The sequence below is a fragment of the Lutra lutra genome, chromosome 13 (genome assembly GCF_902655055.1).
Source record: "Lutra lutra chromosome 13, mLutLut1.2, whole genome shotgun sequence".
Lineage (NCBI taxonomy): Eukaryota > Metazoa > Chordata > Mammalia > Carnivora > Mustelidae > Lutra > Lutra lutra.
The window spans coordinates 41,423,862-41,545,757 of record NC_062290.1 but is presented as its reverse complement, the minus strand read 5'-3'; the positions used below and the strand labels follow the sequence as shown (position 1 = coordinate 41,545,757).

The 121,896-nt window shown below is 38.2% G+C and overlaps 1 protein-coding gene across 3 annotated transcripts; it reads left to right on the top strand.

Moving 5' to 3' along the window:
• The first annotated feature begins 1,253 nt into the window (after positions 1-1,253).
• ZDHHC21 (zinc finger DHHC-type palmitoyltransferase 21) lies at positions 1,254-60,970 on the top strand. Of its 3 annotated transcripts, XM_047700016.1 has the most exons (10): positions 1,254-1,414; positions 6,471-6,603; positions 8,847-8,979; positions 15,111-15,309; positions 16,599-16,697; positions 24,313-24,424; positions 27,425-27,563; positions 49,249-49,365; positions 59,587-59,630; positions 60,178-60,970. In XM_047700016.1, exons 4-10 carry the CDS (start codon positions 15,156-15,158, stop codon positions 60,308-60,310), a joined length of 798 nt encoding a protein of 265 aa, XP_047555972.1. In that variant the 5' UTR covers positions 1,254-1,414; positions 6,471-6,603; positions 8,847-8,979; positions 15,111-15,155; the 3' UTR covers positions 60,311-60,970. The 3 variants fall into 3 exon arrangements, with proteins under 3 accessions (XP_047555972.1, XP_047555971.1, XP_047555973.1); XM_047700015.1 differs by lacking the exon at positions 6,471-6,603; XM_047700017.1 differs by lacking the exons at positions 1,254-1,414; positions 6,471-6,603 and adding an exon at positions 3,641-3,662.
• Positions 60,971-121,896: the final 60,926 nt, after the last annotated feature.

Here is a 121,896-nt window from a genome sequence, read left to right as displayed (position 1 = left end):
TTTGTAATTGAAATACATCAGAACATAACATGTTCAAAAATATCTAGGAATACAAGGTAACATATGGTTTCAAAATAAGCTTCATGGGTGTGATATAAGTACAGTAGGGAGGGGGGAGAGTACTCTGGGCTGGCAGGATTTGAACTGACTCCCAAGTTTGGATAACGATCATTAGGGAGGAAGACGAAGGGCAACCTAGGAAGGCTAAATGAACCAAGTTCATTTGAGCTAAGACTGCACAGGTAAGTAGAGACAAGTTTGTGAAGGACTTTCAATGCCATCCTATAAGAAGTTCAGACTTTATGTATCAAGTAATATTCTTCCATCCATACATGATCTCCTGTGGCATGCAAGCTCAAAGATTTAGCTCTACATTACTACAAATGGTGTAGTACTGTATCCAAAGTACTGCTCGGCTTAGGAGAGGGAAGAGAAGGGAGGTTTTAAAGTAGGTCTCTGGTGTTTGGTAAGATATCCACTTAAACTGGGAGGTGGACTGATTATTTACACTGTTTGGTCAACTTAGTTTTCCTAGGCTGCAGGGATGGGAAAGCTGACAACTTTTGGATGTTTCCTTAAATACCGAGTTAAGCTGGTTTGGGTATGGACTGAGGTGGCCCACGGGAACCGACAACATCTTAGATAGCTGGGGCAACCCTGGCTCCTACTACTGCGTAGAGGGTCTGAAGAGGGCAAGGGCAGGCACTAGAATCCGGTGCCTTTCAGTACTTAAGGTGCACATTTAGGGATCACCTGGAGATCTTGTTAAAATGCAGATACTGATTCAGCAGATCTGAGGTGGTGCATTTCTGACAAGTTCCCAGAGGATGCAGATGCTGCGGGCGCACTTTGAAACAAGGTACCAGGGGACATCCAGAACGCCTTAGCGGAAGACAGAGGCCTCTTGGCCATTGTCCCTGAAGGAAGAGGGCTACTGGGCAATCCTTACACGAAGGCCCCTCTGCGGTCCCCCTTAGAGGGGGACAGTGAGGAGTGTGGGGACAAAGAGAAGGACGGCCCGGGCACAGCTGGGAAGGTGGCAGCAGGGGAGGGCGGAGGCGCCGAGGTGCGTCAGGTACGAGTGTTCCGGTGACGGCGCGGGGACCGCCGCACGCGGCCTGGAGCCGCGGCGCATCTCCCCCCGCCGGCGGCGCGATTTCTGCTCTTTCGGCCCTTGGCGGCTCCCATCGCGGCTCCCGGCAGCTGAGCGCGAACGGCGACGGCGGCGGCCGGTAGCCCCAGCGCGCGGGCGGGCGCACACCCACCTCGCCGGCCCCGGCGCTCCGGCTCCCGGAAGCGGAAGGGGAGCGCGGCCCGGCCTGGGCGACGACGGCGGCGCCGGCGGAGGAGGAGGGGGAAGAGCGGCTGGCGGCCGCGAGAGCAGCGGCGGCGAGAGGCGAGCCCGCCGGCGCCGGTGAGTGTGTGCAGGCGCGGGGCCGACGTGGCCGCCCCCGTCTCCCTCCCCCTTCCCCCCCAGCCCCCGCCCCGCCGGGCCCCCGCCACTGCTGTCGCTGCCCGGTGGCCCGCAGTCCTCACCTGGCCGCGCTCCCGCCCCGCGCCCTGCTCCTCCCCGCACCTGCCCCTCTCGGCACCTGCCCCCGGCACCTGCCCCCTCGCCTGGGCTCCGGCTCCAAATCCCGCTCTCCCGGGCCCCGCGGGTCTCAGAGCAGCTGCAGCCGGAGCCGGAGCCCGAGCCGCAGCCGCCCGCCAGCTCCCCCTCCCAGAGCTGGGGGTGGGGGTGGGGGTGGGGGTGGGGGGGTGGGTTCCTGCTCTAGCCGAGGTGATTTAGGGTTGGGTTTTGTTCCCCCCCCCCCCGCCCGCTTTTGCTTTTTAATTTATTAAATCTGTGCCCGGAGTTTCTCGCCTGTGAACTCCAGTTTCCCTCTCTGCACCCCTGCCGGGAGATCTGCGCAGGGATCCCGGATTTATCTGTGTTGTCGCAGCCTTTCATTCATTTCCAGATCGCTGGTGTGAGGCTGCGGAGGACTAGGCGGGAGCAGAAATAGTTTGCTCCTTTATTTACCTTCTGCCTCCCTCCCTCCAGATCTGAGAATGATTTTGAGAAAATGGCTTATGGGTGGCAGCAGTCTGCACTTGTTACCATTCACGATAATAAATAGGTCGCTGGATTTTAAGTGTAGAGTCCATTTAAAGTTGTGGTTTCTCAAGCTATATTTGGGTCACATTTTAAAATCCCTTGTGAGTCAGTGAAGGATGTCTGTATCTCTAGGGCTCAGAGAACCTGACCGGTTATTACTCGAAAATATTGCAGTTACGGCAGTCCCATAAAAGTACAAGAGGAAAAAAAAATCAAGGTCATTGTGGGTGGGTCATAAATCATAGTATTAAGTTACAGCCTAAAAAGACAACTGAGGATAATTAATCGCAAGTTGAAAAAGATGATGTGTCAGTGGATCCTCAGCCTAGGATGGTAATATGTATGTATCCTTAAAAAAAAAAATTCACTACCTTCCTTGTGGTAAAAATAATAATAATAACGAATGAGAATAGTTATCATTTGATGATTGCTTGGTATGTGCCTTCCTTGGCTTTTTGCGCAATGGCTTGTTAAATCCTTCCATTTCTTTAGATTTTACTTATTTTACAGATAAAATCTAGAGCAGTGTTTTATGTTGCTTTAGTTGTTCGACCTCTTAATGGCAAAAATATTTTTGAGGAAGTGGTGAGGAGAGAAATCAATTGGAAGGAAGAACCAAATGAGATTTAGTGTAGTGGAAAGAAAAACTCGATTCTAGTCCCGTTGCTGTCACAGTCTAGCCGTAGGGTCACGGATAGGTGAGTGACTCACCCTGTTTTCTCATCTATACAACTAAGGAGTTAGGCTGAAGTCTTCAAGGCTCATTTGAGCTTTATATGTTACGTTTGTAATTAATTTAAAACCCTTTAACACGTTAAGAGCACATTTTAAATATACACCTGCAGAAGTATTGGGAAAATTATATAAAAATATAACTAAAGGTATATATATTTCTATACTTTTGGAATAGTATTGGTGTAGAATTCCTCATTTTGGATGTAAACCAACAGGATCATATTAGGTCCCTTCAAACTGTGGTGATTTCTGTTAAATGCAAAATACTTTAGAAGCTGTAGTTGGAATCAGTGAAATAGAACATATTTTAAAGATTTTATTAATTTATTTGATAGTTAGAGAGCACAAGCAGGGGGAGCAGCAGACAGAGGGTGAGGGAAAAGGAGGCTTCCCCGCTAAGCAGGGAGTCTGACTCGGGGCTTGATCCCAGGACTTTGGGATCATGACCTGAGCTGAAGGCAGCCACCTAACCCACTGAGCTACCCAGGTGTCCCAAAATAGAGCATATTTTCAATAAAATGATGGTAACTGTGTCACACTGCCTATCTCTGGGGTGTTTTATTTAATACAAGAAATGTAGGTATTTTAAAATGCACACATGTAACCATCAGCTTAACAGATAGATTCTAAAGAAGAAGTGATCATCATTATGAATTATAAAATTTTTACTACTTATTTGCCCACTGCCTGATTTCTTTAATTCATAGGACCTGATTCAGAACCTGTGGAAAAGTACATGGATAAAATAATGCCATGTATTAGTGAAGAAACTAATTGAGAAGTCTAGTATTGTCTCCATGGAACTTTTTTTCTGGGATTGTAATTGAGTGTGAGTCAATACAATCTTTTTCAGCATAGAAGGCTACATACTGGTAGTATCCATATTAATAGGTGTAACAGGGAAGACAGAGGAAAAGCTATTTTTATTCCCAGGGAGTTTTCCCTAAGCTCAGTTTTACTTTTGTATTAAGGCATGAAGGAATTTTATATTGCTTCAGTAAAACATTAGGGCTCAGAGTCAATTTTTCAAGTGCACTAAGTATAAATGGCATTTTAACACCTAGTAGAATAATCAGTGCACCTATAGCTCTTATTTAATAAGCGCTTTAAGCTGAAAATGTTTGAACTCTTTTGTTATCAGTGAAAAACACAGGTAAGAGACAAGAATAAATGGGGGAAAAAACCCTTTTTTATTGTCAGCATAGTGATTCATTGGTAAATTGAATAAACCTAGTTGTTCACAGATGTAGCACTGCTCTCATTGGTAGCTACCTTGACAAAAATATCTTAGGATGATGGTAGGTTATTTACCTATTTCCTCTTTTGACCTACCCTAGGGAAAAGATGTAACATTTTCCAAGTTTGTCTTCTGCCATTTAGGCCTCCTCTTGCCCTGTGCTTTACCACGCAGATAAATTAACTTCATCCCATTTAAGAGGCCGACTAGGTATCTGCTCCCTTCATCTACCTGTTGCTGCTTCCACAGGGGCAGATTAGGTTAAAAATTAGTATTTTGCCATTCGCTGATGAGTTTTATGTTAGTTCTTTCTAACTTTAACATGCTCATGTGTGATCTCAGCCAGGTTTCTGATTTTAAGCCTTTTATCCATAATTATGGAACAAATAATCTCCTGTAGGATTTTCAGCTTCAAGCAAGTAAGGAGTGATGATTTCTTTTGGTCGTATTGTTCTTGAACTGTGCCTGCTTTGGTAAAGTCTGGTGTGAAGGAAATCTGATTTGTTGTTTTTCAGTTTGTCTTGGTGGAGTGGGTACTAGAGGTAGGTAGCCAGTTTCCCTTCCCGGTTGGAAGAACGTATCAGGTTCATGTCCAGGAAACACCAGAGCCTCTTCATTTCTGGCTTTTACTTTATCTGAAGGTTTTTCCTTGTGCTGTGTTTGAAGCAAAGGTTATCTGTAGCCTTCTGTCCTACTCTACATTCAGCCTTAGTTCTTCTCGCCTTTCCTGACCCTCTCCCACATCCCTATCTTCTAAGTGAAGATTCCCACGTGACATTTTATACTGACTCAAGCAGTATTTGGTATCTTAATTCGTATTATCCCACACCTTTGAAGCTACTTTTACTGTTAGGGAATTCCGATGAAGTGTATCACTGCAGTGCAGTATTTTTAATGGAGGTATTAATTTACATTTATTTTTCACTCATGAAGCAGGCATACAGAGGAGCAATGGCTTATGTTCAGTTTTGCCTAGAATGTAGTGATTAAAGGACTTGTTCTAGAAGTGGGTTCTTGAAACCATTGATGGTGCAAGTATGTTCTGCTTTGACACTTTGCCTACCCACATTTTCACAAAGAATTCCTGGAGAACTCAGCATTGAGTCAAAAGTGTGCATTCTTCATTAGTTTCTAAAAGCTGGTCCTGATTTGCTCCTGTGTTTTAGTCCTTAAATTACCAGCCCTTCTGCTTTTCTGCTTTTCCTTGAAAGACTTTGGTTTGAAGGTTTTAGTTCACTCCATTTTAGATCAAATCTCTATTTTCAGTTTTCTGCTTGAAGAGACCCCATGCCAACATGTGGAAATAAAACTTCCTCTATGCTCCTAGTATGATAACAGCTGAAAGACTGGGCTGTGGGAGGCTTCTCATTCCTGACAAGTGTTCTCAGTCTTTAGTGTTAGAGGAAGTAGAGCTGGGGTATGGTTAAATTGTATCATGACTTTAAAGATAGAGACCCAGAAAGATTGTTTGATTCTGGAGTTTGCAAGACTAGAAGTAAAACTTAATTTGTCTCTCTTCCTCTCCTGTCTCCCACTCCTCTTTAAAGTTACTGTTTTGGGAGTTGCTTTTCATTTGTCAGGCAGTTTCTCATTTAAGCATGACAACAATTCCATGAGTTATTTTTATCACCATTTTACAGATGGCTAAACGGAAGCTTGAAAAGAAACGGCAGCTTGGAGGCTGTGTCATAATTTGAATGTGGCTCTCTTTTTCATATCCCCACAAGATTAATTTCCTACTCTTGAAATAAACTGAATACCTATATGATATTTAAAAAACTGAATTACTCCCTTGGCTAATTATTAGAAACAGCTAGAGCCTGATATGTTTTTTAATTTTTTTAAAAAAGAAATATATATATATATATATATATTTAAATGATGTATTTATTTTAGAGAGAGAGAGAGCAGGAGCAAGGGGAGGGGCAGAGAGTGTGGAGCCTGATTCGGGGCCTGTCCCAGGACCCTGAAATCATTACCTGAACTGAAATCAAGCGTTAGCTGCCTAACCGATTCAGCCACCCAGGGGCCGCTGTAGCTTGATAGTTTAGGTAGAATTATTTATCCTGGCCAATTTTCAGAGTAGACAACCTCAGAAGTTAAATATCTATATAAATATGTTTAAAAGTATATAGTTGTAACTTCATTTTAAGGTGCAGTTTTAAGTTTAAATTTTATATATCCGTATATTAACTGTTTTCTTTTGGGAACTTTCTGTGGGATTTGTTTTGTTTTGTTTTGTTTGTCCTGTGAATTGTTGATTGTATTCTTTCAGACATCACAATGTTAAAAATATCTAATGACCTTATGACCTTTTATAGTTATGAAACTTCGGGATATTATTCGTTATCCCCAAATTACACGGAGTTTTAAGCCTAGCATTGTTTTTGTACCTCATAGGTGAGATTTGATTCCATGAAGTCGGTGATGCTGCTGAATTAGATAAAATGGTCATCCTGTTGGAAATGCTGTGGTGCCGTGTAGCTCTAATAACTGAAAATGTAAAGTAGGAATTTTCCTTGAGCGTAAGCCAGTGAGTGACTGGAGTTTGACTCATAGATGTTTGACTTGGGCTATTACCTAATAATTCTGACAGGAAGTACTGTTTTGCTGAAACTTTAGGAAGCCACCCTAGAGTCATAGCCATAGCAGCGTTATTAACGTTGGCCCTGTCTCAATTAAAAGCAAAGGGTAGGGCGCCTGGGTGGCTCAGTGGGTTAAAAGCAAAGGGTAGGGGCCCCTGGGTGGCTCAGTTGGTTAAGCAACTGCCTTCAGCTCAGGTCATGATCCTGGAGTCCCAGGATTGAGTCCCACATGGGGCTCCCAGCTCCATGGGGGAGTCTGCTTCTCCCTCTGACCTTCTCCCCTCTCCCCTCTAATATTCTCTCTCTCAAATAAACAAATAAAATCTTAAAAAAAAAAAAGTAAAGGGCAGACTGTAGGTTTTTGGTGTAGGGACTACATGAAGGGTAGTACCATTTCCAAGACAGGAAATGAAGGACAAGTTAGGAGTGTCTGAAGTATATTGCTTACCATAGCAGAAGGAAAGTATTACATTCTGAGTATGTGAGATATATATCTAAATCATTAGCATTACATTTCCATTCCCCTTATAGACTTTAACTCTATTTTCTCCCAGCATCAGTTTTTCTATGGCCTTGATTGTTAGATTGATCACCAAGTCCTGTTGATTTTACTCATTAAATTCTTAATCTGCCCATTTCCATCATGTCTCCTGTCCTAAGTATTCGTTCTTTACCCCAGTTGTTCCATACTCCCCTTATAAATCACTACTGTTTTGGTCGTCCCCCTCCCCCTCCTTTCTCACCTGGGTGACCAGTAAGCAGAGCTTATTTTATGTAGTCAGTTTTGGAGCCTTATCCATCCACCCAAGTCCATCCTTCCTAGTGTTGGTGTTCTTCCAAAATGTGAACTTCATCATGGCATTCTTCCCCCTAAAATCCTGCAGTGGTTTCCCACTGTGTTTGGTGCAAAGTCCAAACTCATTAGCATGGTTTAACAGTGTTTTTTGCTCTTAGACCATTCTTTTCTTGTGGGTCATGAAATCCCTTTAGTGGGCTGTGACCAACGTTATATATTTTTATTGGAGTGAACTAGGGTAAAATAGAGTAACAGTGTAGTAAGAGCAAATATTTTATTAAACCTTTTCAATTATGTTTTATTTAATGAGTATAAAACATTCTCATATCATATATTTCTGTGTGTACTGGTAATATTATGAAATATATTTCTTAGAGGTGAGTGTACTCAAAAGGTTAAACATGTTTTACCCCATTCTTCCATATGCAATGACTCTAGTCATTTCGGTTTACTTAGGTCTTCTCTGCCTGCTTCCTTACTTTTTCTTATTTTGCTCTCTTGTTCAGAAGAGCCTCCATTCTTTGACTAGCTAACTCATAGGTTTCACTTTCTCCAGAAACCTTTTCCTGATGGCACCTCACCATAAGAAATACCTTTTGTACTACTACCTAGTATGTGCATAAATATTCCCATAACTGAAAAAAGTTCCACGAGCCAGTACCCTTCCTATATGAGCTGCATTCCTGCCATCTTGCCCTCTAGCTCACCTTGTCTTACAAGCAATTGATCTGGTCTGATACCTAGTCAGTCTGAGGATGGGGCCCATCTCTTTTTTATCTGTATCCTGTGCAAAAGCATAGTATATAGTCAATAGATGCTAATTGAATTAATAAGATACTGAATCTGTGTGTGTATGTTATCTAGAACTCTTTACAGTATTATTGTTTAAACTTGAACTGTAGAAACTAACTTTTATGGTTGATTCTCTTAATGGTTCATTACAGGAGGATAGCTTTTTTCCCTTAAAACATTTTAAACTTAAACTTGCTTCTATTTTAAACTCTTTATGTTTATCAATTGTGATTGGATAGTTCCAGCCTCACATCTTGATAGACATTACAATGCATTTTGTCTCCTCAGTGATCTCAGAATCTGTTGTCATTTTGTGATTTGTGGTCAGGAAGTTTGATGAAGCCCAAATGTTGGACACACAATACTAATTTGATTTTATGGGAACTGGGTGGTTTCAAAAGAGAGAACTTTCCTGTATAATGGTATAATCAAATGCAGATTTGGGGGGGGGGATGGGGTAGGATATGGAAACACAAAATCAGGTGGAGTTGAGTCATCTTATTTTATAATTTAAAACTTCTGTAATTGACATTTTCACAGAATATTTAGCGACTTGCAATTTTTATCTTTGTAAGAGATCATTATTTGTTAAACCATTAATAGATTCTCATGGAGAACTGTTATTGAGGAGAGATCCATTTGTTGGGATGTAATTTAAAAAGGAATGAATCAAGATAAAACCTCTAAATGCAAGCACCAGAAAAATTACAACACATCTTGGTGAATTTGCAAGTTGGTAAGTCCACATTTAATTTTACATGGGAATATGTTTCTGTATTATGTGGCATAGTATCCTTAAAGTCTTATTTTTAGATGCATTAAATGACTTTCGTTTGCAAAAAAAGATAATTGTAGTTACATTATGTTTATTTAAAATTTTTCATATTAAATTTTAACTAGGCATTTTCTTTTTTTTTTTTTTTAAAGATTTTATTTATTTATTAGACAGATAGAGATCACAAGTAGGCAGAGAGGCAGGCAGAGAGAGAGGAGGAAGCAGGCTTCTGGCCGAGCAGAGAGCCCGACGCGGGGCTCGATCCCAGGATCCCGGGATCATGACCTGAGCTGAAGGCAGAGGCTTTAACCCACTGAGCCACCCAGGCACCCCAACTAGGCATTTTCTTGAATAAGATATTTCTTTTTTCATAGAGAAAAGTAAACTGTAAGTAATACAAATTTCAGAAACAAATTTGAAATGGCCTTATAGCTGATGCTTCTACACTGCATTTTAAAAAAAGATTAATTTTAAAAACAATATTAGGGTAATAAATATAATGATAAAGAGAGCTTAAATTAAACATCTTATGTACAAGGTTGTATTGTCTCATCAGAACCCCTAAGCAATCTTTATTTTTCAGCTGGTTGAAAAGAATTTAGAAGTGCATATGTTTATTAATAAACTTAGAAGAACACATAAACCATACATGAAATGTGAAAGCTTTCTTTTCACTGCTCTGTCCTTCAGATAGCCCAGTGATAACCATTAGTGTTAACAGTTTGATGGACATGTTTTCTTCTATACTTCTTTTTCTCTATCCATATATAGAAATTACTAATACATGTTTTTTTTAACAACAACAACAAAAAAGAATCATGTTATACGAACTTTTCTGTAATTTTCTTTCCCCACCAACATTTAATTGTGAAAAATTTTAAACAGAAGAGTTGAAAAAATTTTATGGTATAACACCTGAATACCTACCTCCTAGTTCTTCCACTAATATTTTATTAAACTTCATCACATGCTCGACCATCTCTCTGTCCATCCATCAATCCACTTTATTTTTTTTGGATCCATTTCATAGTAAATTGCAGACATCAGTACATTTCCTCCTTCCGCCCCTCCCTGATACATCAGCCTACTATCATTAGCTAGAGTTCAGTGTTGGTTTATAGGGTTTTTTTAAAGGTAAATTTACATACCATGAAATGCACCATTCTTTTTTTTTTTTTTTAAGATTTTATTTATTTATTTGACAGAGATCACAAGTAGGCAGAGAGGCAGGCAGAGAGAGAGAGGAGGAAGCAGGCTCCCTGCCAAGCAGAGAGCCCGATGTGGGGCTCGACCCCAGGACCCTGGGACCACGACCCGAGCCGAAGGCAGAGGCCTTAACCCACTGAGCCACCCAGGCAATGCACCATTCTTAAGTGTAAATTTGTTGACTTTCGACAAATGCACAACCTGTGTATCTCAAATTCATACCAAGATAGAGATCTTTATGAGGGAACCAGAGTGTTCCCTTATACCTTTTCCTAGTCTCTCATTATCCTCCTCTACTCCAGGAAACCACTGTTAAGCTTTTCTCTCATAACCTCCTTTCTTTCATTCAACACTACGTGTGTGTACCCATATGCAGATCTAAATCTATCTCCTTTTTTCTTTTCTTTTCTTTCTTTCATTTTTAAAATTTCAGTAGCTTGGAAATAATGCTACATCTTGGATGTCTTATAATTTATTTGATCATTCCCCTCCCTCTTCATGAACATTGATGTTGTGCCCAATTTTTATGATTACAATAAGCAGTGGGTGGAGCACCTTGAATGTATCTGTACCTCCTCACTCTAATGAGTACTTTGGTAGCACTTACTAGAGATACAACTGTGGGTCAAAGAGTTTGACTTTTTAATAGATGCTGCTGCATTGCCCTCTAAAGTTGATTGTATCAGTTTACATGCATAGCTGTAATGGATGAGAATATCCTTTTCTCTGTGCTCTCTCGTCATTGAATGATCATCTGTCTTCCCAAAATTTTGTGCATACAAAGGATGAAAAGGCATACCTAGTTATTTCACATTTTCCTAATCAGTAATGATTAGCCATTAAATTTTGTTTTCTTTTGTGAATTGCTTCTCTGTGTATTTACTTTGTATGACTCTTACCAGTCATATGTTGTCCTTTTTTTTTTTTTTTTAAAGGGATACTTTGTCTTTTCACTTTATTTTTGGTACGTTGTAGGCTTCAGAAATTTTAATCTTTATGTGGTCTCTTATGAGGTTCTTCCACATTTCGAGATTACAAAACCACTTGCTATTTTCTTGTACCAGTTTTGCCTTGTGTTGTGGAATTTAGAAGAGGAAAATCACTGTGAGCTGAGGTGGCAGGAAAAATTTTGTCTGGAGAGTGAGATTCAAATTGACCTTGAAGTATGAATTGAATTAAAGTAGAGTAAACAAGATGATAGGGACGTTTCAGATAGGAGGAATGAGAGAGGGAATTTTTTTTTTTTTTCATATTCATGGAACATTTATAAGACCATTGGCTTAAGTTTCTCAAGTTTCGAGAGAACATTTGGCTAGATTTCTTGTAAATTATCTTGGCTAATTTTTATCATTTTCTAAAATCTGCATTTTCATGTTGTAGTTTTCTGTCCTATGATAGTTTTCTATCCCTTTCTTTTCATAGTGATTCGAGTCTTCTTCCTGAAGAAAATACATACTAAAATTTAGTGGCCAAAAAAGACAAAAAAGGAAAGGTCGTTTCCTCCTAGAATAGTTTGGGCATTATAAATATTTATGTAGTCTAGTTTATTAGAGTTGAATTATATCTTTAAAAAAAAAGTTGGTGCTGTAGTAATTTACATCATTAATGAAGTTAGTCACAGCACTCAGGTAGAGTTACCAGATAGCAATCTTAAAAAATGTGGAAGTACCAGTATGTCCACTGGTTACATCAAAGTTTGAGTTATGAACTCACCTTTTAATAGACAGATTAGCATGTCAGGATCTCTAGCTAAGGAAAGTATTTTACAAATGCCACCCTTCAGATCGGATAGCAGCGCTCTGTGTTCGGTCTGGTCATGGCTCAGGATGTATAATAGTTTCTGTTCAGCCATAAGCCACGCCTGGTAGATATTAGCTGAGGGAAGTGATCCTACAGTTCTACCAGGTACGTGTTTCTGGTTGTAATCTGATTTGGAGCTCTTGGAAGACTACTGTTTGCTTCTCTACAGTCTAGCTGTAAAGCTTATGTGACACTAATTTTCACTCATCAGGTATTTAAAAAACAATTCAACATCTTATTTATTCATTGTTATGTTTTTCTTTTCTCTGCTTGCGTTTCCTTGGGGATGCTTGTTCTCTTAGAACTTGTTGTCTGTATATGCTCACACTTAGGAAAATCAGAAACCCTTTACTCTACTTTTCAGTATCTAGTATTTTCAGTTGTCAGGAATCTCCTAAGAAAAACTCGTTATTCTCTGGTAGAGGAGAGTACAAATAGAGTTCAAAAATATGAATGAGTGTTTGAGAATCCTGCTGCTTGTTTTGCTGGCTTGTATGCTTTTCTGCTTGTAATATTAATAAATTTAGAAATAAGTAGTGAAGTTCTCTCTTCTTTGTGATGCTTGGAACTCATGGTCTGTTTCTTAGTCCTGACTGGAACGGAAATATTACAAGGAAGAAGGTACATGAAGTTAATAATGTTGAACATGTTGAGAGACAGAGCCTTCTGTCATTTCTTTTGGCACTTGACGGTTGGCAAGACTGTAAAAATAAACATTCTTTTTAATGTTTCTCATTTTAGCTATGCAAACAGCTTATCATTTGTATTTGAGCTCCTTTAGTTTTTTAAAACCAAGATACCTAGTAAATTAAACAGTATAATTTATCCTCTGTGACTTTCCTCACTTTTAGGATAACTGATAGTTCTTTTAATTTTCTAATTAAAAGGTAATGAAGGTCAAATTTTACTTTTTTTAAAAGCCTAGGTGCTATTCCTATTTTAAAATTTGTTCATAAGGACTAATTTAGACCGTATCTGATTTAAATAGTTGAATAGTGTTGCATTTGAGGTTTTTTTTTTTTTTTTTTCCCCTGCTGCTCCTATATTTGCATGTTCTAAAGATGATAGGATCAGGGTATTACTTTAAAATTAGCTAATCCTAAATCTTTCTTTTTCTCTTTGTCCCTGTAGCTTTGTAGCTTTAAAGAACATTGGCATGACCTCTAAGGGCCAGGACCCTGAGGCTCTCCAACTGATCATAGTGAGGGATAGAAGATGACAATCTGGAAGTCGTTCTTGAGTCTTTCCTCTGTCATCCCTAATATCCAGTCAGTTAGTAAAACATACTGGTTTGATTGTAACTATTTCCTCAGTTGATCTCTTCTCCAAACCTACTTTTGGCTTTTGTCTTTCCTTAGTCTAACCGATCTTTAATTTTATCCTTGACACTAGAGCTTCAATACTTCATTTAAAGTTATAAATCTCATGTTAACTTCCTGCATCAGGAACTTTCCAGTGCCTACGAATAAAGTCTTAGCATTCTAACGTGGCATCTTTGTGTCCTTCATGACGTAGCCCCTTATTTCTCACCCCTCACTCTCCACTATGAGCTTTATGACGTAGGAAGGCAATTTGTAATACCTCCTACAATGTTTACTCTTGTATACCTCCTGTTCTTCCGTCTGTTCGCCATACTGTTGCCACTTTTCTTTGCTTGGATAACTTTTACCCATCTTTAAAAACTGAACTCAGATTTACCACCTGCAGGAAGTCTTGCCCTAACTTAACTAGTCCCCATCCTCCAGGCCTCTAGTGACATCTTGTCCACATCTCTGAAATGTCACGTGTTGTATTAAACCCATTTTTATGACTCTTTTCCCCAGTAGACTGTTAGTTACTTTGGGCAAAGACCACATCTCACTCATCATTGTATCTATAGTAACTGATATGTTGTGGTGGCTCCATGAATAGATTTGTTGAACTGAGTTCAACTCCTTGCCCTAGCATTGAAGTCTGAGGGAAGCTTTTGGATCAGTAGCTTCTAGACACCAGTCTGCTCTATCAGAGACATCTGGGGAACATTTTAAGACATTTTATTGGTTTTTTAGCTTTTATTCCATAAACAGTTATGATTTAGTAGATCTGGAACGGGGCCTGGGAATAAGTATTTTTAAAAAGCTCCTCAGTTGATTCTGGTTTGCTTACAGGTTTGAGAAACACTGTCCTAGTTTATTATTGAATTATTCCATTGTATTTTATGTAAAAGGTGCTCTCTTGACCTTATAGAGTAATTTCCTATTCAAGCCTTATAAATTATATCTACTAAGGTAGACATGTATTTTAAATCACTTGTTCTGATACCATAAACATAGAACTATCAACTTTAAGTGTCTCACTGGGAGGTCGATGAGCATTTTGTTAACACTCGTATGGAAAAAGCCCATTTCTTCTTGAGTTGGTAATAGCAAGATTAGTTGAGCTTCGTTCTGTGAATTTGAATATTTTTGGCAATTTGTGATTAGTTTCTGCTTTTTATTATGATTTTTCAAAAATGATTAGGCATTGTTTTGTGGTTTAAAATAAATCGCACAAATCTTCAGTGTACAGCACTGTGAATTTTTACATATGTGAATACCCATGAAGCACCACCCAGGTCAAGACTCTAGACCTTCAAAGTTTCCCTTATGTCCTTTTGCAGTTAATAAACGCCCCTCCCACCACAGGAGGACCACTATTTTGGATGACCATCAGTTAGTCTAATGATTAGGACTAATGATCATTAGATCTGATCTTATCTAATAATCATTAGATAGATCTAATAATCTTTTGATATGTGTCTCACTTCTCTTGGGTTGACACATGGAATTGCTGGGTTGAGGACAGTCTTGTGTTTAGCTCCAGAAGCTATTGCCAATTTATCCTCTATGGTAGCAGTTCATAGTAAAAGTTGTAATTAAATTACTTGAAGATTTTGATGAAATTTGAATACTCTGAAACTTCTCTTTGTTTTCCAATGTGTTTCATTTTGTCAAAAATATACAAATAAAACTCAGTGTCATTTTATAGTTGCCAGTAATGTAGTTCTGTTTTAGTCGAATGATTTTTTTTCTGTATAAGTAACTTTTTTCTTTGTCACCTCTCCTTAGGATCATCTTTCCTTGTGGGTTGGCACGCAGTTGTAGGACTGCAAAATGGGTCTCCGGATTCACTTTGTTGTTGACCCGCATGGTTGGTGCTGCATGGGTTTGATTGTCTTTGTCTGGTTATACAATATTGTTTTAATTCCCAAAATTGTCCTCTTTCCTCACTATGAAGAAGGACATATTCCAGGCATATTAATAATAAGTAAGTTTCTGATATTTATTTCTTTATATAAGTAGTTTTCTCATTGTGAATATTTTTAGAGTATAGTATCACTATGATAACCTTTTAATATTATTAGTGATATTAATATTGTTACTTACCAAATTATGGAAATTTTAAAGAAGACTGGCTTTTATAGACTTTGCAGGGTTGGATAAATGTGGCATCTCCATATCTAACTGTGAAATTATAAAGGTCAACTTGTTTAAATTGAAACTGGCACAATAGTGCTATTTTATGTGTGTCGTGTGTATTTTTAATGTTTCTATTGTGTACTTATTTCAAATGTGGAAGGAATTTTAAGAATGTAGATGATATACGTTACTGAGAAATGGGAATTTCATGTTACAAAAATTGTTGATTATCATGTTGATTATGATAATACTTTGAACTTCTAGATAATTATTTTCTGCTATAGTTTCATTTGGTGATGGTTTGCTTGTGATTAAAAGAATAAGATTGAAATGATATATTTTACATGTACATGGCATTAGTAGTTTCCTTGTACATTATGTCCTTTTGGCCTCACAAATGCTATGGGAAATATAATCTCTGTTATACAAGTGATAAAACTGACCAGTACCATGTAGTCAGTCCTGGAGTTAGCCCTCAAACTGAATTTCCTACTACTGTTGTGGAGTCTTCCCCCTCCTCTGCCAAATGCCCATTTTTTTATTCATTTAAAAGGTTGAATTATAATGAATGAGTCTCTTTTTCCTTACTGTTATTTTTCTAGGTCTTCTTTTAAAAACTCAAAATTCCTGGAATCTTTATTTTCACATTACATTAATAGCATAGGCTCTATGAAAAGGAGCAATTGAATGTCTCTAACTCAAAATAATTTGGAAGATAACCAATTAGAGGTAATGAAAAAGTTTAATTGTAGGATGGGTTTTAAAATGCTCCTTTGATTCTGTCAAATATATATTTGTACATGTAGTAATTAAAAGGGAGCCCATTCATTTTGCCATTATTGACAAGGAATCTCTGTTAATAAAAAATCTGATTTATAACAAATTTATCATTTATTATGCAAAATAATATTTAAAGTTAATATGTATGAGATAGTCCTGTTGGCAGTATTATTTGATGAATGAAATGAATGTTTAATTATTTTATTTAATCATTTAATTTTTCCATTTTCGTTTTGAAAATTATTCTGATGGCATTAATTAAAACATGCATTTAAACTTTGAATATGTTTCTTGATAAAATGTTTTAAAGAATGAATAACTAATTTCATTTACTTAACTTTCTCATTTATTTCCAAGTATTCTATGGCATTGCCATATTTTGTCTGGTTGCTTTAGTGAGGGCCTCATTTACTGATCCCGGAAGACTCCCTGAGAACCCTAAGATTCCACATGGAGGTATGGCGCTCTTCAGATTGGTCACTTTTGCTCTCTTGGCATTATTACCTTCGTGAATGTACTTTATGGCCTTCAGCACGTATTCATTATATATGTCCTCTAACACCATTCTCAAGTCTCTTCTCTGATGTTTCCTTTCTAGACTTCTTTTCTTTTCTTTTCTTTTTTTTAAGATTTTATTTATTTGACTGAGATCACAAGTAGGCAGAGAGGCAGGCAGAGAGAGAGGGGGAAGCAGGATCCCTGCTGAGCAGAGAGCCTGATGGGGGGCTTGATCCCAGGACCCTGGGATCATGACGTGAGCCGAAGGCAGATGCTTAGCCCAATGAACCACCCAGTCTCCCCTAGACTTCTTTATTTAAAATTGCAAAGCCCAGCTGATCCCCGGTATCCCCCACTCCCTACCTCTTATTTGTAGTTTATTTGTTTTTCTCTTCTCACACCCTAGATCTATGCAGCCTCTGCATAGGATATCGATACTGTTTTGTTTTCTTCATTTGTTCAGTGCTCTATCCTTAGTGCCCATCTCTGTCACTTAGTAGATGCTTGCTTGGTAAATGCTTGTTGAATGATACATAAATACCTGATACATTTTTGTTTAATAAAGGAATCTTTTTGATGGTGCCCCTCTCTTGGTGATATTATAAATAGAATATTGCTTAGCATAAATATTTGTAGTCTAATGATACCGTTGCCTGTATTTTTCCGGGTTCTGACAATTCAGTGAAAAATTGAAAGTTTTTTATTCTAGTGTCAGTTGAAGTTGGTTTGGGGTCACCTTATTGCAAAATAACCATTTGAACCACGAAAATGAATCGAAATGTGTCGCTTGTTTTATTACGTGCCAGGTGTAGTAAACTTCAGGAACCCTCTTTCCTCAGTTTCACTTTTTGATCATTTGGTCTACCAGCTTTGAGAACTGTCTGTACTTTCTTCTAAGGAGACATTTCTATGATTTTGTTGGACACTAGAGAACCAGAATACTTTCTATAGTGTTTCATGCTTTAAGACCTTGCGGACATTAGACATTAGAGTTGCGGGGGGGAGCTTTTAAAAATCTCAGTGTCCTGATCCCGATCCCGTATCAATTAAATCATAACGTATGGAGCTAGGAGCTAGATATCAGCATTTTTCAAAGATTTCAGGTGATTCCAGTGTATAAAAAATTGGGGAGCCTATTAATTCCTTCTGAAATTAGATTAGTGGCAAGTCACTAAGGGAGCCTCCCTTGAGTTCCTGAATGTTGTTTTTTGGAACCCATCATTTAGGGATTTACGTGGCCTTCCAAGTTTAATGATTAAATGGGAGTGATATGACACTAATGTTTATGTGACTATAGAAGTTTCTGGGAGGGACGCCTGGGTGGCTCAGTTGGTTAAGCAGCTGCCTTCGGCTCAGGTCATGATCCCAGCGTCCTGGGATCGAGTCCCACATCAGGCTCCTTGCTTGTCAGGGAACCTGCTTCTCCCTCTGCCTCTGCCTGCCATTCTGTCTGCCTGTGCTCGCTCTCTCTCCCTCTCTCTCTCTGACAGATTAAAAAAAAAAAAAATCTAGAAGTTTCTGGGAACTGTTGGAGTATTTCGTTTCTATTCACTTATAGAAGCCTTATCACTGGCAGTTAGTTTTTGTGTGTGTTTGGGTGCGGACAATGGCAGTCTGCAACTTGTACTGAATCTCTTTTCTCAACTAGCCTAACCCAAAGAAAGGCTCTCTAACATGTTGGTGAATGTATTGCCTCCTTCAACTCTAGAGCCCAGTGTTTCTAGAAAATTAGAAAAGCAACCCTTTTCTAACTCGGGACCGTTTTGTGATGAGCACTGGGTGTTATATGCAACTCATGAATCATTGAACACTACATCAGAAACTAATGATGTGTAATGTGGTGGCCAATTGAACATTAAAGAAAAAAGGACCCATTTCTGATGAAATCTTCAGCGTGCAGTGGTCAAACACTCAAATGCCTATATGGAACAGATATTGCTCGTCAGTGAGAGGGGGCCAAGAAAGAACCGTTTTCATATTGAAAATCTCATATCCAAAAGCAGCAGCTATAGGGAAATTGTCTCATAGGCCCGGTATTCATAGATCTTATAATTTTTAAAGAGAAAACAGAGAATTGGAGGGTTTTTTTGTTTGTTTTTGTTTATGTTTTTGTTTTTGTTTTTAAGGATTTTATTTATTTATTTAAGAGAGATAGAGAGACAGAGTGAGAGAGCATGAGAGGGGAGGTCAGAGGGAGAAGCAGACTCCCCATGTAGCTGGGAGCCTGATGTGGGACTCGATCCCAGGACTTTGGGATCATGACTTGAGCTGAAGGCAGTCGCCCAACCAACTGAGCCACCCAGGCGCCCCAGAATTGCAGTTTTTGAGAGAACTTTTATGATTTAAAAAAAAACCTAACAACTAATTAAAAATTTTACAAACATTGGTTTTAGATGAATACTAAACAAATGATGTCTGTATGCCTAATTGGATCTACAGGAAACCACCCTGTTACCTTTAATTTATAGACCCTGGTGATGGAAGACTCCATGTTACCTTGCTGCTGTTTGTCTGCATTCTCTCTGATCTCAGTTGACATTTGGCCTAGTTTTTTCCACTGAGTCCCAAAGACTTAACTTTTGCCCAGTTGAAGAAAAAAATACATTCATTTATTGTATTTTAATGTCTCCAAAGTCTTTTACTAGTTCCTGTCATTTGATTCTCATGGCAATTGCAAGAGATAGTTTGACTGAATAATCAAGTGTAGATTGTCCTCTCTAGGTCACAGAGCAAGTTGTTATAGAGCTGCTGTGACACTCAAATACTTGTCTCCATCCTCTTTTACCACGTGTCTATATTGAGATTAATAATTTTAGCCCTTTATTCACCTTTGCTTTGATTCTGGGAAAAATTGAAGTCATCATGTGCCTTGTGCTGATTTTCTGATCATTTTGTAAATACGGTTTTAACTTAGTAAAAAATACAAAATTTTAACAGTGAAAAAAATAACATAGCACGACTAGAGAGTTGGGTCTATAAAAAGTGACATTTATCATCATTATTTTAAGGTTGAGCAGTTTCATATAATTGAATTCTTTAGGAAAGGAAACTTAAGCCCTAATACTTTTGATTTTAACCACGTGTTAGTTGAATTACTCTGACATAGTTTACATGACTTTCTTTAAAAAAAAAAAAACAGATTTTAAATAAATTTAGTATCTATGTAACCTGCCAAATATATGAGGCAGTTTGAATATAAGAGGATGTTCCTCTGTCCCACACAAAGATCCCCAGAATTTGATTTTTATAAAGTTCTTGGGATGTAGATGAAATAGTCAAATGAAATAATTAAATGTTTATTTATATTCAATTAATCCCATGCATGTTTGAAATATAGAAATATTACTTTATGTCATTTTCAAGTTTTATGAAATGATTTTATTCAATCTCTTAACCTTAATAAAACAGCTTTATTGAGTATAATTCATACATCATATGATTTACCCATTTTAGATAGACAGTTTAGTGGCTTATGTCCACAGAGTTGTACAACCATTACCACAATCAGTGTTATGTAGTTATCTATGTATGGAAACTCTACATTCAAGGTGGGGCTTGAACTCATAACCCAGAGATAAGAGTTGTGTGCTCTATTTACTGAGCTAGCCAGGGGTCCTACCACAGTCAATTTTAGAACTTTTTTTTTTCAAGATTTTATTTACTTATTAGAGTGAGAGAGCACAAGCAGTGAGATGGGGCAGAGGGAGAAGGAGAAGCAGGCTCCCCGCTGAGCAGAGAGCCCGACATGGGGCTCAATCCCAGGACCCTGAGATCATGACCTGAGCCGAAGGCAGAGGCTTAACCACCTGAGCCAAGCGCCCCTAGAATATCTTCATCAAGCTCTTAACTCACATGTTTGACTTCAATGTTTTTGTCATCATTAGAGCCACTTCAAGTAGTCACCCTATTACAGAGCAAAATCTTCCAAGTTTGAAAAAAAAAAATGTAGCATGTGTAAAATTTGTGTGTTCATGTCCGTTGAAATTTTGCCCCAATGGTAGGGACACTTGTGCTTTAATGCTCAGGGTCATGTTTCCTCCTGTAGTTTTTTGCTCCCCTCCCTATTTCTTATATTGCTTTTTAAAGGAGATCTGTTTTAGAGACTTACTGCTGTTTATTTTCTGTATTGGCAAGTGATTCTGTCAGGGAACCTCTGTGAAGAGCCAAGAGTTGTATTGATTTTCATCGTTTCAGGTTATATTTTCTTCCTAAAACATTACTTTGTGATCTGAAATACAGTAATTGAGAGAGCCTAATATGTAAGGCTTTTAAAAGTCTTAAATAGAAGGTGATTCCTTTCTTTCTGAGGGATAGCTAAACAAAACCAAATCTTGCTTTGTATTTATTCATGCATTTACAGCATTAAGAGCATCCTTGCTACAGAGTGCAATATTGTTTACTTAGGTTACTTATTTAGGTTTACCCAGGCATTTGTGGGGTTTGTCTTTTCTTTGATTTGTCTTATGTTTTGATTTTTTTTTCCCTCTAAAAAAAGTCACTTTTCAGTTTTTCTTTCCTTTAAAAAAAAAAAGGCCCATGAGAGAGAAAATTCAATTGCTAATTTATGGTAGCTACAGAAAAATTGACAACCGACTTTTTTTTAATTTAAAATTTTTATTTTCATCACTTACAGATGGCATTTTGCCTTCTGATTTTTTTCCCCTATAGGCTTTTATTTTATATTAGATGGCTAGTACAAAATTTTTCAGACATCAGAATATATTAGTCACCAAGGTCACATTTGGAATGAATAAACCTAAAGAAGGAAAGGGAGACGAGCAAGAAATGGTTTCTTAGCTATGTGGGGTAGGTTAAAATGGATGGATTTTTTTTTTTTTCTTGCTACATAAGGCAAAAACATAGATGATACTTTAGTTAACTTTCTAGGTATTTAAAAAAGTGATTCTTTTCTTTGTTCTCTGAACAGTTGGGGTATGTATGTGTGAGAAAATGGTGAATTTTCAAAGCCATTTTAGATGCTTGTATAGTATCTTAAGTTTAGCCAGTGGAATGGCTCAAGCTCTTTCTTTAAACAAACTTATGATCCAGACCATAGATTGGCAAACTCTTCCTCACTGTACACATCCAGATAGTATTTTCAGCTTTACAGACTGTACAGTCTCTGTCAGAGCCTCTCAGCTCTGCCGTTGCAGCCCAAAAGCAGCCATAGGGAAAATGTAAATGAATGGGTGTTCATTTGAGCTGTGTTCAGATAAAACTTTATGTGTGGACACTGGAATTTGAATTTCAAGATTTTTACATATCACACATTCTTATTTTCAGTTGTTGAAAATTGTAAAAACCATTCTTAGCCCATGAAAACAGGTGGTGGCCTGGATTTGCCTGTGGACTATAGTTTGCCACCCCATGGTGTAGACTACACAATTACAGGATTTCTCTTGCTATAACCAAATGCTGTCTTCTTTTCTGAGGACACAACATGTCAAGTATGAAATAAAAAATTTTACTCTCTAGAACATCATATGCTGAAATGACCAGTAATGAATATGCCATATTTATATTTTAAGGCACTAGTTTAAAAACTAAAGTTTTTCTGTTGTCTTTTAATGAAAATTGGCTCATCAGAGGGAGTCTGCTTCCTGAATATATTCCTTGCAATATGTGAATTCAGAGTTTTAACACTGGGATGTTTGGGAGCATCTAGCTAAGTGGGAAAAAAGCATCTGCTTATGACACTGTATTGTGCTACATATGAAGTGAGTTTTCATTTCAGTTACAGTTAAATAATACTAGTTTAACTATCTAAATTAAACTTTAATGTTGCTTTCTCATGGAAATTTTTATTAAAATAAGAACGTAAGTAAGAAATGAAAGAGGATCTTTAGGAAATAAATTGAGGGTTGCTGGGGGGGGGTGGTGTGTGGGCAGATGGGGTAACTGGCTGATGGGCATTAAGGAGGGCACATGATGTGTTGAGCATTGGGTGTGATTTGCAACTGACGAATCACCAAATTCTAGCCCTGAAACTAATAATATAATATATGTTAAAGAAATTGAATTTAAATAATTAAAAAAAAGAAATTTTAAATGCAAAAGTTAATTTCTCAACTTTAATATTATTAGAACAATTAATTTGATATTATTGTTATTATTATCATTATTATTGATTTCTTCTATGCAGAATGTTTTCCTAATACTTCACTCTATAAAATTCCAGTATATTGATTTTAATTAAACTAAAACTAATGGAAACATTAAACTAAAATAATGGAATTAAAATAAGGTATCTTTTAGAAAATTGAATACTACCTACTATTATCTTCTTTTACTTACATTTAGAATCTTTCATTTTTAAAAATTCATACTTTAGCAAGCATTTAATGACCACCTACTATGTGCTAGGATCATACTTTGCATATACGAATATTCACTCAAAATGGGAATTAGGTTGATATTACCAAACCCATGCTTTTAACAAGGTTAGAGTGTAGTTTAAATATAAGTGATGGAAGGTTTAAGAATTTTGTAAAAGTAAAGTTCCATTTCAACAACTATGAAATAGATACATTCTGTATAATAAAGCAGTTGTCTTGGTAGATGACTTTCATATAGTTCTTATAGATCTGATTAGAAGGGTTTATAATGGAAATAAATGACTTTTTATGTCTGTAAACTTAATGTTTTTAGCACAAAACTTAAATGTGTGCTCTTTAATTACAAGGTAAAAGAAATTGCTCCTTGGTGGTAAGGAAGAGTTTGGTAAAGAACTCCCTTATTTCCATTAAATAATAACTTTCTTGTAATCTTCTTTACTTCTGAAATCATTCTAATTCCTCCTAAACCTGTCTGAAACCCTTTTCCAACCCTCTCCCATAAACACTCCCAAATGAATTCACTGATATTAAAAAAACATAAAATGGTTAGGGGATGAGAATGCTATCTTTGTTTTTCTAATGAGTTTATGGGATTGATTTTTTTTAAAAAGTTTTTATTCATTTATTTGAGCAAGTAAGCGAGAGAGAGAGAAAGTGAGCACAAGCTGGAAGAGAGGCAGAGAGAGAGGGAGAAGCTAGATTCCCTGCTGGGCAGGGAGCCCAATGCAGGGCTTGATCCTGGGACCCTGAGATCATGATCTGAGCCCAAGGCAGATGCTCAACTGACTGAGCCATGCAGTTGTCTCATAGGATTGATTTTGACTTCTTAGTCAATGAAACTAGGATTCAGTATTATTTCTTCTTTAGAGTCTTTAATAAAATTTTGAGAAATTAATTTGTTTACATAAAATTCTATTTTCATGTAATAATTTGGTTGTACTTTTGGGTTTTGTTATCAAATTTTACTTATAGAAATTATGTCCATAACCCAAATACATTATTTTCTATCCCTCAGTTTAACATTAATGGTGTCTTAACTATTATAGTGTTTAAAATTAGGAATGTATAGAGTAAGACATGCATAGAATAGAGAAGCAATATTTATGGCAAACTCTTCTACAGTGAAGATGTAGAAGAAGAAAAATCTCTTGGACACATATATCGAAGACTTCCTGTAAAAATCTAAACTGTTGTTGCTAAATTTCAACATTACTCATTTGCCTAATTTCCTTCTCTAGAACGGGAGTTCTGGGAATTATGTAACAAATGTAATTTGATGAGACCAAAGCGTTCCCATCACTGTAGCCGCTGTGGCCACTGTGTTAGGAGAATGGATCATCACTGTCCATGGTAAGAAATCTATGATTTACTTTTAGAAAAAGAAATAGTAAAAAAGAAATCTTAGTACTTAGCAGATTTAAATAAAAGTTATGTTAAAGTCATGCAGTTAAAAAAAAAATCCTTCAGTAAGGATAAGTTTATTCTATCAGGTTCTATGAACTGCCAAAGTCATTTTTGCACAGAGATCCTGTCTTTTCTAACAAAGAGGCATTGGAGCAGAAAACTGACATTCAGATGCACCTATATGTACAAGAGACCTAAGATGGTTGTATTCAATGAGGCAATGTATGTAAACCATTGTAGTGAGTATCTGACACATAAAAAGCAAATAATAGCTGTTATTGTCTCTAACTGTAATAAACCATATACATTGCATGGTTTGTATTTCCCTTTCCAGTTGTTTAAATAAAGAATAACACATCTCAGATACCCTGATAACCTCATCTTTACCCCTGTAAGCTTTTTTCAATATTGTGTATTGGACGCAGGTATTAAGGTTACATGTGAGCTCGATCTGTGTCCGTGGTAGTTAAATGATTCCACTGAACCGACATTTTTGGTCAATAGGGGGCTCTCTTGTAATATTTTTAAAAACAGTTCAGTTGAGAAAAAGAATGTTGAAAACAAATGCTGTGAGAATTCTGCATTGTATCTCATTTCAAAGCTGTCACAAAAATCTGTGAACAAGATATTGTATTTAATTCTGTTTTCCTAGCATGGGATCTCTGTATAAATATTTAAACTAGTATAGTGTAGCACTTTGTAAATATATCTAAATACATATATATTTATGTTTGTACACACATACAGGCACATATACAAAGTAAACTGCACAATGGGCTTCTTAAATTTATCACTGCATTTATCTATAGTTGACTCCTTGATGGAGTTTAGCTTTCTCAAATGATGCTGACCAATTTAGAGTTTCCCATGTTTTTGATGACTTCACTCTGCTAGCACAAGTTAATGTTTGCAAGCTTTTCGTGAAAATTTGATTTTTACCGTAAACTGATTATTTAAACAGAAGGTAATTTCCTGAGATTAGGAAAAATAAAAGCATTTTAGATAAAAGCATTTTGTTATTATATAAAAGAAGTTTCAAATTGTTTAAGTCCATCAATGGGATAGTATAGTGTATAATATATAGCTGATGTTTAAGAAATGTGCCTTGAATTTAAACAAATTCTCAAGTGACTTCCTAAACCTCAGTGATCTGTTTACAATTACAATAGTAATACATTAAAAAACAAAAGGCTAGGTAAAACATGTATTATTAGGCAAGTAGTAACCACACTGAAAAACTCAATTGTGTAACCTTTTTTAGAGCAATGTTTCTGATTAAGAATATAATAAATGTTCATGTTATGGTTGGATATTGATACTTCCTTTTAAAAGAATGCTAGAGTTTAAGCTTAAAAAATAATCAACCAAGAGATGTTTTGGTCCTGTAGAGATTAGCGACATCCTTTCTTTATTTTTAAGGAATAGAGCTTAACTTGGTGACAGAAAAATGTGCTGTTAATCTAAATTCCAAGATTCGGGTGAGCTCTCTGTTTGTCCACCTGTTCCGTGGGTTTTCAACTTCTCAGAGTACTTGTGGGAAGAAAAGTGGAAGTAGAAGGAGTTGGAGGTAGGGAAGGAGGGTAGATCAGAGGCCTTGAATAGATTCAAGGGACTTTGGTGATTGAATTCCTTAATAGGGCATTGCCAAGGTAGTCACAGGGTAAGGAAAATGGACAGTGTGAAATGAAAGCAGGGAAAAAATTTTTATATTTTCAGAAACTGCATTTCTTCACTGCCTAACAGCTTTAGATTGGAAGGTCAGTTCTCAGTTCACCTGGAGCTTTTCTCTCTTTCTGGCCCCTTGAATAGCTTGCTACCAAGAGAACTCTTACGTATAGACTGAGTATCTTCATGTTGCTCAGAGCTCTCTGGTTAAGAATGCCATCATTAAAGCAGGTGGGGTCAAGGAGGATGGGACGAGGAGAAGTGTTTGAAGTCACAGCTGTTGGAGAGTATGTTTAAGGGCACACATGAACGTACTTCTGTGAAGACCCCCCCCCTTGCAAGTCACCATACACAGGAACTTTCCTGGTTTACAAAGCATGAGCTCTTAAGTTTAGGAAATGCCTCTTTGGGTTTTGGATTTAGTTCTATATCTGAGTTAAAAAAATATTTTAATGATACACTTTTGAAATAACAGTTTGTTAGCAGTGAACCAGTTATATCTTTTTCCCCCCAAACAATAGCAGTATAATGCTATAATGAAATGAAAACATTTGAGCAAGGTAAGTTATTGTTTTGAACTAGGGTTTTCTGTGGGAATTGTAAAATATTCTGAAAATTTGGAATGGTGCAGTTTTCAACCTGCATTAGACGAAAATTTTAGGATTATCACATTAATTATTTTTCCTAGCTGTGATTCCCTGTTGTCATGGTGGAAGTGTAGCCCTAAGAATTTGTAAATACTTGTGGGTATATACATTTATTTTTAGCGACAAAGGGCAGAATTGAAAAGTAAGAAGGGGATGCTTAGCAGGAAGGTCAGAGTGGCAGGTTTCAGTCCTCTGACTTTGAATCATTCAAATTGCTCTCCGCAGCTGGGATGCTGTAATGGGAGAGCAATATACAGAAGAAGGTTCTTGTTCTCTTGGCTACTTTCGCTTCCTCTGGCAAATGTCTTCACTCTTTTGTTCCTGTTTCCATACCAATGAAACGAGGAGACTGCCATCTGCTCTTCCTGCCACACCGGGTGGTTGTGAGTTGAAGGCAGCCGTATCCATGGACTTCCTTTGTAAAGTAGAGAGTGCTTTGCAAATGCGAGGTGGCATACTTAGAGTCTGTCTGTTGCTGTGTACTGTTTGCTTGTAGGTTTCAGTGGCATTAGTGGATCTCCATAAAGTCAAGCCTATATAAAATTGTTTGTGTTTATTTTCAGTTTTTACTGGTCCTGAGGTAAACATCTTATTAAAGTTTAAAATATTATTTCTGTTTTCCTTTTTTCTTCAGGATTAACAATTGTGTTGGTGAAGATAATCATTGGCTTTTTCTGCAGTTGTGTTTCTACACGGAACTTCTTACTTCCTACGCTCTGATGTTTTCTTTCTGCCACTATTATTACTTTCTTCCAGTAAAAAAGCGTAACTTGGTAAGAAATGTTTATATCCACTAATGTTAGAACGACTGTGGCATACAGTTATTAACATGGGGTTCCTTTAAGTGCAGAAGATTGAAAACAAAAAGCAACAAAAATAAACTCCAAACTTGTTGAATTTTAAAATATATTGGGATTGAGAAAGTAGGCCCTAATCTGCCATTCCCTTTTAACCAGATCCATTTATGATTATTTATTAGGGTTGAGTGACTTTCTTGAAAAAGCAACACATTAGATCTTTCAGTATATATGTTTGGGTTTAAAAATACCTACAACAGGGACGCCTGGGTGGCTCAGTTGGTTGGACGACTGCCTTCGGCTCAGGTCATGATCCCGGAATCCCGGGATTGAGTCCCACATCAGGCTCCCAGCTCCATGGGGAGTCTGCTTCTCCCTCTGACCTTCTCCTAGCTCATGCTCTCTCTCACTGTCTCTCTCTCAAATAAATAAATAAAATCTTTAAAAAAAAAATACCTACAACAATGAGAGAGTAAGTGAAAAATGTTAATTTCTTGATTCCTTTCAGGTATAAAGATAGACTTTAATTTTTTAAAGGCACTCAAAGGAATGTTAAATTTTTGAGAAAAAAGGACTTTCCCCCTCTGACTTTTAATAATAACAAAAAGAAGAATTTGCAAGATCCTTTAAAAAGTTATTGTTATATATACACCATTGGAAACAGTGCTCTTCCCATGTTGTACAGGAATAACAACAGGTCTTAGTAAGGCTTGTCCCAGATTGGTGATGTTGGAGGTGGTGATGGGAGTAAGAGCAGCAGCAAGTTTTGAGTACTTGACTACGTACGTACGTATCAACACCATGCTGTAGGCTTGCCGCTTCCATTCACTTTAATGCCCACAACAACCACGTGAGGTGGGGTATGCTTTTCCCCCATTTTTATAGATGAGCAAACAGATTAATAGAGGTTCAGTAGGTAGTCACTGAAGGCACAAAGCTAGTAAGTAATTATTCAACTGGTTTTAGTGGTAGAGCTGGGATTTGAATTTGTTCATATGTTTTTGAATCTTCTGTGTTTTGTGTGTGCAGTTGTTGTTCAGCCTGATCTTGTGTATTATTTGGACTTAGATTGTGTTTTTGAAATGCACTGCGTGTGTGTGTATATGTGTGTGTGTAAGTCAGAGAAAGGCAGACAGGCAGAACAGAAAGCCAGCGTGCACAAGGGTGCACAAGTGTGTGCGAGGAAGGAAGGTAGGGTAGACAAGGGGAATATTTCTTTCCTATTTATACAATTTTATACCGTTTAAATCTTAAAAATAACAATCTCAGTGATGGCACATATGATTAAATTTTGGAATAAGGGAGTGAAGGGCCTTTCCAAAAAATAAGGTCTTTGAGTTCTGTGTCTTTAGGTCACTTTTGTATATAAGATCATTAAAAAAAAAAAAAAAGATTTATTTATATATTTTAGAGAGATAGGGAATATGTGAGGGGGAGGGGCAGAGAGAGAGGGTGAGAGAGTCCCAATCAGATGCCTTGCTGAGTACAGAGCCTGATGCAAGGTTTGATCTCACAACCTGGAGATCATGACCTGAACTGAAAGTAAGAGTCGGATGCTTAACTGACTGCTCCTTCCAGGCACTCCCATCTATGATCATTTTGTTTAATTAAAAGAGGATATTTGGGGGCGCCTGGGTGGCTCAGTGGGTTAAGCCGCTGCCTTCGGCTCAGGTCATGATCTCAGGGTCCTGGGATCGAGTCCCACATCGGGCTCTCTGCTCGGCAAGAAGCCTGCTTCCCTCTCTCTCTCTCTCTCTCTCTCTGCCTTCCTCTCCGTCTACTTGTGATCTCTCTCTGTCAAATAAATAAATAAAATCTTAAAAAAAAAAAATAAAGAGGATATTTGTTCTTGTTGCTTGGCTGTGTATATTAGTGGAGCCTTGTGGTGATTATGCTTATTAAATATAGATTGAGCAATTAAAATTAGATACTAATAACTGAAAAAAGTTCAAAGGGAGAACTTTAAATACAGATGTTTGACATTTTCACACTGATAAGTTAGTGCATGCAAGTAATATAGTTTTAGAAGTGTTTCATCTTATTTATAGATTAATTTCTGATATAATTGACATTATAGTTAGAATATGTAAAAGACTAAACGTATTCCTCCAAGAGTAACCTGTTTCAAATAATGGAGCCTAATAAGAAAAGCATTAAAATAACATTGCCCAGTAAGATGAAAGTCATAATTTTTTAAGGAGAGAGAGATACAATACAATTTGGTGATGTTAATAAAAACTTAATAGAGGTTCTCTAGGAGGAGATGCATTGTAGTATAGTGGAGGGATTGACAATTTGACTCTCTGTTTTTATTAATAAAGTTTTACTGAAACACAGCTACTTTTGTTTCCATATTGTTTATAGTTGCTTTTGGACTACAACAGCACAGTTAAGTAGCTGTGACAGGGTCATATGGTCTGAAAAACCTAAAATATTAACTCTCTGGCTGTTTTTGAGTTTGCCAACCCTGGTAGTAGAATGATCTTGGCTTTGTTAAACAGACACACCTAGGATCAAAGCCTGGCTTTTGTTATTATACGTATAATCTTTGACACCATGTTTAACCATTCTGAATTACAATGTTCTCTTTTGGAAAAGGTGACTAATAAGAGATTAAATGAGGTAACACATGTAAAAGTATCTTATATATAATAGGTGTTCAGTTTATGTTATGTTTGACTTTTATAAAAGCTCTCGGAAGGAGGAAACAGTTTTCCGTTGGCCTATTGATTTTTTAAAAGATTTATTTATCTATTTGAGAGAGAGAGAGTGAAGGGGGGAGGAGCAGACTCCCTGCTGAATGCAGAGCCTGACATGGGGCTCAGTCTCAGGACCCCGTCATGACTTGAGCCGAAACCAAGAGTCAGGTGCCCAACCAAATGAATCACCGAGGAGCCCCTGGCCTATTAATTTTTATGAAAATTTTACAGACCGTTTGATAGTATTGTTGGGAGACTGATGACAGACTAAAGAAATTTCTGTACCCAAAAATACATATTTTCTGAAGGATTAGCATATTTGAACTTACAAACCGATTTCCCTTTCCAAATGAAAGGTAGAAACTTTGAAAAAATTCTACCAGTTAGAGGAATAATTACTGTTTTTTGCCTGGATAGCATAGTTGGTTAAGTTTCTGCCTTCGTCTCAGGTCATGATTTCAGGGGTCCTGAAATAACAGATACACAACTAATATTTTTATATTGATTTATTATCCTGCAGCTTTACTGAATTAATTCACTAGTTCTAACAGATTTTGGTGGAGTCTTTAGGTTTTCTGTATATATCATGTTATCTGCAAAGAAGGGCAGTTTTACTTCTTTTCTAATTTGGATACTTTCTATTTTTTTTCTTGCCTTATTGCTATGACTAGCAGTACTAAGTTGAATAAAAGTGGTGAAAATGGCCTTTCTTGTCTTGTTCCTGGTCCTGCAGGAAAAGCTTTCAACTTTTTGTTGTTGAGTATGATGTTTCTCTGGGCTTGTCATATATGGCCTTTATTATGTAGAGATATATTCCTTCTTCACCTAATTTAAGACTTTTTATCATGAGTGGATGTTGAATTTTGTAGAATGCTTTTTCTGCATCTATTGAGATGATTTTGATTCTTTTTTCCCCCCATTTCATTAATGTGTATCATGTTGGTTGTTTTGCAGATGTTGAACCATTCTTGTATCCCTGGAATAAATCCTTCTTGGTCATGGTGTATGATTTTTTTTAACATTTTATTGAATTCAGTTTACTAATATTTTGTGGAGGATTTTTACATCTCCTTTCATCAGGGATTTTGTCCTGTGATTTTCTTTTCTTCAAATGTTGTCTGATTTTGATAACTGTTTAATGCAGGTCTTGTAAAATGATTTTGAAAGGATTCCTCCTTCAATTTTTTTAATAGTTTGAGAATGACTTATGTTAATTTGCTAAAGTTTTGTCTGTTTATCTTTTCAAAGAATCTGCTTTTAGTTTCCTTAATCTTTTCTGTTTTCTTTTTAGTCCCTATTTCATTTACTTTTGTTCTTATCTTTGTTATTTCTTTCCTTCTACTAACTTTTGGCTTTGTTCTTCCTGTGTGTGTGTGTGTGTGTGTGTGTCTGTCTGTCTGTCTCCACCCTAGTTCCTTGAGGTATAAAGTTAGGTACTTTGAGACCTCTCTTTTTTCCTCAGGTAGGTATTTGCTGCTGTGAACCTCTCTCAGAATTGCTTTTGGTGCATCTCCTAAATTGTTGTGTGTTTAGTTTCTACTTTCATTTGCCTCAAAATATTTTTTGATTTGTTTTGATTTCTTCTCTGACCCATTTGTTGTTCAGTAATATGTTGTTTAATCTCCACATATTTGTGAATTTTGAATTTTCCAGTTTTTTCTTATAATTGATTTCTAGTTTCCTACCATTCTTAGAAAAGCTGTTTGATACAATTTCAGTCATCTTAAATTTATTAATAAGACTTGTTTTGTGGCCTAAACATATGATCTCTCCTGGAGAGTATTTTATGTATGTTTGAGAAGAGTGTGTATTCTCCTGCTGTTGTATAAGAGGGTCTATAAATGTCTGTCTGATCAAATGTGTAGTTTAAATCCAATGTTTCCTTGTTAATTTTCTATCTAGATGATCTATCCATTGTTGAAACTCAAGTATTAAAGCCCCTGCCATTATTGTTTTGCTCTCTATTTCTCCCTTCAGGTCTGTTAATACTTGCTTTATGTATTTAGGTGGCCCTATATTGTTTGCATAAATATTTATGAATATTAATCTTCTTATTGGACCAATCCCTTTATCATTATGTTGACCTTCCTTGTTTCTTATTATAGTCTTTGACTTTAGTCCATTTTGATTGGTATAAAAGTATAGCTGCTTCTGATTGCTTTTGGTTTCCATTTACATGGAATATCTGTTTCCATCTTTCACTTGCAGTCTGTGTGTCCTTAAAGCCAAAGTGAATCTCTCATAGACACCATATTGTCGAGGGTTTTTTCTTTAATCCATTCAGCCATTCTTTGTTTTTGATTGGAGAATTTAGTCCATTTACATTTAAAGTAATTATTGATAGGCATGCACTTAATATTGCTTTTTTGTTAATTGTTTTCTAGCTATTTTATAATTTTTTGTTCTTCTCTTGCTCTCTTCCTTTGTGATTTGATGATTTTTCTATAGTTCTGTTGTGTAGGAATTGCTCATCTAGTTTCTGGATTTCTTTCAAAGAGAATTGTTCCATATGTAGCAGTAGATTCAGTGTGTCCATGAAAAGAGTTGAGGAGCTTGTATGTCACCACCTTGGACTGCAATTCCTTTTCTTTCTTTCTTTCTTCTTCTTCTTTTTTTTTTTTTTTTTTTTTTTTTTTTTGGTCTTTGTAGTTTAGCAGTTATTCTGTGATGTGCTTCATTGTCTTCTTCGCATTTTTCTCCTATGAGAGAGTTTATATAATTTCTTGAATCTCTGGCTTGATAACATCCTTAAGTTACAAACATATCTTGGCCTATGTTACTTCAAATACTGCTTCTGCCAAACTTTTCTTTTGCATTTCTGATATTCTGATTTTATGTACGTGAGATCTCACTGTACTGCATACCTTTCGGTCTTTTCTGTATTTTCTTTTTTTTCCTCCTTCAGAGTGGGCATTTTCTACTGACCGTTATTCTGACTTACTGATCACCTTTTCTGCACTGTCTAATCTGTCAAACCATTCTACTGAGTTACTAAATCAGTTTTATTTTTCACATTCAAAATTTTCATTGATAACTTTTTCATAGGTAACTCCTTTAGTGTAATTTTCCATTTGTCATCTATACTTTTGAACATTTTAATTAAAGTTATTTTAATGTCTGTGTCAGTTTCAGTATTGAGATCTACTTATGGGTCTGTTTCTGTTAGCTTTTTTTTCTGTCTTAGTTTGCAGATATTCAGTCCTTTCTTCTGACATGTGACATTTTTTTTGGATAGGCAATAAAGAGAAGGCTCATCTTGATCCAACTGAGGGTTTATATGACAAATATTTCTAAGGTTACATAACAGAACATTGATCTTAATACAGCAGTTCCTTTGAACATGACATTTATTACATTTATTGAAGTTTTCTAACAATTTATGATTACAGGACTTTGTCTTGGTGAAGGACTACTTTCAGTTTTCCTTCTCTCTTATGACGTAACCCTTCATGAGACTCAACTGAACAATTTAGGTGTTTACTGTGGATCATGCCTTTTCCTTGTTCTTTTCCCAACTCTGTGAGGTTACAGACAGCTCCGAGCCTCTGCTTATGCTTGACCTTTCATACTGGGGATGAATTGGCAAGTCCCTTATGGTAAAAAGCAATGCAGAATGTAGGACTCACCTTAATGTGTTTCTGTACTCTTGGATCTTGGCCCTGTAAGCCTTGGCTGGTTTGGCTACTTCCCAGTGTCTTCATTCAGTTGTTTATTTATTAATTAATTGGGTTTTATGTGGCTTTTCGTAGTGTTCTTATTGAGGTGAGTCTCATAAAACTGTTTCCCTCACAGATGATGTTGGCAGTAGCATTTTGTTTAAAAAATTATTTCCCAAGAGATTCTTTCCTTTTCTTTCTTTCTTTCTTTCTTTCTTTCTTTTTTTTTTTTTTTTTAAAGATTTACTTATTTGAAAGAGAGCGCACAGGAGAAGGAGTAGAGGGAAAGAATATCCAAACAGACTCCTGCTGAGCTCAGGCTCCATTCTGGGCTCGATCTGAGGAGCCATGAGATCAGGACCTGAGTTGAAACCAAAAAAGTCTGGTGCTTAACTGACTGAGCCACACAGATGCCCCACTTCCCAAGTGATTCTAATCCGTTTTGCTTAACTCTGCAACTCCAGGAGGCAACAGTCATGTCATAGTCTATATAAAAGGTATCCTGTGGAGTTGTATGGAAAGTGAGCTCTAGCCATAGGATTTGAGAACTGTTATGCTATAGGGAATGAGGCCTGGGGTGCACTTTTAGTACAGTAGAGATTAACCAGATAAGGAGATGAAGGAAGTCACTGTTGGTGAAGAGTAGAACTAAAGGCCAGAGGCAATAATTGAAATAATTGCTTTTAAGGTCAAATCTGTTCTAAAATACTGATATACTGTGTAGTAAATATTTCTGAGGTGAAATAATAGAACCTTGTTCTTACTGTATTAGTTCTCTTAATGATGACATTTATTGTATTTTTTAATGATAAGGTAGAAAAATACTACAAGTAATTTCAGTACAGAAGTCACCATTATTACCATTGACATTAAAAAAAAAATATTTGGGGGATGCCTGGGTGGCTCACTGGGTTAAAGCCTTTGCCTTCAGCTCAGGTCATGATCCCAGGGTCCTGGGATTGAGCCCCACATCGCATCGGGCTCTCTGCTCAGCAGAGAGCCTGCCTCCCCCTTTTTCAGTGCCTGCTTCTCTGCCTACTTGTGATTTCTGTCTGTCAAATAAATAAATAAAACCTTAAAAAAATTTTTGTAGTGGAATAGTCTTTAAACAGCCCTGCCCCATCAATTTTTTTTCTAAGTTTTTGCCTGTGTCTTTTTTATTTTTCTGTAAAACAAACAAAGCATAACCATCTCTTCCCTTTGTGTGGAAAGCTGGCCAGATAGTATCAGAAACATGTTAATTCACACTGTTACCCTTTCAGTTATTTGGGGTATGAACTAAAGATCCCCAGATGCCCCTAATTATCTTTGGAGATTGTATTAATGATTACTGTGCATCTTTCTCGTGGCGATATTAGCACAATTAAGGGATGCCCTGGACTTTGACCCTGTATTCTTCTGTCAGTCAAAGGATGTGAGAGCTTTACTCCCTGTTCTTCTTACACCCTCTCAGGTTGGTAGATGGCAGCATAGTATCTTTTCTAGCCAAATTCAAAGGCCCAGAGCTTGCTCTCTGGGTGGGAAAATAAAGTGTTAACAACTCTTCCTCCGGTTTTTGTTTCTTTTGTTTGTTTGTTTGTTTGTTTGGTAAGAGTGTTTTTTCATTAAACAAAAGAAGAAATGGATTGCCATTTAAGCTTTGTTGTAATGGCAGTCAGCCTGTATTCCGTAGAATACTGGTATGTTTTGGTTAAGCTCAAGGAAAAGAGTTGAGAGAGAAAAAGCAAGCTGTTCACAAACTCTGGAAGTGAAGGGCTTTGGGATCCTGATTTTCTTCCATTTCTCTTCTCTTAGCTTCCTCTTGTCAGGGGAGGTCTTTCTGGTCTGAATTGTTTTAACCAGTTTGCAGATGCCCTGTTGTTTTTTTAGAACTTAATACTTCTAACATTTCTTCTTATTCTTTTAAAATACCCACCTATCATGAACTTCCAAGGATTTATAAGTTTTTACTATATGAGGTTTTGAGGAAATATTTCAAATATCCTTTAATGAGAGAAAAGAGTAGTAAGAGGTATAGGAGATAAAGAATTTATTCATTAGGCATGAACACCCAAAATACGGATATATTTTTAAGCTGTAACTATTGATTTGTGTTCTAAGTTTTATACTAAAGAAGGCCTACAAACCTAAAATGAATAATACTTATACCATCTTCTTTGTCAACAGTCACTAATTTCAAAATTCTCTGTATTAGGGGCGCCTGGGTGGCTCAGTGGGTTAAAGCCTCTGCCTTTGGCTCAGGTCATGATCTCAGGATCCTGGGATCTAGCCCAGCATAGCTCTCTGCTCAGCGGGGAGCCTGTTTCCCTCTCACTCTCTGCCTGCCTCTCTGCCTACTTGTGATCTTTCTGTCAAATAAATTAATAAAATCTTTTTAAAAATTCTCAGTATTAAAACAAAAATACATAAATGGGGAAAATGGCAAAAACTTAAGTAGTAGGTATCTTTCTAAATAAATAGGGGTAATGTAAGCATTTTTAGTTAGAGTCACAGAATCCAAAATCAGTAAAGATCATAAGCTTTGAGATATTTGGGTAAGTTTTTCAAATGTTAGATGTTGAATTAGTTTGACCATCATTTGTATTTATCATGCCAATATAATGTTAAATTTAATTTTTAAAACCCCTCTTGAAACAAATGTCTTATTTTAAGTAGTTACTAGGATAAAATTATTTTAAAGATTTTAAGACCTGTAGATTGGCAATGATTTGGCATTTTAAAAATGAATAAAATAAATGGATATTAAAGAAAATTTTCTTTGACCAAGGTCCACATTTGACTATTTTCCACATAGTTATTTTAAGTATTTATAAGCAAATGCTTAGTCATTTGGCATATTATTAAAGTACAATAATGTATTTCATTTTATTGTATGCTAGCTTACAAAAGCAGTATTAGAAAATTATAGTTTTATAATTAAATATGAAGGAAAGTATCACTTTACTTAGTATACTTTTAAAAATTTATTATTCATGGAGTCATGAATATATCATTAGTCATATTTTTCATGAATTTTACATTCTGTTATTCTGGATCTGTAAGCATTTGATTAGTGGAAAATGTCAACTTGTTTAAAATATCTCTGAGAGGATAAGTGGTATGGTTCCCGTTTGTACAGAGAAGGTGACTGAGAGTCAGAGAGATCCAAAACTTGTTAGTCCAAGAGTTACCACTTGGCAGAGGTGTGATTTTGGCCCATTTCTGTCCATCCCTAAGTCAGTGTTCTTTCCATAGTACCAAGATGCTATTGTACTTTTTGTATTTTTCCCTGGAGTGATTTTTTTTTTTAAAACAATATTGTCACATTGTTAATTAAAAAAAAAAAATACAGGCTTAAAAATGCTGAAGTGTCACAAAAATCTATTCTTCAGAGAGAGCTCATTGAATCTCCTGATTGGTGAATTTATAATTTGCTGTTTTCATTTTTCACTGAGGCAACCCATTTTTAGTAGCTTATCTAATATGAGGATTGTCAAAACAGGCCTTATAAAGGCATTATAGTGGTTTAAATATTTTTAAAAATAGTACCTGCTGGCAATCTCATATCGTAGACAATACTGTCTCTCTAGGTGAGAAAATCTGAGGTTGTTTTCTTTTTGAAATAAATAATTCGTAGCTAGTAGTGTAGAGATTTTGTAGCTAACCACTTGTGTCTTACCACATTAGTTCTAAAGTGACGTGTTTTAAATTGTTTTTAGATGAAGTGGATTTAGATAATTTGTAATTGATTCTTTTATACCTGTTTTTTTGTGAAGGCCCAAAACTAATATATTAACTACATTTAAGGCTATGGGGAGAGTGACAGAAGGGGGAAAGAAAGGAGAGAATTTCAAAAGGTACATGCTGCCAATATTCAGAAGAGGAAAATAAATAATGTTTAGCAGTCTGGCAAACTCTTCAGCTAGGAAGATATATCATTATTATTCCAATTAGCTCACTCCAGTAGTGTTGCTAAGGATTTGATGTCAGATATAACAGTGCCACAAAATTAGTTGGCTAACAAAGAATAGAAATAGCCAGAAGATTTGATTGCAGGTAGCTTCGAATGTTGGTAAATATTATCCTTCTATATAATCAATCTTAAAGTGTCCTGAGTACTTCCATTATTTATTACTCTTTAAACAGTATTTTCGGGGGCACCTGGGTGGCTCAGTGGGTTAAGCCGCTGCCTTCGGCTCAGGTCATGATCTCAGGGTCCTGGGATCGAGTCCCACATCGGGCTCTCTGCTCGGCAAGAAGTCTGCTTCCCTCTCTCTCTCTGCCTGCCTCTCCGTCTGCTTGTGATCTCTCTCTGTCAAATAAATAAATAAAATCTTAAAAAAAAAAATAAACAGTATTTTCAACTTTATTCAATAACCTTTGTTTTTTTTTTTTTTTAAAGATTTTTATTTATTTATTTATTTGACAGAGAGAAATCACAAGTAAGCAGAGAGGCAGGCAGAGAGAGAGGAGGAAGCAGGCTCCCCGCCGAGCAGAAAGCCCGATGTGGGGCTCGAACCCAGGACCTGGGATCATGACCTGAGCCAAAGGCAGCGGCTTAAGCCACTGAGCCACCCAGGCGCCCCTCAATAACCTTTGTTTTTTGATATCTATTAAATCATTTATTTATCATGGTCACTTTAGAATGGATAAAAATTACTGATATATTTAACTTTTTGGATTTGGGGAAAAATAGTTGAGAATAGGCAAAAACAGTGTGAAATTAAGAAAAATTTAAGAAGAAATGAAATGTAAATTATTTTTAATGCTAATATGATGGTAATTTGGCATGTCTGTGGATGCATCCTGAAATGGTGGTGGAGATATCATCACTTGGTAGTTTGTTTTTTCTTTTGCTTGAAAGTAATAGTGTCAGATATAATATAATTAGTTTATATTTATGGGGAAAGAAAAACAGCTTAAGAATATTATTATTGGTGCCTGGGTGGCTGAATTGGTTCAGTGTCCCGACTCTTGATTTCAGCTCAGGTCTCCATCTCAGAGTCCTGAGCTCAAAAAAAAACCCAAAAGAATACCCTATTATTCTAACAGTTGTCATTTGAATGTGTCACCATATCTCTTTAGTGATACATAGAACATGGAATCCTCATAAGAAATCTTGACCTTGCTGTGCAGTATCAGGTCTACTGAATATATGTCTTCGTTAAATTTGTTCATATAGCTAATTACTTATAAATATTACAGCATTTAGCATAGAAGACTTAGCAGTTTTTTATTTCTCTCTGAGAATGGTGTCATCACTTTGAGTTTAAATGGTTACAGTCCAGCAGCAATTTTATTGTCTCACTCATCTTTTTTTTTTTCTTCTTTTTAAGATTTATTTATTTTAGAGAAAAAGAAAGAATGTGTGGGGCTGGGGAGGGGCAGAGCAAGAGAGAGAATCTCAAGCAGGCTTCGTACACGGGGCTCGATCTCACAACCCTGAGATCATGATCTGAGCCAAGTTCAAGAGTCGGACACTTAACCAACTGATCCACTCAGGTGCCCATCTCACTCATCTTTGACCAAACATCATATGTTAAATGGTAAATGTAGCAAGAAAATACAGTATTTTTTTCTTTATTATAGTGTCAATTTTTCTAGAGTTTTTACTACTAAAGTATGGGAAGGCAGACAAAATGGTTTTTCTAAAATATTTTAGCCTCCGCCATGAAACTGGCTGTCAGGTACCAGTGCAGTTTGCTCTCTAAGAAAACTGCAATTATATCTGTATCAGAACTTAACGTGTCATCCTGAACCCTCAATGATAGCCATTAGTTAGGTGTGAATAATGATTTTTTTCTCATTTAGATATTAATTTTCATTAGAATTTAACAAAACTGAAAAAGGACATTTTACTTGGGGGCTGGATGTGAAAGAGGGATGTATAGAACAGTCCTGTAACTTCTCTGGGATAGTATGATCAAACTTAAGGCTTATTCCCAAAAGTGCTGATAACCATACAGATATAACAGGATTTTATTTTCTGTAAGAGTAATTGCCACAGGGCTCTAATTTCAGCATGTGTTGTTGGTTTTGAAGCCATTTTGAAAATTCAAATCAGTTTGTGATACAACCTATTTTTATTTTTGAAAAATAAGGAAAATCAGATCCCTTACAGTAATGCGGTGGGGAGAAGAGGGAGATTTTGTCCCCTAATCCCCCAGAGGACATTGGTCATATCAGGAGACATTTTTCGGTTGTCACAGATCTGGGGAATGCTTCAGGCATCTTAGTGGGTAGAGGTGAGGGATGCCGCTAAATATTCTAGAAGGATAGGGTAGTCTGCCCAGCAGAGAGTGATTCAGCCCAAAGTATCCATCATGCTGAGGCTGAAAAACTTTTTAGTAACAGGAAGATCCTAAATATGTCAAATCTTGTTAATTTTCAGATTCATTTCATAAAAACACAGAAAATCACTTAAAAATGGCTTATAAACAAAGATTGCTTCCTACTGGTGCTATAAAAACTTATAGTTTATAATAATGTAAAATTTTATTTGTGAAACATGTTTACTTTAGGAAATTACAAAAATCACTCATTTAGTCATTTAACAAATATTTGTTGAGTGTCTACTGTGTGCATTGGTCCCAGATCTAGGCTCTGAGTATGCAGCAGTGAATAAAATCCAGTTCTTGCATTAAGGAGCTTATATTCTAATTGGAGGAGACAGGCAATAAACAAATACATAACATGCAAAAAAGTACTATTAAGTGTAATACAGTTGGGTAAGGGAGAGAGATTAATGGTTGATAATGCAGCCAGAGAAGGCCTTTCTCAGTAGTGACACTTGAGCAGCGACCTGGAACTCAAGCAAGTCATTGATATTGGGGGGAAGAGCATTCCACGGAGAGGAAAGGACCTGGGCCAAGTCCCCCTGGGGTGGGAGCATACTTGATATTTTCAAGGAGCAGTAAGAAGACCAGTCTGCCTTGAGTGGAGCAAGCTGGGAGAAGGTAAGAGGAGCTGAATTGAGAGCAGTGAGGGATAGAACTGGAGGTTGGAGATGGTTTTTTTTAGGATGTTTGGTGGTTGGGACTCTGGAAACTATTAGAGGGTTTTAAGCACAGTTACACAAACTCATTTACATTTTAGAAAGAAAACTGATGGTTGGGAAATAAATTGAGGGAGAACAAGGATGACAACACTTAAGACTAGTTGTGAGACTATTAAAATGTAGTCCAAACATGAGATGATTATGGGAGTAGTGGAAGTGTTGAGAAGTGAGCCATTATAGTTTGAAGAGCTAAATGATTTAGTGATGATGTGGATGTAGAGTATGAAATAAAATGTGACAGGTCAAAGATGATCACAAGGTTTCATGGCCTGAACAATGGGAAGAATAGACATATCGCCTCCTGAGATGGAGAAGCCTGGAGGAAGTGTTGGTATTAGGAATAAGTTAAAGGTTTTGGTTTTATGTGTTTACTTTGAGGTGCCTCTTCCGTGTCTAAGAAGAGAGGTTGACTGGACAGAGGTAGGCAGCAGTTTCAGTGGAGTGATGTGAGCTTTAAATCTATGAGCTTTCAGCATAAAGATGGTGTTTAAAGTCATGGGATCTGATAGGAGATTTTCTAGGGAGTGAGTACACATTGAGAAGAAAAGAGGTCTGAAGACCAAGCCCAGGGCACTCTTAAAGTTTAGAAGACAGAAAGATGAGGGTGAATCAGAAAGGTGATGAAGAAAGTGCAGCCAGTGAGCCAGGAGGAGAACAGTGGTAACAGAAAGGGTCAAGAAAGTGGATGGTGTACTGAGGAAAGCTATGGCAGTGTACTGTGGAAAGTAAAAAAGCAGGGAGTCCGTGAAAGTGTTGGGGGAAGACAGTAATAAGTCGTAAAATGGTGGCTGGGTCAACAGATTGGACTGTTTGTTAGCATCATCGGCCTACAGGGAGTTAGGCTCCAGAGGTAGGAGGTTGGTATTCAGAGTGTGCTGTGCTTGAACTTGCATTATGGTATGGGTACACTTATAGGAAGCAATATGATACAGGGTTTAATCATAGAATTTGGATCAATACTAGATTAGGATAGAAGATAAAATTGTTGGAAGAGATGAGTTCAAGGAATTCACAGACCCAAGTTATCAGAAGACTTATTTGCTAGATCGTGAGTGGCCAAGTCCAACTCGTGGCTTATTTCATGTAGCTTGCGTCAGGAAGCGCCCCACTGCTCACTAGTTTTGTAACATTTTGGGAGTTTCAATGACAGCATTACAGAAGACGGCCAGATGGGAATGTCGCTGTTTATTCCATGTAAGCGCCCCTCTCTTCCTCTGTCAGTTTGTGCGGCATGCGTGTGTGCATGTCGCCTGTATGTTTCTTCTTCTCTGTTTATCTCTGCTCTCGCTGTGTGCAGCGGTCTCTGTGGGCGCTGCTCTGCATCTCCACATGTTGGGGGAGGAGACTCTGCCATCCGCCTGGCCCGGGAAGAAAGTGGTAGATGAGCTCACGGAGCAGTGGGACTTCCCCTCTCTCCTTTTTTCCTTCTGTCTCATATCCTTTCTTATAACTTACTGGACATTTTTGTCTCTCCTTTCACAGACCATATGTAACCTAATTTTATTTTGCATGTTGCTTATATGTATTTTAAAAGAGTTTTGTTTCTATTTATGAAATTAAAGTATTTTTCTAGTGTATATTTCAAGGTCACAGCTTTCTTCTCAGTGTAATTTCATTTTTTGTACCTTCTATATTATAAAACACACCTACAGAAGAGTGTACAAAAATAAAAACAAACAGTTCAGTGAATTATCACAAATTCTCCTTGAGGAGTCCTTATAAGATTTATTCTTTTTTTTTTTTTTTTTTAAGATTTTATTTATTTATTTGTCAGAGAGAGAGAGGGAGAGAGAGCAAGCACAGGCAGACAGAATGGCAGGCAGAGGCAGAGGGAGAAGCAGGCTCCCTGATGATCAAGGAGCCCGATATGGGACTCGATCCCAGGACACTGGGATCATGACCTGAGCCGAAGGCAGCTGCTTAACCACTGAGCCACCCAGGTGTCCCTATAAGATTTATTCTTTTCATTATTAGACAGTTCTTTTTCATTGCTGTGAGTATTACTGTAAATTTATTCATGGGTGCAGTTGACTCTTGAACAGCACAGGGATTAGGGGACCCAACCCCATGTGCGGTTGAAAATTCACGTATAACTTTGACTCCCCCAAAACTTCACTGTTAATAATCTTACTGTCCACTGGCAGCCTGAACAATAAGATAAACAGTTGGTTAACACATATTTTATATTGGTATCCTATACTGTGTGCTTACAATAAAGTAAACTAGGGAAAAAAAATGTTATTAGTAAAAGTGTAAGGAAAAGAAAATATACGTATAATATAGCGAAAAAATCTGGATATAAGTAGGCTGACTGGTGCACGTCAGACTGATGTTCAGGGGTCAACTGTATTTCATTTAATTTAAAACTATTTATTTATCCATTCTGTTGATGGACATTTGCGTTTCCAGTTTGGGGCTCTTACGGATAATGGCCAGGAAGTAGCCTTGTCTCTCCTGTATGTGTGCAGGTATTTCCCTTGGACTTACAGCTAGAAGTGGATAGTGTTCAAAGGATATATCTGTGTTCCTTTAGACATGTTACCCAGTTTTCCAAAGTGGTCCAATGAATTTAAACCCCCACTAGTAGAGAATATAAGTTCAGAGTGCTTCACAGCCCCACTAATACTCGTCCAGGTCTTCTTCTTCTTCTTTTTTTTTAATATTCTATTTATTTGAGAGAGACAGATAGAGCATGAGCCTGAAGAAAGGAGAGAAGCAGGCTCCCTGCTGAGCAGAGAACCTGACGTGGGGCTCCATCCCGGGACTCTGGGATCATGACCCTAGCCGGAGGCAGATGCTTAGCCGACTGCGCCGCCCAGGCGCCCCTGGTTCAGGTCTTCTTAAAGTTAACCATTTTGCTGGAGATGAGCAGTATTTGATTGTGTTCTCATTTGCATTTCTCCAGGGACTAATGGTATTGAGCCCCCTTTCATATGCTTACTGAACATATGAATAGCCTATTTCATGCAGTGTGCCTGTGGAAGTATTTTGCCTATTTGGTGGTGGTGGTGTGGGGGGGCGGTTATTTGACTTTTTTTGTTTTTTTTTTCTAATTGTAGAGCATTTTAGATTTGAGCTCTGTTTTGAGTATGTGTAATAAGTATTGTCTGCTCTCTAGCTTACCCTTTCTCTGTTGATGGTATTTTTTGATGAACAGGAGTTTTTAATTTTCATGTACTTCAACTTATCAGTCTTTTCCTTTTCAGTTAGTGCTTTTTGGGTTCAATTTAAGAAGTCTTTTTCTATCCCCAAATCATCAATATAATTCTCTTACGTTGTCTTCCAAGTATTATATTTTTTTTACATTTCCACCTGGAATTGATTTTTGTGTTTCCCATGAGGTATGAGTCGGGTTTCATTTTCCCTCTCAGATGGATAGCCAATTGATTTAGCACCATTTATTAAAAAAGATAATTCTTTCCACTCTGCAGTGCCATCTTTGTCAGAAACGCAGCCGTCTATGTGTGTGTCTGTTTCTGGTTCTTTCTAGTCCGTTGGTCTATTTGTCTATCCTTGTGGTTGCACCATGCTGTCATAACCATAGTTTTACAGCAAATCTTATCCAGTGGAGACTCCTCTTTTTTCATTATTTTTGCTCCCTCAGGAGCCTTTTTAGGCCTTTTCTCCCCTCCCCTCTATGAAATTAAATACTAAGGAATAAGATTTTGTCAGGTAGGATTGATTTGTGTATGGCTACAAAACTATTGAAATAGGTGATTTTTTTTCCCCTGGAAGCACCAGTTTTCTCCCTCCTTTGGGGGCCATATTACTTATATTGAGAATGCATGCAATAAACCAAACCCTCTCACCATTTTCTTTTTATATAGGAGTGGTATGGTATTTGTTGTGTTTTGTTTGGTCCCATGAAATTTAGATACAGCTTGCTTAGCAATTTGTACAAAGAAAAGTAACCTAAAGTTTAAAAAAATTAAAAAAAAAAACCGTATAGTTCACCATTAGTAGACTATATGCTCTGCCATTGGGGATTTTTATTGGAATAGTATTAATTTTATCCATCAGTTTGGATAGTTGACATCTTTAACAGTACTGAGCTTCCTGATCGTAAGCATAGCATAGCTCTAAGAAGAAAATTGCTTCAGGAGGAAATTGGAAACAGGAGGAGTTCTGTAACCATGAGTGAGTGGTTAAAACTTGTGCAAGAAATATCCACAGATTTATCAGTGAGTTCTACCTCTGTCCAATATGAAAGGAAACAATAATTCTAGTCTTATACAAACTCTTTTAGAAAGAACAGAAAAAGAGGGAACTCTCCCCAACTCGTTTTAGGTGTTTAGCATATGTTAAATACATAACTTATCAAAGATAATGAAGAAAGAAAGAAAATTATAGACTAGTCCGATTATGAACATAGATAACTTCTACACAAAATATTAGCAAACTGAATCTGGATATATACGTAACCAGCCTTATCCAGTTGTGTTTATCTTAGACATGAAAGGCAGTTTTTACATTAGAAAATCAGTATTTTTATCACATTAACAGATTAGAAAAAAAAATCATGTGTATGCAGACAACTATTTAGACAATAAAATTAATAGCAAACCATTTATAATAGAAACAGGAAGTTCCTGAATTAAATATGGCCAAAAAGTACAAGACCTGTGGGGGAAAAATATGAAGCTTGACAGAGAGAGAGAGAGAGTGTGTGTGTGTGTTTCTGATTGTGTGTGTAACTTGAAAGACTAATGAAATTTTTTCTGAAAATACAGATGGATATCCATATAATAAAAGTAAATTCAGACCCCTATATTGCACTGTGCAGAAAAAGAATAAACATCAGTTCCAGATGGATTAGTGACCTAAATGTGAAAGGCAAAGCTACAGAGCTTTTAAAGGCTTTGGATGATAATGTAGGAGAGTGCTATTAGTACCTCAGGATTAGGAAAGGCTTCTTAAACAAGAAATAAAAAGCACTGAAGGAAAAGATTGATACATTGGTCTACATTAAATTGAAGCCCTTGGAGTTATCAAAATATGCCATAAAGACAGTGAAAAGGTAGACTTAGTATAGAAGGCATCTGCAATATATAACTAAAACTTGGTCGTACCCAAATGGCAGGAACAGTGAGTCAGTAACCTTTACCTTCAGGTAGGGATGAGGGAGAGAATGTGATGGAGAGGGAATGCACAGATGAAAGCTCTGTGTGCTGTCACATGTTCTCATTCTTGAGAGGATGATGTGACTTTTCTCTAAACTGAACTTACATCTTCTGCATTTCCTGGATATAAGCACATCTCTTAACAAAAAGTGGGGAAAATGAAAATGATAAAGGAATACAGTTACAATATCCGTTTGCTAAGGCTGCCATAACAAAATGCTGCAGACTGGAAGGCTTACCCAACAGAAACTCAGTTTCTCGTAGTTCTGGAGGCTGGATATCGAAGAGCCTGAAGTCAGCAGGTTGGGTTTCTTAGGATGCCTCTGTCCTTGGCTTGCATCTGGGCCACCTTGTCGCTGTGTCCTCACATGGTCTTTCCTCTGTGCGTGAGCATCCTGGTGTCTGTGTTTCTTGGTTTCCTCTTATAGGTACACCAGTCAGATTGGATTAGTGCCACCCTAAGGGACTTGTTTTAACTTATTCTCCTCCTTAAAGGCCCTGTCTCCAAAGACGGTCACATTCTGAGGTACTAGGAATTAGGACTTCAACATATGGATTTAGGGGAAGACACATTCAGTCATAACACTGAATATGTAGGAAAGATCTCAAATAGCACACGGGTTCTTGTGATTTAGATAAAGTTTTCCAAGCGAATTTTTAGATCCCAAAAGTGCTACATCAAAAAAAAAAAAAAAAATCTAAAATAAAGTGAAGATGTTATGCTCTGAAGAACTTTGCTAAATGACCAAGATTTGGATTTAGTACTGAACATGTTAATTATGTGTGTGCAATCTTGGAATGCAGTTGTGTTTTGAAAATGTTAAGAGTGATAAAAAGAAATTTCTCAAAGTATTTTACCGTTTTACACGAATACTCTTAAATCCAAATGTGCAACCTGTGAATAAATGTAATATTAGCGTTAGATCTTTTAATCTCATCATCCCCAACATTTATAAATTCTAGCTGGCAAAATTTGTTTAAAAGCTTTTCACTGGGAGAAGAGAAGATGCTTTTTATTTGGTCATATATGGTATTTTTATTACACCAAGCTCTACTGTAACACCATATGTGCATTTCTGAAATTCACCCTACTATGCAAAATTATGCAGTGAAAACCACAGAACTTATGGAAAGAGGGAGGCACAACACTCAGAAACTTTGTCAGTGACACTCAGAAGGGTCAAAACCTAATAAAATCAGCAGCACGGTTTCACACCTGTTAAATAGTTGAGAAATACACAAATACGATACTGAACTTGACACTTTAGAAGAGAGACCTGCTGTGTTGGTGTGGCAGCGGGCATCAGACTGGTTGCAGTAAGTGATGGAAGGAGGGTCATCTGAAACCTGAGGGGAAGTTGCAATAGCAGGTGTGGGTGAGTGCGGCCCCTAACACAGACGGTCAGTTGCGGTGGTCACTAGGTGTTCGGGAGTCTGCATGCGTTTTGTGTATACCCACAGGCCTTCGTTTAGCTGGGTGCAGTCTTCCATGTTCATTTAGGGTTTCTCGTGGATGAAGTCACACACAAGTAACACAGAATTCTCACTGTGGTCAAGTTGTCGTTTCATGTACTGACCACGTTGGAACAAATTTGTGTTTTCAAACAGCGGTAGAGCAGAACTTCCTGCATGGAATTTCTTGTATCCTGCATAGCTCCATCTTTTCATCGTCCATGATTTGTAAGGACTCTGTGTCAGGCTCTTCTCACTGAGCATTTGAAATGACTGCCTGATTTCTGACTGCTGTATGAACTGAGTGGTTTGGGTATAGACTCCGATTTCTGCTTGAGTCTGGTGGGTGGTCATTGTGCTACACCGAAAAGCATCAGTTTTTTTGTTTCAAGCAAGCTCCTTATGTTCGGTGACCTCCCTATTTTTGATGTCGCTACCAGGATACCCATAAGCCTGAACCTGATTCAGTGTTAAAAAGGCATGTGGGTGGTTATGTTTTGGGGGGTCCTTCCGTTCATCTGTTGCTTCTGTCCACTGTGGAAGTATTACTGCACAGCTTAGCAGCGGGAGGTTTCCAGAATTCCCATCTCATTGCTCTGGTCTGTCTGCTTGGTTACAGAGAAAATGAAGTGCTTCTTGTTTTTCTGTCTTTCCACCACTTTCTTGGGTTCACTTTTGAGACACTCATTTTTATGCCGTGAGCCAGAAAATCAGCGTTCCCTCACAGCATTTACATTTCTCCTTCCTGTCTAGGCATTGCTTGGTGTTTCCACAGTCTTCTGCATGCATCCCTGTTAGAGCATAGATCACACTGTTTGGAGTTTCATGAAGTTGGCTTCTCTCTCTAAATAAGCTGCAACTTTTTCAGGGCATGGACCATATCTTTCTCGTTTTTACTTTTTTCTGTTACTTAGCGCCGTGCTTGGCAGTGGTAATTGAGTGGATGGATGGATGGATGGATGAAGTAGGCTTAAAGAGAACTTTTCCACGAGATCCCATCATTAATATTTCCCCCTCGTTTTGACTAAGTGACATAATCTCGGCTATCTTGGTCACCTGAACTTCAATACTATGAATCAGGCTTGTGCATTCAACTCTTTAGAAGTATAATAATAAAATTTCCTTTTGTGTAACCAAAGATTGTATACTGTATGTTTTGTTTGTGTTTTTTGGAGGTTTTTGTTTTCTTTTGGTTTTTGCTACAAACGGTAAATAAGTATGGCTAATTTGCAACTTTAAGATTGAGGTTTTTTGACATGAGAGCAGTAAAAATCCCATTTTTTGGCATGCTACTATAAATTAAAAGCAATTATTTTTGAAATTTTCAAATATATAGTGACTAAGTGGAGCAAACTCAAAAGGGGGAGAGTATGTTTTAAGATAATAAGGAGCAATGTTATGGGTTAATTCTTTTTTTTTTTTTTTTAAGATTTTATTTATTTATTTGACAGACAGAGATCACAAGTAGGCAGAGAGGCAGGCAGAGAGAGAGAGGGAGGAAGCAGGCTCCCCGCTGAGCAGAGTGCCCGATGAGGGACTCGATCCCAGGACCCTGAGATCATGACCTGAGCCAAAGGCAGAGGCTTTAACCCACTGAGCCACCCAGGCGCCCCTTATGGGTTAATTCTTGAATGTTACTGAAATTATAAGTAACTTTTCAATTTGTTTTTAAGTCTTTCTTTTTTCTTCTTCTTATAGGACCTCTTTGTTTTTAGACATGAATTGGCCATAATGAGACTAGCAGCCTTTATGGGCATTACTATGTTAGTTGGGATAACGGGACTTTTTTATACTCAACTAATTGGCATCATCACAGTAAGTATATTTTTTTAATGTAATGTATTTATGAACACATTTCCTAATTATGAACCTAATCCTAAGTGACAGAAAGTTTAGATATTAAAGGAGAAAATTACCACATAGTCATTTATATATTTTCATTCCCATGTGCCTGTGTAATTTTAAAGTAGTGATAATCAGTGTACAGAGTATATATACTGTTTTGTTTCCTGCTTTAAAAAATTTGCATATTCTATATGGCTACAGACTCCATGTTTATAGTTTTTAATATTTGGATATACTGTTTAGTGACTCTACCATATTTTAATTAATAGTTTTCCTGTTGATCAGCATCTAGTTTGTAATCTTTTTTTCTATATTACAAATAAGACTACTTTGAACATCTCTTTTTCCTCTTGAAACTAAGACAATTTAAGATAAATTCCAAAAAATGGAGTTGCTGGTAGAAACATTTTATTAGTAATTGGGTCTTATTGTTATTTTTTTTGCATGCATTTATTAGCAAAGTAGGATTTATCACAACAGAGAAGTTCAAAAAGTGAGAAAAATTACGTTGAGTAAGGATGTGCAAGTTTGGTAATATGCTGCATTATAGAAGATGTAGGTTAAGGTTTTCTCCTACATAGTTGATGGGAATAAATTGGCATAATCTTTTTGAAAGGTGAATTGTCAGTGTGTATCAGACCTTAAAACTCAGTCATTTTGGTCAACCTCTACACATTTGTTTTATAGAAACTATTTGTTGACGTGTGTAAATAAGCATGTATGTTAAAAAAAGATCCCCACTGTTATATTCTGTATAGCATATGTATTGTATATGTAAACATAAGTGTTTATCAGAATATGTTCAGTGAAAACAATGTATAGCAAGAAAAAAGGGTTATCAAAACTTACTATGAAGTAACAGTAATCAAGAAAGTATGCTACTGACACAAGGATACACTTATAGATAAATGACCTAGAATTGAAAGTCCAGAGATGTATGTACAAATAGTCAATTGATTTTCAACATGAGTGCCAAAACTATTCGCCAGGGAAAAGAAAAGTCTTTTCAATAAATGCTGCTGGGATAACGAGATATACACATGCAAAAGAATAAAGTTGGGCCCTTACCTCACACCATATACATAAATTAACTAAAATTGGATTGTGGACCTAAATGTAGCATCTAAATTATAGAACTCTTGGAAGAAAACATAGGAGTAAAATTTGGAGTAGGAAATAGTGTCTTAGATACGACAAGAAAATTACAACCAAGAAAAAATGGATAAATAAAACTATAAACTTTTGTGTTTCAAAGTACACGATCAAAAAGTGAAAAGACAGCTCATGGAATGGGAAAGAATATTTGTAAATCCTCTGTCTGATAAGGGGCTTTTTAAAATCTAGGATAGAGAACTCCTATAACGCAATACTAAAAACCAGCCTAATTAAAACATGGCCAGAGGATCTGAATGCGTATTTCTTCAAAGAGGTTACACCAATGGACAACAAATACATGAAAAGATGCTCAACATCACTGGTTATCAGGGCAATGAAAATCAAAACCAGGATGAGGTGCCACGTCACACACACTAGGATAACTGTAATTAAAAAAAAAAAAAGGTAATAACAAAGATTGGTCCGGACTTAGAGAATCAGAACCCTCACACACTGCTCGTGCGGACAGAAAACAGCCCAGACAGATAACAGTCTGGCAGTTCTTTAAAAAGTTACACATGGAATTATCATTTCATTCAGCAGTGCCTCTCCTAGGTGGATACCCAAGAGAAATGAAACATATGTCCGTGCAAACATTTGTACATGAATATTTATAGCAACATTATTCATACATAATAGCCGCAAACTGAGAGCAGTCCAGGTATCTGTTAGCTGACGAACGGATATACAGAATGTGGGATATCCGTAGAGTGGATCTCACTCTGCCATGGAAAGAAGTGAAGTACTGATACATGCTGGGAACACGGAAGAACCTTGAACAAGTCACAAAAGGCCCTGTATTTGTGGGGTTCCATTTATAGGAAACGTCCAGAATAGGCAAGTCTGTAGAAACAGAAAGGAGGTTAGTGTTTGCCTGGGGGCGGGGAGCTAGCCACAGGTAGTGGTAACTAGCCTTGGGATAAAACTGGAAGAATGCAGTCAGAAACGTACCTCTTGTACAAACCTGTGTTTGCGTACTTTCTACAGTACTCATCATAACCTTTCCTCCCTAGGTTTTATAGGAAAAACACTAAACACTAAACACACAGGAAATTATAAAGAATTTTATAGTGAATATCCAACCACAGTTAACATTAGAATATTTGTTTTATCTCATGTCCGACGGTCTGTCGATCTGTTATATGTTTTGAGACGTATCAAAATAAATTGCAGGCATCAAGTTGTTCACCATGCAGGTCATTAATAGAGCTTAATGCTTATTTCCATTTTTTTCCTTCATGTTCTTATTGGCTGTTCATGATTGCATAATGTCTGTTCAAATTATTTTTATTGTTACTCAGCTTGAAATATTTTCTAGTATCTCGTGACTTCTCTAATGATGATAACATGGCATTAAGAACAGTGGTGAAGATGAGAGTAGGTCTTTGCCTAAAATCTTTTCTCTACTTTTACACTAATTCACAATTACTTTATAGTCTGTCTGTAAGTCATGTCAGAATTACCAGCTTATACTTGGATTTTTTGAATTTTCACTTTTGGATTTACCAAAATCATTGGTATCTATTTATATACCCCAGAATGAGAATTCTCAGATTTCTTTCGCTATCTTACGGATGACTGGAAATGGACATCTGGGATGTTGCTGCTAAGAATACCAGTTACCCATGAGGGCCGTTGGGGTTTGTAGCTGGGGGCAGCAGGTTCTTTCTCACCCAGCAGCCCCAGAAGCTTCAGAGAGAGGGTTTGTTTGGCAGCAAAAGCTTCAAAATCTTTTGAGAATCCCCAGTCTAAAATTTGAGTGTTCACTTCTGAGTTGACCCGAAAGTTATTTATTTAATTTCTTGGTTTGGAAAGATGTGTAATATTGGATTCTATTCTGACTCTATTCCATATTACCAAAGTGTTAATATTTTTCAAATTGCCTGATTTTTTCTTTTGCTATAATGCTGAACAGCATTTCATTATCTTAAGATGAGGAGGTTGGTCCTGATGTTTTGGTATTTCTAAAACTAAGTAGAAACCACATTTGTTATATAATATGCTTTCTTCGAAAGTTTCATTTCTTTCTGTATACATATAGTACCCTCTCAGAATACTCTGTACTAGACAGTTCTGATGTCTGTAGAAATTATACATTTGTGAAACATTCAAAAAAGAATGCAGTGTTAAAGTAGACATTTGTTAGCCCAGTCTCTACTCACCCTACTTCCTCTTGAATCCAGGTATTTTGAACAATTGTAGTCAACTTCAATTCCATTTACCTGGGTTTTCATAGTGACCTTCTAGCATCACTCTTTTTGGATTAAGAAAAATTCTTTTAAGGTTTCCAGTATGCACTCCTCCTCACATTGATTTAAGGCTCTTTAAAGCTTAATTATTTAAGGTTTTAAACCTCAGTATTAATTTTAAATCTAATGAATTACTAGTAGTTAAATAAAATAAAATTTAATATTTAATTAAAGTTAAAAATATAGAGGCTGTGCTTACTTTTTTAAAAAAAAAATACAGTATGCTTGCTGTTTTCATCTTATGAAAAAAAAATTAAGACTGTCCACAGGAAATTTCACACCTGGACATGTTTCTGTCATAATTTGAATCCATGCATCTCTCACAATGTGGAAGAAGTGATGAATATGTTAGGTAGCATAAGAAAGACAAAGAGGAAAAGCAATCACAGTAAATTCAATCCTTCCACTGGAGTCTTCCTCCTCCCCTATTCCTGCTTCCAAAGACCAGGAGGCATTTTGGGAAAACACCAGTAGGAGTATTATTTCATTATATAAACTATGTCATTACGTAACTTGAATATAGTCCTATTAGACAATAAACAGGCAAAACGAATGCTTTTTTAGGTTTAGATTGAGGCTTTGAGGAAGCAGCACATCCGTTTTCAGTAATTTTTCCTCATTATTTGTTCTTAGAATAAATAAGTCATTTCTCTCCACAGAGGGAAGATTCTGTCGTCTTATTGATAGTAGAAGGTAACAGGATAATCACAGTAATGATTATCTGATGTCATTTTAGAGTTAGCAAGAGCAGATTATCTGTGACCCAGATAAAGTAACTAGAAATTAAGTTTAAAAACAGTGGATTTCTAATCTCGTTTCTAAGGTTTAAAGATTGCAACACAACCAGATGCTTCTGTGGAATAGGCTAATCTTCAACCCAGATTTAAAGGATTACCTTTGATTATTTTTAGATTTCATTTTAGACGTAGGTTTAAATATATGTTTGTGCCTTTTTACTAAACTCAGTATTGAAGTTAAAATGTTTTCAAAGCAATCTGCTTTGACACATTCTCTATTTAGGGAACAGATTATTCTAATTACTCCTTACTTTGCCTGTTTAGCCTTTTTCTGTTTCCGAATGAAATGGATAGTGATGTTGTTATTCACGTAATTGATGTTGTCAGAATCTCTTATTGAGCAGTCGTCCACACACAGCCAAGAATGATGTCCGTTCTGATGCGCACTGATACTGGTAGTGCTGGGTGTTGGCATTAGTCATGTTTGCAGTCCCTGGGCTTGGGGAGAGTTCGTCAGGAAGCGCTGTAACAGCTGGTCCAGCGCCTTCTGGTGGAGTTCTGACAGGGAGCCATTGTGTACCATGACACTGCTCTGACAGTTTATCTCAATTTTGTATACAAGCATTTTTGTTTTCTGGGCACCGTGGAGTTGATATAATAGCTTAAGCTTTTGGTGGTGTCTCTCGAGCAGAGAGAGCTTTTCTCAGTTGTGGTGAGGTTGAGGGTAGGGTGTGGCATATTTAGCTGTGGTTTTGTGCTTTAAATTCTCAAAGAAAAAAATGGAACTTTTGCCTTTGCTCTCACAGGTACTATTGTTGAACTCTACTTGAATCACTAAAGATGGCTTAAAGTAAAGCTTTTCAAATTAAAAAGGGAGAAATGTCTCCCCTCCCCCCAACATACTGACTCATGATTACTTAAATAAATACAAAAAGAATCACAAAGGCAGGGGTGACTTAATGTTTACTTGGTTATCTTAGGCAATGAAAAGTATCTTCTGTTCAAAATGTGTTCAATTAGTTTAAATGAGATTGTCTATTAAATAGCATTCTCATTAGTCTGACAATTAGTGGGCTTACCTGCCTTTTACTGTGTACCCAGAAATGTAGTCCTGATATTATTAATCCTTATAATTAAATTTTGCCAAGTATCCCACCGAATCAGTGTGAATTAGCATCTTTCAGTATAGCCTCTGTACAAATTATGTGTGGTTTACTCAACTCCAAATCAGCATTGCAAATATGGAAATCATTGCTAATTATGCTGAGCCCAGCTCACTTAACATTTTTATAAAGGGCGCTCTGTATGGCGTTTTCTTTTCTGAATTATATGTTTTGTTTAAGAAAAACAAAATGTATTTCTAATAGAGTACTCCTAGTTGTAATATTGGATGAAATATAATACTTCTCAGTGGCTCTTAAAAATCTAGAAAAATCATTAAGATTTTAAGTGCCATTTCTTATATGCTTTTAATATTATACACGGATATTTCTTTGAACTTTGAATATGTAGAGAACTTTATAGAACCTAGGGTCTCCCTTTCCAAAGAATTAGTTTAAATACATACTAAGTTACATTGCATGGTAATAAAACAGCATTCTTTTAAAAAATGCCTGCTAGCATCAAAATTATTTTGTGTGGGATTGGATTGCTCTTCAGCATAAACGTGTTCGTTTGTGAAAAATAAATTTATGTTATGTCATCCATCTGGCTCAGGGTCATAACCTCCTTGTATTTCTGATAAAATTACAAGTAATTCAAACTATTTAAATCTATTGTGAGAAGTTCTTCCTTAGGAATACTGCATTTTTATTATCTCAAAGCATTACTAATTGCTCTAGTGATTAAATGGATGCTTTTTTCGGTAAAGAAGCTAAACATTTATGAGTTTTCATTTTACTTGCATTTTTACGCAAACATTCATTTTATTTTCTCATGTTCTGAATCTACATGAATTTTTGATCTGACTTTAAAACATTACTGTAGGATTGGCAAAAACACTAAATCCTGTATTTATAGTTAACTTATGAATCTTTCCCACAATGATTCGTAAGCTTCTCTGTCACATTTTGTCAATACATTAGTTACTCCCTAAGTCTCAGCTAGAGAAGCACATTAAACCATCTTACCAGTACTGGTAACCAAAAATCTTATTGAAAGTATAAGTTTGTATTAAAAATGTAAGAGTAGTTGACCTGGAGTGTTGATTGGGAACATGGTTTCCAGCCGTTTGAAATATTTAGCTTAAGGCTTACTTGTACAATATGTTATTGTATGTAACCATACTCCCTGGCATTCTCTGTGTATTTCTGTACAGTTATCTTGTGTACTTGACTGCTTTCACTAGACTGTAAGCTCCTTGATGCTAAGGACTGTGTCCTTAGTAATAGCAATAGGTCCTTAGTAAATTTTCGATAGGTGGATAAATGACTATTGATCTTGGTTTATATACCTAGTACTTATTTTTTCAACTGTAGTATATGCCCCTTGTGAATATTGGATTTTATCTGTGTATTCTCCTGTAGTCTCTGCATTTTATCTTTCATTATAAAATCCACCTGTAGAAGTTATATTCTGATATAATTGAGATATTGTATCTCTAAGCCCTCTCAAAAGAGGGTATATATAGTAGGAAGCAATATCAATGAAAAGTATAGTAGGCAATATCAGGAAAAAGTAGGACTAACATTTATTGCATTATTAAGGGCTCTAACATATATTAATTCATTTAATGCCTACAAAAATCTATGAGTAAGGAATGATTATTTGAAAATTGAGATATAGACTTTTAGTAACTTTCCTAAGGTTTTATACAGCTGGGAAGTGACTTGATGAAGAGAAGGACAGTAATTATTTTGGAAAGAGATTTTCAGTGACTATATATGTAAGATCTACTGCCTTCTCACTTTGGTTCCATGAGTGATTAAATGTTCGTGTGAACTCCAGATCTCTGATAAAAGATATAGCTCGTTCTCTTTTGGAGATCAGTGCTTAAAGAACAGATTATTTCAAATGAGGACTACAGTGAGTTCTGACTTCAAAGGAGAAGAGTGTGCTATGATTAACAGGAAATAGTCTCTCTTTAACTTACCTTCTTAGATTGAACCTGAAAGATCATTTCTTAGGGTAAGATCAGCCCCAGGAGAAGATAAAGTATTGGTTGATAAACTAGGAAAGGCCCATATAGGTCTTGCTATTTCCATTTTATTCTTTTTTAGAAAATAAACTTTCCATTTTTAAAATAAGAAAGCAGGGCTGCCTGGGTGGCTCAGTTGGTTAAGCGTCCAGCTCTTGACCAGCTGAGGTTATGATCTCAGGGCTCTGAGGCCAAGCTCTGCATTTGGCTCTGCCGTGGGTGTGGAGCCTGCTTCTGAGTCCACTCCCTCTTCTTCTGCACACCCCCTCCCAACTTGCATGTGCTTGCTGGCTCGCTCGCTCTCAAAACAAAATAGGAAAAGATTTTCATGTATCTCTTATTTATGCAGATTGATAGAAGTCTTAGATATTTGGATCATTAAACCCATCATCATGGTGTAAATATTTTTCTGGAGGTAAGATACCCTGATTGTAGACAACATACTATAAAAATATTTGTTTCTTATTCTTTGACAAATGCATTTTTTTCTGGATAGTTGAGTTTTTATGTATAACTAAGTATTTATAAATTACGTTTATACTCCTCAAAGATGGCAAGTATCTTACTGGTCCTTTCTTGATGGTCACTAATGGTATTGACTCTTATGCTGAATGAAATTACTGCACCAAAATCCATTTTAATTATTTGTAGTTTGTTTTTTCTAAAATAGTCCACATTTCCCTGCTTTGCAACACACACACACACACACATAATATATTTAACCTCATTTGGCACTTTTGGCATTAACTTGTGGTTTTCAGTGTTCTGCCATTAGTAACCCTCTCTCCTCCTCTGGTTTACAGATCCTGTTGTGTTTATGAATGTGATAGCATGTTGACTTGTGTTGTTCTGAGCACGTTCTATAAGTGCCAGGGACGTGTTTATGCCATGTTTGGCTATTCGAATACAAATTGCATTTTCTTTTCTTATAACAGTATTCTTGATAGCTGAGTTCCAGAGAGAGATAAGCATTTGCTATTTCTAGAGGGGAAAAAAAAAGCAAGCCTGTTTTTGGCTAGCCTCGAAAATCCTGTTCACAAAGTCATGGTAAACATCACATTCTTTGATAGAATAACCATCTGTTTATGATGACTTAACAGGTACTATTCTACTTATTTCTTGAACCAGATTCTGGAAAGATGTCAAAAGCACTTGGAAATAAAAGCTTTTCCCACATGAAATCTAAATCCAAAGTCTTTGAAGTTGATTCTTTTATTTAAGCCACATATAAGTACCTTAGAGTTTTAATCAAATTGTAAACTTACTCATAGTAAAAATTTACTATAATACTAGGTGTAGTAGTCTGACTCTGTAGTCGCCTTCCTTATCCCGAAACAGTTTGTAAGTATTATCCACAACTGTGATTTGAGGCCATTTACTTACCTGTCCTAAGAGCACTTACAGACCTCTGTCCTGTCTTTTCCTTTGCCTGGTTGCACAAGCTGCCTAGATTGTTCTGGGGCAACGTGTCGCCCATCAGTGCTAAGAACCTGTTCAAATTATTTCACTTACTTTCCGTACAGATGTGGAAGCAGAGGGCCCGCTTTCCACTAAGCCCATAATCAACGTTCTCATGTATTTGCAGACTGTGTTGTCACAAAGTAAAATGTTATTTTGAGGAAATTATGCAACAGAACTGAGGAAAGTTAATTATAAATAGACTTGTCATTGGATACCATGAATTTCAAAGCATGATAGGAAAACTAATGAATATGGAATACGTGGCTAATCTACAATCTTGTCACAAATTCCCAGGGAAGAGGGAAATGAAACACTGCTATTGGTGACTTTGTCATCTAAAAAAATAGATTTATTTTCTCATATGTGGGCTAACTATAGTTATTCAACTGTTCATACATTGAGAACTTAATATTGTGAGCTGTTGATGTAAATGCTATGAAGAGATTTTTAAAGTCAAATGTTTTTTGTTAGTATCATTGGAAGAGAGGTCCACAACCGAAGCAGTTCTTGGGATGGGAGTGGCCGCCCCAGACACTTGCGTGTTTCCTAACAGCGTAGTCCACCTGTCATATGTGAGCGAGCTCCTGAAGTAGAGGATAAGAGGAGGGAAACTTCTCTGACTGTTTTTCATATATTTGAAAGAACATATTTTCTTTTGTAGTACTTTGAAGTCTGTTTAAAATGTAAATAAGTGTCTAAACTAAGATTGTGTCATTTGTGTTTTGGTTATCTGGCTATTACTTACCAGCACAGTTTCTCAGCCTAGCGATGGATTTTTCTCTTAATGTAAATGAAACCAGCATATCTAGAAACTGTCTTCTCTTTGTTGAATTGTTTCACTTACCTATTTGTGTTAGAGCTTTATAGAAAGCACATAAGAAGAAATTGTATTATTATGAAGATACTGCCTTTCTGTTAAATAGTTTCACTTTCCTTTTCAGAGTGATAGATGCTGTAACATGGCAAATGCATAGATTGCCTTGTTGGATTGTGTTTGTTTATAGAAGTCCAGAACCAGTAGCCTTCTTGGGCTCTTCGCAGTTTTCTGTTCATGAGTGCCTTGAATTCATCATTTTGGTATTTATTTTCTCGTGCATATTCACTGACAGTTGAATTAAAAATAAATCCTAGACTTTTAGAAGAATTATCAAAGAAAGCAAATATAATAAAAGGTTATAGTTTAATAAAGTGAGACTCCTACAATTTTTGTAAGGTTTTGTAATTGAATAATTTTTTTTTTTTTTTTTTGGCACGATGTAATGTTCATTCTGTTTTTGTCAAGGGGATTTCAGCAATGTATGCAGTTAATTTAAAATTCTTAGTACCCATATGTAAACTGTTTAAATCTTTAGAATATTCTCTAAATACGATGAAAAGCCTCATAAAGTAGATGTAGAATAAAGCCTTGATAACTTTGTTCCATCTGAGTATAATTTTCTTTGATTTTTGATAGGATACAACATCTATTGAAAAGATGTCTAACTGTTGTGAAGAAATGTAAGTATAAACGTGAAGTCCGTAGTGCTCTTCTTTAAAAATGGAAACAGCTGGCCACATTTGAAAAACGTGTGCATGTAGTGGCAAGATAGCATAATGCTGGCTTTTTCTCGGGGCCCTGTCTAAGGCTTGAGCTAGACAGGCATAATCCAGTCTTCCAGTAGGGGTCTTCAAGCCATGCTAGTTTTCAAACAAAATAAGTACTGAGCCTTCTTGTTCCTTGTCTAAGTAACGTAAGTTAAATTATTTGTCCCGAAAGTACATCAAAAGAGATTTGCTACTGTGTTGTTGACACACATTCTGTTAATCCTGAGATTCTCCTCTGCTTCAAAAGTTACCCTAGGTTGATTGACGACACAGATACAATATCTGCTCTCCAGAGTTAAAACTCAGCTGCATGCCATAATGAAAGGAAAGCTGTATTTGTGATGCTGGGACACAATTCATCAGAGTCCAGTAATGGATCCCCAGCCAACCTGTATTGTTTTAGCTGACTGAAGTACACCATGGGAGTGCTGTCTTTCACTAATAATGCTGTCTTCTGTAGATCGAGGCCCCGAAAGCCATGGCAGCAGACCTTCTCAGAAGTTTTTGGCACTCGTTGGAAGATCCTGTGGTTTATTCCTTTCAGGCAGAGGCAACCACTGCGAGTTCCCTACCACTTTGCCAATCACGTCTAAACAGATGGATGGTGGGCACAGATGGGTCCTCCATGCTGGAAATGCGTTACAGGTTTTCTGATAATAGAACTATGACAGTCTTCAAGTCAATTAAAATCCACCCACCAATCTTAGGCATCATAATGTGCCCCAGGCTTTATTTTAATAGTGATCTTGATCCTGTTGTGGGACTAATACGAGATCTATATTTAAGTTTTAAAGCATGTTTACTTTCAAATTAGCTTTCCACGGGGATTTCTTTAAATGCTTTTGTGATTAGACCCCAAAGGCAGTGATTGAGATGAAATAATTGTACATAATTTTTTTTGGTACTGACAGTGTTACGATTTTAATTCATGGGAAATTTCAGATGTTTATTTAAATTGTTCACTCTTAAGCAGTACTAACCAAATCTGAATTTCATTCTTTGGGTTTACAAAAGTTGATACACCTTATATTATATGTAAGTTTTCTTTTTCAAATACATCATAATTTAAATAGCAATACTGCCTTTTATATGAACTGCAGGGTTTTTTTTAATGCAGCATAAATTGAACAACAATGAAAAACCAAAAAAAAAAAAACAACAGAAAAGGGGCAGTGTTTTCTTAGAAGTAGCTCTCTAATGTTTTCTGTTTTTCTCTTCACCAAAAACAAAATAAAAAAGCCACTAAAATAAAATGCCAACTACCTACCTTATTTTAAAGGAAAGATGAATTTTTTTTTTCCATATTAACTTTCCCACTTCTTTTCCCTGCACTAGATATAATTATTGGTTGTTGTTAAAATAATTGCTCCAAGGCAGAATTTTTGGCCACATGGGCATGTATTTTATTTTACACTAAGATTTTGATGAGCAAAAAGGGTAGAGAATTTGCAATAATTCCACAGGTACCTTTTCTCGTACAGTTATATTAGAATGAATATGTTTTTAAAATGCTAGTGTACTAGATAATATATAATGTACAGTGTAAAGAGGAATATTGTGCTTTTAAAAAACACATATATATATACTTTTTACTTTTATTTACCTACTAGTACATCTAAAATTACACATTGAAGGTTTATATGTAATAGATATTGACCAACTAAATAATGAAATTTTATTTGTAGGAAGTTGCTAGTAAAAATAAGTAACCTTTGTGTTACTATAATTGTAAACTTACTCATAGTAACCTATAATCACCCAAATCAAAATGAAATTTTAATCGGCCAACTATAAATTTGGATTGAGAGACCGTTTGTTAGTAGCTAATGTTAAGAAATGACCTTAAAATAAGAAAACATAAAGATCAATATTTACCATTAGCTTATACAGATTTAAATGGCTAATGGTGATGGTCTCTTGGAAAGCAGAGAAGATCTGTGTGAAAAGACATTTAGCAGACTTTGAAAAAAATTCAGCCATTACATTTTTTTCCATTAGAATACTGCAAAATCCATATATCTTTTTAGAAAATGTGTGTCCTCACAGTCTTTGAAGAGAAGATTGAAGGGGTCTGCTGTTCTTGGAGCATATCAATATTTTCCTTTTAGTTAGTTTTGAGAGTAAAGTGTCACACCTGAGAAATCATGAAACCGAAGATTTCCGTTGTCAGCCAATTAACTATACTGTAGTTAGTTCTTCCAGGAATTGTAAATATCTTTTAAAATAATCAAATAAGCTGTTCTCAGAGATATAAATATCATGTCTTTTATGTTCTGACTGCAGTGCTTTATTATTTAAAAATGTAGAATTGGCAGATGAAAATATTTATTGGTGCTGATAAGATGTATAGTAAATTTAATATGAGAAGTATATTTATAGAGCTTAATGAACCACAAAATTAGTATGTTCATGTCAGGCAACTGGGTTGAGTTTCGTGCAAGCTAACGTACTGACCACATTTTGGTCTGGTGACAGAATCGTTATAGGGAAGTAACGTGTAGATATATAAATAGGTCTCAGTCACATGCCTTATGCTGTATACATTCCTGTCAGATGAGAACCTTGAGAAAAAGCAAAGCCTACTGTAGACCCCCCCCGCCCCCAAAGAGCTTTTTGGACATATTTAAACATCATATAGTAGCAGTAGGTACACACCTGGGAGGTCCTCAGTCCCAGCCTCTGCCTCGGCAAGGAGAGCCAGAGGTGGTCCGTTTCTCACTCCAAAGGTGGTTTTTGTTTTCTTAGATACACCACTTCTAGGCACACTTCCTTCCCTCCTTTCTCTTTACCCTCCCTGCTCCTGATCCCACTACTTGAGTCCTCTAAGTTACAGGGATATAAATTGATACACTAGGCAAGGCATATATTTATTTTGTTTGAATGGCAGAAATGCTATATATCAATCTATTTATATAAGAATCTATATTAAAGCATAGCTATATATACTTATGCTGTAACTTTCAGTATTCCCAAGTTAGCACACCTAACTGGGTTTAGGATTCTTGTGCCAGGACTTGAAAGAAACCAACTGGCAGATTGCTAGGGAGTGCAGGGAGTCTAGTTGTGTTCTGTCTGCGCCCTCTTTTGGCGAATCAGTGTAATTATACTGGCTCTAGAGATCCACAGTGCCACAATTAACCGTATAGCCTAATCCTGAACATGCCAGAACTTAGGGGCAGTGTATGTACAAAAATGTATGGGTTTATGAAAATCAGTGTGTTCCACTTTATAATGACGACGTCTAGTTCATATAAGCGTGATAAGTACTTGGCTTCATTTATGTATATTCTTATTTTTTTTACTCTCAATTAGAAATTTCTATTAGATCAGGATAAACAAATGTAAACCATTTCATGAATTTTATTTTAAACCTTACCTTGGCAAATTAAGTCCTTAGAATTAGGAAAACCGTTACTTAAAATGGCCAATTTATTACAAAACACAGAAACTTACTGTAGTTACATCAGTAAGCAAGTACCTAATGTGTTTTGATGGGTATTAAAAAAATATATGTTTAATTATTTTTTAATCTCAGTTTTGGAATGACTTTTTTTTTTTTTACCTGATTCTACTGCATTAAAAAAATAAGAGATTAATAATTCTTTCTATACTTTTTTTTTTTTTTAAGCTCTCCTATTCAGAGTTACAGCTGTAACTTTAGTAGTCATTGTGTTAGGTATTTTGGATAACCATGAAAATAAGAAATGATGCTGAGCATTAGTAAATAGTTACGAGCAGTGGGATTACTGATGTGATCTGTTTGTTAGTAGTAGTATTTCCTTATAAACATTCCATTTCGTTTTAGGCAAAATATGTGTTAAAGGATGCTTTACATCAGCCAAATTTGTGGCTGGGGTCTGGAAATGAAAGATTTTTAGCTAGATGCTCTAGGTTACGCCTCTTGAACAATTAGATTTGTTGTTGTTCTCTTCTGTAAACAAACATGTTTATGGGCCCTAGATTACAGGGAAAAGTTGACTGAGTTCAGAATCCCCCAAACTGTAGGTATTCGGTTAAAGAGCTTTTGGTACTTTATAACCAAGACTTAAAGAGTTTTTAAAATACGTGAAGGTGTTGCATTTTAAGAAAAATACTATTTTGCTTAAGAGTTGTATTAAAAATATTTGTGATTAACATAAGAGATAGCTGTATTTAGTTAATGTATTAATCTCTTTTAACAGAAGAAAGCATAGTTTACTTTTAATAGTAATAAAATTAGAAAACATAAACATACGTAACATTCAGTATAACAACTAAGTCAACACTTCTTTCAGACTGAACATCAGTGAATTTTTGCTGATGCTTAGAGGTATTTTTCTCTAAGGATGCTGGCTAATTAAAACCATTCATCACCAGGCTTTTCCAGGTCACTTCCATAAAAGTAATTACTTGAAGGTGTGTTTCACCCAAAAGGATATATTATTTCTCAATGCTAATCGTGAAGACTTAGGTTAGAATAACACTTCCAACCAGGAAACGTGAAGTAGTTTAGACTATGGCCACACAGTTTTCTATGTATTAGATCAGAGGGCACTTTCAGTGTTCTCACATGTGTTGCTCTAAAATCAATGTATCCAGCCCTAGTTTACAACGGCACTAATGTTAACAGAGCAGCTAGTCTCTCCCTGGGCTTTTTTCTAGTCTCTAACTAGTCCCTTGTGCTTCATGTATTTATAGATTATCTAGCTCAAGTTTACTAAACTATTGCTGCTTCAGTAAATAAAATTTTGAAATCACCTCTAATATATGTAGATATATTTGAATTTATTTGGGAAAGCTTATACTTATAAACATCAAACAATTTACTAATAGATACAAGTAATAGATTTTTTTACCTGACCTTTTCTTGCTTTAAAAAATGTAAGTATTGGAAGATGTAGTTAGTCGTGTACATTTAGTATATTCTACTTGTTAATGTTATTAACCATATAATTAACAGTTCAATGAATGTATTATTTAATGTCCACATTTGTTACCTTCTACTCTAAGAATCATCCTCTGTTTATCTATAAATCAAAAATTTCATTATGCTCTGAATTTAGCCATCCTCAATTGAATTCTAGAATATTCTACAGTAGAAATGTGAGAAAGTAATAGAAGCAACTCGCTTAAAGTAGTCTGAACCCATGTTGTTATTTTATAAATCAGCCAGTATTTAGCATTTCCGCTGCCTTTGGGATGATGATAGTTTAATTTCAGGAGAGTGACTGTTTTCTCTGATGTCTCCTTTCATTTTCATTGTGCAGTTTTTAACAACAAAATTTTTGTCTAGTTCTGCTCGTGCTGATTTGAAACAGAAGTAACAGTGGTGTTTACAGTTCTTCAGTTGATATTGCCAGTATTTTTCATTATCATTATATTTATACTTTAATATTATATGTCCTTTTCCCGTTGTCCACTACAGAGGGCAGGTATAAATGAGTAGCGAGTAGCCAAAATTGGATAGAGAGAGTAGGGGAGTTAACAGCGATGGAGAGAAGGCTGGACAGGACATGGGTAAGCAGCATCTCAGCAACAGGGCTGACGGGGTGCTGTCTCTGTGACATCAGGAAAGCCCCCAGGCTACAATCATGTGACTCATGTGAGCCTTCTTTCTTGTTGATATCATTTTACTGTGAGAGTGGCTACTGCGCGTAAGCATTTGGTTAGAGCCATTTTATTTCTATTGCTGATTCTCATCAGTTGGCCAGATGCCTTTGAGAAATGATTTTCAATTTTAAATATCGTACTTCTGTAGCCTACGCTCACCTGAAGTATTACAAATAACGTGCAGAGGGAAAATGGACAGGTTGCCGAAAGTTTGAAAAGTCCAGGTCCTTTTTTACAAGCTCCCTATTGCAGAGAAAGCATACTGAGTTTTCTAGTCAAGAAAATCAGCAATTTGTTTATAAAGGATGATTTTCACTTTAAAATGTGGGCTTTTTTGGAGTTCTTGATCCCCCCGGAGGCCACCTAACCCATCTTATCATCATAAATACCTGTCAGGTCATGTGGCACTGACCACAGCTGTTCACCACTGGGAGCTTTTTTGGTATTGATCGCTTTATATATAAACAGAGATGTGGACAAAACAGCAACAACAAAAGATGTGTTTCGTTTTGTGGTTTTGCCTGCCTGTTGGACGAAGTGCGGGGTTTATTCGTGTAGACTGGTAGCTAAAGGGGAAGCTTGTCTGCATGTTGTGAGCTCTGCGCTCTTGCCGGTGTGCGTCGGGTGATACTTGAACCTATCGGTGCCTGAAGTTAGCATTTTACAACCTCAGCAACTGAAACATCTTGGTGCTACTCGCTTTAGCGTTGAGTGAGTGACATTTTTAATTCCTGTACCAAAGAGTTAATTTTTTTTTTTTTTTAATTTTCGGTTGCCTAGGACTTTTCTTCTCTCATCCTTGTGAACAGTGTTCCTAAGAACAATTTTGATGAATACATCTTCGTTTTTGCACACTGCTGCCTCCATTTAATTGGTTTTAAATGTCTCCCATTTGGATTTATATATATATATATATATATATATATATATATATATGGTTAGGCATATTGGTATGGTTTTTCATGCTGTATTAAAATAGAGTTCCTCTATATTTTAATATAGATTGGCTGCTTTAAGAGGTAGTTTAATAGGTTGAGGTTCCAAAAGATAATTGAACACTTTTCACAAGATTTTTTAATTTTGTTTTTCTTTCTGCAGAAGTAAGTGAAAAATAATAAGAACTCTCCTTTGATTTCTATAAATGAGCCACATGGCTTACTGAGCCCTTTTAATGAAGGCTGAAACAAAATCCTAAAATGAAAACTTAAGGGCCCTTTCTGATTATCAGTGAAGAATCCTGCATCTGTGTATGTGTGAGGGTCGGGGGCTGTGTAACCCTTGGTGGCACTAAAGAATGATGTTGCCATTTGTCTTTTTTGCAAATAAAGATAAAATTAAAGAAGACCTTTAAAAATATATGTGTGTATACGCGCACACACACACACACACATACATGCACACACTTTCCCAAGAAGAAATGCAAATGTATGTTCATTTAAGCAAAACTACTAATAGAAAATTGAACTTCACAAAACACACACACAAAAGAAGTCTGGCTGTTGTTAGTCACTTTACATAAAAAGTTAGAGTAAGATTATTTTAAAAGCTAATTCTGCTTTGTGGTTCATTTTACAAAAAAAAAAAAAAAAAAGGCAGAGAATACCTTTTAGAAATACTTGTAACTGTCCCAATGCCATACTGCTATGTACACTAGTCTGGTTCCTTATTTTTTTCCACAAGTTTTCAAGACACTACTTTAGTGTCTTTAAAACTGCTACTGTAATGGTTAAAATTTCTGGCAAGAAGGTAACTGTTCATGTATTGGAAAAGTAGACAATCACATTTGAGAATGTTTTGCATTATTTTCAGTCAACTGAAAATCATTCTCTCCTTAATGTAGATACAATATATGGTTTTGCAGTGATTTCTGAATGGAAAAACAATTCATTAAATGAAATGACTTAGGATCATTTGAATTATATATAGAAATACATATGGACATGCCATTAGATGTAAAAGGAAAATATGTAAGCAAAATGGAAAGAAGCAACAGTATGGCTTTAATTGTCAACAATATATTTCCTAGATTCTGTGGCTACAATATTGGTTCTGAGTTTTTTGGCTTGTTTATGTGTTATTTAAATTAATGTGGCTGAGTGTAGTTATGTGTTCAAGTTAGTGGTAGTGCATAGTTCACCACTATCTGTTGTCCTCCAGAGATGAATATGAAAAGAAGTTCTACTTCAGCATAGGTAGAATGAAACAGCTGAGATGATATGATAGGGAGAATTTCCTGCACAATCAGAAATACTCAGACAAGTGAGTTGCAAGTCTAACATGGTGGGGTGGGTTGGAAGGCGGGGGGCTTTGGGAGGCTTGAGCACAGTTGACCATGCTTGTATGGGCTGTGTATCCCCAGAATAGGCTTTTTAAAAATCTGACTGGCAAGTTTAATGAATGGGCAAAATCTGTGATATTTGGGGACTTGTGTCAACCTCTAATTGTGTCTAATGTTCTATCCCTAGGATATAGGCTTTTAATAGTGCTGTGTTCCAAGTGCCATATAAAGATCCCATTTTTAAATATGTCAGGTATTTTTTTTTTTTTTCATTCAGTGCATATGTTTAAATCTGAGGGCTGTTCTGCTGCATTGTCTGTTTTAGCTTATCTGGTCCCTCAAGAGCATTTAAAGAAAATCTTCAGTAACATTTCTAATGCTCATGGTAAAAAGGAAAATAATGGTTGAGAGACACGAGCCTAGATTGCAAAGAGGGAGGAAGATGACAAGCAGGAGCCATGTAGCTGAGATAAACTTGTTTAAATGAAAATTCTACACTGGTTCTTAAAATGAAAAACCATGTATCTACCATAAGAACAATGTCTTTTTAAAAAAATATGTTTTAGTGATTTTGTTTTTATTCATGTAATATTTCTGTTTTCCTTTGCAGATTGTTTTTAATTTAAATTGTGGAATTTTTACTTCTCTTGAAATGTATTATGTACTGTATTTTTAGAAATCTTATTTTTAAATAAATATTTTTTAAAAACATAGGACTGTTTTTCTCCCCCACCTCTTTATTTATTAAAATCAACCCAAATTCTAGGTTCTAGCACCAAGAGTGTGTGATAGGCCACTTCTTTTACTTTTATGTGGTTTGAGTGGTTATACTTAATTAGTAGCCTTTTGGGGATATTGTTCTACCATAATCTCAAAATTCATTACACATCAAGAACTAGGTATACATACCAGGATTGAAATTGACAAACACAGTATTCGCAGTCAGACGTTTTTGTCTTAGAGATGACCTAGATTGGGTGGCTAGGTTCAGTCACCCAATTTATTTTCCATTTATTGTGCCGGTGGACACCATTTTATAGAATTTTTTTTTTCCCTCAAGGAATAATTGACATAAAATGCAGAAAGTTTAAGTATACATCTAGGCATTTTAGAGCTAGGGATATTGGATTACTTAAAGCCTTTGTCCCCAGTTCTATTTTTAACTTTTTGAGGAACCTCCATACTGTTTTCCATGGTGCCTACACCAGCTTGCATTCCCACCTGCAGTGCAAGAGAGTTCCTTTTTCTCCACATCCTTGCCACACCTGTTGTTTCTTGTGTTGTTGAGTTTAGCCCTTCTGACAGGTGTGAAGTGATACCTCGTAGTTTTGATTTGCATTTCTCTGATAAGTGATGACGAGCATCTTTTTCATGTGTCTGTTGGCCATCTGGATGTCTTCTTCAGAGAAATGTCTGTTCATGTCCAATGCCCATTTCTTAACTAGATTACTTGTTTCTTGAGTGTTGAGTTTTATAAGTTCTTTATATATTTTGGATACTAACCCTTTATCAGATATGTCATTTGCATACATCTTCTCCCATTCCATAGGTTGCCTTTTAGTTTTGTTGATTGTTTCCTTCGCTGTGCAGAAAGCTTTTTATTTTGATGTAGTCCTGATGATTTTTTTTGCTTGTGTTTCCCTTGCTCAGGAGACCTCTCTAGAAAAATGTTGCTGTGGCCGAGGTCAGAGAAGTGACTGCCTGTGTTCCTTCCTAGGATTTTAATGGTTTCAGGGCTCATTTTAGGTCTTTAATCCATTTTGAATTTATTTTTGTGTGTGTGGTATACGAAAGGGGTCTGGTTTCATTCTTTTGTATGTCGCTGTCCACTTTTCCCAAGGCCATTTGTTAAGAGACTTTTTCCCATAGAATATTCTTTCCTGATTTGTCAGAGATTAATTGACCATATAATTATGGGTTTATTTCTGAGTTTTCTATTCTGTTCTTTTGATCTTTGTGTCTCTTTCATGCTGTTTTGATTACTAAAGCTTTGTAATATAACTGGAAGTCTAGAGTTGTGGTGCCTCCAGCTTTGCCTTTCATTTTCAAGATGGCTTTGGCTCTTCAGGGTCTTTTGTGGTTCTGTACAATTTTAGGATTGTTTGGTCTAGTTCTATGAAAAATCGTATTGGTAGTTTGATAGGGATTACATTTGAATGTGTAGATTGGGTGATACAGATATTTTAACAATACTTGTTCTGCCAATCCATGAGCATGGAATGTATTTCCATTTCTTTGTGTCATCTTCACTTTCTTTCATCAGTGTTTTATAGTTTTCAGAGTACAGATCTTTCACCTCTTTGCTTAGATTTGTCCCTACACATCTTAATATTTCTGGTGCAGTTATAATTGGGATTGTTTTCTTAATTTCTCTTTCTGCTGCTTCATTATTGGTGCATAGCAATGCAACAGATTTTGTACATTGATTTTGTATCCTGTGACCTTACTGAATTCATTTAACAGTTCTAGCAGGTTTTTGGTGGAGTCCTTTGGGTTTTCTATATGTAGTATCATGTCATCCGCAAATAGTGAAAGTTTCACTTCTTCCTTAATGATTTGGATGCCTTTTATTTCTTTTTGTTGTGTGATTGCTGTGGCTGGGACTTCCAGGGCTTTGTTGAATAGAAGTGGTGAGTAGACTTCCTTGTCTTATTCCTGACCTTAGGTGAAAAGCTCTCAGTTTTTCCCCAATTAAGGATGATGGTGGTGGTGGGTTTTTCGTATAGGACCTTTATTATGTTGGGATATTTTTCTCTAAACCTTTGTTGAGGGTTTTTTTTTTTTTAAATTGTAAATGGATGTTGTACTTTGTCAGACACTTTTTCTGCATCTTTTGAGATGATCGTATAATTCTTATCCTTTCTTTTATTGATATGATGTATCACATTGATTGATTTATATATATTGAATCACCTTTGCAACCCAGGAATAAATCCCACTTGATCATGATGAATGATTTTTAAAAATGTGTTGTTAAATTCAGTTTGCTAGTATCTTGTAGAGGAATTTTGCATCTATGTCCATCAGAGATATTGGCCTGTACTCCTTTTTAATGGTATCTTTAGGTTTTGCAATCAAGGTAATGCTGGCTTCATAGAATGAATTTGGAAGTTTTCCTTCCTTTTCTATTTCTTGGAATAGGTTAAGCAGAATTGGTATTAATTCTTCTTTAAATGTTTGGTAGAATCTGCCTGTGAAGCCATCGGGTCTTGGACTTTGTTGGGAGTTTTTGATTATGGAGTCAATGTATTTGCTGGCTGTCAGTGTGTCCACATTTTCCATTTCTTCCTGTTTCAGTTTTGGTAGTTTCTATGTTCTAGGAATTTATCCATTTCTTCTAGGTTGTCCGATTTTTAGCGTGTAATTTTTTCATAATATTCTCTTATAATTGCTTGTATTTCTGTGCTGTTGTTTGTTACTTCCCCGCTCGTTTGTCTTTTTATTTATCTGAGTCTTTTTGCTTTTTGATGTCTGCTGGCTATTTTATCCTTCACACCCGAATTCTGCAGGAGCTCTTTTTCCCTGTTATACAGGGCAGTGTTTGGTCCCTGGCCTGAACATGGCATGTTTTAACTTGGTGTGCTTTGGTCTGCTTATGAAATGAGAACTGTTGTCACTCACCGCTGCTGGAACCGAGGCTCTGCAAAGCTCGGGAGGCACGGGTGTAGGGTCCAGGAGATGGGGTGTAAATGGGGGTTTGGGCTGGTCTTCTATGGGAGGGTGCCTGCCACGCTGGGACTGAGGCAAGTGTGACTGGGAAGGGTGATTCTTCCGGAGGTAGGGGGTGGGATCTGTGCTTGGTGTAAACAAGTTGGGTAATGAGTTTCTGCACTAAACTGATTCCCCCAGGTGTTTCTGTGTTTATGCTGAGGAGCAGGAGAAGGAAGTGGCCCCTGCCAGCTCCTTTGTTCCTAGTCTCTCTGTGAAGGCTGCCTCTCTGGGATGCGCTCAGAGATGAACAAATAACCTCCCCATTGTGTGCCCAAGACACTCTTCAGATGGCTCTTCCCACGCTGTGTGTCTGCGGGCTGTTTGCCCTGCCTTCTGTCCAAGAACTGCCCCCATGCTCTTTGGCTCTATCCGAGCCAAGCTGCTTGACCTTCAAAACTCCAGGTTGTAAGCCCCAAGAACTCAGCAAAATTCAGCCCTTCTTGCTTTCTAAGGGAATTGCTAGATGGGCTCATTTTCTCTGTGTGCTCCCCTGTGTGTTGGTCTGTCCTTTGCCCTTCTCTGCAAGTGTAGCTCCCTCCCCACCCTGGCAGCCATGATCTGTTTCCCAAACCGAGTCTATGCATTTCCTACCGTCTTCAGTGTGCCTCTTCTCTATCTTTGGTTGTGGAGTTTCTTCTGTCAGTCTTCATGTTGATTGTCTGGGATATTTAGAATCGTTTGATAGTGATCTAGTTGTATTTATGGGATGAAGCGCACCTAAAGTCCTACTCCACCACCATCTTCCAGACTCTCCCCAAGAAACTTTTCATATTTTGTCACATTAAAATCCACTGGTCTCTCTTTGCCCTTTGGAAAGTTCTCTTAACTCCTACATGATTTTGTGACAGCATTCATTGGTCATTTGGAAAATACTGGAATCATGCAGATCTTCCAAGTGTTGACACGTTTCATCCTATAAAACTAAATTAAAATTTACAAAACTTAATAATACCACTGACCTTGTTAGAAAAGTAAATATTGGGAAGCTTTAAAGTCATACATTACATTTTGCAAAATTCTGATTTTTTATCTGAAAACTTGAGTTTTATTATTTGTAGTAGTTTCCCTTGAAATGATGGGGTCACTTCACTTAGTTTTGAAAAAAAAATGTTTGTGAAATACCTGCATCTGAAAAAGCATAGCTGCTCTTTAAAATTAAAAAATAGCATTCCGTGCAAAACATGGCTAGTTCAGCTTGCAACTCAAACAGGTGCACCAGCACTTTTCCTCAAGAGTAACTATCATACTTTGAAATGCAGGTGAAATGCTTTATGTGTACTTCCCATCTTGTCAAATGGAATATTAGAAATGTACTCCAAGATTTAATAAAATGGATCATTTTTACTGATCCATAAAGGGCAATATTAAGCGAAACTGGCTTATTCTCCTTTCTAAGCAAAGTTTATCTGAATCTACTTAATTTGGCTCTGTTTAGGGAAGATAGCAAGGGAGGAAGAAAGAGCAGAACATTATGCATTTGAGACTCAAGTTCACTTACTCTATATTTGGTAAGTGAAAAGGAACAGGAGCTGCTTAAACAGAATTTGCATTGGTATAGCCCTGCTCTTGAAACACCTAAAATATAGCATCCTTAAAGATTTACATCTATTTAGTCCTGTTATAAAAAGACAAAAACTCAAAATGCACGACCGTATAATGTTGCAAAACCATCTGAGAAGCTTCCAGATACTGTAGATGAACAAATCCCTAGAAATGCCGCTCTAGGCTGACCCATTACCCATATGGGCAGCAATTGTATTAGCGTGCAAGGGCAATTGGAGGGAAAATTGGACCCTGTGGACATCCAGCTGAGCAAACAGGACTGAGGAAGAATAAAGGATGTGTTTGAAGGAAAAAAAAAATACATCTAAGCTAACTTAAAAAAATATATTTGTATCAGTTGCAGCATATTCTTTACATGTTCTCTGGTTGCTTAGTATTTTTCAAATTAGCTCTCTTCTCCAGACGAAAAAAATGCCTCTGCTTAGATCAAATGCCCAAATAGCAATGTCTTTTGGATGCAAAAAATGCCAGAATAATTCAGGAAATAGAGAACTTGGAATATACAAATCCAAACATTCCGATGCTACGGTACATACGCACACACAATTGTGGCGTGGTATGAGTTATATTTATCCTCAATACTGAAATTTACTATTTTAAAAAGGATTTTATTTGTTTATTTGAGAGAGCGAGCGAGCAAGCACAAGCAGGCTTGCTCGAGGAGCAGAGAGGAAGGGAGAGGGAAAGAATCACAGACTCTGCACCGAGTGTGGAGCCTGACACGGGTCAATCTCATGACCCTGTGATTGAGACCTGAGCTGAAACCAGGAGTCGGAGCCACCCAGGAGACCTTGAAATTTACTATTTTTATAACTGAAAGTGTTCCTACTTCTTATGATCCATAGCAAAAACTGATTAAGGATCTGATATGATGTGGAGCTTTTATAGTTCCCCATCAAAACTATGGATGACTAATCCTTGATGAGTAAGTAATGACTCCTGTTAATGAAATTTGTTCTATAGATGGTATAAGCTTTGTAACTGTAGGCCAGATAGCCTCATTCCTTTGAGCATATTTTAATGGCAACAAGAAGTAATGGATACCAAATTTGGGGGGTGGTCTATACTTCGTATAACTTGATTTCTGATTTAGAGAGTTCTTGATTCTTTGAAAGCATTTCAAATATTCTCAATATGGAAAAGTACCCACAAATGGGGGAAATACCAAGCCATCCAAAGTGCTCTAATTTTTGCCATTCCTTTTCCATGTGCATTTTTTAATTTTTGAAAAATAATTTCAATAATTTGGACAATCACTGTGGTAAGGAAGCTCTAAGAGGGCATCCAGTCAGCCCCATGTCCTGGTATTTCAGTCCTTGTAGAATCTCCTTTCTCCTTACTGGAGGTAAACACTATTATACATTTGAAATCTATTTTTCTATTCATGTTTTTATAATTTTATGTGTGTGAACATGAACAATATTTTATTGTTTGATCAATTTCTAAAATTCATATAAACCTCCTTACAGTAATCCCTGTCTTTCAGGGGACAAAATGTGAAAAATCCCCACTCTCACTCTCCTCCCAAAGGTGGCTACTGATAATACTTTGGTGTCGATCTTTCCTTAGCCCTTCCTTCACAGAAATATATACATATATTTATCATCTGCATGGTTGGTTTGGTTTTCAAGGGAGAGTCTATTAACTTGCGTGATTTGAATTTCTAACTTAATAGTATGTCTTGTGATCATCCGTACCAAGACATAATAGTCAATTGCATTCTTTTTAACTTTTCTATAGATTTCACCATAGCAGTTTCCCATAATCTATTTAACTATGCCTCCATAATGACCATAAAATAGATTCCTTTTTTTATTTTTACTTTTTGCTATTGGTAACAATACTACAGTAAACACGTGTACAACATCTTCGTGCCCCTTTACTATTATTTCTCTAGGTTGATTTCTAGAAGTGAAATTGACAAACGATGTGCTTATTTTTAATTTTGAATAGGAAATATCAAATTACCTTCCAAAATTCTTTCATTTATACACAACCTCACTCGATAGTATTAATCTTTAAAGTTTGTATCAATCTAGAAGTGTCTGTTCATTTTTTTCTCTCTTCTCTAGTTTCCTTGCTTATGACGTCTGAGTGGATTGTTTACTTCTCCTTGTTGAATGTTAGTTATTCTCTATATTTTCTGGATTTTTGAAAATTTATTCAGTGTGTTTCTAGATTTCAGTTCAGTCTCTTGTTTTTCTTTATAGTGATTTTTCCTATAACTATTGCTGTGTAACAGATAACTCCAAACTTAGTGACATAAAAGAACCAGCCATTTCTTTGTGGTCACAGATTCTGTGCGTCAAGGATTCACAAAGGACACAGCAATTTTTCTCTGTTTTGTGGTGTCTGGGCCTCAGTTAGAAAGACTTGAACACTCCGAAGGAGTCTATCACTGGAGACTGTAATTAGCTAAAGCCTCATTTACTCTCATGTCTGATGGTAGATACTGGCTATCAACTGGAGCCTAGCTGAGGCGGTCATCAAGAATACCTCCATGGACCTTTCCAGATGTTTCATTGAGCTTCCTCACAGGACGGTGGGTGGGTTTCACAAGAGAGTGACCCAACACAAACAGGCAGAAGCTATATTACTTTTTGTGACCTAGCCTCAGGGGTCATAAAGCCTGCTCAGAATCAGTGAAAGAGAATGTAGCCTCTAGCTATTGGGAAGAGTGCCAAAGTTACATTTCACAGGAAAAGCATGTCATTTGGGAGATACTGTTGAGGACATCTGAGGAAAATAAATTTTGCCACAATCATTGTCTTAGGGAAGAAGTAAATGATCTTGATACAATCATATTAAGACCTTAAGACCTCTGGGTTTTAAAAAGCCTTTCTTAAATAAAGGTTATTTATTTCTTTTTATTTTTCAAAAAAACTTTGATAATGTTGCTCTTTTATGCTGCTAATTAGAGTTTATGAATATAAACTCCAATTAACTTTAATTTTTGTAAACTTCAAAATATTTTATATACTTCTATAACCTTTTATTTTTGTAATAAATGTGTAGTGGAAGACTAAGTTTAAATTTTTCAGATATACAAAGTGTCACCAACAAAATTTTTTTTTGCATACCTTATTTTTTCATATCTGATTTTTAAGGTCACTGGTGTCCTTGAAGATATGTTATATGCATTTAATTCTTCTGATTAATTACTGTTAAAAACTTCAGAAGCATTCACCAATATTTTTCTAGTTGTAAACTTCATGTAAGGAATACCCCCACCCATTTGAAACAAAAACTTCTCATGTTTTTGTTTTCTAGAACTTCACATAAATGGAATTATACATACACACTATAACCTCTTTTTTTTTTTAAACAGGCTTCTGCTCAGCATAATGTTTTTATGTTGTATCAGTTTGTTTTTATGTTGTATCAGTTTGTTTTTTGCTGTTGTCGCTGAGTGTTATTCTTTTGTATGAATAATCCTCAACGTGTTATCTATTGCACTTCCTGAACCAGCTACAAAGGATTGGTAATAGTTCCTTAAATATTTGATAAGGGGTGCCTGGGTGGCTCAATTGGTTAAGTGTCTACTGTCGGCTCAGGTCATGATCTTGGGGTCCTGGGATAGAGACCCATGCTTAGTGGGAGTCTGCTGCACCCTCTCCCTCTGCCCCTTCCCTTGCCTGCTCATGTTCTCTCTCTCTCAAATAAATGAATAAAATCTTAAAAAAATATATATTTGATAAATTTCACCAGTGAGGATAAATGGGCCTGGGCTTTTCTTTGCTGGAAGATTTTTAATTAATTAACTTGTTCAAGTTTGTTACCTTGTAGGTCTATTTGGGTTCTTCCATTTCTTCTTAGTTTGGGGAATTTATGTCTTTCTAGGAATTTGTCTATTCCACCCCAATTGTCTAAATTGTTGGCACAGTCTTGTTCATAGTATTCCCTTAGAAGAATTTTAATTTTTGTAGTGTCAGTAGTGATATTCCCTTTTTCATTCCTAATTTTGCTAATGTGTCTTCCTTTTTTGTTTGTTTTGTTTTGTTAGTCTACTTTAAGGTTACTCAATATTGTTATGTTTTCAATTTTTTTTTTCAATTTGTTTTTACCAATTTTCTCTATTTTTTCTATGCAAGAGTTCAGAAATTTCTTAAATTTACTTCTACTGTAGGTTTCTACTTTAATTCCACTATCATTGAAAAGAAAAAACAGTTTCTCAATTATTTTAATTTATTGAGATATATTTTTTGTCCTAGCCTGTAATGTCTCTTGAAGAATATTACAAGTGTGTTTGAAAAGAATGTGGATCCTTCTGCTGGTTTGAAGTAGTGTTCTATAACTGTCAGTTATGGCAAGTTGGTTAATATGTTTTTTTCAGGTCTTCTATATCTGTAGTGGCTTTCTGTCTGGTTCTTTTCTTATTTATAGAGATTAGAGTATTTCGGTCTCTAAATATTGTTGAATTGTATATTTGTTCTTTTAATTCTTTAAGTTTTTGTTTCATATATTTACAACTCTGTTGTCAGATGGGTATAGATTTATAATTGCTAGAGCTTTCTGGTTGTATACCATACTCTTTGGTTTATAACAGACATTTTATATGTAATATATATAGACTTTATATATATATGGATATGGATTATACATATACACAGTAGCACAAAGGAAGAGAGGAAATGGACTTATATTGGAACAAAGTTTCTGTATCTTGCTGGAATTAGGTTAGTGTTAATTCATAGTAGATAGTAGTGAGTTACAATGGGGATTCTAATCACTGAAGTAACCACTAAGAAAATAATCCAATAAAATATAATAAAATATAATCCAATAAATATAATCCAATAAAAATAATAATCCAATAATAATCCAAAAATAATAATCCAATAAAAATAATCCAATAAAATATAATTTAGAGGGGCACCTGGGTGGCTCAGTGGATTAAAGTCTCTCTGCCTTCAGCTCAGGTAATAATCTCAGGGTCCTGGGATCGAGCCCCACATCGGGCTCTCTGCTCAGCGGGGAGCCTGCTTCCCTTCCTCTCTCTCTGCCTGCCTCTCTGCCTACTTGTGATCTCTGTCAAATAAATAAATCTTATATATATATATATATATATATATATATATATATATATATTTTATATATATATAAAATTTAGAATCAGTAGAGGAATTAAAATGGTGCACTAAAAATTATATTTAAGACAGAAGAAGGCAGCAGGAGAGGAATAGAAGGGAAAGAAGATATAAGATATAGAAAACAAGTAGTAAAATGGTATATATAAATCCAATTACATCAATAATCACTTAAGTGTAAATAGAATAAAAACTCCAATCAAAATATACAGATGGTCAGACTGGATAAAAAAAGCAAGATCCAACTATACACTGTCTGCAAGAGATAAAAGACATAAGTAGACTGAAAATAAAGTATTATAAAAGATAGATCATGCAACCAGTAATCATAGAGAGCTAGAATAGCTGTAATGATATTGGACAAAAGAGATTTTATACCAAGAAATGGTACCAGAGAAAAAGAGGGATGTTTATAAAAAAGCGTATTGAAGGGTCATGATTTAATAATATCAGTAATTTTTACTGCTTCATGAAACTTTTCTTAAGTGGGACTAACTTTTTTTTCCCTGCAGATTTAGTGATGATGAACAATACAATGATTACTAATACAGTGTGATGTTCTGCCTTGATTTCTGCTAAAGGGCCATAAACCACGGATTTAGAACTGTTGATTTAGACCATTTATACTTAACATAATTATCATTATGGTTGTGTTGAAATCTAACATCTAGCTTTTTTTTTTTTTAAATATTTTGTTTATTTATTTGACAGAGATCACAAGTAGGCAGAGCAGCAGGCAGAGAGGAAGCAGGCTCCTTGCTGATCAGAGAGCCTGATGCAGGGCTCAATCCCAGGACCCTGAGATCATGACCTGAGCCGAAGGCAGAGGCTTAACACACTGAGCCACCTAGGCGCCCCACATCTAGCTATTTCTAAAAAATCATTGTCCTATCTATTCTTTTTCTGTTTTCCTGCCTTTTTTGGGTTAATTTAGTGTTTCTTTAATACTCCATTTTATTCCCACTATTGGTTTATTAACTGTACCTCTTTAATCTTTCAATGGTTTCTCTCAAAACTACAATATGGCTTTTAAACTTTCCAGTCTATTTTCAGATATTATTATTCCATTTCATGTATAATGCAAAAATCATACATTTTGTTTCCATTTCCCTCTTCTTTCCTTTTGAATGTTGATGTCATATATTTACTGATACATGTGTTACAAAGCTCATAATAACACTGTTATTACTTTTCGCTCACCAGGCAATTATCTTTTAAAGAAATTTAGAAGTAGGAAAAATATTTTTAAAATTTGCCCATCTGCTTACCATTTCTGGTGCTTTTCGATCCTTTTTTTAGATCTTGGTTTTATGTATATCTTTTTCCTTCTGTCTGAGAATTTCCTTTTACATTTCTTGTGATTCAGGCCTGCTGGTAATGAATTCATTCAACTTTTGTTTGTCTGGAAAAGTTTTATTTCACCTTCATTTTTGAAGGACATTTTTGTTGACTGTAGAATTCTAAGGTAGAGGGGTTTCTTACCCCACTTTTAGCTTCCTGTATTCCATCGTTTTCTGACATGCGTATTTTCTGGTGAGACGTTTGTTACAGTACTTTATTTTTCCCCCTCTACTCAATGTATCATTTTTTTTCTCTTGCTCTGTCTTGTTTAAAGGTCCTTTTATCTGTGGTGTTCAGCATTTTAATTATGATGTGTGGTTGGTGTGGTTTTCTTTGTGGTTATCCTGTGTGGGTTTATGGAACACCTTAAATCTATGAGTTTCTTCTTTTCATAAAAACTTTAAAACTTTGGCTATTATATTTTTGAATATTTTTCTACCCCACCACTTTTAAATAGATGCTATACCACTGGGTTTTGTTTCACAGGTTACTGAGGCTGTTTGTTTGTTCATTTGAGTGTTCTATCTGTCCTTCTGTTCAAAAAGTTTCAATTCAGATGTCTCAAGTTCCTGGGCTTTTCTTCTGTAGTCTCTAAGCTACTATTAATTCCCTATAGTGAATTTTCCATTTTAGATTTATTTTTTATTTCTAGAATTTATATTTAGATCTTTGTATCCTCCGTTTATCTTTTTATGAGGTACATGTTTTCCTTTAAATATTTAAACATGATTGTAACAGCTGTGTTTTAACAGTCTGTGTTTAGACTTGTCTGTTAATTCCATCATTTCTGACATTTTTGCATCTGTTTTTATTGACTATCTTTTCTCCTCATTATGAGTTACATGCTCTTCCTTTGCATGTGTCTAGTAATGTTTGGTTAAATACTAGACCTTCTGAATTTGACACTTTTGAGTGGTAGATATTGTTGTCTGCCTTTAAGAATGTCAGACTTTGCCGTGAGGGGCAGTTAAATTACTTGCTGACCACTTTGATCCTTTCAAGGCCCAACTGCGCCATCTTTTCGCACTCACTTCTTAGAGCCCATAGAACACAGATGCTCAGCTTGCCTGGTGCCTTGCCAACCTTTAGAGGAAAAATTATTAATCTCTTGGTTAATGAAAAACAGGGGTTTTGGAAGTCCCCAAACTTAGCTAGAATTTCTTTTAGGATTTCCCTTCCTTAGTTTCAAGCAAAAGAAATGTCAGTTACCCTCCTCCATAGGGAAGGGAGGGCAGCAGGTATAGCCTCTTTCTCGGAATATTCACCTAAAGTCCACACTTCCCTGCCAGTTCTGCCTTTATATCAATTGGGGGACTAGGGTCTGAGGTGGGGAAGACAGAAACAAACACCTCTCAGTAGACCTAGGACATTTTAGGCCATGATTGTCTTCCTTTGTTACGATTCCGGGACAATGGGGAAAATTCTGTTTTACAATGACAACAATAACAGTCACGAAACTCTGCTACTCGTAGCTAGCAATTATGGGATACTTACTTGGTGCCACACATGGTTGCTGAGAGCTTTATGGGCATTAACTTCTCTAATCCTTAGAACAAACCTATGAAAGTGGCCCATGATCTCATCTTCACAGACGAGAACATGAATCTCACTCAGCTATTAAATGGTGGGGCCAGAATTAAGACCTAGAGTCTGCATTTCCCAACCACTAGTGCTGTTGTCCCCCAGATTGTGCATTTGGCCATCAATGTCAGTGATGCTCTCGCAAGTTTCCATCTTGGGTTGTATCTTCCTAGGTACCAGTGGCCGGGAAGCAGCGGTGCTGTTAGAAGTCCTTTTCAACCAAAGTCTCATTCTCCCTTTAGAGTCCTTTTAACTTTAGGATTCTGTGATTTAGACATAAATAATAAATATGGTTTAGTAGAGGGTAATAAACACTCATTGACTTACTGCCAACTTTACTCTAGGTCCTCGTTTCTTTGATTCTCTTCGGGAATAACTACCTCTTTGGGAATGAATTTCCCCATGTGGATTTGAATTAATCCCCTCAGGCCACAGAATTATAATCTGGAAGAGTTCATTTAGCAAATGGCACCCAGCTTTTCTCACCCTGGTTTGCCAAAGACAGTGTGAGGCTTTGTTTGAACACAGGCAACGGTTCTGGACAGCAGATGTTTGCAAATACCATTTGTTTAATTGCTTAGGCACTTGATAATATATTTTTCTCCTAAGCTGTGGGAAACACATCCTTTATCAGCTTTAAAACAGAGTGCAACTTTGGAGGGCCATTCTGTCTGTCTTTTTTCCTTGTGCATTGGTCCAGACAGATTGAGTGAACAAAAAGAAGAGAAAGGGGAAGCTGTTGGCAGTTAACCTCAACTTTGCCTCTTATGCCAGAGGCAGCGATACAGAAATGAGTACCCTTTCCCATCCCACTCCCCACCCCCTGAAATAAATAAACCCAACCACCAAAAAGACACTCGCATTGCAACTCACAAGCTGAAAAGACAGTCAAGGAAAAGAAGGCTCACAGGGCAGCAGCTCTCCCCAGCAGCCCATCTCCCTGCATCTGCAGTTAGCCAGTGTCCCAGGGATCTGGCATCGCCTTATGGCTGCCATCAGCTCTAATGGGACGCATATGTGGGTGCAGTTAGAATGCTAGGCATGGCCTTTCACTCTGTGTGCAGTGATTCAGGCTCTTACCCAGGCTGTGGAAGCTTCGACAGTCGTACCTTCGAGGACATGGGTGTGCGGTCATGGGTGTGGGTTTCAGATGTAGTGCTGGTCTTGGGTGAGGTGCATGGTAGGAAATGAGCCTCTCCAGAGCCTTCTTCCATGATGTCTTGTAGCCACAGACTCTTCCTGCCCTGGAGTCAGCGTGCCAAGCCTTAGCTCCATCTCTGTTCCTGGAGATGCCTCCCAAACTACATACAGCTGGACCTCACTTGGAGAGTTTGATTCAGTCTGTCTTGATCTGGACTCGAGCATCTGCTTCCATGTATCACTTCCTAGGTGATTCAGATGTATAGCTAGGGTTGAGAATCCTTACCTTAGTGCTTTCTCAACTGGGGCACTAAATACATCATTTGTATGTATAGTTACAAGTAAATTCTCTAGAGCCAAGATCCTTAATCCTAGCTCTGGCACTGGTTAGCTGTGTGATGTTGCACAGCTACCCTTTCTGTGCCTTATTTTCATAATCTCTGACATGGGAATGATAATTGTACTCATCACACGTGGTGGCTTGAGGACCAGATAAATTAGCGCAGGCAAAACCCTTAGAATACAGTCCCTCAATAGGTTGTTGTACACGTGAACTTATTTAGAAGGAAAAAAAATGGCAGTATATTTGCTTTGAGGCTTGTTTTGTTTGAGTCTGGTAGGAAAACAGGAAATTGCTTTGTTCTACAGCTGCCTAACCATTACAGTATCTGAGCACAGAGAGAGCCACGGCACTGTAGGGCTACTTTGCGGTGCCAGATTTTCCTTTTAGTTCTTGCTATAATTTTTGTCTCTCTTGAAAACTTTTTTCGGAGAATCCAGTTTTAATAAAGAGTTAATTATATATTTTAAATCTCTGAAGGGATTTACTTCTGGCTGCTTCAGGAGTCAGTCTGTTAGCCAGATAAGGCACTAATCCCCTGTGAAAGATACACATATTCTGGGCACATACTCGGTATTTTTTTTTTAATTTTTAAAGATTTTTATTTATTTGAGAACACAGAGTGAGCGAGCATGAGTGAGGGGAGGGGTGGAGGGTAAGGGAGACTCAGACTCCCTACTGAGCATGGAACCCCACATGGGGCTTGATACCAGGCCCCCAAGATCATGACCTGGGCCTAAGTCAAATGCCTAACAGACTGAGCGAGCCACCCAGGCACCCCACATACTCAGTATTTTTAAGTTCAGTTAACTTCAACAAATATTTGGTAAGTTTATACTGGGTGTGAGGCACTTTTGGGGAAGGGAGGAAATAAGAGAAAGGAATCTGACATTTATGAAGCAGCTGCTTTATGCCAAATACTGTACTAAGAACTTTATAATCGCCTTATCTACTATCTGTGGTTGCTACAGTTAGCCGTATTTTATAGCTAAGGAAATGGAGACTTCACAGAATTCATTGTCTTAGGATTTGAGAGAATCCAAGGCTCTACCATTTACTCCTTTGCCAAACCACCCCAGAAGGTTCAAAGATGAAGGTGGGTCATACCTTATTTCTATAGCACGTTATTGTTTATAATGACACGCCCACCTCCGTTGTTCACGAGGGACTTAGATCCTGAAGCTCCCAGCTCTCATGTATTCCTTGTTACTTTCACAGAGCTGAGAATGTCCTGTGTTTGGGGCACTTGATGCTAAGGGAGTGCTTTTGTCTTACCTCACAGGATTGTTGCAACAACCCTATGAGGGAATTTATAACAATCATAATGATGGACAGTATTTAGTGGGAACTTATCATCCGGGTCAGCCTGCCTCCGAAGCCCAAGGTCTTAATCACTGTTACACTATCTCATTATCTGCATTTTATGAATGAGGATAGCAAGGCTCAAAAGAGGTATATGACAGCTAGACTGAGAATCAAGCCCCTCTCTTCTGATGACATGTTTCTGATCAGTCTAGTAAAGAAGACTAAACGGTATACAAACAACTATACTATGAGGCAGAATACGAAAGGAAATAGGATAATGACAGGTGTGCAGTCTGGTGAGGTATGGAGAGGCTTGTGAAGGAAGTGAACGGAGTCTAATAAGATGAATAAGATTTCTAGAACAGAAATAACCAGGAAGGATATCTGAGATGGAAGCAAGAAAATGCATAAAATTATGAAACATGGAACATCCAGGAAGCAACAGATACACTGGTGTAAATTCAGCACAGGAGGGGGCACATGTAAAGGCTGCTGGAAGACTGGGTTAGAAAGCTATGTGTGCTTGAATGCAAAAAGGGTGTGCTCTTACATTGTTGGAGAATGGGGAGCCATTGAATGTTCTGGAGCATAGAATGTGTCATGATCAAAGCACAATGGGACAAGTGTTGTGGTGGAGAATACTGAGACCAGGAAGAGGCCATTATAATAGTTCTTAGTATAGAAGGAGGATCTGACCCAGTACCAGAAGTGTGGGAAGGGAGAATTCAAGAAAACATCGCCATGGAGAGTTGGCAGAACCTCCTCACCATCCAAATGCTGGGGCCACAGAGAGGGAGGCAGCAAATACAGTTCCATGTTGGCGTCTAGGTCTGTAAAAGAATTGTGTTGCCATACATGAAAACAGGGAATTAAGAAAGAAGAGCTAATTTGGGGTGTGGGGGGGAGATAATGATCTCATTTGGAAATAGGGCAACTTTGAAGTCCAGGCAGGTTATTAAAGTTGAAATACATCCAACTTGTGTGGAAAGTGATGAAACCTAATACTTAGTTGAAGGTGATCGCGGGTTAGGTCATGGAGGGAGCAGGCACAAAAGGAGAGTCAAGGCATAACCTTTGGAAATTCCTACATTTAGAAGGCAGATGGGTGCTGAGCAGCTCTTAAAGGAGGTAAGGAAGTAAGCAGAAAGGCAGAGGGAGAACCAAGAAAGTACAAAGACATGGAAACCAAAGAAGGGAGTGTCTAGAAAAGAAGAAATGACTAACAGTAGGGAAATGGGACAGTCAAGGAAGCTGAAATCAGAGAAAAGATCCTAAGAGCAAGTTTGATTCCAGAGTGTGGTGAGTTGGGAGGGATTCAGAACTGAGTGTTCTGGATCAGGCAGAATGCATGGGCCGCTAACTCCCCCAAGAAGTTTATCCACGAAAGTCAAGAGACAAGTTCAACTCACTCCTATTTTAGAATGTCACGTGGTATAATGCACACAAGTCAAGGAGGGGTGAGGGGTAGTGACTTTTTATATATGAATCCACATTTTTAGGGGATTTGTAGACAAATTTTTAAGTGTTGGGAACCAACATGAGAGAGACTTCCAAGGCAGTTATTCTAAAGAGAATGGATAAAAAAAAAATCTGGTATCACAGGGTGGAAATGAACTTGCAACTTAAGAGGAGATCACAACTTTGGCTTTTACACAACATTCCACTAATAATTAGAGAGAAAACTACAGCCTCGGGGAGAGAAAAAAATTTTTCAAGTCATTTCCAAACCCAGACACTGAGTTTCTAAAAACAACTAGTAATGCACCTGGCTACACATGGTCCTTATCTTGTAGATAAACAAGTCAGCTTCCTCAGAGAGACACGGTATGCAGTGTTCTCTTAGTAAATGCTTCATTTCAAAGCATGCATCTCATGTCTCCCAGCAGATTACAACAAAAGGACAACATTCTTTTGTTTTCCCTTATTGTTTTTTTGCAAGTTCTTCTCTGCATGTTACAGCGATGGTCAGATTAAAATGGGCCCCTTTAAAAACAGTCAATATTGGGGTATTTGAAGTGGATACACAGACTTCCAGTTCATAAGCTGTATGGATGTAATAACTATTATGCTCTGGAATAAAACCAGGTTACACAGAGAAGAGACTATAATTCCAGATGGTCCATACTTACCTCTGGCCTCGAAGGACAGACAGACACACATACACACACACAAGCTGAAATAGTAGAGTTAGTGAGTCATTCCCAGTTTTCTAATTAAGGTACCAAGACCTCTCTTTTTGGGGGAAATGGAAGTCTTGTTTTAAAAATAATTTTGGCACATGGCTACCTTTAGATGGGTTTGTGTCTCTTTCCGTACATAACCTAGAAGCAGGAAACCAATAAAAACTCATTGCTTGCTTCCTCTCTCCTTCAGACCCTTACAAGTCATGAGAACCCATTTGCCCTATTCTTAAATGTTCCTTCTATTTAGAAAATTTTAGAATTGAAACTGTCACTTCATTAATTTTAGTGTTATTTTTAATAAAACTGCATTATAGAAGACCCCTCAAAAGAAAGAAAAAGATTACCTATAACTGTATTCTAAGACCACGATCTTTATTTTGATGTATGTCCAGCAGTCTTTTTTGCTATTGCATATTTATTACATAATTTTACTACAATGCAGTTTTGCATTTTCTTCGTGTAATTTTACGTCTGAAGCAACTATGCCCTTGCTTCATCGAAGGGACTAACACAAAGATGTCCTACCTTGTCAAGTAAAGCTACCAGGAGATTGGTATTTACCAACTCAGCTCTCTTGAGGGAGAAACGCTAGTCGGTTAGACCTTAATCCGGCTGTATGCTGTTTGCATTTCTTTTAATTCCTTAAAAACAAAGAGACCATATCACTGTCCAGAAGACCTACTTGCCTCTCCTTCAACAATGTGATGGTTCTTTCACCTTTGGGGGAGTAGGAAAGCGCCATGATTATTTAGCAATGTCTGCCTCAGAGGGTGGGGAGGAAGTTAAAGAACCCACACCTGGTGTTTGCCATCCCTTCAAAGAAAAGATTCATTCAAAGCCTACTATATGCCACAGACTCTGCCTCCACCATACAATATATTCCCCACTAGGGAATATATCCACTAGGAAACAGATACCATTTTCTCATGTGGGCAGAACAGGGAGGCAAAAGTGGGATGTTCACCTGAAATCGGTAATCAGGGAAATTAACTTACCTCAGAGGGTGAGGCTGTGGAAGTAACACAGAATGAAAGGCAGGGAAGGAACTTGAAATTTTCTGCTGAAGAAACTTGTCAGACTGGCTCCCAGGAGAGCAAGATGGTTGTTTGCCGGTAACCATATCTAGTGATGAAGCATATTTTAAAGAGAGATTGCCCGGGGCGCCTGGGTGGCTCAGTGGGTTAAGCCGCTGCCTTCAGCTCAGGTCATGATCTCAGGGTCCTGGGATCGAGTCCCACATCGGGCTCTCTGCTCAGCAAGAAGCCTGCTTCCCTCTCTCTCTCTCTCTCTGCCTGCCTCTCCGTCTACTTGTGATCTCTCTCTCTGTCAAATAAATAAATAAATAAATAATTAAAAAAAAAATAAAGAGAGATTGCCCATCAGAAGAGGATTTGATTAATAATGGGAGCTTAGCTTCTTGGGTGTCACTGAGCCACATATAGGCTGTACCCTTCCAAGCAGGACCGTTCAGTAACATTCAGCAAACATTTATCGAGTGTCTCCTATGGGCCATGCGTTATACCAGATGCTGGACGTGCGAAGATAGCTAAGACACAGTACTTGCCCTCAAGAAGCTCATGGCCGATTGGAGGTAACAGACATATAAACAGGTAATTAAAACAAGTGCACAAGAGTAGAGATTTGCTTTTGTGTTTGAAAGTCTGGAGGAAAAGCATGCACCCCATCTAGGAGGAAACGCTGAGGAGAAGGGGGTATTAGAGACGCATCTTACGGCAGCTTCTCAAACTACCCATGGTAAAGGGCTCATTTCTTTTTCTCTTTTTAATTTCCAATTTGCTAGGCAAATACAATAAAAATGGATGACTAGACCAGTAAAATTAAAAAGTACAAGCCCCATTTTGTTATTAGAGTACATTGATACATAATTACTCTAGCATATTACTATAAAAGTTTCTAAACGCTTACTCTTAATTTCCAGCCTTCCCTCATTTCACTGGTTAAAAAAACCAACAAAACAGTTCAGAGCCTGGCACAAATCCCTAGACCACACTTCGAGTGGCCTCGGGTCTAAGTAGGCATCAGCCACCAGCTGGGAGGGGACTGGGCGGTGGGGAGCACAGCCTAAGCAAGGACAGGACCACAAGGCTTCCGGATCACAGGGCGGGGTTGGGGGCTGGTGACCTGGAAGCACTGGGAAAATTCTCTGGGCCACTCAAGTGGACTCGAGTGACTATTCCTTACCCCTGGCCCGTGGGGGCTCTGCTTGCAAATTCCCTCCAGCCCTGTCCTTGGGTTTCTTTCTTTCTCTCAGATATGATTTTCTCCTTCAGACTGTGCATTCTCCTCATCTCCTTCCAAACCTGGAATGACGACTTTTCTTGGGACCAAGGGACAAAAGGAGAGAGGGGGAAGGCGTGATTGTGGGAGCTACTCCATTTTCCTTCTTCTTGGCTTTGGTCCGAGAACATTTCAAATTCTTACTCAACATTCCTGAGCTTACAAAGCACCTAAGATTTTATGTAGAAATGGAACTGATATATTTGAATCTGTTCAATTCAAATTCCAGAGTTAAAGGAGTCAGGGGTCAGTCTCACATTTTCATTTCCTGAACCTAAGACCTGGAAAGGGAATGGAATTTTTTTTTAAAAGGTAAATGAACTTAAAAAAAAAATAACTTTGTAACATGTCATTTTTTCATTGCCCCAACATCACCCATGCTCATTATGAAATTTTGTCATAGCCTCAATTAGAGCAATGTCTAACTCAGAACTTTGGAATTGGCTTCAGAGAAGCCTCTGGGTGTGGTTTGATAAACTGGCTTTCCTAGTTTCAGAAGGCTGTTTATTTGAATGATAAACTGAATACGACTGCCATTAAACTCAGTTATAAACAAAGCAAACGATGCTTGCGTTGAACTCTCCAGGGGCGCAAAGCAACAAATGGATGCGCCGAAGAAACCATGAGGGAAAATCTACAGATTCAACTTTTTTTTTTCATTTTATTCAGTTATTTAATTTTTTATTATGTTCAGTTAGCCTCTATATAGCTCATCATTAGTTTTTGATGGGGTATTCAGTGATTTATTAGTTACGTACAACACCCAGGGCTCGTCACCACCCGTGCCCTCCTCACTACCCATCACCCTGTCACTCAGTTTTTAAAAATGAAAACTTTCTATTATACTAAAAATTTCAAAGCCAAAAGTGAAACTGAAAGCCAATGGGAAAAATATTTATAACTACATTGACAAAGGACTAGTATCTATGTTCTATAAAATAAACACACTGTGTTATATAAATCACTTACATATGTTAATGAGAAAAACACCAAGGATACAATAGATAAATGAATAGAGGGTATGAGAACCCAGAACTGACATCAGATAAAAATAGGAATTATAAGGTTAAAATGTTTTTAAAGGTTAATAAAGTTAAACGAGAAAAAAATTCTCATCTCTACTGATGCTTCTGACCAGCACCCCGTTGGACTGCTCTGAGCAGCGTGAACATTTGAGGGAGTTGGAAGCCACTGGGCAGTTCTAGACCCTGTAATTCGTGCCTGTGTGACCACCTATGGCAAATAGATCACCTATCTGTAGGAAACCATTTTTCAAAAGGAAAAATACACACTATATGTACGTGATACCATTGTAGCATTGATTGAAAAACCAACATATCCAATAACGAGAATGAGTTTTTAATGATGGCATATTGACAAGATGAAAGTATAACCCCCTAAAAATAATTACGAAGATCACAATTCACCAGCTTACTACTCTCATCAGAGAAAATAATTTGTGGCTTAAAATATCACAGAATAAGTCAATATAAATTTTTATTATGCTATGGTTAAATGACATTAAATGGGTATGCCTAAGAATAATAACTGGAAAAGAGAAGGCTGAAATAAGTATTGTTTCGCTGTTTAGATTCCCTTCCTTTTTTCCTTTCCCCCCACCCCCCCACTTGCTTTCTCTCACGTGTGAAATAATACGTTGGTGACTTCTCAAAAGCAGGCTTCCATTTGTCCTGATTTCTACACTTATTTCTTTTACAACTGAGTATGTTTTTACAGGTCAAGCTAAATCACTTTTAGGAAGGAGGCTAATTATAAATTGATAAAAAATTGAAAAAATAAATAAAATGGTGAATAAAAGAAGAAATGTTTGCCTTACGAGTTGGCTGTAATTTCATGTCTACTCCCCACCCCTCATGCGTGGGACCATCCTCTCAGTGCCTAAGAGTAAGCTAAAACCTAAACCCTAAACCTAAAGTAAACTTTTCATTAAACAGGATACTATTAAATGTGGTTAAAGGCATGAATGTGTTCTCATCACTGTGTTTATTCATGAATATTTCAATAAACTAGTCCTATAAACACAATCGTGTGAAACTATGTAAAACAGAGCCATGACTTACTTGCGCGATGGAAGTTGTAAAGAAGAGAGGACGTTTAAGTGGGTTTTGTTTACTTAAAAAATAGTAAGTTTTTATTCTAACACAGTGCATGCATATGGTTTAATATGTCTAGTAGTTGTGGGGCGCCTGGGGGGCGCAATCCATTGAGCTTCTGACTCTTGGCTTCAGCTCTGGTAGTGATCTCAGAGTCATCAGATGGAGGCCCCTGTTGGACTCTGTGCTCAGCACAGATTCTGCTTAAGACTCTCTCTCTCTCTCTCTCTCTCTCTGCCCCTCCTCACCGTGCATGCTCTCTCTCCCTCTCGCTAAATAAATTATATATGTGTGTGTGTGTGTGTGTGTGTGTGTGTGTGTGTGTGTGTGTCTAGTACGGTGCCCGGATGGCTCAGTCAGTTAAGGGTCTGCCTTCAGCTCAGGTCATGACCCCAGGGTGGTCCCGGGATTGAGTCCCATATCAGGCTCTCTGCTCAGCAGGGAGCCTGCTTCTCCCTCTGCCTCTCTCTCTCTGTCTCTTTCTGTCTCTCATGAATAAATAAAAACCTTTAAAAAATGTGTTGTCTGGTAGTTTTACAAAGTTTTTCATGAAATCAGACAAACCCTGATTCCCACTCCTAAGAGACAATGATTTCTAGCACTCTCAGTTTTAGTTCTGCTACCAATATATTTCTAAATAATACACTGATGATGATATTTCTTAATTTTGTCCAAGGTAAGTGTTGTGTGCTGACTTAGGTCTATGGAAACAGGGAATTGGCTTTCTTATCACGTGACCTACACGGTCCACCTCCCATCTCATTGGTTGGATGCCAGTTTTGTTGCTGTCTGTCATAGTAGAGACTTTGTTCAGAGGTCTCCGGGCCATGGCAGATGGTTCCTGTATAAGGTTGCCTGGAACAATCTGTATGGAAGGGCTGGGCTGTGGCTGGAGGCTTCCCTTTGGAGAAATCAGGCAGGTATCTTGTCATCCTCTGGGCAGCTCACAAATGTCAATATTTTTATGATGTCTCTTTTGTGTTGGCTGATTTCCCTAGAGAGCCAGTCTCTTGCATGGGATGCATAAATCTGGTTGCCAGCTTTCTCAAAGCCAAGTTGGGCAAGCAGTGGGGAGTCCCCCATTCTAGCTTGGGAGTCTCACCTTCTAGTGTGTAGACTTTCCCTTAACCCTTGGCGCCCTTGTCATAATCTGCTTGGTCTTTCTAACCCCAGAGTTCCTTAGGCTTAGCCTCTCTAGAATTAAAGCTCAGGGTTTCTGGGTGGAGAGAGTATTTACCTGGCTGTGTGGTGAGGGTAAGTAGATCCAGGGGTCAGCAACTTCTTGTACATTTGATGAATACTGTTTTTAGCCTCTTCCACCCTGCCTTCCATGACATCCAACCCCCTGTTTCCTGCGTCCTCTGGGTTCTGCAATGAGATACTTTGTGTTGCTTGGCTCCCCCACCCTGCAGACACTCAGCCATTTCTGGTCTACTAAGTTGGGCACTGCATATTTGCTTTCTACATTCCACAGTTTTGTTGAAATACTTTATCACCTGTCAATGTCTCTACTCTTTGTCCTTGTGGGTTTATGCATCTTTTTAAAAAAATCCTTTTTTAGAAAAGATTTAGTTATTTATTTTAGTGGGGGTAGAGGGAGGGGAAGAAGGAGAGGGAGAGAGAGAATCTCAAGCAGACTCCCCACTGAGCATGGAGCCCGATATGGGGCTCGATCTCATGATCCCAAGATCATGACCTAAGCTAAAATCAAGAGTCAGACACTTAGTCGACTGAGCCACCCAGGCGCCCCATATTAAAAATCCTTTTTATGTCCTTTTACTAAGTTCTCATGAGGGAGTAGGAAGGTTGCATCTTCAATTGGTCCCTTTTAACTTGGAGCCAAAAGTTATACTTTAAAGGACGATTTAAGGGTGAAGACACAGGGGAATGAAAAAGTCCTTTTAGGTCAAGGAAAGCAAGGCCACAAACATGGATTCTGAAAGGGTATGGCATCCTGTTTGGGAAATGGGGATCCCAGTTGGCTGGAGTGTAAGGTGAACTGGATGGCAGTGCTCAAGGTGGGTAAACAAGGCCCCTATGGTAGACTGGTTGCAAAAATGGCCCAAATTATTTTTCTCTCTCAATGCGCAGTCCTTGCAATGTGACCGTGCAGCTTCTCCCATTAAAGGGGAAAGTCTAGGCCCCAACCCCAGAATCTGGGTTGGCCTTGTGGAGACTTTGGTCAACAGAATATGGCAGCAGTGATGATGTATAGTTCACTCTAGGCCAAAAGGGACCTTCTGTCTTCCACTCACCATCTTGGAATGTGCCCAGGTGCTCTGAGGACAAATTCAGTTATACTGTGGGAGGATGAGAGTCATGTCACCCACCTCACTTCACCCCAGCCAGTCCCCAAAGAAGCCACCCAACTGACTTCCAGCAAAGTGCATGGACAAGGGAGTCAGCTGAGACCAGAAAAAGCACCCTACTGAGACATGTCTAAGGGTCCAACAACTTAGTTGTTCAGAATTCTGAGGTAGATATGGTTGTTTTCAGTGATGATGTTTTGGGTTGGTTTGTGACTCAATTAGAGCTAACTGATATGCCCAAGCAGAAATTTGAAGAGGCATCATGAGGCCAAGGAGAAACTACTGGTTAGAATTACAGGATCAGATTCTAGTTCTTCCTGTGCTACTAACTAGTTCTGCATCCTTGGGCCAGTCACTTCACCTTAACCCCACCATCTAATTAAAGACACTGGAAGGTAGACCACGGAAGTGGTTGTCAAGCTTCTTTGCAAAGTAAGCCCCCCAGGAGCTTGTCAAAAATAACCATTTTGTGGGGCGCCTGGGTGGCTCAGTGGGTTAAGCCTCTGCCTTCAGCTCAGGTCATGATCTCAGGGTCCTGGGATCAAGCCCCACATCAGGCTCTCTGCTCAGCGGGGAGCCTACTTCCCATCCCCCTTTCTGCCTGCCTCTCTGCCTACTTGTGATCTCAATTTCTGTCAAATAAATAAACAAAATCTTTTAAAAAAAATAGTCATTTTGTCCCCAATCTTGTAAGGTGGAAAAAAAACTCTAATTGTATTCAGTTTCCTGGTGACTCGGAGGCAGCCAGGCCAGCAGACAACTCACACACCACTGTACCATGTGATCGTCAGGATGTCCTCCAGGCTCAAAATGTGGTGAGCTTCCCTTCCTTCAGTGGGCTTTGCTGTGGCTTTGCTGATGCTTCTCCACCAAGGTGTGTAGGTTCCTTCCACCCATGGAGTGGGGGCTCTCCTCCGGCGCACCCTCCCTCCAGCCCACTTGACTTGCATTGCCTCAGGCGGCTGTTTACAGCTGCCTGTCTCACGCCCTCCACAGCCATCCAGTACAGAGCTCTCCAAGAACTCCATTTTTCAAGAAAACGGTCATTCCACCAGGGCTGTCTTTATCCCTCAGTCTTAAAAGGGGAACCCATTCAGCATTCTCAGGCCCTTCAAATCACTGGTTCCACAGTCCTTTGGATTCTCTGATAGACAATGACAGATTTCTAGTGTTCTTTGACTGGTTGCCAGTTTTCAGGGACTGGTGGCCCACGCCGTGTCATACCTTGTTCCATCAGCTGTTGTCTTAGGCTCTGTGAATCCATGTTTTAAAAAGACCTCAATCTCCTGCCCCTTGACATCACTTGTTTCCCATCTGGAATGCTCTTCCCACAGGCCCACGTCTCCCAAACTAGGGTGTCTCCTGGGTAACCGTTTACCATGGATACCAGTGGTTCTAGCTCTCAAATCGAGTAACGAGCCTTGGTCTAAGCCTTCCTGTCATTTATTCTCGAATCGCATTTTGCATGTATGGCTGGGGGAGGGGAGAGTAGAAGGAAGACTTTCCATAAACTACATCCATATTGTGTACTCCCCCTCCTATCCCAGAAAAAAAAAAATAAAATAAATGATCTCAGGACATCAGACAAAAGCTGTAAGGCAGATGGCAAAACCAGAGTGGTTCCCAGCCTTAGGACAGCGGGTGGGGTTTGTAAGAGGCAGGCCTCCTGGGAGCTTGGGGAGAAGAGACACCCTTTGTCTTCCTGCGTGCCCCTACAGTCTGACCTCATTCGGTCCTATATGCTCCCTTCTTTCTGGATTCCCTTCTGCACCGGGAGTCAGCCCCTCTAGGGTACAATGATTAGCAAAGCTGAACGATTTGCAAGTAAGTTCTACATCCTGTTTAGGATTTAAAAACTAGTGGGAGTCGATAGTGTTAATTGAACTCTTTTTGTTGGGGATGCTAGGGCAATTTATTCGATAATTCGATGTGCACTCAAGGGCTTACAGCCACTCACCATGTACTCAGCCAGAAGGGCCAAAATACATAACTTGTTAATTCATTTCTTTGAAATACAATGTTGTAGCCATAAACTTGGCTTTTTTTCATACTTTAAAATAAACAACTCCATTTCTTCGTTGTTTGGCCCATGAGTTGAGGTTCCATCTCACTCACAAATCTTTGGATAGATCTTTGTGAGCACTCTGAAGACGAGCCAGCCTTGTTTCGGATGGTCTCTTTCGTGGTCTTTTACATTTGTCTTGGGATAGCGTCCAGATTCCGTGTCACTCATCCTATCACAAGCTCAGTGGTGGTAGGGTCCATGGGTCTCAGGGTTCATGTGTTGAACTGCATGAGTGCTCCCCCATGTTGGGACAACTGAGTTCTACATGGGGCTGGGCAGGGACTGGGCTGAGTGATCCAAAACGATTCTTACCTCCCTGCTTCTCTGGTTCCTTATTCTATAGAAGGGAGCAGCACAAATTGTCCCTAGAGCTCTTTCAGCGCTGACACCATGAACACATTTGTGATCACGATTTCAGTCTGCAGTAGCTGGCGAGGAGAGTAGACTCTGAGTAACCATTCAGGGTTCCGGACTGACTGATGGCGTTGGGGTTGGTGTTGGGTTCCCTCCCCCTGTTGATCAGTCCCAGGTACCATTTCTTGACTTCTGAGGGGAACATTGAGACCCTTTGTTTCTGATTCAAAAGAATCTCACATTGAATAACATTCATCATTCCTACTCCAAATGCCAGCAGGAGCTTTGGAGTTCATTTTTCTCATCTGATCCTCACCCTACAAGGACATCAGAGCATTGGTTAGCATTTTTGTTTGACAGAAAAAAAAAAAAATCAGGTCTCGCTGCTCTAAGTCACCCATCCCAAGTCACGTGACTAGTGGTGGTGAAATTGGCTTTGAAATCGGGCTTTGCACTTTTCACCAAGGCCCCTTACACCATAACTAAAATCCCAGCAAAATGAAGGGATTCCGGCAATACACCTTTCTCAGACAAACACAGGGGTCTCTCTGTGCCAGGCTGGGTGCTGGGAACATAGTGTGACCCAGGCATGAGGGGTTTGGGGCCAAGGACAGGATTAGGATGGATCTGTGCCATGTGAATCAGTCACCTCAAGTTAGGAGTTCTGCCTTTAGGACCATAAATGCATTCTTCACTGGATTTTCTCTTCCATCTTAGTCTTTCCTTTATCCAATACCAAAAGAAAATTAGCTCAGGATGGCACTGCTCCTCTGAATGTGTTCTCCAAGGCAGCAAGGTCCAAGGGAAATAAAGTGCGAGCCACATGTATGACTTAAAATTTTCCAGTAGGGGCGCCTGGGTGGCTCAGTGGGTTAAGCCGCTGCCTTCGGCTCAGGTCATGATCTCGGGGTCCTGGGATCGAGTCCCGCATCGGGCTCTCTGCTCAGCGGGGAGCCTGCTTCCCTCTCTCTCTCTCTCTGCCTGCCTCTCCGTCTACTTGTGATCTCTCTCTGTCAAAATAAATAGATAAAATCTTAAAAAAAAAAAAATTTTCCAGTAGTCACATATTTTAAAAAAGTAAAAAGAGGAAAAGAGGCAGGTAAAATCAATGATACGTTTTATTTAAACCAGTATATCCAAAATGTTATCCTTTCAGTATGCAGTCAATACAAAACTTATTGAGACATTTTACATTCTTTTCTGTGAAGTAGGGGGTATCTTTTAACTCTTCCCAGCAGACCTCGGACTGGTCACTTTTCCAGTCCTCAGTCGGCGCCCTGGGCTGCTGGCCCCCATGTTGGACAGCGTGCTCCGCTGGGTCTGCCTCAGAGAACGGACTCGTAAGGCGGCAGTGCGGGGCGCTCGCCACCTGTCCCTCTCTGTTGGGCGCCCCATTCCAAGGAGTCCTGGACTCCTGCTCTGATGATGCTCTGCGGGGGAAGCTGCACCATCCCGCCTGCTGCCATTGATCAGCCGCAGGCAGCCCGCGGCCTCCCTCGGGTTCCAGCCCCCAGCAGGCCTCCTTTCCTTACGGTGAAACATGACCACTACCTGAGCCTGGCCAGCAGGCGCCCCCCAAAGCAAGCCCTCATTTGCAGCCCTCATGAATTGCTCTTTCTTTTCCACAGCACACAGAAACCATTTCCCTGCCTCCTCTTACCCCCGTGGAAGTACCACACCGCCCGGTGGAGGGAGCTGCACAAGGCTCCCTTTGTCTCTGGGCTTGGAGCTCTGCAATGTACCTTTGGATAAAAGCGTTACCCTGAAAAGCCACATTTTTGTCTCTTTTCTTCCTTTCCTATTTTTACAGAACCAACAATCAAACCTTCACTTTCGTCATTTAACCTTGCAAAATACGAACGGGTTTCGACTTTGGCAGTGGGTCTAAGAGCTCCCCAGCTCCCTGCCCCGGGTTTGGCTTTCTGAGAGGAGAGCTAGCTAGGAGCCAGGAATCGGTTCTGAAGGCTCCAGAAATCCCTTTCTGATGCCTCGTGATCACTTGGGGACCCTCTGTCATCCTTTATTTCTTACTAAAATCTTTTCCCAACCTCAGGGCGGCGGTGTCCTTTAAAGAAACAGGTTTTGATAAAACTGTGCAGTTGTGTAATTCAAAGAAAAATCAGGAAGCTGGGGCGTAAGGGGAGAGACACAAATGCCATCCTTGAGGATGAGAGTTGCCAAGGTCTGTGCACTAGAAAGTGGAGCCACCAACCCCCCTGCCCAGAACGTGCTCCCCAGAAGAGGCGGAGAATGTGGGCTCTCGGGTCATTATCATCCGTAACTTGTTTTCTTGTTTTAAATCCAGAAACCCTGCGTCTGTTGCACATCAGGACAGCTGGAAACCGCCTCAAACAATTGTCTTACATTGTCCTAGGTACACCTCACAAAACAACAACACTGAGGACAAGGCAGCCCTGTGGAGAGCATGGACCCCGCTGGGCCATTCAGAGGCCTCGTACAGGATCTCTGGACACACATACTTTTAATGTAGGCGCCTGGAACTTTTACTTTTGGGAGAGAGCCCTGGTGTTATTGAAACCAGTTTTCCTCTGGAGGAAATAGTGTTTTTTACTCCTTTCCTTCTCCCCCTTTCCATTTGATTGACTCCAGATTCAGCCCTCTCTAGGACTTGGCCACAGGGAAACTGCAGTTCCATTCCATGACAATGGATTGAGTGGCTGTGTCTTGTCACCCGTAGGACTAAGTGGGGGAGAGGCCGAGAGGCCCAGGAGAGGCTCTACCCTTATAGCACCAACCAGCACCAAGGGGGAAACTTTTATTTCCACTCTGTAATCGTCATTGCCCTCAGAATCTCTAGATCAGGGGCTGGCCACCCATGGCCTGATGGGTAAGTGTGGCCTTTATCTGTCTGGTTTTTAATAAGATTGTGGCTAAATATAATCAACATAAAATCTACCATCTTATCCCTTTCTTTCTTTTCTTTTCTTTCGAGAGAGAGTGGTAGAGTGAGAGAGAGAGAGAGAGAATAAGAAAGAGAGAGAGAGAATCATAAACAGGTTCCACACCCAGCAGGGAGCCAATGTGGGGCTCGGTATCACAACCCTGAGATCACTACCTGAGCCGAAATCAAGAGTTGGATGCTTAATCGACTGAGCCACCCAGCACCCCCATCTTACCCATTTCTAACTGTACAGTTCAGCGATGTTAAGTACCTTCTCAGTGTTGTGCAACCTGTCTCCAGAAACCCTTTTATCTTGTAGAACTGACGCTCTATGCCCCCTGAACAACTCCCCATTTCCCTCCCCCCGGTTCCTGGCAACCACCATGCTACTTTCTTTTTTAAAGGTTTTATGTATTTATTTGACAGAGATCACAAGTAGGCAGAGAGGCAGGCAGAGAGAGAGGGAGAAGCACGCTTCCCAAAGAGCAGGGAGCCTGACACGGGGCTTGATCCTAGGACCCTGAGATCATGACCTGAGTCTAAGGCAGAGGCTTAACCCACTGAGCCACCCAGGCACCCCTACTTTCTGTTTCTATGAATTTGACTACTCTGGGTACCTAATATAAGTGGAATCATACAGCATTTGTCTTTTTGTGACTAGCCTATTTCACTTAGCATAATGTCCTCAAAGGTTCAGTCACGTTGTAACATGCTCTGAATATGGGTGTCCAAGTATTTCTTTAAGACGCTGTGTTCTGGGGCACCTGGGTGGCTCAGTGGGTTAAAGCCTCTGCCTTCGGCTCAGGTCATGATCCCAGGGTCCTGGGATTGAGCCCCGTATCGGGCTCTCTGCTTGGCGGGGAGCCTGCTTCCTCCTCTCTCTCTGCTTGCCTCTCTGCCTACTTGTGATTTCTCTCTGTCAAATAAATAAATAAAATCTTAAAAAAAAAAAAAAAGACGCTGTGTTCTGTTCTTTCAGGTATAGTCCCAGAAGTGGGATTGCCAGATCATATGTTAATTCTATGTGTAATTTTCTGAGGAACTGCCATACTGTTTTCCGACCGGCTATACCTTTTACAACCTCACTAATGGTAAGGCTACGGTTTCTCCACATTTTTTGCCAACAACATATTTTCTGTATTTTTTTGATGGAAGCCGTCCTATTGAGAGTGAGGTGGTATCTCATTGTGGTTTTGGTTTTCATTTCCCTAATGATTAGTGATACTGAATATTCATGTGCTTATCGGCCATTTGTATATCTTTTTTTTTTTTTTTTTGGTAGTAGTGTCTATCCAAGTCCCTTGCCCATTTTTTAATCAAGTTGTGCCAGTAGCCTGGTTTTGGAAACGAAGCTTTATTGGAACTCTCCCCTTCATTTGCATTTTGTCTGTGGCTGTTTTCTGAGCTACCACCACAGGGACCATATGGCCCACAAAGTCTAAAATATTTACTCTCTGGTTCTTTACAGAACCATGTTGCCAACCCCAGCTTTAGAGAATTGACAATTGACTATGTAGGTGTCCTTCACGTTGCTGCAAGTGAATAGATGGTGCACATCACAGCTCACACAGAATCCCACAGATGAGAACTTTCAATATGTGGTGTCACATAAGCATTAAAGAGGAAAATAAGACTGAGATTTTTATTCCTCGCCAACTCCTAGTCTCATGGGCCTTGGCAGTGGCTTTAAGCTTTTTTACTCTCCTCACATACCCTTACCTTAAAACCTTCACTCACTTTTCAGAAATGACCTTGCCCCCCACTTCACAGGAGGAGGAATAATGTAGCAGAGGGATGGGGTTCTTCAAGCTCATTCCCTACCAAATTAAACTGTTCCTGTCTTTGGTTTCTGTCTCAGAGGGACTACTCTCCCCACCTGGGCTCACAGTCCCTCCTCATCCTACTTTCTCTGGAAGGTCCATCGGGCATCCTCTCTCCTTATATGTTTAGTCTTCCTATTTTCTAGTTCATCCCCCTGCGCTTTCAAACAATGCTTGCTTCCCTGAGTGAGTCTATAATCTACCTCTCTATCTACCCGTCATCTATCCACCTATCTGTCATCTATCATCTGTCAATCATCTCTTTAGCCTGTCTTTCCTTCGAGGAACCACTCTCTATTAGAACTTTTGTTTTTGGTAGAAAATGACAAAGCCACCTGAATTTGAGCAAACAGAAGGATTGACTGAAGGACCCTGGGGTGGCTCAGAGAACTGAAGGGAAAGCCAAAAGGGCTGAGCAACCAGTCTTCAGGGACAGGCAGCTTGGGTGCCTGGAGGTCTAGAACTTAAGGATTCCCAGGGTTGTTCTGAAGGACTCTTTATGTCTCGGTTGCTTATCTCAGCTTTTTGTCTACATGGCTTCAACCACTCAGACTATATTTCTCCACCAAGTGGGAAACATGTCTCAGGATATCCCCCGGGAGCATCTGTTTTCAACATTGCCACCAGAGAGAAACAACCAATGTAGCTCCTGTTTAATAATCCCCAGAGAGGGGCTCCAGTTGGCTTTTCTTGAGGCATGTGTCACCCTCCCGTGGGTGCCATGATTCCAACATTCTCTGAAATGTGTGGGTAGAGCAGATCTCCAAACGAAGGCAGGTTTGCTTAACTAGAAGAAAGGAAGGGCATTGGGCAGTGAAAATGGATTTTCACAATATAATCTATTTTCCTATTTCCTTTTCCTACCAAATTTCTTGAAGACATTGTCACGCTTTCTGTATCTACTTAGTCAAGAGACATTTATTTGGGTTCCTGTCCTTACCCTTCCATCACTGCACCTGCCCTGTTAAGGTCGCTGTTACCTTCATTTGTGTCTTTGACTTCTCTCTGGGACTTTTGACCTGATGGAAACCTCCTTCCGACTCAAACCCCCCATCTGTTGTGACTTCACTTAGTTCTCTTACTTTCCTTTCGACATTTTACTGTCTTTGTTGGCTCTTGCCCAGCTGATTATTTCTTCAAGATTTCTTTTCTCCAGGACAGTTCTTTGCCCTGATTTATACCATACACGTCATTTGGACATTTATACCATATACCTCCTGAGGCTCTGCTTACCCAATATAAACCAGCAACTCCCAAGTCCCTATCTTGTTTCTTTCTCCATCGTGATCTCCTGATTGGCATTTACAAGTTCTTCCTCTAGATGTCCCTTTGACATTTCAGATGTGTACAGAAACTGATGCACCTTTTTTTTTTCCTGCCTGGCCTTCCCTTTAGAGACTGGCCTTTCCTTCCGAAGATCCATTTTAGTTAATGGTACCACCATCCCCAATCTTCACTTCGCCCTCTTCATTTCCCATAGAGGCAAGAGAGGTCCACCTCATACATACCACTTGCATCCATTTTCTCTCAATGCCCACGTTCTCTTGTTTGGTTCTGAAAGTCTTCATTGCTTGTTAGGACTATTGCAAGAGCGTGCAAATTGGCCTCCCTGTTTTTAAACCTTTCCTACTCCCTATGGGGTTACCTTTTATTATGTGTGTTTATAAATAAAAATGTATATAATTCAATTATATGGTTAATATATATTTAATCATAATATGTAGAACATATATAATATGTAAATCTTATTATATATTTATAACTAGTTTTTCCAGAATACGACTTGAATCTGCTACTCCTTTGCTTAAAAACTTGCACCTTTTCCTTGCTTTCTGAAGCCCTGCACAATGGGCTCAACTAAAATTCATCCCACTTTGGAGCCCTTGATTCAAACACTTCAAACTGAACGGCATTGTCTTCCTACCTTTAAATATATTTAATGTTTATTTGTATTAAATTTATGTATGTGCATAGTTTTGATAGTGAAAAAGTCCTGCTTTACAAGATTTATTATGAAAAACTGTAACCTCTGCCTGTGCTTCTTCCCAGAGCAGCCATTTTCAGCTCTTTTAACTGTTTCTTTTGAGTTACCTCCATATTTCTAGATAACATGATTGTCTGTTTTGATTTTTCAGATTTAATATTCTTACCTTTATTTCTGCCCTCTCCTGCCTCCCCAACTCACACATACACACTTTCCCTTCCACATCCTCCCACTACAGTTATATCATACTCTTGATAGATACATATGCAGACTTTACATTAACATAACTATGTGAATATTTCTCACAGCTGAGCCATGTTATATATTGTAACTACATTTACTTTTTATTTAAGATTTTATTTATTTATTTGTCAGAGAGAGAGAGCGAGAGAGAGCACACACACAAGCAGGCAGAGGCAGAGAGAGAAGCAGGCTCCCCTCGGAGCAAGGAGCCGGATATGGGACTCAATCCCAGGACCCTGGGATCATGACCTGAGCAGAAGGCAGAGGCCCAACCGACTGAGCCACCCAGGCGTCCCTACATTTACTTTTTGAACAACTTTCTATTTTCCCTGGAGTTAGTAATTGCCATGCTTTCTAAATTGTTTACTTTTCTATATACCAATCAGTGATCACACCTAAGCTCATTGTCAGAAGTTAAAATATGTTCTCAATATATTCACACACGTCAGTAATCCATTTATTTATATTTTTGGACTTAATCTTTCTGAGCCCCTCTGTCTCCTCATCTGATTTTTCAATTTGGGGGAATAGAAATGAGGTTAGGGTAAAACACTGAGAAATAAAATATATACATTACTCTGGCATTTGGAAGGGAGAGAAAACACTTTTCCTCAAATGTAATCCCCATTTACTTTAGTTTTAAAAAATCATCAGGTTATTTCCTATGTCACAGTATTGCATGTCCCCTTGGGCTGTTTGTGTTGAGGTTTGCTCTCTGACTGGTTCGTGTTCACTTACATGTAGCCTCCTCCCCCAATATATGATGGGATGGTAACAATGCTAGTGATGAGGACAGTGTTTCTACAGAAGATGGTGACCAAACATCTCCAAATGATCTCTGTTTCATCTTGCAAAGGAAGGAGAGCGGTCACAGAACAGGAGCAATCAGCAGTGGTGGTTTCTTCCCAATGGAGCTACAGACGATGCTTGGAGAAGTCACATAGCTCTTCACAGAAACACAGATGCACATATAAAGTGCCTATTGGAACAGCCTACATTTCTCCAGTGTTTACAGTTTGCCAGGTTCTGTGCCTGCATTTTCTCACTTAGTACACACAGCATCCCTATGAGTTTGAATGGTTAGGACTCCCATTTGACAGAGGAGTAGTTGCTGCCCAAAGTCAAGCAACTAGTATTTGTGGGACTTGGGAGTTGAGCCCAAGTCTGACACTACAGCCCCACTCTTGCGTCTGTGCCTCACTGCTCTTGATCTTATAAAGTGATGTATGGCGGGGGTTGGGGGGTGGGGGTGGTACCAACCAATGGAGTGACAAATGATTGAAGTGAATACCAAAGGTGTGTGCAAGAACAGTGTGCCAACTACACTGTGAAATTTGGACCACTGGGATCTTTTTATGTTCATCTTGATGTCCTCAGGACTGCCCTGGGTATATTTGCTGAATTTCATTGAATAGAACACATAATTTCCACAAATATGCCAACATATGTTCTCTCTATGAAAAAGGAAGAAAGAACACATGTTTTTAGCAATACCTACAACGTTCTGCAAAATCAGAGCTAGCTTTTTGCTTGGCTTCACCTTTAGACTTAGCATGATGTGTTCCTGGTTATTAAACCTTGTCATTCCCTTACCTCCCATGTCTTTCACATCTGTGTGCTTTGTTAACATTGTCCCATTGCCATGAAGCCCCTCTCTCCCCATCTTTCCCTAGCAAACACCTATTCACCCTTGGGTAATTTAAATATCACCTCCTTGAGGGACACCTTCCATGGCTTTTGCAGGAAATTCCTTCTCCATGTTCTTCAAGGATGCAATTTACCTTGCCTCCAACATAGCTTGTCCTCAAGCTGTCTATACCAGTATTTAACACAGTGCTTGGCTTTCTGATGGCATTCAGTAAAAGCTTATCGAATTAATACACAAGTGTTGAATAGGTAAATATTCTGATGTAAACTCTCTCTCTCAAATTCTCCAGAGCCACTTTTCCTGGATAAGAAATTTTCCAGAACTCTTCCCTCCATACTTTGCTTTAATCCTATCTTCATTTTTTTGTTGCTTATTAAAAATACTGTATAATGGAAAGTGGCTAACCCTCAATTTCTAACCGACTATTTTTATTATACCCAACTGAGTGCAAATATTCCACTCCACGACTTTGTTATTTTTCAATGTTCAACATACATATTACTCATAAAAATGTGACTTCCTGCTTTCTTTCCAGTGTAACACATGAGGGTTCCATAAAATTTACTGGAGAAAATGAAATGTAGGGCAGACAGGAGATTTTATCTATTCACGTGGCTCCCCACTGTCGACTCATATCATGTAATTCCACTTAGCACTTCTGGGCCCATTTCCTTCAAAGTACTTTCCAAGCATTACCTAAGTGATGTTGTATAGGCGAGTGGATGGGACGCCAGGAACTCAAGCCGTAAATGCACGACTGTTAAACACAGTTCTGAGGAAATTAGATTTTAGACTTGGAAAGAAATACGGTCCTGATGCTAATACACTGTCTTCATTCAAATGACCAAACCTCCACCTCCCTTCTGACATGTCCTGTATGAAGACAAGGGGGATATTATATTAAATGGAAGGGTGACTGAGTAGTGGTGTTCCAAAGATATGAAAAGCTATAATCGCCCGAGAACAGCCACATTAAAAAACGTGGTTTGGTTTTTTTTTTTTTCAAGATTGTTGAAAAAAGAACTGCTGTCACTTCATAGTCAAGAAAGACATCGTATACCACACCTGGAAAAGCCAGTAACAGTTCAAGAACAACCATGATTTTAATGGAAGACTCGCAATTGCTATTTTGTGAGTGCCTACTATGTGCCAGGTATTTTGCATACTGCATCGTTAATCCTTTTCCTAAAACTTAAAACAAGGTTGCAATTCTGCAAAATTGAAGGATTTTTCCCAGTCCAGTCTCTAGGATCCCTTTGAACTTCAATCTAGGATTCTCCTACGTCAAAAGGACACCCTTTAGAAAATGCCACCAAGTAGAGAAAAAGACCTGGGGTTAAATACTGTGCTCACAGAATGAAGTTTTCCAGAATTAGTTTTTCAAACGCATGGAAATTTCTGGAAGGTTCAAACTAATACGGTTATGACCAGCAGGGAGTGGGACTACAGGGTATTGGGTGATGGGTAGCTTTCAGTTATTAGTTTCTAGACTTCTGTATCACTTGCAATTTCTTTTTAACAATAAGTAAGTGGTGATTTGGGAATTTCAAAATATTATAATGGGAAAAATGTATATATGTCTTGGGTTTTTTTTGTTGTTGTTTTGTTTTTTGCTTTTTGTTTTTATTTTCTTTTTTTATAATCCAGGTCCTGTTTTCACATGTTGCTTCTCTGCCCAGTCCGGTGTCATTATAAATCTGAGGAATAATTCTTCAGTTCTTCCTGCAGTCAGGAGCATGCTCTCTCTAGTTCATCCCTAGCATCTAGCAGCTGCCTAGTGTCTAGTGAGTGCTCTGTCATTATTGGTTGAATGAGTGAGTTCTGTTTTCCTTTCCATGAGCATTATCATTGGTTAAAAAATTCTAGTTTTCTTGAGACCGACATGGTGTTTCAATGCCTGTGTTTGCATTAGCATTTAACATAGTGCTGGAAACAAATGATCTAGGCTACTGAGAAAAGGAAACCAGGCAACTGGATGTGTAAATGCTGTGCATGTGCTGAGCTAAGGTCAACAACACTGGATCAGGCTGTGGAGTAATGACTACACAGATATCACGAGACCCTTCCTGGTATCGCCCGTCCACACTCTAAGCACCTGTCCATTGCTGTCAGGACCATGTGAGGTAGACCATTGGTAGACCAGTGATTTTGTGTTCCATTAATGTTGTTAATTTGATTTTCATGGGGTTTGCATCTTAGTTTTAACTTTTAGCTTTATAGTGATATAAGAGCCATGTGCAATATTTAGTCTTGTTTGTGTCTATATTTAAGTAATGTTATAATAAAAATAATTTAAGTTCAACTTTGAGGGTCTGTCAATTTTTTTTAAGGAATTACATTGAAGAAATACAAGTTCAAATTCTTTTTGAAATTATTAAACCAGATAAAACCAAGGATGGAGTCCTATAACATATTCCTTGAACTATTAATCCACAGTTGGGGTATATTTGGTCCATCAAGCAAAAATACATGTAATAACTATTACCCACTCTGGCCAATGACCTTATCCATAGGATAGAATCACAGAATCATCTACTGTTTATCGAAATCAAGACAAACGATGGCTTGGGCCACCTCCTCACCTATGGGGCTAGTGACCCTGTTAGTTGTTCACGGAACAGATATTTACCATGAGCCTGCTGGGAACCAGACAGACCCTGATCTGGTAGCTTAGGCTCTTAGTGCCTGGGGCTGACAATTGGCACAGCCATTCCAAACTCCTTCTCAGACCTCCACCTGGTGGGAGTCTACTGTTGACACTGTTTTCTCAACTGCATGCAATTTTTGTCATTATCCATCAATTATCACCCCTAGGAAACCAGAAGCGAGCCATATGCAGTTCCTGCCCATTTTGACTTGAACTCTACTACACTAAATTCCCACTGTGTTCTCTGGACCTCATTTCTTAGGTCAAGTGAGATGCCAACCATTATTCTGCTCACCTGGCTTTTTCTCCCTGCTCAGTTTCTTTCTCCACTGGGCCCAGGGGACTGGTGATTTTGCTTGAATTTACTTATGTAATTAATATGACTTCTATTACCCCCTCTTCTGCCAGTTCAGTAGATCAGCCTTCTGAGTAGCCCTGACCCCAGCATAAGATACCTGATGCACGTAGATAAGTGAAAATGTGTTGTAAAAATGATATTGAGTTGAAAGAGTAGGAAATAAAATTGCATATATATGCTGATTATAGCCATGTGAAATATATGCATACATTCTAAAAGGATTTGAGAAGACAATTATATTATTATGTATTATTAATAAATTATATCGAGTTCAGTGTTTATTACATTTTTTCCATTGAACTTGAGAATAATTAATATTAACAAATAAAAGTCATTGGATTTTAGGGTGCCTGCATGGCTTGGGTAAGCGTCTGACTCTTGATTTCATCTCAGGTCATGATCTTAGGGTTGTGAGATTGAGTCCCACTTCGGGCTCTGGTCATGGAACCTGCTTAATAGTTTCTCTCCCTCTGCCCCTTCCTCCCTCTAAAAAAAAAACCAAAAACAAAGCAGTAACTGGATTTAGTCAACATGACGTTTTTCGTGAACATATGATGGCTCCAAGTTTTCACAACTCTTTCTAAGTCCTCACAAGAAGATGAACGTTATCAGCCTCAAACTTACCACAGAGTCACCCTTAGTTACCTTTCTCTTCCCTTTAAAAAAAAAAAAAATGCTGGGGGAGGGCATATGTTTTGCCCAGCGTTCTAGAACCTCTACTATTCTCCATGATTTCTCAAAAAGACAGGAAAAAAAAAAAAAGGCTGATGGTGATTCTGAATTTCATACTCTCTACCTCTTTCCATGTCCTTGAAATATTTGTTAGGGCTGGGCTAATTCTTTGGGCTTCACCTTCTTCTTCATCATGTTTGTCCTACCTTCTTTGGGAATCGGTATTATCATCTAGAAAAGAAAAAGAGGGTTAGACAAGATTATCACTAATTTACCTTCCAGTTCAAAAATATTACATTAGGAGCAACTATGTATTGTACACAAATGTGAAAAGGTCTATCAGATGTAAATAAACTATAAAATAATTGAAGATGGAATGATATATACATATAAATTTAACTAGGAGTGGTATAATAGAGTGGTTATTTTTGTCATGTATAACCAACCTGACTTTGATTTTATTTTTTTAAAGATTTTATTTATTCATTTGAGAGAGCAAGAGCAAGACAGAGAGTGCACAAGAGCAGGGGGAAGGGGTAGAGGGAGAGGGAGAAGCACACACTGCTGAGCAGGGAGCCTGAAATAAGACTCGATCCCAGGACCAACTGAGCCACCCAGGCACCCATGACTTTGATTTCTGAAACAATGAACACTTGAAAATATATTTTAAAAAGTAAAAAACAGTGTTAATTTTATCTGTAGAATTTATTTCCAATGTTCCTGTGTTCCACTAAGGCACTATATATTAGCTAGTCACAAAAGAACAGATCCTGTATGATTCCACTTACCCGAGGTACCCATAGTCCTTTGCTTCACTGACAGAAAGAAGAAAGGGGAGGGGCAAGGGGAATGGAGAGTTGCCATTTAATGGGTACAGTTTTGCAACAGAAGAGACTGTTGTGGATGGATAGTGATGATGGTCGCGTAGACATGAGAATGCCCTTAATGTCACTGAACTGTATACTTAAAAATGATTAAGACAGTGAATTTTGTGTTATTATTATTATTTTTTTACCACAAATGAGAAAGAATGTACTTACTATTCAAACGCAGAGAAGTCTGTTTCTCTCTTATATATTGATAACATTCTTAAAAAATAAAATGCTTAAAAGGAAATTAATGAGAACTTATGGAATCTAAGTAAAAGAAGGCTTAAAATTTTACAAAGAATGTAAAATTAGTTTGAACAATTGGAGAGATGTGAGTAGTTCTAAGTAGGAAGATATAAGTGTAAAACTGTTGACTGTAATAAAAATATATAAATCCGGGGCACCTGGGTGGCTCAGCTGGTTAAGCAGCTGCCTTCGGCTCAGATCATGATCTGATCCCAGGGTCCTGAGATTGAGCCCCGAGATGGGCTCCCCATTCAGTGGGGAGTCTGCTTGTTCCTTCCCTGCCCCTCCTCCCTGCTCATTCTCTCTCTCTCTCTCTCAAATAAATAAATAAAATCTTTTAAAAAATTTCTATAAATCTAATGTACTTCTTTTGTGAAAGACAAATTGATTCCAAATTGCATATCAAAGAAACCTATGTCAGAATACTCCAGAAGGTCTTTATAAAGAGGAAAGGGGGGAAAAAAAGTAGTAAAAATGGATTGGGACCTCTGGATATTAAAATGTACTCTAAAAACTAATTTTGGAAGGTTAGTATGATTGGAATAGACAGACAAAGGAATGGAACAAAATAAAATTCAATAATAGAGCCAAATGCATGCATACGTTTCTAATAAAAATATAGTCCAAACTGTTGGAAGGAATAGTTCTATTTATTATATTAATATTAATATTATTATATGAGATTGGGCATTGGCTAGTCCTTTGGAAAAAAAAAATACTACCTTGCTTGTCATGCAAAATAAGTTCCTGAGAGCCCAACAATTTAAACAAGTTAGTAAGGGGACACCTGGTGGCTCAGTCGGGTAAGCCTCTGCCTTGGGTTCAGGTCATGATCCCAGGGTCTTGGGATTGAGCCCTGTGTTGGGCTCGCTCTACTCAGTGGGGAGCCTGCTTTTCCCTCTTTCAACCCCCTCCCCCTCCCCCTGGCTCATGTGCTCTCTCTCTCTCTCAAACAAGTTAGTAAGAATAAGGTACTGAAAGAAAATTTAGGAAACAATTTTTTGTAAGAGTGGAGTGGAAGGGCTTTAGACTAAGAATGGTAATTTCAGTATTGTTGGGCTGTTGATGGACTCATCTTTTTGTTGACTTAGTTATTTAGTTTTGTTAGTCCATTCATTCATTCCATTATTTAATTCATGTTTAACTGTGCAATAGAATACCATGATACTAGGCTCTTATTAAAAGTCTAGTTGAGGGGCACCTGGTGGCTCAGAGTGACCTCTGCCTTCGGCTCAGGTCATGGTCTCAAGGTCCTGGGATCGAGCCCCACATCGGGCTCTCCACTCGGCGGGGAGCCTGCTTCCCCCCCTCTCTCTGCCTGCCTCTCTGCCTGCTGTGACCTACTTCTCTCTCTCTCTCTCTCTCTGTCAAATAAATAAATAATTAAAAAAAAAAAGTCTAGTTGATGAGAGACACCGCAGTTGTGGCAGTAGGAGTCCACAGCTTGAAATGTTCCTTTACTGAAAGGGTTCCCTTCTAGAAATTTATCCCGTATCAGTTATCAGGTACGTGTGCACAGAAGGCATTAAAAGGATATTTCATGAGCATTTGCTGAGGGGGGTAAAATGGCAAAAATTCCTCCGTCCTTATACGTACATCACCTGTCATGTGGCACTGTGGCTTCTCCCACCAAGACAAGGACGTTATTTCTACGTCCCTTGAATCTGGGTTGGATGTGTGACTTGGAATAGCTGGCAGGATTTTAGTGAATGTGTCAGAAGCAGAGGCTTGAAAAGCACTTGCACTTTGGGATCTGCCCTCTGAGACACTGAGGCCACTGTATGGAGATGCTGAGACTAGCCCACTAGAGGATGAGAGACCGTGTGGAGAGTGGCCCTCCATTTCAGCTGTCCCAGTTCTCCCAGGTTCCTCAAAGCATTGTGAGCTTAAGACAAAGGGTTTTGGGGGCACCTGAGTGGCTCAGTTTGTTAAGCATCTGACTCTTGATTTCGGCTCAAGTCATGATCTCAGGGGTCATGAAATCGAGCCCCACGCTGGGCTCCACACTGGGCATGGAGCCTGGTTAAGACTCTCTCTCTTCATCTGCCTCCTCCCTGCTGCAATCTCTCTCTGCCCCCACCCCACTCACTCTTAAAAAAAAGAAAAAGAAAAGGGTTGTTAAAGTTGTGATGTTTTGGGGTGGCTTGTTATACAGTGGAAATCAGTTGATAAGGCATTCTTTGTCATCACTAAAAAACGATCTACTTGTTTGTCCGACAAGAGGCGAGTTAAATGAAAGCTCATTGACTCCTACAATGAAATATGAGACTGCCATTAAGAATGATGTGGTTGTATAGTAACTGACATGGGAAACTATTCTTGATGTGTCAAGTGAAAAAAGAAAATTATAAAACAGCATGTGGAATATGATAATCTTTTGGGTTAAAACACACACACACACACACACACGGATGATTATCCTCTAAAGCTAACAGTGGTTATTTCTGGTTTTTAAAATCAATTCTTTGCACATCTGTATTGTTTCGTTTGTCTGCTTAGATGAAAAGAAATACTAATGAGGGTCTGGGGGACAGTTATGGAAGAGATACTGAATGCAGTCTGATTTCTATAGGTAATAGTTGAATTAGCCAACTTTTTGAAAAACCACTGTCTGTGTATATGCCTTGGTCCCAACTCTGGGCTCTCACCCTTGTCTCCTCAACTCAGCTTCACGAACCTCCCCACAGGTCCCCACTCTTGGGCTCCCCTTCCTGTCTTATCCCTTTTTTGCTTTCCTGCCAGAGGCCTCCATGAAACATTCAGTATAATTTTATTCTTTGCTTCTGTTACAGCGCCTTTCTCTGTCTACTCGGGTTCCCATGCAGGATCTGTGCTCGTGGATGAAACCCGAGAGCACTTGGCTACAGACACACTTTTGTCTTCTCAGTAAGCAAAGTAATGTGAGAACCTGGGGGACAGAATGAGCGCTACCAAGTGCACAAGGAGGGCGCTGGTATGGAAGGTGAAAGATGTAGTGTCAGTGGTGGGGTCGTGGGGGGAAGGCTTTCAGGTTCAGTGTCAAAAAAGAATGCAGTGAGAACTCACTGCCTTGCTCGCTCTTCCAGATACCTACTTAAGCCATAAGTATATTATGGCTTTTACTGGGGAGCTGAATATTTTTTCCAGAATTCTTTTGAAATTCTGACTAGTCTTGAGGTAGGTGACAACCTCTTTCCACTGATGGAAATATTGAGTGCCCAAACAGCTAAGTCATCTCTCTTAGGGCAGAGGGAAATGTAGTGTTAAACCCCGTCATCTGATCACAACCAGTGGTCTATGGACTTTAAGCCTCCACAAACAGACACTCGGAAAGAAATGGTATGGCAGCACTGCTTGCATTTCTACAAGAAAAATGATAAATTTTCTATTAAACATTTACAACACCAGAGAATAAAAAAGTAATGCTTAATGGGCTTGGACCAGAGGAAATAACAATAGTATTTGTCTACATTTCTACCCACCTGCCTCTTTCTTCGTCCACCCTTCCTTGTGTCTACCGTCACGGAAATACATTTTTAAAATTATTATTATTAAAGAACATTTATTTACTTATTTGAGAGAGAGAGAGACAGTGAGTGCAAATGGTGGGAGGAGCAGAGAGGGGCAGAGAATCTCAAGCAAATTCCCCATCAAGCACAGAGCCCGACATGGGGCTCAATCCTAGGACCCTGAGATCATGACCTGAGCTGAAATCAGGAGTCGCATGCTTAACCGACTGAGCCACCCAGGTGCCCTGAAACATATATATATATATTTTTTTTTAATTTTTTAATTATTTGACAGATAGAGATCACAAGTAGGCAGAGAGGCAGGCAGAGAGGAGGGGAAGCAGGCTCCCCGCTGAGCAGAGAGCCCGATGTGGGGCTCAATCCCAGGACCCTGGGATCATGACCTGAGCCGAAGGCAGAGGCTTAACCCACTGAACCACCCAGGCGCCCCCATATATATATATTTTTTAAAGTGAGTTTACATCGGTAAAGCCACTGTGTCTATAAGGCCTTTTAGGGAAGTTTCTGAGCCTTTGTGTCCGGTTTTCCAAAAACTCAATCAAAATGCTAAATGATGCAGTGTAATTACGTGGTTTTGTGAGCTTCAGGATAGTTTTTATTTTTTTAATTGGTTCAGTTTCATGTTTTCCCTAATGATTACAAATGATCTGAGGCTTTGAGCTGTGAAATCTGCTTAGTGGAAGGTAAGCCTGTCCTGGTAGGCATTCATTGTGCCTGGGGGGTTTGGGGTGGGGGCAGAAAGAGTGTTTCGTATTTTAGCAATGTGAGTGGTTGCACGGGAAAATAACTATGCAGCCACTATGAACGGGGGGTGTGTGCTAATCCATAATTACAGTTGAACCACTTTCGTGGAGTAACCAAAGATTTATCTACTTTGGGTTCTTTAATACCATGCGGTAAGTAGGTAAGTATAGAAATAAAGTCCTCAAGCTATAAAAAAATCAGACTAAAGCACATTTCTCTTAAATGTGCCCTCTAAAATCTGTGCACAACACATTTATTAGAAATTCCTATCTTACTGGGCTCTGCATTTTCCTGGCTGGCTCTTTTAATATAATTTGTCACTTTTAAGTCCCAATATACTGAAGGATCATATAGCAGTGATATGAAAATAATAGAGTTGAACTAAGCTTTCTCTTTTTAGCCACATGGAAATTGTCTTGAAGCTCTGGTGAACTCCGCTTATTGCTCTCTCCCAGCCCCTCTCCACAGGAGAGAAGGTTGGAGGCTGGGTTACCACTCCAGGGGGCTGGAAGTACTTAAACTCAAAGAGAGAATGGTGTGCCAATTTACTAAATCAAATTAATGCTTTCATGTATGATATGCAGAAACCAATTACTTACCCATCAGATCTTTATTACCTATTATGTACCAAGAAATGTTCTAGGGGTGCCTGGGTGACTCAGCTTGTTAAGCATTCAACTCTTAGTTTCAGCTCAGGTCATGATCTCACAGTCGTAAGATTGAGCCCTGCATCAGGCTCTGTGTTCAGAGCAGAGTCTGCTTCAGATTCTCTCTCCCTCTCCCTCCAGCTCATGTCTGTTCTCTCTCTTTCTCTCTCTCTCTCTCTCAATTAAATAAAGTCTAAAAAAAAAAAAAAACAAAAAAACTGTTCTAGGTTCTCTAGATGCTTCTTCCTAAGACATGGGTCAGCAAACATATCTGCATTGCAGTGTGACAATTCTTTGGTCAACTTTGGCCTAAGAAGATGAAAGAAGTCTTCAGAGAAGGAGTAACGATTGTAGACACAGAGGTTTCAACCCAGGTGTTGGAGCAGACAGACCTGGATGTAAATTTCTGCAGATGTAAATTTCTGCAGTCACTCCACGACCTTGCGCAGGTTCACTCATCTGCACTCACCTTTCATTTCCTTGGCAGTAGAAATGTGATAAATAATACTAGTGAGGAAAACATGTAAGAAGCTTAGCAGAATTCCTGGTACATAGTACGTTCTCATTAGATGATAGTTCTCAGCATCATCGTTACTACTCACCACCCTCACTGTGTAGACGAGCATTAGACTCAGGCCTATGGAGAGTCAATTATCCCAGTTCACACAGCCATTAGGAAAAGTCATAGGAGCAGAAGCACGGTCTTCAAACTGTCAGTCCTAGCTCCTTCCGTTACACAATGGTACCCAGGAAGCCGACACCACCGAGAAGCCAGCCTTCTTCTGGCATCTTTAAGGCCCGGGCTGTACCCCTCTGTGTGACAAAAAACTAATGGCCACATTCCCTTTGTACTTGAGGAAATGATATTTCCCTGGTGGGGCAGGAGGTTGCTATTTTTTCTCTGTGAATTTGATCAGAGATGGATCAAGTGAAAGAATTAGAGGAGGAGGAAGAAGAATGACATGAGGAAAGGCAGCAGTGCCAAAACACAGACCTTAACAGTTCATGGAGGAGGGGTTCTGTCTAGAGTCTAGGGGTCCAGATGGGCCTTATGAACGGATTTGGCTGGGGGGACAGTAAAGAAAGGGAGAGAAGGGGATTTTGCTGCTCCCTTTGCAGAAATTACAGTAAAATGCATAAATCATCAAATACATCATCAAATGCATCAAAAAATGGACATCTTTTGGCCCATTTGTGTGGAGTTCTCTGATCAGAGTCTGAAGTTCTTCGATAAGAGACCCTTGCAACTGTCCAGAGCTTCAGTCTCTTGGGAGGAAGCAGAAGGGAGTGTGGTTGAGCTGAATTTCTTGATGATGTAAGGAGAGGGGTAGAAAGGAGGACTCTCGTCTCTCCTAAATCACATTGGAATACTGAGAGCTGAACCACAGCTGGTAACACCCTGACCTCCGTGGCAGAGAAAGCCGCACTGACCTCATTCAGATACCATCCTTCCAGGAAGTTAATATTTGTACAACGCTCAGCAGCATCCTTATCTGGAACTCCCGATACTCTATGCAATGAGCAGGCATGGAATAGCATCACAGGTGAGGGCTTTGTAGTTTAGAAAGGTTAAATGATATACGTGGTTGACAAAGCTGAGTCAGAGTTCGACTTGAGGTTCTTCTGATTCTGTGTCCCATTCCTTTTCCTATATGGTCTGCCCTGCTATAATGCATGTTTCTGTACATGTGGGTTCATTCCTGCTCAGTTGGTCAAGGGAAATGGTGTTGGGATAAGGAGAAGACTGTATTGGTTCATATACATTTTATCCTGAGGAAAGAGACCTGGAATGATGAGAGTAGAAATTAGAATCTTCAGTGAGAGAGAGAAAAACACTTAGCTTCCGGCCCCTTTGGCAGCAGGAGCCCATCAGATGTGTTTTTATATATTCAAAATAGAAACTGGCCCCTGGGCTCCACCCCTTGCCTGTGTGTGGCCTCCAGCTCACATAAGTTGCTTGCAGTCCTTCCATTCCCACTTTCATGGCGGCCCCACTGGCTCACAACTCCACTTATGATTGTCCTATTTTGTCATTTTCAGCTTTGCTCCAAGCTCCAGCATTTCCACTCTATTACTTTAGGGCTTTTTTTTTTTTAAACTTTCTTGATCTTTCAATATATAAGGTGACGGTCTCCAGCCATGCTGAGATGGACCCTGGGCAGCCCAAATGACCTCCCCAGGTACTGATGATCACTGTTTTGGTACATGCTCTGTCCCAACCTTGTGTTTCTCATAACCCTGTTATTTGATCTCTCAGCTTTGGATAAGAAATATGTATTCACTGTCCTAAACCCTCTATACGCATTATCATATGAGTCCATCACAAGAATAGGTAACATAAGATGAGTTCTATTATTGAGTTCCATTATTATTCCCATTTAATGGAAGAGAAAACCAATACTCAGAGAAGCTAAGCAACATTTCCAAGTGGTGGAATTGGAGTGAAAGCCAAGGTCTGCCTGAATCCAGTCTGATGTGTGGCTAGGGGCTACCATAATGGCACAGCTCCAGACCCATTGCATTTCTGCTCCTTTGTGTTAGTTCTCTGAGCTAGTGGCATTATGGACCTGTAGTTTGTGAAATTTTAAAATAACGCCAAAATGACCTGCCTATTGGAAATGCAGACTGGATACTCAGAGTCACAGAATGGTTGTTTTATAAGGGACCTCTTGTATTGTTCACATTTTTATGAAGTATGGTGTTAGGATTTAAAAGGATTTGAAGAGTGTTAGCATTCTACTTTCTCCGTTTTTTTTTTTTTTCCTCAGAGCTATACAGATGTGGTTAGCCCGAAAAAGAGAAAACTGGGAGATATTACAAAAGCAAAGTACAAATATCCAAATAACAGTTGTATGAGGAAAAACTACGTTTCTATACAAGCAAAGGGGAAGAACAGGGAAGAGTGGAAGTGACCACAGGGATAAAAATGGATAGAGCACCATCAGTTCTATGGGAGAAGAGAGGAGGCTGGCTTGGAAGGCAAGGGAGCTGTTCATGCAGAGTCTAGACAGCCACCTGCTGAGTGAGTTGTAAAGCCAGCCCATGCACTGGGACATAATCAGCCTACATTCGTACATCCCCAAGAGCTGGTGAGCTTGAAATGACAAGGTGTGTTTTTAAACTTTCATGATCACCTTCTAAATTTAAATTCAGACTTTGGCATATAGATTTTAGCACTGATGTGAAGATGTCTGTCTTGTCTAGATGTCCAGCATTCAAGTAATAAGCTACCTGGTGTGATGCCTATCATTGAGTAGAGCATGGATTTCCACAGAAGAAGATAACATGCCTTCTTGGTTTATTTTGGAAAAAGCCACCAAGGATCCTTTAGCCTTTGAATTGGTGTCAATGTTGTGATGTCAAGACCACAATACCAAAAAGGGAAATCTGCAGATGGGAAGGTGATAAAAGACCTAAAGTCAGGAGGGTCCTGTTATTTTAATGTTAGGTACAAATCAGACCACAGTAGTCATCTGATAGTCTCAGGATGTCTTGCTATATACCTTTTGGATAGTTTAAGTCAGCGCTCCTCAAACATTAACATGCGTATGAATTGTCACGAGCTGAGACCAAGAGTCAGACGCTTAACTGACCGAGCCACCCAGGTGCTCCCAGAGTACCGATTTTTAAAGACTCCTACCTAAAAGCAAGGAATAATAGTACACTAGTGCAGGCCACAAAACAAGTCTCAATAAACTTAAAGGAATGAAATTATATGCAGAGTGTTCTCTGACCACACTGTACTAAATTAAAAATCAACAAAAGTAAGCTATCTAGAAAATATCCAAGTATTTGTAGAGCTAAAATGTAATAGTACATAATGTATGAATTTAAAAATATTATAAGAGGTTAGAAAATATTTTGATATATTTTGATATTTTATTTTGATATTATAAAAATATTATAAGAGATTAGAAAATATTTTGATATATTTTGATATAATATATAATATATAACATAATATTTTGATATAAGTGATAATAAAAGACAATGGATGCAACTACAACACTGTTTTTTTTTAAAGACTTTATTTATTTATTTGACAGAGAGAGAGAGAGAGATCACAAGTAGGCAGAGAGGCAGGCAGAGGGGGAGGGGGAAGGAGGCTTCCTGCGGAGCAGAGAGCCCGATGTGGGGCTCGATCCCAGGACCCTGGCATCATGACTTGAGCCGAAGGCAGAGGCTTAACCCACTGAGCCACCCAGGCGCCCCTACAACACTGTTTTGAGGGAAATTTGTAGGTTTGAGTAACTGCAGAAAACAATAATAAACGTATAAAGTAGATGGTCTGTGGTCAACCTTAAGTGATGAAGAGTAGAAGAGAAAATTAAACCCAAAATTAATTTTTAAAAAGGAAATTCTAAAATAAGAGTGGGCATAAATGAAATAGAAAATATATGAGTAATAAAGGAAACCAACAAACTCAGATTGGTTCTTTGAAAAGATTAATAAAATGGATTTAAAAAAGAAAACCTTGGTTACACTGATCAAGGGAAAAAAGAAATGAAGTTACCATTTTCAGGAATGAAAGAAGAGTTATCATGACAGATCTCACTGACATTCAAACAATAATAAGAGGATAATATAAATAGTTTATTCCAACTTGACAATTTAAATACGATGGATACTTCTCTTTAGAACATATTTTATCGAAACTGACACAGTAAGATACAGTATCTGAATAGCCTATAGCTACTAAAGACACTGAATTCATAATTTAAAACTTTCCCAGAAAGAAAACTCCAGGATCAGAAGGCTTCACTGGTGAGTTCTATAAACATTTAAGGAGGAAATAACACCATCATCCCACAATGTATTTTAAAGGATAGGGTGGAAGAGAACACATCTCAGTTCATTTAATGAGCCTAGTATTACACTGATATCTAAAACAGACAAGGTGATTCCAAGAAAAGAAAACTACAGAAAATATCCCTTAAGAATATGGACATGAAAGTCCTTGACAAAATATCAGCAAATCAAATTTAGCAATGCATGAAAGGAATATCTCACCAATCCAGGTTGATCACAAGAATGTAATCTGGTTTAACCTTCCCAAATTAATTATTAATTCACAACATTGGGAAATTAAAGGAGAAGAATTCTATGATCACCTCAATAGATGCAGAAAAAGTGGGACAAAATACAACTCACATGATTAAAAAAAAAAGCTCTTGGTAAACTAAGAATAGAAAAGAATTTCTTCAGTTTAGGTCACTATGAAAAATCTAGAACTAACATCCTGCTTAATAATGAAATATGGAAGCCTTTCCATTCTAGAATAGGAACAAGACAAGCACATATTTTCTCACCACTATCATTTAACACTATACGTGGAGTCCATTGAAGTAACAAAAGAAAAAGTAGACAGTTTAGAAAGGAAGAGGTAGAACTCTTTCTTCACAGATGTCATGATTGTGTACAAAGAAAATACTAGTGAATAAAGTAACCACCCCTTCCCAGACACCATAAACAAAAAAAAACCTCACCAATTACAATAACTTTTGAGCAAATTTAGCAAGGTTGCTGGAAACTAGAAGCAAATAATAAAAATCAATAGTATTGGGGCACCTGGGTGGCTCAGTGGGTTAAGCCTCTGCCTTTGGCTCAGGTCACATCTCAGGGTCCTGGGATCGAGTCCCGCATCAGGCTCTCTGCTCAGAGGGGAGCCTGCTTCCTCCTCTCTCTCTGTCTGCCTGCCTCTCTGCCTACTTGTGATCTCTCTCTGTCAAATAAATAAATAAATTCTTTAAAAAAATCAATAGTAGGGGCGCCTGGGTGGCTCAGTGGGTTAAAGCCTCTGCTTTCAGCTCAGGTCATGATCCCAGGGTCCTGGGATCAAGCCCCACATCGGGCTCTCTGCTCGGCAGGGAGCCTGCTTCCTCCTCTCTCTCTGCCTGCCTCTCTGCCTACTTGTGATCTCTATCTGTCAAATGAAATGAATAAAATCTTTAAAAAAAAATCAATAGTATTTCTACAGTCTGGCAATAAACAATTAGAAAATAAAATACAAAATTTCTTCTGCAATAGCATCAAAAAATATAAGATACCTCAAGAAAAATTTAAAGAAAGATATGCAAAAATGTCTACATAGAAACTATAAAACACTGTTGAGAAAAATTAAAGAAAATCTAAATAAATGGAAATGTATTACATATTCATGGATAGGAGGACTAAAAACTGTTTAAATGTCAATTCTGCCCAAAGTAACCTGTAGAATGAATTGCAATTTGATTTCATTGCAATCCCAATGCAAACCAAAGCAGAAACTGACAAGCCAATTATAAAGTTTATATGGAAATACAAAGAACATACAATGGCTAAAATATTCTTGAAAAAGAAAACCAAAATTGACTTGTACTTCTTAAAAGTGATAATGGTCAGGACAGTGTGGCATTTTGTAAAAGGACAGACAAATCTAGCAATGGAACAGACAAACAGACAAATAGAGGGTCCAGACATTGATCCACATGAATTAGGCCAAATAATTTTTACCAAATGTACAAAAACAATGCAATGGAGAATGGAGAGTCATTTCAACAAATGTTTTTGGAACAATAGGATATCAGTATGAAAACCAAAACCCAAACCACTGATCCTTACCTCACACCATACAAAAAAATTAATTTGAGATGGATTATACATCTAAACATAAAAATTCATATTATAATGCCTCTAGAAGAAAGCAGAAGAATACCTGTGTGGCCCTTGGGTCAACAAAGTTTTTTTAGATAGGAAATAGAAAGTAATATCTGTGAGGAGAAAAACTGATATTTTGGACTTTATCAAAATTAAAAACATTATTATCAAAATGAATAAAGAAGCTACAGACTAAGAGAAATACTCACAGTACAGGTATCTAACAAAAAACTTGTATCCAGAATTTACAAAGGACTTCTACCTCTCAATAATGAAAAGAGAAATTAACTTAAAAATCAACATTAGACTTTAATAGACTCTTCACAAAGGTGGACATACAAATGGCACATGAGAAAGGGCTCAAAATCATTAGTCATTAGTCATGCATATTATACCAAATGAGATACCTTTACACATTCACCCAAAAGGCTAAAGTTAAAAAATCTGACAACACCAAGAGTTGGCAAGAACATGGAACAACTGGAAATTTTGTATATTACTTGGAGGGGTATTAAATGGTAAACCCTGGAAAACTGTATGGAAGTTTATTATTTAGTTAATTATACATTTATCTATGACCAAACAATTCCATTGCTTATTTACTCAAGAGAGATAAAAACATGCCCACAGAAATATTTGTCCATGAATGCTCATAGATTTTCTCGTATCAGTCAATCCCTGGGAGTAACGGAAATATCCATCAGAGGGAGAATGGTTAAACAAATTGTCATATATTCATAGAATAGAATGTGATTCAACAATCAAAAGTAATAGTAATGTGGCTATATCTTAAAAACATTATGTGGCGTGAAAGAGAAGGAACAAAGAATAAATGTTATGTGATTCTATGCATATGAATGTCTAGAAAGGGCACAAGTAAATGGTGATGGAAATCAGAATAGTGGTTGTGTGGCCTGAGGGAAAGTAGGTGTACCTTGGAGAAAATAATGGGGAGGTTTTCAGGGCATTGAAAATATTCTCTATCTTAAAAGGAATGGGGATTATACAGGTGGAAACAGTTGCAAAAACTCATCACTTAGGTTGTACCATATGTGAATTATACCTCAATGAGACTTTTATTAATATAAATAAATGGTAGCAGGAGCCCTATCTTTACAGGGTATAGTCCTCCCAAGTGCATTATAAAAGGACGAGTTTGGGAGGGCCCTCAGCAGAACTTTTCTGCCCTAATCTTCTTTTTCTCAAGCTAGAACTGTTTTAAGAAAATGAAAAGCATGGTGAATTGAGGGTCCTTTCATCCCTCCTTCTTCCAATCCCGGAGAGGTTTTGGTTGTTGGCTGGTTCTAAGGAAGACCAGAACCTGACACATAATACCAGCTTCCGAGACAAAAGCAAGGTGACCTACAGGAACAGTTGTTGGTTTTAGAGTATGATAGACCTAGATTTGACTCTAGACACCAACACTTACTCTGGGACAAAATGGTCGGTTCCTAACTTGCAGTTTTGTAAAATGAAGAGGATTATCCTTGCCTTGAAAGTTATGGAGAGGGAGACTGCCCAACTCTCTTTGCTTACTTCTGTGAAGCCTTTCCCAACTTCCCTGACTCTTGCAAACCAACTATCTTCCCAGTTATACACGGTCATAGTAATTCTCCTTTATTACTTTTTTAAAAGATTTTATTTATTATTTGTCGGAGAGAGAGAGAGAATGCACCAGCAGGGGGAACAGCAGGCCAAGGGAGAAGCAGGCTCCCAGCTGAGCAAGGAGCCCGATGTGGGCCTCGATCACTGGACTCTGGGATCATGACCTGAGCTGAAGGCAGATGCTTAACTGACTGAGCCATCCACGTGTCCCAGTAATTCTTCTTTAGAGCATCCATTGTAGATGTAGTTTTGTATTTACCTGTGTGAATATGTGATTAATGTCATCCCGCATTCCTACTATAAGCAACTCCAGCATAAGGAAAAGTGTGTATTTTTGCTCACCAGCACCTTGTACGGGGCCTAGCACATGACAGGTAAGCAATAAATATTT

What these genes read in the sequence shown, in the direction of transcription:
- ZDHHC21 (XM_047700015.1), top strand. Translation starts at nt 15,156, where the DNA reads ATGGGTCTCCGGATTCACTTTGTTGTTGACCCGCATGGTTGGTGCTGC. An exon ending in ATGGATCATCACTGTCCATG is followed by an intron (nt 24,425 to 27,424) that starts GTAAGAAATCTA and finishes TTTTTTCTTCAG; the next exon opens with GATTAACAATTGTGTTGGTG. An exon ending in CAGTAAAAAAGCGTAACTTG is followed by an intron (nt 27,564 to 49,248) that starts GTAAGAAATGTT and finishes TTCTTCTTATAG; the next exon opens with GACCTCTTTGTTTTTAGACA.